The 144,179-nt window shown below is 44.0% G+C and overlaps 1 protein-coding gene across 1 annotated transcript; it reads right to left on the bottom strand.

Annotated features, from left to right (window-relative positions):
* Positions 1-24,838: 24,838 nt before the first annotated feature.
* On the bottom strand, positions 24,839-132,722 carry NTRK1 (neurotrophic receptor tyrosine kinase 1). Its single transcript, XM_077258711.1, has 17 exons — positions 131,781-132,722; positions 83,176-83,250; positions 81,296-81,367; positions 67,838-67,906; positions 66,328-66,482; positions 66,091-66,233; positions 65,723-65,858; positions 63,059-63,388; positions 62,478-62,495; positions 49,938-49,996; positions 49,218-49,320; positions 35,669-35,815; positions 33,767-33,897; positions 33,221-33,393; positions 31,300-31,540; positions 27,802-27,960; positions 24,839-27,033 (listed from the first exon to the last, which is right to left on the bottom strand). The coding sequence occupies exons 1-17, from the start codon at positions 132,014-132,016 to the stop codon at positions 26,848-26,850; spliced, it is 2,433 nt and encodes an 810-aa protein (XP_077114826.1). The 5' UTR covers positions 132,017-132,722; the 3' UTR covers positions 24,839-26,847.
* Positions 132,723-144,179: the final 11,457 nt, after the last annotated feature.

Raw genomic sequence — 144,179 nt, 5'->3', positions numbered from 1 at the left:
GATCCAGTTAAGGTTCAGGCCATTCATGATTGGATTCAACCCACGTCCGTAAAGAGCCTTCAGAAATTTTGGGGTTTTGCAAATTTTTATCGCCGTTTCATTGCTAACTTTTCCAACGTGGTTAAACCCTTGACCGATTTGATGAAAAAAGGCGCTGATGTGGCGAATTGGTCCTCTGCGGCTGTTTCTGCCTTTCAGGAGCTTAAACGTCGATTTACTTCTGCTCCGGTATTGCGCCAACCGGATGTTTCCCTTCCGTTTCAGGTTGAGATTGACGCTTCTGAGATTGGCGCAGGGGCCGTTTTTTGTCCCAGAGGGATCATGTTGGTTCCTTGACGAAACCGTGTGCATTCTTTTCCCGTAAATTTTCACCTGCTGAACGCAATTATGATGTCGGCAATCGGGAGTTGTTGGCTATGAAGTGGGCATTTGAGGAGTGGCGACATTGGCTTGAGGGAGCTAAGCACTGTATTGTGGTCTTGACCGATCATAAGAATTTGATTTACCTCGAGTCTGCCAAGCGGCTGAATCCTAGACAGGCTCGATGGTCCTTGTTTTTTTCCCGTTTTGATTTTGTGGTCTCGTATCTTCCGGGTTCCAAGAATATTAAGGCTGATGCCCTTTCTAGGAGTTTTTTGCCTGATTCTCCTGAGGTCCTTGAACTGGTCGGCATTTTGAAAGAAGGGGTGGTTCTTTCTGCTATTTCCCCTGATTTACGACGGGTTCTTCAGGAATTTCAGGCTGACAGACCTGATTGTTGTCCAGTGGGGAAACTGTTTGTTCCTGAGAGATGGACTAGTAGAGTGATTTCTGAGGTTCACTGTTCTGTGTTGGCTGGTCATCCTGGTATTTTTGGTACCAGAGACTTGGTTGGTAGGTCCTTTTGGTGGCCTTCTTTATCACGTGATGTGCGTTCTTTTGTGCAGTCCTGTGGGACTTGTGCGCGGGCCAAGCCTTGTTGTTCCCGTGCTAGTGGGTTGCTTTTGCCATTGCCGGTCCCTGAGAGGCCCTGGACGCATATTTCTATGGATTTAATTCTGATCTTCCGGTTTCCCAGAGGATGTCGGTTATCTGGGTTGTTTGTGACCGGTTTTCTAAGATGGTTCATTTGGTGCCTTTGCCTAAATTGCCTTCCTCTTCAGATTTAGTTTCGTTGTTTTTTCAGCATGTGGTTCGTTTGCATGGTATTCCGGAGAATATTGTGTCTGACAGAGGTTCCCAGTTTGTTTCTAGGTTTTGGCGGGCCTTTTGTGCTAGGCTGGGCATTGATTTATCTTTTTCCTCTGCATTTCATCCTCAGACAAATGGCCAAACCGAGCGAACTAATCAGACCTTGGAGACTTATTTGAGATGCTTTGTGTCTGCTGATCAGGATGATTGGGCGGCCTTTTTGCCATTGGCCGAGTTTGCCCTTAATAATCGGGCTAGTTCGGCTACTTTGGTTTCGCCTTTTTTTTGTAATTTTGGTTTTCATCCTCGTTTTCCTTCTGGGCAGGTTGAGCCTTCTGACTGTCCTGGTGTGGATTCGGTGGTTGACAGGTTGCAGCAGATTTGGGCTCATGTGGTGGACAATTTGGTGTTGTCTCAGGAGGAGGCTCAACGTTTTGCTAACCGTCGTCGGTGTGTTGGTTCCCGGCTTCAGGTTGGGGATCTGGTCTGGTTGTCTTCCCGTCATGTTCCTATGAAGGTTTCTTCTCCTAAGTTTAAGCCTCGGTTTATTGGTCCTTATAGGATTTCTGGGATTATTAATCCGGTGTCTTTTCGATTGGCGCTTCCGGCCTCTTTTGCTATCCATAATGTCTTCCATAGATCTTTATTGCGGAAATATGTGGTACCCGTTGTTCCCTCTGTTGATCCTCCGGCCCCTGTGTTGGTTGATGGGGAGTTGGAGTATGTGGTTGAGAAGATTTTGGATTCTCGTTTTTCGAGGCGGAGACTTCAGTATCTTGTCAAATGGAAGGGTTATGGCCAGGAGGATAATTCTTGGGTTTTTGCCTCTGATGTCCATGCTGCTGATTTTGTTCATGCTTTTTATCTGGCTCGTCCTGATCGGCCTGGGGGCTCTGGTGAGGGTTCGGTGACCCCTCCTCAAGGGGGGGGTACTGTTGTGAATTCTGCTTTTGGGCTCCCTCCGGTGGTTGTAGGTGGTAATGCAGTTGCCCCTGAGTTTCAGTCCTGGTCAGGTGTATCTGCTGATTGCGGTTCTGACTGGGGTATTTAGGCGTGCAGGATTCATTAGTCCTTGCCAGTTGTCCATGGTTGTTGGGAGGTTTTGGTCCTGGTTTGGTTCCTTCTGCCTTCTGCCAAATCAGCAAAGATAAGTGTCTGGTTTTGTTTCTGTGGCACACATACTGTGTGCTTAATAATTCTGTGCTATTCAGTGTTTTTTGCCCAGCTTAGATTGTGTCAGTATTTTCTCAGTCTTGTTGGATTCTCTGGAGTGGCAGATATACATTCCATGTCTTTAGTTAGATTGTGGAACTTTTTGTATTATCTGCTGTGGATATTTTTGGAAGGGTTTTAATACTGATCGCTTAGTATTCTGTCCTATCTTTCCCTATTTAGCTAGAGTGGCCTCTTTTGCTGAATCCTGTTTTCTGCCTGCGTGTGTCTTTCCTCTCCTACTCACAGTCAATATTCGTGGGGGGCTGCCTATCCTTTGGGGTTCTGCTCTGAGGCAAGGTAGTTTTCCTATTTCTATCTATAGGGGTATTTAGTCCTCTGGCTGTGTCGAGGTGTCTAGGGTTTGTTAGGCACACCCCACGGCTACTTCTAGTTGCGGTGTTAGTTCAGGTTTTGCGGTCAGTACAGTTTCCACCTACTCCAGAGAAAGTTAATGCGGCTCCAAAGTCACCGGATCATAACAGCTGCACATGGCCCCATAAGATGCTCCATACAGATATTTGCCCCATATAATGCTGCACATGGCCCCATACAGATATTTGCCCCATATAATGCTGCACATGGCCCCATAAGATGCTCCATACAGATATTTGCCCCATATAATGCTGTACCTGGCCCCATAAGATGCTCAATACAGATATTTGCCCCATATAAAGCTGCACATGGCCCCATAAGATGCTCCATACAGATATTTGCCCCATATAACGCTGCACATGGCCCCATAAGATGCTCCATGCAGATATTTGCCCCATATAATGCTGCACATGGCCCCATAAGATGCTCCATACAGATATTTGCCCCATATAACGCTGCACATGGCCCCATACAGCTATTTGCCCCATATAACGCTGCACATGGCCCCATAAGACGCTCCATACAGATATTTGCCCCATATAACGCTGAACATGGCCCCATAAGATGCTCCATTCAGATATTGCCCCATATAATGCTGCATATGGCCCCATACAGATATTTGCCCCATATAATGCTGCACATGGCCCCATACAGATATTTGCCCCATATAATGCTGCACATGGCCCCATAAGATGCTCCATACAGATAATTGCCCCAATTAATGAAGCACATGGCCTCATAAGATGCTCCATACAGATATTTGCCCATATAACGCTGCACATGGCCCCATAAGATGCTCCATACAGATATTTGCCCCATATAATGCTGCACATGGCCCCATACAGATATTTGCCCCATATAATGCTGCATAAGGCCCCATACAGATAATTGCCCCATATAATGCTGCACATTGCCCCATAAGATGCTCCATACTGATAATTGCCCCATATAATGCAGCACATGGCCTCATAAGATGTTCCATACAGATATTTGCCCATATAACGCTGCACATGGCCCCATAAGATGCTCCATACAGATATTTGCCCCATATAAAGCTGCACATGGCCCCATAAGATGCTCCATACAGATATTTGCCCCATATAAAGCTGCACATGGCCCCATAAGATGCTCCATACAGATATTTGCCCCATATAATGCTGTACCTGGCCCCATAAGATGCTCAATACAGATATTTGCCCCATATAAAGCTGCACATGGCCCCATAAGATGCTCCATACAGATATTTGCCCCATATAACGCTGCACATGGCCCCATAAGATGCTCCATGCAGATATTTGCCCCATATAATGCTGCACATGGCCCCATAAGATGCTCCATACAGATATTTGCCCCATATAACGCTGCACATGGCCCCATACAGCTATTTGCCCCATATAACGCTGCACATGGCCCCATAAGACGCTCCATACAGATATTTGCCCCATATAACGCTGAACATGGCCCCATAAGATGCTCCATTCAGATATTGCCCCATATAATGCTGCATATGGCCCCATACAGATATTTGCCCCATATAATGCTGCACATGGCCCCATACAGATATTTGCCCCATATAATGCTGCACATGGCCCCATAAGATGCTCCATACAGATAATTGCCCCAATTAATGAAGCACATGGCCTCATAAGATGCTCCATACAGATATTTGCCCATATAACGCTGCACATGGCCCCATAAGATGCTCCATACAGATATTTGCCCCATATAATGCTGCACATGGCCCCATACAGATATTTGCCCCATATAATGCTGCATAAGGCCCCATACAGATAATTGCCCCATATAATGCTGCACATTGCCCCATAAGATGCTCCATACTGATAATTGCCCCATATAATGCAGCACATGGCCTCATAAGATGTTCCATACAGATATTTGCCCATATAACGCTGCACATGGCCCCATAAGATGCTCCATACAGATATTTGCCCCATATAAAGCTGCACATGGCCCCATAAGATGCTCCATACAGATATTTGCCCCATATAAAGCTGCACATGGCCCCATAAGATGCTCCATACAGATATTTGCCCCATAAAATGACGCACATGGCCCCATACAGATATTTGCCCCATATAATGCTGCACATGGCCTCATAAGAAGCTCCATACAGATATTTGCCCCATACAAAGCTGCACATGGCCTCATAAGATGTTCCATACAGATATTTGCCCCATATAATGCTGCACGTGGCCCCATAAGATGCTTCATACAGATATTTGCCCCATATAACGCTGCACATGGCCCCATAAGATGCTCCATACAGATTTTTGCCCCATATAACGCTGCTATTCCCCGGCGCCGGCAGCTTCTACCTGTAGTGAGCGGTCACATGGTACCGCTCATTACAGTAATGAAAATGCGGCTCCACCCCTATGGGAGTGGAGTTCATATTCATTACTGTAATGAGCGGTACCATATGACCGCTTACTACAGGAAGAAGCTGTCAGGGCCCGTAGAACAGACGTGTAGGGACCGCGCCAGGAGCAGGTGAGTATTATTAGACAGCCGCCGCTCCCCCTCCCCTGCCGACCCCTGGGTATGACTCGAGTATAAGCCGAGAGGGGCAATTTCTGCCTAAAAAAATTCTCAGCTTATACTCGAGTATATACGGTATATAATTATATACAGTAAATGCCCAGGTTATACCAGCTGTACATATATAATTATATATAAAAGATGCTCAGGTTTATCAGCTGTTCATATATCTATATATATGAGGCATCGTGATTACTCGCTAATCCCGCCCCCTGCACAGTAGCCCCGCCCCCCACCACATCACCACACAATTCACACCACATCACCACACACAATCCGCACCACATCACCACACACAATCCGCATGACATCACCACACATAATCCCGCCCCCCACCACATCACCACACTTAGTCCTGCCCCCCACCACATCACCACACAATCCCACCCCCCACCACATCACCACACATAATCCCACCCCCCCACCACATCACCACACATAATCCCGCCCCCCACCACATCACCACACATAATCCCGTCCCCCCACCACATCACCACACATAATCCCGCCCCCCACCACATCACCACACATAATCCCGCCCCCCACCACATTACCACACATAATCCCGCCCCTCCACCACATTACCACACATAGTCCTGCCCCCCACCACATTACCACACATAATCCCGCCCCCCACCACATTACCACACATAATCCCGCCCCCCCACCATATTACCACATATAATCCCGTCCCCATGACATTACCACACACAATCCTGCCCCCCCACCACATTACCACAGATAATCCCGCCCCACCACCACATTACCACACATAATACCGCCCCCCACCACATTACCACACGAGGCTCCGTCCCCACACATTACCATACGAGGCTCCGTCCTCACACATTACCACACGAGGCTGCGTCCCCACACATTACCACACGAGGCTCCGTACCCACACATTACCACACGAGGCTCTGTCCCCACAAATTACCATACGAGGCTCCATCCTCACACATTACCACACGAGGCTCTGTCCCCACACATTACCATACGAGGCTCCGTCCTCACACATTACCACACAAGGCTCCGTCCCCACACGAGGCTCTGTCCCCACACATTACCACATGAGGCTCCGTCCTCACACATTAACACACGAGGTGCCGTCCCTCCACATTACCATACGAGGCTCCGTCCTCACACATTAACACACGAGGCTCTGTCCCCACACATTACCACATTAGGCTCGGTCCTCACACATTAACACACGAGGCTCCGTCCCTCCACATTACCACACGAGGCTTCGTCCCCAACCATTACCACACGAGGCTCCGTCCTCACACATTACCACACGAGGCTGCGTCCCCACACATTACCACACGAGGCTCTGTCCCCACACATTACCACATGAGGCTCCGTCCCCACACATTAGCACACGAGGCTCCGCCCCCCCACATTACAACACGCAGCACTTCCTTTCTATGTAATTCAACCACTTCAGCCAAGGTAAACATACATTTAATTGCATCCGCATTCTCCCAAACAAAATGAGCCAAGAAGAGTCGCCAGGTCCATCTCACAGGCCGCAGGAAAATCCGGACAACGATGTAGTAGCTGATCGACAACAACAATATCGACTAAATCGTAGGATTGGTTATCAACATCGAACACCTGAGCAGATTGATAAGGACAGAGAGAGATATCACAAGGTTTATATCAACCGAGTGACAGAAAGAAGGGAAGCTGATATATATAACCAGCGTCAACGAAGAAGGAATTTGACACTTGCAGAAGTTGAAAACAACAATGCCCGTCAGGGTAAACTGCCACCACCTTCGAGGTATGCAGCAAGAAATCCAGAGAATATACCCAGTGAACACCACGTGGGAAAGTGAGACGTTACGTGTAGTGATTGCGGTGCATCTCAGTTTTGGAAAGAAAAATTACACAGTGCAAAGTTTGCGTCGTGCTGCGGAAGTGGTACTATACACTTACATGAAGTAAATGAATATCCTCAGCAGTTTCAAGCATGGTTAAATGAAGATACGAACGAGGCAAACATTTTTAGAAAGAATACCAGAAAGTACAACAGTGCTTTTGCCTTTGCATCCTTTGGATTTTAGTCAATGAAATTTTCCGGTGGCCCACCTGTTTCAGTCATTTATGGACAAGTGTACCACTGTACATCAACTTTTCTAAGATAAATTGAATACAATTAAATGTACGTTTTTAATTCATTCCTACTCTTTTTTAATAATTAAAAATATATTTGTGCTTTCTTTAGATCTGATACTGTTTACAGAGAAATTTTAACTTAATTTATGTTTCGTTATGAAATTTGTGTAGATGCTGGAATGAATAAAAAACGCACATCTTACTGAATCCAGTTTGTTTTTGATTTTACACTGTGAATAAAATGTATTATTAGTATTATTCAGATTTTTAATGATTATTATTGTTATTAACTTCATTTTAAAGGGAACCTGTCACCCCCCCCAGTCGTTTCAAACGAAAAGAGCCACCTTGTGCAGCAGTAATGCTGCATTCTGACAAGGTGGCTCTTTTAGTTCTGGGTGCTGTAACTAGAGAAATAATCAGTTTTATAATTTGCCTGAAATACCTGGTCTTCAGTCAAGTAGGCCGGCGTTTCCCCTCTGCTTCAGACAGCACACAGCTGTCACTCACATCTTCTTGGCGCCGGGCGCCGCCTCCTCCTCACCGCTGTTTTCAAAAGTAGCCGGTGCCTGTGCTCTTTTCCCCTGCCTGGTGCAGGCGCAGTGAGCGCTGGCCGTCTTTCCTCATATGCAGCCCAGCTGACTGCGCCTGCGCGGCCGCCCTGCCTGTGAATCCCAGCCCCGCAGTGACTTATGATTTATTTACATTGCGGTGTGTGAATTTTTTGTTACCTTGTCCCTTTGGTGTCTGTCACTTCCCCCTGTGTTATTATTACATGCAGGGGTGAGGCTAGTGCTCCATGCCGGCCAGTGCACAAGCCAGAGCAGTTATAGGTGACAACTAGGGATGAGGTATCCTGACGGTGGTGGGGGGAAGGACCCGCATAGTTCGTTAGGGGAGTGCAGGGACAGGCTCAGGTTTGAGCTCAGGTGGTGACCATCCCTCATTCCCTATTGGTAGGGCCTTCCTCCCCCTTATTCCATCCCCATTGTGTGTTGTACCATTAGCTGACCGACCATCCGTTAGGTCGTGTGACACCGTGATAGTCAGCTCGTGACATTATCACGTACTGTCACATTTTTCCCGATGAGCCATGACTCAAATGCAGGTCTTTACCGAACTGATCCAGACCCTCACTGATGAGCTTAAGGAGCTGTGGGGTCAACAGTTGATGGGGATCTGGGCCTCGGCTCAGTTGCAGGCTCTACCGGAACCCAAAATATCTCTCCCTGACTGGTTTTCTGGAGGGAGAGAAAAGTTTTTGGTGTTTAAAGAAGCTTGTAAACTGTACTTCAGGCTTCACTCTCATTCATCAGGGAGTGAGGAACAGCGTGTGGGAATCATAGTCTCCCTTCTTAAGGGTGATCCCCAGTCCTGGGCTTTCTCCCTGCTGACCGATTCACCATCTTTGCGGTCGGTGGACGAGTTCTTCGCAGTAATGGCGCTAGTGTATGGGGATCCTGATGGCGTCTCGCTGGCGGAATCCTGTCTCCATAAAATTAAGCAGGGGGGCCGGCCAGCTGAGGAGTACTGCTCAGAGTTCAGGAGGTGGGCCACTGACACGCAGTGGAATGACCCGGCCCTTAGGAGCCATTTTTGTCAGGGTCTGTCTCCTAGGTTGCAGGATACTCTGGCGCAGAACTCTTCTCCCATGTCGTTGGAAGCCGCCATGTCCCTTGCTATCCAGGTGGATAGATGCCTAAGGGAGAGGCATACACCAAATGTGCCCCCTGTTGTCCTTGCTAGGGAGGAGGACACACCGGCGACGATCCCATGCAAGTGGGAGGAGTTGCTTCTCAAAGGGGGTTGCCTGCGGTTCACCGTGGTGTGGGGGCATGTTTTTACTGTGGGTAGACTGGTCATTTTATCAATGTCTGCCCAGCTCGTGCCAAAGTACCTGCACCATCTAAAAAGCCGCGTCCCCCTGGTTTTGTGGTGGGAGGCGACCAGGGTGTGTATATTTCCTCCATCTTCTCATCTCAGTGCACCATCCCTGCTGAAGTGGTGGTTGGCAGGGTGACTGAGACTATACTGGTGCTTGTGGACGGTGGAGCGGGAGTCAATTTGGTGGATGCTCACTTTGTCCAGACTCATAGCCTGAGGAGTAGGATGCTAGCGAGACCCCTAAGCGTCCAGGCCATTGACTCTGTCCCACTCAGCCAGGGGAGGGTGACCCAAGTCGTAGATGATTTACACTGCGTATAGGGACTGATCATGGAGAGTCCCTGTCGTGCTACGTCTTGGAGGGAATGTCAACTCCTATCATTTTAGACCTCCCTTGGTTGAAGAGACACAACCCTGTCATAGATTGGCGGTCCAGGGAAGTAGTCAGCTGGGACCAGTCGTGTAAGGACTGCTGCCCGGGAGCTACGATCTCTGCCATCCTTCTATAACCTACCCCTTCTTCTCCGGTGGGGGCAGCAGAGGTGCTGCCAGGGAGTAGGGGCAAGACTCAACCCTCACCACAAGCTTACCCTGAGTGTCGGAGTCCTCTTAGGAGGAGGGGTCAGGAGAAGGTGATGTTCCCTCTGTGCATAGTGGGGGTGTGAGTGTGGTGACACAGGAGGACGCCTCTGTTATCGGTTCCTGAAAGAGTTCACCATCTTGTGGCAAACGTATGCGTGGCAATAAATATTCAGGTCTGGATTTGTGTGTGAACGAGTGCGTGTGGGTGTCCACCAAAAACATCAGGTGGAAGGGTGCTACTGGGACCTGGATTTCTAGGATGATCGGGCCATATCTAGTGTTGGCCATTTTTGGCCCGGGGACTTTCCAGCTGGAGTTACCCCCGGTAATGCACATACTCAACACATTCCCCAGGTCAGCGCTCTGGAGATTTGTGGCACCTCTGGAGCCTACGTTGTTGTCACTTCCATCAGGTTGCGTTTGCCATAAACCTGAGGGTCAGGTGACTGGCGAGGTGAACTCTGGTGGATCGAGGTGCCTCACCTATGTTGTTTTCTGGTGAGGTCCAGAGGCCCCTCATTGAAAGGGGGGTACAGTCACAATCCATTTTTGGATTTGTGGCAGATGTGGTTCCATGGAGTTAAACCTTTTTTCCCCAGCTGGCAGCTGATGTGGGTGGTGACCACTTCCACCATCCTTTAAAAGGTCACCTGATGCATCAGCTAACTGTCAGTGTTCGAGCAATCTGCAGTGACCAAGCTGGAGTAAGGAGCTCTCTGGATGCAGTGGTGCTTTTGCTGAGTTCGCTGATCTGGTGCCTTTATTCTGCTGTGCGGTGCTTTGAAGCAAAGAAAGCTAAGTGTGAAATTTTTGTTACCTTGTCCCTTTGGTGTCTGTTCCTTGCCGGCCAGTGCATTAGCCAGGGTAGTTATAGGTGACAACTAGGGACGAGGTATCCTGACGGCGGCAGGGGAAGGACCCGCATAGGGCATTAGGGGTGTGCAGGGACAGGCTCAAGTTTGAGCTCAGGTAGTGACTATCCCTCATTCCCTATTGGTAGGGCCTTCCTCCCCCTTTATTCCATCCCCATTGTGTGTTGCTCCATTAGCTGACCGACCATCCGTTGGGTTGTGTCCCACTGTGACAGTCACCTCGTGACAGAAGATTCCCAGGATGTACCGGCTGTATATACACTGCTCAAACAAATAAAGGGAACACTTAAACAACAGAATATAATTCCAAATAAATCAAACTTCTGTGAAATCAAACTGTTCACTTAGGTAGCAACACTGTTTGACAATCAATTTCACATGCTGTTGTGCAAATGGAATAGACAACAGATGGAAATTATTGGCAATTACCAAGACACACTCAATAAAGGAGTGGTTCTGCAGGTGGGGACCACAGACCACATCTCAGTACCAATGCTTTCTGGCTGATGTTTTGGTCACTTTTGAATGTTGGTTGCACTTTCACACTCGTGGTAGCATGAGACGGACTATACAACACAACACACACAAGTGGGTCGGGTAGTGCAGCTCATCCAGGATGGCACATCAATGCAAGCTGTGGCAAGAAGGTTTGCTGTGTGTGTCAGCGTAGTGTTCAGAGGCTGGAGGCGCTACCAGGAGACAGGCCCTGTACACCAGGAGATGTGGAGGGGGCCGTAGGAGGGCAATAACCCAGCAGCAGGACCGCTACCTCAGCCTTTGTGCAAGGAGGATTAGGAGGAGCACTGCCAGAGCCCTGCAAAATTACCTCCAGCAGGCCACAAATGTGCATGTGTCTGCACAAATGTTTTGAAACCGACTCCATGAGGATGGTCTGAATGCCCGATGTCCACAGATAGGGGTTGTGCTCACAGCCCAACACCATGCAGGATGCTTGGCATTTGCCACAGAACACCAGGATTGGCAAATTCGCCACTGGCACCCTGTGCTCTTCACGGATGAAAGCAGGTTCACACTGAGCACATGTGACAGACGTGACAGAGTCTGTAGACGCCGTGGAGAGCGATCTGCTGCCTGCAACATCCTTCAGCATGACCGGTTTGGCAGTGGGTCAGTAATGGTGTGGGGTGGTATTTCTTTGGAGTGCCGCACAGCCCTCCATGTGCTCGCCAGAGGTAGCCTGACTGCCATTAGGTACCGAGATGAGAGCCTCAGACCCCTTGTGAGACCATATGCTGGTGCGGTTGGTCCTGGTTTCCTCCTAATCCAGGACAATGCCAGACCTCATGTGGCTGGAGTGTGTCAGCAGTTCCTGCAAGATGAAGGCATTGAAGCTATTGACTGGCTCGCCCGTTCCCCAGACCTGAATCCGATTTAACACATCTGGGACATCATGTCTTGCACCATCCACCATCGTCACGTTGCACCACAGACTGTCCAGGAGTTGGCAGATGCTTTAGTCCAGGTCTGGGAGGAGATCCCTCAGGAGACCATCCGCTGCGTCATCAGGAGCATGCCCAGGCATTGTAGGGAGGTCATACAGGCACGTGGAGGCCACACACATTACTGAGCATTATTTCCTTGTCTTGAGACATTTCCACTGAAGTTGGATCAGCCTGTAACTTCAATTTCCACTTTGATTTTGAGCATCATTCCAACTCCAGATCTCCGTGAGATACTAGTTGTGATTTAAGTTGATAATTTTTAGGTTTTATTGTTCTCAACACATTCCACTATGTAATGAATAAAGATTTACAACTGGAATATTTCATTCAGTGATATCTAGGATGTGGGATTTTAGGGTTCCCTTTATTTTTTTGAGCAGTGTATATAATTCTGTACAAGAGATGCCCAGGTTATACCAGCTGTACATATTTCTATATATATAATTGTCTAAGGGTCACTTCCGTCTTTCTGTCTGTCTGTCTGTCTGTCTGTCTGTCTGTCACGGATATTCATTGGTCGCGGCCTCTGTCTGTCACGGAAATCCAAGTCGCTGATTGGTCCCGGCAAAGCGCCCAGGACCAATCAGCGACGGGCACAGTCCGATTAGTCCCTCCCTACTCCCCTGCAGTCAGTGCCCGGCACCCGCTCCATACTCCCGTCCAGTCACCGCTCACACAGGGTTAATACCAGCGGTAACGGACCGCGTTATGCCCCGGGTAACGCACTCCGTTACCGCTGCTATTAACCCTGTGTGTCCCAAACTTTTTACTATTGATGCTGCCTATGCAGCATCAATAGTAAAACGATGTAATGTTAAAAATAATAAAAAAAAACAAAACCTGCTATTCTCACCTTCCGTAGTCTGACGATGCGTGCACGGCTGCCGCCAGCTTCCGTTTCCAGAGATGCATTGCGAAATTACCCAGAAGACCGCTAAGTCATCTGGGTAATTTCGCTATGCATCGCTGGAAGCAGAAGCTGGCGGCAGCAGCGCGCGCATTGGGACAGCTTCGCTGGACGCCGGCGGGTGAGTATATAACTATTTTTTATTTTAATTATTTTTTTAACAGGGATATGGTGCCCACACTGCTATATACTATGTGCGCTGTGTTATATACTGTGTGGCTGCTATATACTACATGGCCAGTGTTATATACTGTGTGGGCTGTGTTATATACTGCATGGGCTGTTATATACTACATGGCTGCTATATACTACGTGGCCAGTGTTATATACAACGTGGGCTGTGTTATATACTATGTGGGCTGTGTTATATACTATGTGGGCTGTGTTATATACTGCGTGGGCTGTGCTATATATTACGTGGGCTGTGTTATATACTGCGTGGCTGCTATATACTAGCGGGCAGTGTTATATGCTACGTGGGCAGTGTTATATGCTGCGTGGGCTGTGTTATATACTGCGTGGCCACTGTTATATACTGCGTGGCCTGTGTTATATACTGCGTGGGCTGTGTTATATATTGCGTGGGCCGTGTTATATACTGCATGGGCTGTGTTGTATACTGCGTGGGCTGTGCTATATGTTACGTGGGCTGTGTTATATACTACGTGGCTGTGTTATATACTGCATGTCTGCTATATACTACATGGCTCCTATATACTACATGGCCTGTGCTATATACTATATGGCTGCTATATACATACATACATACATATTCTAGAATACCCGATGGGTTAGAATCGGGCCACCACCTAGTCACTATATACCAGTAGATGCCCAGGTTATACCAGCATGTTCCATATCACTATATACCAGTAGATGCCCAGGTTATAATAGCCTGCTCCATATCACTATATACCAGTAGATGCTCAGGTTACACCAGCATGGTCCATAGCTCCATATACTAGTAGATGCCCAGGTTATATCAGCATGTTCCATATCACTATATACCAGAAGATGCCCAGGTTATACCAGCATGTTCCATATCACTATATACCAGTAGATGCCCAGGTTATAATAGCCCGCTCCATATCACTATATACCAGTAAATGCCCAGGTTATACCAGCATGGTCCATATCTCCATATACCAGTAGATGCCCAGGTTATACCAGCATGTTCCATATCACTATATACCAGTAGATGCCCAGGTTATAATAGCCCGCTCCATATCACTATATACCAGTAGATGCCCAGGTTACACCAGCATGGTCCATATCTCCATATACCAGTAGATGCCCAGGTTATATCAGCATGTTTCATATCACTACATACCAGTAGATGCCCAGGTTATAATAGCCCGCTCTATATCACTATAGACCAGTAGATGCCCAGGTTATACCAGCATGGTCCATATCTCCATATACCAGTAGATGCCCAGGTTATACCAGCATGTTCCATATCACTATATACCAGTAGATGCCCAGGTTGTACCAGCATGGTCCATATCTCAATATACCAGTAGATGCCCAGGTTATACCAGCATGTTCCATATCACTATATACCAGTAGATGCCCAGGTTATAATAGCCTTCTCCATATCACTATATACCAGTAGATGCCCAGGTTATACCAGCATAATCCATATCTCCATATACCAGTAGATGCCTAGGTTATACCAGCATGTTCCATATCACTATATACCAGTAGATGCCCAGGTTATAGTAGCCCGCTCCATATCACTATGTACCAGTAGATGCCCAGGTTATACCAGCATGGTCCATATCTCCCTATACCAGTAGATGCCCAGGTTATATCAGCATGTTCCATATCACTATATACCAGTAGATGCCCAGGTTATAATAGCCCGCTCCATATCACTATATACCAGTAGATGCCCAGGTTATACCAGCATGGTCCATATCTCCATATACCAGTAGATGCCCAGGTTATACCAGCATGGTCCATATCTCCATATACCAGTAGATGCCCAGGTTATATCAGCATGTTCCATATCACTATATACCAGTAGATGCCCAGGTTATAATAGCCCGCTCCATATCACTATATACCAGTAGATGCCCAGGTTATACCAGCATGGTCCATATCTCCATATACCAGTAGATGCTCAGGTTATATCAGCATGTTCCACATCACTATATACCAGTAGATACCCAGGTTATAATAGCCCGCTTTATATCACTATATACCAGTAGATGCCCAGTTTATACCAGCATGTTCCATATCACTATATACCAGTAGATGCCCAGGTTATAATAGCCCGTTCCATATCACTATATACCAGTATATGCCCAGGTTATACCAGCATGGTCCATATCTCCATATACCAGTGGATGCCCAGGTTATACCAGCATGGTCCATATCTCCATATACCAGTAGATGCCCAGGTTATACCAGCATGTTCCATATCACTATATACCAGTAGATGCCCAGGTTATAATAGCCCGCTCCATATCACTATATACCAGTAGATGCCCAGGTTACACCAGCATGGTCCATATACCAGTAGATGCCCAGGTTATATCAGCATGTTCCATATCACTATATACCAGTAGATGCCCAGGTTATACCAGCATGTTCCATATCACTATATACCAGTATATGCCCAGGTTATACCAGCATGGTCCATATCTCCATATACCAGTAGATGCCCAGTTTATACCAGCATGGTCCATATCTCCATATACCAGTAGATGCTCAGGTTATATCAGCATGTTCCACATCACTATATACCAGTAGATACCCAGGTTATAATAGCCCGCTCTATATCACGATATACCAGTAGATACCCAGGTTATAATAGCCCGCTCTATATCACGATATACCAGTAGATGCCCAGGTTATAATAGCCCGCTCTATATCACTATATACCAGTAGATGCCCAGGTTATACCAGCATGGTCCATATCTCCATATACCAGTAGATGCCCAGGTTATACCAGCATGTTCCATATCACTATATACCAGTAGATGCCCAGGTTATAATAGCCCGTTCCATATCACTATATACCAGTAGATGCCCAGGTTATACCAGCATGTTCCATATCACTATATACCAGTAGATGCCCAGGTTGTACCAGCATGGTCCATATCTCAATATACCAGTCGATGCCCAGGTTATACCAGCATGCTCTATATCACTATATACCAGTAGATGGCCAGGTTATAATAGCCTTTCCATATCACTATATACCAGTAGATGCCCAGGTTATACCAGCATGATCCATATTTCCATATACCAGTAGATGCCTAGGTTATACCAGCATGTTCCACATCACTATATACCAGTAGATGCCCAGGTTATAGTAGCCCGCTCCATATCACTATGTACCAGTAGATGCCCAGGTTATACCAGCATGGTCCATATCTCCATATACCAGTAGATGCCCAGGTTATATCAGCATGTTCCATATCACTATATACCAGTAGATGCCCAGGTTATAATAGCCCGCTCCATATCACTATATACCAGTAGATGCCCAGGTTATACCAGCATGGTCCATATCTCCATATACCAGTAGATGCCCAGGTTATACCAGCATGGTCCATATCTCCATATACCAGTAGATGCCCAGGTTATATCAGCATGTTCCATATCACTCTATTCCAGTAGTTGCCCAGGTTATAATAGCCCGCTCCATATCACGATATACCAGTAGATGCCCAGGTTATAATAGCCCGCTCTATATCACTATATACCAGTAGATGCCCAGGTTATACCAGCATGGTCCATATCTCCATATACCAGTAGATGCCCAGTTTATACCAGCATGTTCCATATCACTATATACCAGTAGATGCCCAGGTTATAATAGCCCGTTCCATATCACTATATACCAGTAGATGCCCAGGTTATACCAGCATGTTCCATATCACTATATACCAGTATATGCCCAGGTTATACCAGCATGTTCCATATCACTATATACCAGTAGATGCCCAGGTTATAATAGCCTGCTCCATATCACTATATACCAGTAGATGCCCAGGTTTTGCCAGCACGTTCCATATCACTATATACCTGTAGATGCCCAGGAAATACCAGCATGCTCCATATCACTATATGCCAGTAGGTTCGCAGGTTATACCAGCATGCTCCATATACCAGTAGATACCCAGTTTATACCAGCATGCCCCATATAACTATATACCAGCAAATGCCCAGGTTATACCAGCATGCTCCATATCACTATATACCAGTAGATGTCCAGGTTATACCAGCACGCTCCATATCTCCATAAGCCAATAGATGCCCAGGTTATACCAGCATGCTCCATATCACCATATACCAGTAGATGCCCAGGTTATACCGGCATGCTCCATGTCACCATATACCAGCAGATGCCCAGATTATACCAGCATGCTCCATATCACTTTATATACCAGTAGATGCCCAGGTAATAGCACCATGCTCCATATCACTATATACCAGTAGATGCCCAGGTTATACCAGCATGCTCCATATCACTTTATACCAGTAGATGCCCAGGTTATGCCGGCATGCTCCATATCACTATATACCTGTAGATGCCCAGATTATACCAGCATGCTCCATATCACTTTATATACCAGTAGATGCCCAGGTAATAGCACCATGCTCCATATCACTATATACCAGTAGATGCCCAGGTTATACCAGCATGCTCCATATCACTTTATGCCAGTAGATGCCTAGGTTATGCCGGCATGGTCCATATCACTATATACCAGTAGATGCCCAGGTTACACCAGCATGCTTCATATACCGTAGATACCCAGTTTATACCAGCATGCCCCATATAACTATATACCAGCAGATGCCCAGGTTATACCAGCATGCACTATATCACTATATACCAGTAGATGCCTAGGTTATGCCGGCATGCTCCATATCACTTTATAATAGTAAATGTCCAAGTTATACAAGCATGTTCCACATCACTATATACCAGTAGATGCCCAGGTAATACCAGCAGATGCTCAGGTTATACCAGCACGCTCCATATCTCTATATGCCAGTGTATGCCCAGGTTATGCCAGCATGCTCCATATCTCTACATACCAGTGTATGCCCAGGTTATGCCAGCATGCTCCATATCTCTATATACCAGTAAATGCCCACTGCGGCCCCCTTAACCCTTTGTGCTCGTGTTGCTGCCCCCGCCTGAGTTTTTCGCTGAGTCAGGTGCCTCTGGTTGTGTTGCCTTCTTCTGGACGTTGCACCATGTGTATGATGTGCATGTTATTACGGTTGCCCCCTGGGACCTGAGTCCAGGCCTTTTCCCTTTTAAATGCTGTTAATGAGCGGAGGAGGCAGGAGAGGGGCGGCCATCGCTCCCCTCCTGTGCAGGGTCCTATGTCCAGCGAGTTTGTGGTCAGGGGTAATGCACTCCACTTACAGAAGTAATGTGCTCCAAGTATTGATCCTCAGAAGAAATGGGGAAATTATGAGCCGTGGGCTGAAGATGGACGACTCTGGTGTCTAACTGCACGGCCGCCATCTACAATCCTATCATAAAGTCACCTTCAATGCAGGGAAACTGCTGCCTCGGTACAATTCACACAGTGCTTTACATCCACCATTCTCCAAAGTCGCTGCTCTGGATGCATTCTACCTGCACTGATACATTGCAGCAAACTGCAAAAAGACTGGACTCCATCAGAGTGAGTGCAGCTGTCCTCAATGTCTATGGGGGCACCATGGCTGTCATTATAGGGGCACTCTGGCTAGCATTAAGGGGTGAATCTGAGTCAATAATTGGGGCGCTGTATTATGGGGGGCACACAGAAGCCATGTGGCACCATCCTGCAGGGTAAATAGGCCCCATTGGTAATACAACCCTAAACCTAGAAAGTAATTTAGAAAAAAAAACATAAAAAAATCTAAAAGTAAAAGGTTTCATAAATACAATATTGGCTGCATTATAATACACTAGTCAATAAAAAGTTACAACAATACAATAAATACATGTATTACATGTCATCAAACGATAAGGTGATAAACTGCAAAAATAACTACATAAAATACACAAAAATAATGAATATCAAATAGGAAATAAAAACACATAATAAATAAAATACGAAAAATAAAAATACGCAGTAAATTATAAGAAAATATAAACAATACATAGAGAAAATAACTAAAAATACATAATAAATAATAAACCTGAAATTGAAAAAATAAAACATTGACTAGGAAAAATAAATAAAAATAGATAATAGTTAAAAAATAAACCTTAAATAGGAAAACTAACAAAATGCATAATAAAAATAAACAAATAGGAGAAATAACTAAAAATACATATAAATAACGTTAAAGAATGAAAAAAAAATAAACAAAAATAGACATTGAATACGGAAAATTGCTAAAAATACATAATAAATAATATACATAAGCAATAAATTATTAAATAGGAAAAATAACAAAATGCATAATAAAAATAAATATTAAATAAGAAAATATATAAATAATGATACATTAAAAAGAGAAAAATGCCTAAATAAAATGTTATTTAGGGAAGTTAAATAAAAATAATAAAGTAAACATAAAATAGGAAAAAATTAGAAATACATAATGAATAATAAATGAAAAAAAATAGTAAAAATAAGTAAAAACAATCTTTTTTTGCTGCTCAATTGCACATGGTGTATTTTACTCTGTACTGTGAATTAATTAAATACCAAATCATCTAATTATTAAAATCTAATTAGCCTTTATTAATCTGACCACAATATATTCTGTAAAATATCCAATAAACTTACATGGTGAGGGGGGATGGGAGCGTTATTATTATTGCTGACCGTGCACTTTATTACAGATGGATCAATATACCCTGGTGTCACAGGGGTTAATAGTGTTTCCACATTATTATCTCCTCTCCCTTTATTTTATATCTTTTGTAAATGGAAACTGTTTTTGACTAAGCGAGAGAGAGTAGAGATCCCCGTAATGGAAACCATCAGAATTTCCATTTTTTGGTCTCTTCACCAGGGGGTTGGAGGAAAGCACTCATGTGAATGACTACTAATTGATCGTTTATGGCCGGTAGAATTTATTATAGAAAGAACTGGGTTTTGCCACAGTTGCAGATTTGTTTCAATAGCTGTATCTGTATAGTCATCATCATGCATGGTAATAGTTGGTTTCTCTCGGCTGCATCCTTCATGGTACATTCACTTCTAGGATTAATGGATAGATATAACGGGGTTGGCTCTAATTAGACAGGAACCCCAGCACCATTGGGGGTTTCAATGGGATCCTCTATCTCTTGTCATTGCTAAGTCATATGACCACTGCCTTACCCATTAACCTGCAGTGTCTGGGGGTCTCCTAAAATAAGGAGGGCACTCCAAGACTATTCGCATGGTAAATAATCTTCTGATTCAGAAGTGCTATCCTCGTTGGCCACTTACACCTTCCTTTATGGAGGACTTTTAATTCAGGATGTGGTAAGCACTGTTTGTAGGGCTACCCTAGCCATCACTGTGGGGGCACACTGACATTAAGGGGGCTCTCTTGGTGTTCAGTATTTTTGAAGACTGTCATTATGGGGGCACTTTTTCATCTTATACACTTCTGCGTCTGACAATGTAGACCTTCCGGAATATCGGATAATTTTGCGGCTGTTGGGTAATTTTTGGATACATTTTGGACTTTCTTGGTGCTGGTAGAATCTCATTCTCCGCACAGGGCATCATGTAAGAATTATCTCCATCTTTTCCTACGGTGTCCTAATATCCCCGTCAGTCTAATTTCCTGACTCTCATTTTTACGACCCTCCCAGTAATACTTATCATCCCGTCAGTAAATTTTAGTGACAGTCAGAAGAGTGAGTGCATAAAGTAGAGATTCACTCTCACAATGTCACCCCTGGTTAGGGGCTATCTCTCCCTCGGGGGCACTGTGCGTCCTATAGGTAAGGAAGGCTGTCACTCTCATTACAAGGCACTGATGCACTGCTGGGTGAGGCGGCTCGTTCTGCCATCCTGGCGGAATATCAAAGCCGAGAGGGCACCTTGCAGATCTTCTACAAACATATATCTTTAACCTCTTCATGCCCTGAGGTATCTGTGCAAATTGGAAGAGCTTTATTCATTTAGCTGTGTAGGTCAGAGTGAAAGTGTTGGGTGCATCTGTGCAAGCGGGAGACTAAGAACAAATATGGGTTCCCATTACTTATATGCATATATTTACTACCAAAGAAAGGCCCAAGCGGGTGACCTTTGATCTGGGGCATACACAACGAGGATCAATGTGTTTCCTAATTAAGGCGTTTAGATTTGCTACCTAGGACCAGATTGGGCAATATAAATTCCAATAATGGTAACTAGATATGCTACTTTGGATAGGAGGGCCAGTATCCCAAGGGCGTGACCTCTGCTCAGTTCTGCGTGTATCATGGAGAAATATGGGTCACCATTATGGTACCTTAGATTTGCCATCTAGGAATGAAAGGCCAGTATCCCAAACAGGTGACCTCTGATCAGGGGTGTACATAACAAGGGGAATTATGGCTCACCATTATGGTACCTTAGATTTGTCACCTAGGAATGAAGGGCCAATATCCCAAACAGGTGATCTCTGATCAGGGGTGTACCTAACAAGGGGCAATATGGGTCACCATTATGGTACCTTAGATTTGTCACCTAGGAATGAAGGGCCAATATCCCAAACAGGTGATCTCTGATCAGGGGTGTACCTAACAAGGGGCAATATGGGTCACCATTATGGTACCTTAGATTTGTCACCTAGGAATGAAGGGCCAATATCCCAAACAGGTGATCTCTGATCAGGGGTGTACCTAACAAGGGGCAATATGGGTCACCATTATGGTACCTTAGATTTGTCACCTAGGAATGAAGGGCCAATATCCCAAACAGGTGAACTCTGATCAGGGGTGTACATAACAAGGGGCAATATGGGTCACCATTATGGTACCTTAGATTTGTCACCTAGGAATGAAGTGCAAATAACCCAAACAGGTGACCTCTGATTAGGGGTGTACATAAGGGGCAATATGGGTCCGCATTATGTTACCTTAGACTTGTCACCTAGGAATGAAGGGTCAAAATCCAAACAGGTGACAACTGCTCAGGGGTATACATAACAAGGGGCAATATGGATTCACATTATGGTGCCTAGGTTTAGACAGAAGGCCTGATACCGCATGTGGTTACCTCTCCACAGTGGTATATGTATCAAGGACCAATATAGTATCTAAATGTTCTACTAAGGACAGAAAGGCAAATATTCCAGCCAGGTGATATGTGATTAAAGGTGTACATAACAAGGAATGAGATGGGTCATAATTAAGGTGCATAGATTTGCTACCTAGGAAAGAAGGGCCAAAATACAAAATGGGTGACCTCTGTTCAGTCGTGTACATAACAAGATGTAATAAGAATTGTCATGATAGTGCTCATACACAGCCTAGGATGAAAGGGCAAATATCCCAAGAGTGTGACCAATGCTCAGTGGTGTATGTAACTAGGGGTAATGTGGGTCCCCATTATGGTACCTAGATTCACTACTAAGGACAGAAGGACAATATTTCATGACCACTAGACCAATTCCTTACTTGCAGTAGAGGTGGAGGGGGTTGTCCTACTTAGATTTTCACAACCCATTAACAAAAAGAATGGGACCAACTGTGACCCCATAGTCTCCCTCTGTGCCATATATGTTGGAGAAGGAATTCTACCTGTATAGACATCATACAAGGTTATGGTACAATTTAAAAAGCGGCAAGAATAACAAACTTTTTTCAAATGAACTTTATTAAATAGCGTCATATCACAGTACATAATATATACATACGTGGTGTAACTTAAACTGCGACGTCCTGTACAATAACTGTGACACGTTAGTCATGGCACCTGAAGAAGAAGCAGGAATCCTGTGAAACTTGCTAATCGACTTAGACCTTGATGGTCACATTTCCGGTCCCGAGACCCTCTTGAAAATTGGAAGTATCAGCCATGGAGATATGGTGCCAGTGCCTGTGCGAAGGTGACAAAAACTGATCTCCATAACTTCCAAAATAGTAGAAACCTCTATTTATAAGGGGAGAAGTTCTGCTCTGGAGAACACACTACTGTTCTAATAATAGCAACCTATATGAACATATATGCAGAGATGCTTTAGGGTCTGTTCACATGTAATGGATCTGCATCACATCCGACATCACTCCGCACCCCAAGCTTGTAGATGGGGCATCTACAACACTGCATAAGCAAATACAGCAAGTGTGAACATGCCTTTTAAATACTCTGTGTTACTGAAACCACATCTTCTTCCTCTCTCTGCCCTGTCCCACTCGCCTCTATTCCTCCTCGTCATATCATGACATATCATTACATGTAACGCTATGGGCACTAATATATTAACACAATTGGACAGCAATAATATCCTGCAATACTCTGTGCTGCTGGAAATCCTGCTCTTTCCTCTCCTTAATCTTCAAGGTGTCCCTATTTCTCACCTTAGATCATGAATTACCCCTTTTATGAGTTCCACAAGTGGACAGGTCAACATGAACACCTCTCTCCTGAAATGCTCTGTGCTGCTGTGGCCTCAGCTCTATCCTCTTTTTGACCTTCCACTTGTCTCTATTGCCCTATATGGATCATTGATTGTCCCTTTATGAGTTACATAAGCGGTTACAGCCTTTCCCTCCCCTAGCACAGCTTCTCCTGAAATACTCTGTGCTGCTACAATGTAGTCAAAAATGGGGGGAAAAAAGTGCTGAGCCATATAATCACAATTGTGCTCTCAGATTCAAGCAAAATACATCCCGAGGAAGAAAGATAAGTGCTGGGAAAAAGGGTTCTTGTCCCAAGAGCTTATAATCTAGGATAAATAATATTAACACCATTGACCATCTATACATGTAGGAGGGGGAATATGAAGGGTTAATGACTGACTTGGGTTTCTTGTCCTAAGAGTCGACATTCTACTCATATATGAAGCTCCCAAGCTCAAGAAAAAAGTGGAGACGATGAGGGACACGTCAAGTAATGGCTAATTTTGGCACAAGAAACCTATTGGTACTCTAGATGTGGACGTCCATACTGGTCCCACCACGTGATCCAAGTCAAATGGAAGCACAGAATGTTCCATAAAATATAGGGTATGCGTCCTGACTAACTCATATATCTGAAATCTACCTGGGAAACCTTAAGAGTGTTACAAAATCAACACAGATTTATGGATCCATTGCTCTAAGAAGATGCAGTCAACCAAACCTGTCAAAGCAAGGAACCTCATCTTCTGAATGTCTATACTGTCATAGCAGATTAATGTAATGGTCAAAAAGCGGCCAACCAGAAAGTCTTCTTCAGCTGAAATATCTGTTGTTGTGCTCTCTACAGCATCATAATCTAGAGCTGCATTCACTATTCTGCTGGTGCAGTCTCTGTATACATACATTACATTACTGATCCTGTACTAATCCTGAATTACATCCTGTATTATACCCCAGAGCTGCACTCACTTTTCTGCTGGTGCAGTCACTGTGTACATACATTATATTACTGATCCTGTACTGATCCTGAGTTACATCCTGTATTATACTCCAGAGCTGCACTCACTATTCTGCTGGTGCAGTCACTGTGTACCTACATTACATTACTGATCCTGTACTGATCCCGAGTTACATCCTGTATTATACTCCAGAGCTGCACTCACTATTCTGCTAGTGCAGAATAGTTACAGGATGTAACTCAAGATCACTACATTATAAGTAATGTAATGTATGTACACAGTGACTACGCCAGCAGAATAGTGAGTGCAGCTCTGGAGTATAATACAGGATGTAACTCAGGAACAGTACAGGATCAGTAATGTATGTACACAGTGACTGCACCAGCAGAATAGTGAGTGCAGCTCTGGAGAATAATACAGGATGTAACTCAGGATCAGTACAGGATCAGTAATGTAATGTATGTACACAGTGACTGCACCAGCAGAATAGTGAGTGCAGCTCTGGAGTATAATACAGGATGTAACTCAGGATCAGTAATGTAATGTATGTACACAGTGACTGCACCAGCAGAATAGTGAGTGCAGGTCTGGAGTATAATACAGAATGTAACTCAGGATCAGTAATGTAATGTATGTACACAGTGACTCCACCAGCAGAATAGTGAGTGGAGCTCTGGGGTATAATACAGGATGTAACTCAGGATCAGTAATGTAATGTATGTACACAGTGACTGCACCAGCAGAATAGTAAGTGCAGCTCTTGGGTATAATACAGGATGTAACTCAGGATCAGTACAGGATCACTAATGTAATGTATGTACACTGTGACTGCACCAGCAGAATAGTGAGTGTAGCTCTGGGGTATAATACAGGATGTAACTCAGGATCAGTACAGGATCATTAATGTAATGTATGTACACTGTGACTGCACCAGCAGAATAGTGAGTGCAGCTCTGGGGTATAATACAGGATGTAACTCAGGATCAGTAATGTAATGTATGTACACAGTGACTGCAGCAGCAGAATAGTAAGTGCAGCTCTTGGGTATAATACAGGATGTAACTCAGGATCAGTACAGGATCACTAATGTAATGTATGTACACTGTGACTGCACCAGCAGAATAGTGAGTGTAGCTCTGGGGTATAATACAGGATGTAACTCAGGATCAGTACAGGATCATTAATGTAATGTATGTACACTGTGACTGCACCAGCAGATTAGTGAGTGCAGCTCTGGAGTATAATACAGGATGTAACTCAGGATTAGTACAGGATCAGTAATGTAATGTATGTACACAGTGACTGCACCAGCAGAATAGTGAGTGTAGCTCTGGAGTATAATACAGGGTGTAACTCAGGATCAGTACAGGATCAGTAATGTAATGTATGTACACAGTGACTCCACCAGCAGAATAGTGAGTGCAGCTCTGGGGTATAATACAGGATGTAACTCAGGATCAGTAATGTAATGTATGTACACAGTGACTGCACCAGCAGAATAGTGAGTGCAGCTCTGGGGTATAATACAGGATGTAACTCAGGATCAGTAATGTAATGTATGTACACAGTGCATTACAGAGTATAGGATTCTAATAAATTAACATATATGTGACACGGTCCATAGTCTCGGGGATGGAGGAAGTTGTATTCAAGCAAACCTCAATGGACATAAAAGTCATAGGATCGAGTCATACGGAGTCTGAGAAATGTACACATGGATACAACATTCATCTTGGAGAGTCATTGGTACGGTGCATCTTCCAATCCCACAAGTCTCTACATTGTAGGTCAGGGAAGGAGGTTGGGGTGGGTTGAATGGCCAAAGATAATCAATATCTTAAGAGACGCATTAGGTTGGACTTGTAATGTCCTACAGATACAGGTCACTGCATTGGCAGAAGTCTCATCAGATCTTCTTCCACTCTAGTTGACCAGGAGACGTTGGTCTGGTCTTCATTGTGCTGCCCTAGTCCTTATGGCTCCCATAATTGTGCATAGGAGGCCTTCCATGGTTGGCTTCTACAAGGAGCTTTCTTGGCTTTGAAGTTCCTGATATCCACCCACCTTTTTTTTTATAAGACTCGATGGAGATCCAGGACCTTCAATGAGTCAGAGGTCTGGGTTAAGCATTAGCAAAGCTTCTTCTGTGGTGTATATAGGAGTGATAGACTTGCAGGAAATATTAAAGTTTTCATGTTTGATCTTTAGTTTCTGTGGTTGATGGCACATTTTACTGAAGAATGTCTAAATATACCGGTGGGGCCTTGACCAGACCTTGCAGCTTACGGTAGATCTCCTTAATGTTGAGCCTCTGCTGAGGTTCTCTTTGCCAGCAGCCTTGCATGATGGTGTAGACCTCAGTGGGGCATGTTCTGGGTCTTTCAAGTTCTCGTCCTTGAGTAATGCATTCAATGGCCTAGGGTAGAAGAAATCAGATGAACTGACTTGAAAAGAGCACAGAAAACAATAAATCGGGTCCCTAATAATTCGGGGGGAGGGGGGGAGAAGAGGAACTTATTATCTATTATCTATCTATTATCTATCTATCTATAATCTATCTATCAATCTATTATCTATGTATTATCTACATATTATCTATCATCTATCATTTATCTGTTATCTATTATCTACTGTATTATCTATTTATCATCTATTATCTATCTATCTATTATCTATCCATCTGTCATCCCTCCGCAGTCCCTGCAGTCCCCGTCTAGACGCCGTGCGTCCATATACTGAGGTAGCGGCTTCCACTTGCTGTAAGGTAACAATCCTGATTCCCTGGAAATAGAATTACCGTCAGGATAAGTAATGTTGTGCTTGTCGATGTTCCCTGTGTGCGCCGGACGCCTCGGGCCCCCGGTAACCTAATCCCTGCTGATGGAGTTTAGAGCCACTTATCGGGTGTCTCCTGCACTCATTACCTCCTCCGGTTCCTGCCGGGGTCACTTACTGACCCTCAGGGCAGCGCAATCAGATTATCCTATTGAGCACTGGAAAATTAAAATCAGATCCTTCTTTCTTGATATTAATTTACTTATTGAGAAAGCTTTCTTGGCATCGGCCAGGAGGAATCGTGCGGCCAAGACGAGTGCCGTCCAGTGGCCAGATCCAACCAGGTTATCACCTCTTAAAGGGATCTCTGATCATATGGAAATAGATTATAAATGTAAAGACATCTTACCTCTGTGTTGGAAAGCTGGTACCATGGCTGCTTCCCGTAGGTGAAGATCTCCCACAGGACCACGCCGAAACTCCAGATGTCACTGTCCGTGGTGAATTTACGATACAAGATGCTCTCAGGGGGCATCCAGCGGATGGGCAGCATAGTCCGACCCCCGACCTGTCAGAATCACACACAGAGCCCCGTTATTAGCTGGTACTCGGCTCTGCGCCTCGGTATCAGCAGGATGAGTCTTCGTGCTCAGGATGGACACAAGAGTGTTTCCACTGACTGGCAGCAAGCAGACATGATGAAAATGTGAACGGACCGCAGTGCAGAGTTCTGGCGCCGGTGGGCAGGCTCCATTCATTATTGTGTTTGCTCTTTTCTACACATTGTGTTATTCCCCTGTCTTGGCTCTTGGTCTCTCTCTCTGTTCCTGTGCAAATTGGGTTACCATGGTAACCTGGCGCACACCTCTGAGGTCACTCTCTTAGGCCCTATAGGCCGGCTCAGGTGTTGGTACGTCACCTGAGTATTCAGGTAGTTTGCATGTTTACTAGTATTAGCACACCCACGGCCTTTGCTACAGAACATGAGCCACTTGGCCTACTCAACTCTGCTACTTGGCTGGACCCTGCTACGTTACCAGAGCCACCTGACCTTGTCAGTTCTGCTACTTTGCTGGGCTCTGCTATACTACTTGAGCCACCTGACATACTCAACTTTGATACATTGCTTGACTCTGCTACCTTGCTTGATCCACCTGACTTACTCAACTCTGACACTTTGCTTGGCTCTGCTATATATTTGAGTCATTGGACATACTCAACTCTGGTACGTTGTTGCACTCTGCTATATTATTTGAGCCTCCTAACCTGCTCAACTGTGCCATGTTGCTGGGCTCTGCCATACTACTTGAGCCAGCTGACTTACTCACCTCTGCTACTTTGCTTGACTCTGCTACATCGCTGGGCTCTGCTACATTACTTGAGCCTTCTGACCTTCTCAACTCTGCCATGTTGCTGGGCTCTGCTATATTACTTGAGCCACTTGACTTACTCAACTCTGCTACTTTGCTTGGCTCTGCTATATATTTGAGTCATTGGACATACTCAACTCTTCTGGTACGTTGCTGGACTCTTCTATATTACTTGAGCCTCCTGACCTGCTCATCTGTGCTCTGCTACATTTCTGGGCTCTGCTACATTACTTGAGGCACCTGACCTTCTCATCTCTGCAATGCTGCTGGGCTTTGCCATATCTTTGAGCCAGTAAACATACTAGACCCTGCTATGCTGCCTGACTTTGCTACATTACTTGGTCACCTGACCGACTCAAGCCTGCTACATCTTTGAGTCACTGAATATACTGTAATCTGGTATGTCGCTAAACTCCGCTACATCAGTGAGTCACTTGACCAACTCAATTCTGCTACATTGCTGGACTTTGCTAAATACATTTATCACCTGATATACTCAACTCTGTTATGTTGCTGGAATCTGCTACATCAGTCAAGTGGTGGCTCAAGTAATGTAGCTGAGTCCAGCAACGTAGCAGGGTTGAGTATGATGGGTGATATACGCATTTAGCAAAGTCCAGCAACACAGCAGAATTGAGTCAGTGTCCCACCTGACATACTCAACTCTGCTACATAGTCAAGCTCTTCTATTTCACTGTAGTAAGTTTTCTGATCTGCCTGACTCCCCTGCTTCATCTCCATTGCTGCCAGATATGAAGAAAGGAGAAGGGGGCAGAATATGCTTCCATCAGTCTAAGTGGGGCATGTTTCTTGTTGATGTAGGGGGGTATTATAGACCGGGCAATGCTCCTTGGGAAAAAATATGCTAATTAGCTCTCCTCACATAAGAAAAAAGTTGTCTCTCTAGTGATACCTATTGGACATAGCTGGTACTACAATTACAGGCACTACTGATAGTAATCTATTGATCCTATCCTATGCACGTCTCAGACCCCTCATCAGTAACTCCCCCCAAGTTCCCCTCCATTCTAGGATTTTTCCATGCACTAAGTGATTTTCTCATATTCCCATCATAGCCCGGCATTAAATATGAATACGAGACTGACAAAGAAACAACTTCAGAGCACTAAAAGGGAAAGAAGGAGGCTCGGGCAATCCAGGATGTCACAAGTTCAAATCCCGCTAGAGCCCTTGAACGATATGAAGATGGATGGGATCTCCTGACTGCACCGAGCATTTGGCAGGTGCTTACGGTTCACATGGGCTATATAATCTCCATCTGGACCCGTGCCATCACCAGAGCATGGCAGCTAAATGCTCCATCGTATCGCTTACTTACAAATGCATCGGCTTTTTATTAGGATTACCATCAGGCAGAAATCCTGATATGATAGGGCTTTTCCAATGTTGGGGAGATTTACGGCTAGCTCTGGGTAATGCAGGTGGGGAGGGATTTGATGCATCATTCTCGCACTAAGCTGCTGATTGACTACTCCGGCTTTGGAGATAAGTGGATTTTTGTGCATTTACGACATCCTGGGGTTGAGGTTTTCAATTTTTAACACTCTCACTGTAAAGAATCCTTTCCTTTATGGATTAAAAAGGATCACCTTCTCTTCTCATGTACATGTCTATATTTGGAATGTAGAGTCCAATTCTTTATATTGACACTATGTATAATTACACATAAATACAGTATATAAATTCATATGAATGTATACGATCAGCTCTACAACGTTTTTCCTAGCTGAGCTCTTTTACCATTCGTTCTAGATTTTTTTGGTTACGAATATCGATGACCAAGAGTTGGTCCTCAGTTGATCAAACTGTGATAGCCCTTGAAAGTCTTTTCCTACTATCCGGTCCTTTCACGTGGACAGTAGCGAGCGCTGATCGAGGACTTAGGAAGTTGATTGCTGTTCATTAAGGAGGATTTTCAAAAAGGGAGTAATTTGTTCCACCCCTTATTATCATTGTCAGAAGCACATCCCTTTTAAGATAGGGAAATGTGCTGCTAACCAATTAATTTTTAGGCCTTCATAAAAGATTTGATCAGCCATCAAAAGAGCAGTTGATCACTTGGTTTGTTTACACCGGCAACTAGATGATCAGAAACAAACCAACTGTGAAGGTTGCCTTATCGAAAGGATGCCCCATAAAAGTGGTGGAGCTCCAATTTTTGGGATCACCAATGGTCCAAAGAATTTGGCTATCCATATACAGTATGCTTGATATGGAGATGGCCATGTTTTCTCAAGTGCTAAAGCGAGGCCACCTCTCTTTGGGACCCTCCATTGGTTTTATTGGGTTTAGTTTCGGTTATGAGAAAGTTCATGGCCTTCTGTCCTTTTTGTGGGTGCTGTGTTTGATAAAGATCTATAGAGGTCTGAAATGTTGCCCATTGATATAAGTCCTCGTAGAGGGAAATGGACGTAGACTGTCAACCCAACAATCACCACAAGGGATGTAGACCCACTCCACCTAGAATGCGAAAACTTATGTGACACAAAGCTTCTTGTCCCTTCCAGTGTCCTTACCCGGTAGTAGTCTGTACTGTAGATGTCTCGGGACATTCCAAAATCACCGATCTTGACTACCAGATTGTTCCCAACAAGGCAATTTCTAGTGGCAAGATCCCGGTGGACAAAGTGTAGAGATGCCAGGTAAACCATGCCTGAGGCAATCTGAGAGGCAATTTGTAACATCTGGGTCAGGTTGAGCTGTCCAAACGGTTGCCCATTGCCGTTATCCAAAATCTTGGCGTCTGGTCCATGCGATCTGTGTAATAGATAAAGAAGATACATTTTGTAGACCATCAGAGACATCATCTTCATGAGTAGGTCAATGGTAAGGCCCAAAGATCTGATGGTCTATCGGCTCCTATCAATCAGTTCAATAAGAGGCATGTTCTCATTTTTGGAGAAAGGATAGCAATTTTGTGTCACTACATCTATGTTCCAAGTTCTCAGGTGGTGGGTACCTACCATGAATGTGCAAAATAGCACAATGCTCTTCATAACCTGCACTGACCAGATGCAATTGTTCCAATCCCCCAACAGCAAAGACCATTTTACACATGTAGGCCTTCCAGACAAGGGGGAAACAGAGTTCTTGCCCATACTTGAAAAATTTCATGTGTCAAAAAGCCACGATTAGAGATCAGCTGGCCCCCGACAAGATACATTTCTCAGTCCCAGTGTAACAATAACCATAAAACACAGTGTCTCTGCGATCTCTCCATCAGTACCCGGACACTGCGATATGCCACTGGCAGCCCATCGTCTATGTCTAATACCTACGGGACCAATCAAAAACTCTCTGTTTATTTCAACTGATGGGCAATCTCCTTCTATTTGAGCCTCTCAGACAGATAATCTAATCAATATTGCAGAGAGGAGTGCATTAGCCAGAGAGATGGCAGGCGGAGGAGGAGAGAGGCACATCCACTGTTATAATAGCAGCTCCCGAGTATTGGGGATGGGGAGGGGGATGTGTCGGCAAAAGGGAAGCTGTAAAGATGGAAGTAGGGAACGAGCCTCAGTATCTATTTGAGGAGTGGCGAAGGGTTAAAAAATATAATAATTTCCAGATAATTCTTCTCATTCGGGAAATCTGTGTAGAATTGATGCCCAAACATCTAGGAGCAAGGAGGACCAAACCTTTCCATTTCAGAACGACTGGCCAAATATCTTAGGCTTATAGGGAAATCTTGACACTCCCCTAATGGAGGAAAGTAGGATGGGGTATGTTGAGTTGCAACATGTCCAATCCTTTATTCTCACAGGAGATAAGCTGCGGTTAGAGGTATCCAGTCTTCAGAATAAATGATCCTCCAAGCCGAACATGCAGATATATGGGAAAGTTGAGAAGAGTGGTTGTTAGCCAAAGGTTTTTTTGGGGATTTATAAAAGCTTATGCAAGAGTGGAGTGTGGGCAAGAACTGACTTCTTCAGTCCTCCAGTGATCATGCTCTGCCTGTCTCTCCCTACTTTCTGCAGGGAGAAATACATTATTGATATGACAGCCTGCAGTCAATCTGTGGCCTCAGTGATTACATGATTATTGTAGGAAGTAAGCAGGGACTGGTGGGATCCACCAGAATGGCTATGGTAGGATGTCAGATCCTGGATATTCAATCTTTGGAGGGAAACCACTACTTACCATGGAAGCCCATACCAATAAAATCCCATGCCCGATGCCCTAATGAATTCCAACCAAATTCCTTGGCCGACAATCCCAACCATTACCTTCCTACTTGTCCACACACATGTCCTTTGCCTTCCTAGAGTAAGTTCATTGACCTTTCTTGAGATTTACACAGATGGGCAGAGTTCTGATAATTTGGTTCTCTTCTATGTTCTAAAAAAGGCTCCCAACTCCCTTTTAACTGAGAATTCCCTGAAATAGGGAGTACTGTCTAAATCAAACAAATCTTCTTTGGCCTTGAAGGCAACTAACCTGAGGAAGCGGTTGAGGTCTCCATGCTTCATGTACTCAAACACCATGATGAGAGGTTCCCCATCGGTGCAGACACCATAAAACTTCACAATGTGCTCATGTTGAAGTACTGTGAGAAGCTCGGCCTCTCGCTGGAAGTCCTGGCGGGCCATCTCGGTAGCTTCTTTGAGAGCCTACAGAAAAGGAGAACATATTCACCAGTGATGAGGAACATCATTTTTAAGGTAACAGGTGGGTTTGGGAAGGCACAGAAGACGATGGGAGGAGAGAATTTGATCTTCTTGGACATCTTTTAAGAAAATGCACCATCTTGGTGGGCAATTTTTCAAAATCCCAATTATAACCCAGTCATCCACAGTTGAGAAACAATCCAAACAATAACCCTCACACTGGTGAACCACTGGCCCGAAGAAATTACAATGATGCCCAGGAGTGCCTGCTTTAGGTCACTGAGTGCAAGTGGTGATTCACCAAGTGATTACATGTATGGACCTACTCAATCACAATGACTTATCCCACTGAGTAAACCTAATTTATCCACATTACCTTTACAGCTACTAGAGTCTTCTCTTCATCTGGGGTCAGGTTGTAGCACTCAGCCAAATACACTTTCCCAAAGGCCCCTTCCCCCAGCTCCCACTTGGGCAAAATGTCTCTCCTCTTGATATGCTGAACACCTGGAAAATAAAGAAAATTTAAATGTCCTGTACCCAACTATCAGTGTCATTATCCTGTACCCCATTGTCCTGTACCCCAAGTATCAGTGTGATTATCCTGTACCCCAAGTGTCAGTGTCATTAACCTGTACCCCTAGTGTCAGTGTCAATATCCTGTACTACAATTTCAGATTCATTATCTTGTAGCACAAGTGTTCCTCATAGAGTTGAAAGCAATGATGGAAGAGAGAGCGTCAGGTGATTCTCCCTCTCCCATCATTCCTCCTCTGTGTCTGACGCAGCATGCCGGCAGTGGAGCTACTGAGGAGACACGCTGCGGAGACCAGAGCAGCGAGGGAACGGGGAGAGGTGAGTATGCATTTTATATATTTTTTTAAATCCATGAGTATGTGGTGGCCATAATACTGCAGTACTATGAGGGCTGTATTAGACTCTATGGGGCTGCATTATACTCTATGGCGGGCTATATTATACCCTATGGGGGCTGTATTGTACTCTATGGGCAGTCGCATTATACTCTATGAGGAGCTGCATTATACTCTATGAGGGGCTGCATTATGCTCTATTGGGGGGCTGCATTATACTATATGGGACTGCATTATATTCTATCAAGGACTATGGGGAGTGCATTATACTATATGTACTACAATGGGGCTGCACTATACTCTATCAAGGACTATGGGGAGATCATTATACTATGTGTACTATATGGGGCTTCATTATACTGTATGGAGAACTACGGGGAGTGCATTATACTGTAAGAAGGACTATGGGGAGTATATTATACTACATGGAGGAATATGAGGACTGTTTTATACTATGTAGAGGACTATCGGGTGCATGAGACTGTATGGAGGACTATGGGGTGTGCATTATATTATATAATAATTGCATAATTATTATTATATTGCACTATATTGAGGACTATGGGGAGTGTATTATACTATATGGAGGACTATGGGGAGTGTATTACACTGTATGAAGGATTATGAGGAGTATACTATACTATTTAGAGGACTATGGGGAGTGTATTATACTGTATGGAGGAATATGGGGAGTGTATTATACTGTATGGAGGACTATGTGGAGTGTATTATACTGTATGGAGGACTATGGGGAGTGCATTATACTGTATGGAGGACTATGGGGAGTGTATTATAATACATGTAGGACTATGGGGAGTGTATTACGCTGTATGGAGGACTATGGGGAGTATACTATACTATATGGAGGACTATGGGGAGTGTATTATACTGTATGGAGAACTACGTGGAGTGTATTATAGTGTATTGAGGACTACAGAGAGTGTATTATACTGTATGGAGGACTATGAGGAGTGTATTATACTGTATGGAGGACTATGAGGTGTGCATTATACTATATGGAGGACTATGGGGTGCATTATACTGTATGGAGGACTATGGGGTGTGCATTATACTATATTGAGTACTATGGGGAATATATTATATTATATGGAGGACTGGGGCTCATTACACTGTATGGAAGACTATGGGGTGTGCATTATACTATATTTAGGACTATGGGGAGTGTATTATACTATATAGAGGACTATGGGAAGTGTATTATGCGGTATGGAGGACTATGGGAGGTGTATTATACTGTATGGAGGACTATGGGGTGTGTATTATACTGTTTGGAGACCCCAAGTGTCAGTGTCATTATCGTGTACCCCAAGTGTCAGTGCCATCATCCTGTACCCCAAGTGTCAGTGTCATTAGCCTGTACCCCTTGTATATGTACACTTTCTTACAGGCATCACAGAAGTATTGGGGGTTCTCGATGAAGTTGTGTTTGGTTCCATCCACCTTGCCTTCAGCAGAAGTGAGGGGGCTGCTGCCAAAATTCATGAAGTGCAATGACATGGCCAAGTCATCTTCTTGTGCCAACACCGCAGCCCCTGAAAAAGAGAAGAACTACTGAACACACAATTCTATCATATACTGTGCTATGTTTTTCCTGTCCTGAAATTATCAGGGCTGAAGAAATAAGGAAATATCAAATACAATTGTAGCAAATACTTAGCTGTAAGAAGTATGACATATAGACATCACCCATCCCTATATATACAGTTTTATAATACAATTTATGTGTGATGCATCAGCACTAAATAGTCTAAGGTGGAGGCGTGAGAAAACTTTAGGCATAAATTAAATTTATTGGAACGAATAACTAAAAAATGGCATGTGCACATGTATTCACTACTTTTGCTATGAAGCTCCTAAAAATTTCTGGTGCAAGCAATTCCCTTCATAATTCCCATGCTTAGTGACAGGACGTCCTTCTGTGTGCAATCTAAGGGACACATGTTTGTCAGTATATACACTTTATATTTTCTGAAAAGCCACAGTGGCTGCAACACCATTAACAAGAGGCACCGCTAATAAAACACCATGAATACTAAGGAGATCTCCAAACAACACCATGAAGACCAAGGAGATCTCCAAACAACACCATGAAGACCAAGGAGATCTCCAAACAACACCATGAAGACCAAGGAGATCTGCAAACAACACCATGAAGACCAACGAGATCTCCCAACACCACCATGAAGACCAAGGATATCTCCAAACAATACCATGAAGACCAAGGAGAACTCCAAGCAACACCATGAAGACCAAGGAGATCTCCAAGCAACACCATGAAAACCAAGGAGATCTCCCAACACCACCATGAAGATCAAGGAGATCCCCAAACAACACCAAGAAGACCAAGGAGATCTCCAAACAACACCATGAAAACCAAGGAGAGCTCCAAACACCACCATGAAGACCAAGGAGATCTCCAAGGAACACCATGAAGACCAAGTAGATCTCCAAACAACACCATGAAGACCAAGGAGATCTCCCAACACCACCATGAAGATCAAGGAGATCCCCAAATAACACCATGAAGACCAAGGAAATCTCCAAACACCACCAAGAAGACCAAGGAGATTTCCAAACAACACCATGAAAACCAAGGAGATCTCCTAATACCACCATGAAGATCAAGGAGATCCCCAAACAACACCATGAAGACCAAGGAAATCTCCAAACACCACCAAGAAGACCAAGGAGATCTCCAAACAACACCATGAAAACCAAGGAGAGCTCCAAACACCACCATGAAGACCAAGGAGATCTCCAAATAACACCATGAAGACTAAGGAGATCTCCAAACAAAACCATGAAGACCAAGGAGATCTCCAAACAACACCATGAAGACCAAGGAGATCTCCAAGCAACACCATAAAGACCAAGGAGATCTCAAAACAACACCATGAAAACCAAGGAGATCTCCCAACACCACCATGAAGATCAAGGAGATCCCCAAACAACACCATGAAGACCAAGGAGATCTCCAAACAACACCATGAAGACCAAAGAGATCTCCAAACAACACCATGAAGAGCGACGAGATCTCCAAACAACACCATGAAGACCGACGAGATCTCCCAACACCACCATGAAGACCAAGGAGATCTCCAAACACCATAAAGACCAAGGAGATCTCCAAACACCACCAGGTAGACCAAGGAGATCTCCAAACAACACCATAAAGACCAAGGGGATCTCCAAACAAGTCAGGGACAAAGTTGTTGAGAAGTACAAGTCAGAGTTTGGTGATAAAAAAATCTCCCAATCTCTGATTATCCCCCGGATCTCCATCACATCCATTATCATCAAATGAAAAGAACATGGTACCACAACAAACCTGCCAAGAGAGGGCCACCCATCAAAACTCTCAGCCTGCGCAAGAAGGGCATTAACCAGAGAGGGATCACAGAGACCAAAGGTAACCCTTAAGGAGCTGCAGAGTTCTCAAGCAGAGACTGAACTATCTGTCCACACGACCACAATAAGCCTTACACTCCACAGAGGTGGCCTTTATGGAAGAGTGGGCAGAAAAATCCTTTACTTACACACAAAAATTGTAAGACTCATTTTGAATTTGCCAAAAGACATGTGGGAGACTCCCTAAATGTATGAAGAAGGTGCTGTGGTTAGATGAGGCCAAAATAGAACTTTTTGGCCACAAGGTAAATGCTATGTCTGGTGCCAAATCAACACAGCTCATCACAGCATCATGCTATGGGAAAGTGGGGGCCGTACTGCAAGCCACAGACTGTAGAGGAGAGAGCCTCATGACCAGGATGTAAGCCAGGCCCTAATAGGGGTTAAGAAAAGTAAACTAAAATGAAGTTTTAGGGGGAAAGAGTTAGGATCTAAAATGGTGGAATAAGGGAAGGCAGAAGGGGTTTCGGTTCAAAGTATGGTGGTAGTTAGTAAAAGGGGGTGTGAATGGGGCCATTTGATTGGTTAAGGGGACTAGGTATATAAGGGGGGATTGGAAGGGGCAGTGACATTCTGTTAGTACATCTGAGTCAGGGACACAGTACCGTGATGGAGGCTATATTCCAGGACTTTAAGAAGCTGGCAGCGACAAAGAGCACAGCGTGGCTGCAGAAGCAGTTGCGGCTGTTGAGTGGCAGCAGCGGCAGATCAGCTGTGGACCCAATGCCCCCAAAATGCCCTAGGTGGTCGAGGCCTCCTGAGAGCGTGAGTCCTGAACTGCCGTCCAGGGCGCAGAGCAAGGTGGGGAGTCCATCCAGGGAACATCCGAGTCGGGATGCGAGCAGCCAGAAGAAGCAGGAGGCCTTGAATCTGTGCCGGAAGTCTGCTCCTATTGCAAGCATTATATAAGAGGAGGACAACGGGAGTATATATAGAAAAGTAACAATTTTATTGAAAAACACAATTAAAAACACACACATTTAAAAGACACCAAATGAATGTACCAGGAATCCATATTATATCCCATTTTAACAACCAACCATTGGAATGTACAAAGAGAAGATGTGCGGTAACTCCATGTAATCCTACCAAGTGGACCCAGTTCCCAATGACCACCCTATATCCGCAGTAATACATATAATTTGAGAAAGCCGCTAGGATAGCAGCGAAACGTGCGTCGGGGGTGACGCTCAGTCCAGGGATCCTCATGTGGGTAAGATTGTGCTTGTGCTCTGGGAGGTGGATTTTCTAACGCCGCATGGCTTGTTACTCTTGCTGCTCCTCCGGGCACTCTCCATGTTAGTCTCCATTGTGGATCAGGTTCTTGTATTGGCACCTTTTCTAACTTCATAGTTGCACAGGCTTATATGTATTACTGCGGATATAGGGTGGTCATTGGGAACTGGGTCCACTTGGTAGGATTACATGGAGTTACCGCACATCTTCTCTTTGTACATTCCAATGGTTGGTTGTTAAAATGGGATATAATATGGATTCCTGGTACATTCATTTGGTGTCTTTTAAATGTGTGTGTTTTTAATTGTGTTTTTCAATAAAATTGTTACTTTTCTATATATACTCCCGTTGTCCTCCTCTTATATAGTTCCTATTGGGAGTTATACGCACAGGGGTGGGGACATTGTTCCTGACCACCTGTTTTACTATGAGTCTGGGTGGAATATTAATTGTTTCCTATTGCAAGCATGCATAGGAGTCGGGAGGTGACGTCATCTTCCAGCATGGAGGTGCCGGCATCATGCAGAGAGACGAGGTCACGTGGCGCCGGGAAGAGGAACAGGGAAATGGCTGGAGTATCCGGGGAGCGATGACCTGAGCGGGTAGTCCAGCGCTCTGCTTTCTTGGGAGGACAGAGTGTGGGGACTGGCCCTCGGAATGGAGCCTGCTGTACCGCGCAGGGCCAACAAAAGAACAAGAAACAGACTAGCTGTAGGACCTAGGGACCTAGGGATGATGGATCGGAAGGGGAGGATGAAGGCATTGGGAGGATTGCTGGCTGCAGGCGTGTAAGAGGGTGGTGCTGTTATGGACAGTAAGGAACACACTGTCACTTTAAGAGGCTGCACCCCCTTGTCTGGCGTGATGGAATGTTCTGCTTCTCCCCTGCAATATTCCTTGTAATGAACTAGTCTGGCAGAGTGCAGGTGTGGAGCTGGAGCAGCGTGTGTGAACTGAGGCTGCTGCAGAGAGGACTTTTTGTGCTGATAGCTGAAATAGAGAAGAACTGTGCCCTGATATAGCTGCAAGAGAGAGCCACGAAGATACAGAGAAAGGGATTTACAGTTTCCAGGAGCATCTCTAGGATCCAGAAGCAAGGAGATGACCCCGCTTCACAGAGCTGACAGAAAGCCGTGCGCACCACCATATTAGACTGCTGGGGCCCCCCCTGGGACCTGATTCTCCAACATCACCGTGAGTTTGTTCCTCTTTCGTGCACCTGTTAGGGCCTAGTGTAGGCTTCTATAGTCAGTACACGGGAGCCGTGTGGCCTGCTTAGTAAAGGCCAGGGAGGTTATACGTAGAGTAGCATCATCACTTGTTTATTGATTACATTTGCTTGTTAGACATATCTTGAGTCTGTAATAGCTGGAGCACCGTGCTATTTTACGGAAAAGATCAAGTTCATAACTCTTGTAAATTGTCTGTTGCCATTGTAAACCCCTGTTTGCATCTTTCTCATTCCCTTCATTCCTTGCCTTCCAATAAATCTACCCTTTGTTGTTTGCACCTCATCTTGTGTACAGTAGTCTTCCTGCACCGTGGTGGTCCCCCGGCCATCTCTTCAGGCTTGCAGCTGAATTGCCTTAAACCACCGCAGGGACTAAGGACATTCGCAACACTGACGAAACAAGGGCAGAGGTGTTCTTGGTTGCTGGGACGTCGACAGTGGAGTCTGAGGAGGAAGGCCTGGTGTCTACAGGAGAAGAATCCGAGGAGGACCAGTGGGGGAGATACGCAGAAGCCATTCCGAGGGTGACTCAAAGTCAGCCCGGTAAGCATTGTGCTCACTGTAATACAGCGAGTGGTTGTGATGTGGGTGGCATGGGGCAGGTTGTGTCTGAGGGGTCGGTAGGTAGCGAGGTGTCACAGTTGTTGGGAGTGATGCATGCCTTGATGGGCGTGGCTAGGTCTTCCCCAGTGGCAGTGTGGCAAGGGGGTGGGGCACACATGGCGAAAATGGCTGTGGTGGTTTCAGCCTCAGTAGGGGTTCGCAAGTGATACTCAGAGTGGGGGCCCGCTTGAGGGGGCCCCCCTGAGTTGGAGAGTGCGGTGAGTGTTGACCCAGTGAGACAGAATGATAAGGCTCGTGGGGAAGTATATGTGTGTTTTGATGGGCCATTGGGTGCGCATTTAAAAATGGAGGTGAAAGAGAAGATATGGAGGGATGAATATGTAGAGATTTTTTCGCTTTTGCCGTTGGAGAAGTTTAAATTGGAGAGGGTAAAGTTGACGGAGAGTAAAAAAGAGGAAGTGTAAAGGTGAAGGTATAGGTTGATTTCCCGAACTTTTGCCAACTAGCTGCAGGCGTTCTCTATATTAGCTAGTGTGGTGGGGAAAAAAGCCCCGGAACAGTGTTCTTCTCTTTTTTGCTATCTGGATAGTATCGGGGAGGCATATCGTACATATGGTGGGACTGGTTGGTTGCAGTACGATGAACAGTTTAGGCAAAGGAAGGCGGTTCGTCCGAGTTTGCGGTGGGATAACAAGGATATAAGTTTATGGATGCATTTAATGTCTGCACCGAGAGTTCAGGGGCACCACTGGCGGGAGCAAAGAAAGGTTTGTGTTGGCGCTTTAATCAGAAGGAATATAGTTTTATGTCCTGTAGGTTTAAGCACGAATGTTCCAGTTGCGGGGGACACCACAGCTTCAAAAGTGTTTTAAGAGAGGAAAGGGAAAGCCTGGGGAAGCTGCGCGTAAGAGGGATGACTCCGGTGAGGGTAGTGCGGATGGAGCAGTATTTAGATAATTACCCTGATAGGGAGGCAGCATGTTTGTTGAAGGGAGGTTTTCATTTTGGTTTCAAGATCCCTTCGGTTGTGAAGGAAGTATCGTTTTGGTTCGGAATTTGAAGTCTGCTATGGAGCAACTGGAGATAGTTGGTCAAATATTGGGTAAAGAAGTGGAGTTAGGCAGGATGGCAGGTCCGTTTCAGGAATTACCATTACCTCATTTAAAGATTTCTTCGTTGGGTTTGGTCCCAAAGAAGGAACCAAATAAGTATTGGTTGATACACTATTTATCTTACCCAGAGGGGGGGGTCGGTCAATGATGGCATTGATCCAGAGTTGGTCTCGGTGTCTTACGTGTCATTCGATAAGGCGGTGGAGTGGGTAAGGCGATGTGGTCATGGTGCACTGTTGGCCAAGATGGACATAGAGGCGGCTTTTCGATTGTTGCTGGTTCATCCCAACAGTTTTTACCTGTTGGGCTGTTTTTGGGAAGGACAGTGTTACGTTGATTGTTGTTTGTCCATGGATTGTTTTTTCATGTGCGTATTTTGAGACGTTTAGTTCCTTTTAGGAATGGATGGTTTGCACGGAGGCAGGCGCAGATTCTATTATTCACTATCTTGATGATTTTTTTGTGTATTGGACCAGCTGGGTCTCCGATGTGCGCAATATTATTGCGAATGATGGAACAAATAGCGGAGAGGTTTGGGATTCCTTTGGCAGCAGAGGAGACTGTGGGTCCAACCACCATGTGTTTTCTGGGCATTGAGATACATATGGTGTTGATGGAATGTCATTTGCCAGTTGAGAAGCTGGAGGATTTGAAAATGGTCATACATGAGGTGTTGAGAGCCCGCAAGATTCGGTTGTGCCAGTTGCAATCCTTACTGGGTAAATTGAATTTTGCGTTCAGGATTTTACACATAGGTAGAATATTTACCAGGAGGTTGGCTGTAGCAACGGCGGGTGCAACTCGCCCACGGCATTTTATTTGGTTGAATGCAGGGCAGAAAGCGGATTTACACATGTGGGAGCAGTTTTTGGGCAGTTATAACAGACGATCGGTGTGGATGGACGAGGTGGTTGGCAATATTGACTTAGAGTTGGTTACGGATGCAGCAGGATCATTGGGATTTGGAGCCTATTTTCAAGGCAAATGGTTGGCCGGGAAGTGGCCAGATGAGTGGAGAGTTAATGGGCTGACAAAGAATTTAGAGGTCTTAGAGCTATTCCCCATTGTGGTAGCCATGGAAGTGTGGGGGGAGGCTTTATTAAACAAGAAGGTGAGGTTTTTGTGTGATAATATGAGAGTATTAATCGCTTGTCAGCTCATTCTCCTCCTGTGGTGAACTTATGCCTCATTTGGTACTTCGATGCTAGCATTTGAATGTATGGTGCGACCCATGTCCCAGGAGTCAAAAATTCCATCACTGATGCAATTTCTCACTTTCAGTGGAGTCTGTTTCGCAAGTTGGAGCCGGAGCCTGAGCAGCTCTGAATACAATGCTGGCGAGCTTATGGAATCTGGTATCGGATAAGCAATGAGGTTGATTACGGCATCGATGGCTCCTGGGATGGACGTGGCATCGATATAAGTCGGTGTGGGACTACTGGTGTGGGTTGGAGGCGAGTACAGGGAGTTGTCAGTCAGATGACAATAGAGTGGATCTGTTGTTATACATGATCGGCAGGTCATGTGAGGAAGGGGTGTCGGTGTTGGTGTTGAATGGTCGAATGGCAGCATTGGCATTTTTGTTCAAATTGTCTGGCGTGGAAGACGTTACCAAGGCTTTTGTGATTCGACAAGCTTTGAAGGGGTACAGGAAAGGAAGGGCGGTTCGGGATTGGAGGCATTCAATTTCATTTCATATGTTGGGTAGACTGTTAGCAGCGTTAAAAAATGTGTGTTGGTCAAAATATGAGACGTTGTTTCAGACAGTTTTTAGTTTAGCTTTCTTTGGCACGTTTCAAATAAGCGAATTAGTGAGTAAGAATTGTTGTCATCAAGGGGGTTTGCAATTCCATGATATGGTATGTGAACCCAGGGTTATCCGTTGTATACTTCGGAGGTCGAAGACATATCTATACCAAGGGTTGTATGGTGGAACTGTGGGCGGTGGAAGGATTAAAGGAGTGCCCCGTATATAGAACGTCTCAAATTTTGTTGGTAAGAGGCGGTGCCGGGGGTTCTTTACTGATTCATCAGGATGGTTCGGCTTTGTCTAAATTCCAGTTTATAGCCATATGCAGGAGATGCTTAGGTTCGATTGGCATGGATGATTCTAAATTCGGGTCCCATTAGTTTTGGATAGGGGCAGCAACGAAAGAGGCTAGGTGCAGCCTTAATGCAGTGGCGGTGTGCAAGATTGGGAGATGGGAGTCATTACGTTTTGTGTCATATGTCTGTACAGGAATGCTGGATGTTTAACAGTGGTGAAGACTAGAGGGTTTTTTGCCTGTGGAGTTGAAAGTTACAATTTTGGTTGTTTTCTTTTACAGATGGTCCGCTGTAGGTGTGGGTGTTAGGACACTCGTATGTGGTGTGGGGAGCTTTACGGGCTGACGTCAGACCGTCCGTCCGGCAGCTTGGGTAAAGACAGGATGAAGCAACAGTCAGGTGGATAGGGATTAGCGGAATGCTCTGGTCCAGGTTGGTTCCAGAATTTTATTTTCATGTGGGTTTGGATAGACCCCCGGATGATTTCTTGATTCACAAGGGGGGTAATGATTTGGGGGTCCGCACTTTCAGGGATTTGGTTCGGGACATTAAGTTTGACTGCTTGCGGCTCATGGCTGCTCACTCGGGGATGGTCTGATATTGTGGCTTGTTTGGCATGGAAATATGTTCGTTCAGTGGAATGCATAAATAAGGCCCAGATTAAGGTGAATCGGAAGTTGTTGTGTTTTTTAGCTAGGAATGGGGCGGTGGTAGTGCGGCATCACGATCTGGAAGTGCCATCCAGGGAGCATTTACGTCGGGATGCGGTGCATTTGACACCTATCGGTATAGATATCTGGGCACTGGGTTTGAGGGAGGGTTTAGAGAAGTCTGTTAAGGTGTGGAGGGACATTTATTCAAAAGGTGTCATGCATGTCTGTAGTGGCGGGAACTGTGGAGAGCCAGGTGATGGTAGCAGAGGGGGGGGGAGTAGGGGGCCCATTTGCTGGGGCAGTTACCTACCCCTCCCCTCTTTTGCTTCTTTTGGTGGTCAGAGTACAATTTAAATAAAAGGGATCCCTACTGGGCTGAGGTCACAGGGGACAATGTAATTGGTGGCGCCATTCAGTAGGGTCCTTGAATCGGTGTGGTGTGGTTGAGGGATTAAGCAGGAGGGTCCTGAAACCGGTGTGGTGCAGCTGATGGCGCAACAAAGCTGGTGCATGGCTTCCATAGACCCCGTTCCTTATTTGTCACTGTTATATTGATATGTTCAGTTTTGTAATGTAAATATATTAACAAACAGGGCTGCTGTGGCCTATTTATCCAAAAGGTTCGGAATGTGTCTATGGTTATTGTAGGTGTAGGTGTTACATAAGATGGTTGTTGAAAGGGGGGCTGAGTCAAACATTCCTATGTCAAGTTCTTTGGCAGCAGGGACAGGGAAAATGGTCCGAGTTGAGCGGAAGATGGATGGTGCGAAATACAGAGATATTCTTGAGCAAAACCTGTTTCAGTCTGTCAGTAATCTGAGACTGGGACCAAGGTTCAATTTCCAACAAGATAATGACCCAAAGCAAAATGCTAAAGCAACACTCGAGTGGTTTAATGGGAAACATCAGGGGCGCCACTATCATGGAGCAAGTTCAGCCCTTTGCTTCAGGCGGCAGTCCTCACTGAAAGACAGGGGGCGGCAGAGCGGCAGTCCGAACACATGGTGCCGACTCTCCATAATCCCTGACCCCTGCTCAGGGGTCACATGATCGGGACCTCCATGGATTGCAGGACTCTGCTGTGCTGGTTGCCATGGTAAGCTGCCTTATGTGTGGGGTCAGGAGGGGTTTACAGTGTGGATGTAGCAGAGCCGTGTGTGTACAAGGTGCACGGAGCGGAGCTGAATGTGTACGAGGTGTACGGAGCGGAGCCGTGTGTGTACGAGGTGTACAGAGCAGAGCCGTGTGTGTACGAGGTGTACGGAGCGGAGCCGTGGGTGTACAAGGTGTACGGAGTGGAGCCGTGGGTGTACAAGGTGTACGGAGCGGAGCCGTGGGTGTACAAGGTGTATGGAGCGGAGCCGTGGGTTACGAGGTGTACGGAGCGGAACTATGTGTGGCCATTATATGGTACGCAGTATCATGGGCGACCAATATACAGTATGGAGCACTCTGTGGCCATTATACAGTATGGAGCATCATGTGTGGCCATTATACAGTATGGAGCAACATGTGCGGCTATTATACAGTATGCAGCATCATGTGTGGCCATTATACAGTATGGAGCAATATATGGGGCATGTTATTCTGTATGGAGCGCTGTGCGGTACCCACAATACTGTATGGAGGACTATGTGGTGCCCATAATACTGTATGGAGGACTATACTGTCTGATTTATGACCTATTGTAGAATGTACAATAGTTGTCACTCAAGTAATGTATGGGGGGACTGTATGTGAGATGGGAGCTCTATAGGGGGGCTGTACTGTATATGTGTTTGGGGGGGCGCCGTTTTGAAGTTCGCCTCAGGCAGCAGTGTGGCTAGGTTCACCCCTGGGAAACATGTAAATGTTTTGGAGTGGCCGAGTCACAGCCCAGGCCTTAATCCAATTGAGAATCTGTGTTCAGACTTGAAGATTGCTGTTCACCAGAGGAAACCATCTAACTTGTAGGAGCCGGTGCAGTTTTGCTTTGAGAAGTGGGCAAAAATCCCAGTGGCCGGATATGGAAAACTCATAGAGATTTATCAAAAGCAACTTGCAGCTGTAATTGCCGCGAAAGGAGGCTCTACAAAGTACTGACTTTAGGGGGGGGGGGGGAATAGTTATGCATGCTGAGGTTTTCAGCTATTTTTCCCTATTTGTTGTTTCCTTCACAATAAAAAGAAAACCAAAAGATCACAGTTGTAAGCATGTTCTTTACATGAAGTGATGCGAACTGTCAAAAACACTGTGAAATTCCAGATTGTCAGGTAGCAAAACACAAAAAATGCCAAGGGGGGGTGAATAGTATCACAAGCCCCTGTACATAATGGAGATACATCACCTGGAGCCTCACAATTTTTCCACTGAAGCTTTGTAACCAGAGACGAGATCCAGACGGATAACGAATCAATACATCTTTATAAAGGAAGAGAAGGAAACCATAATCTCGTAAAATCGTCACTAGATGGTCGTCTGCAGCTCCTAAGTACCTGCGGTTATAGGTATTGTTCAATCAGAATTTCCATTACATAAAATAAGTAATATACTGGGATGCCTGATAACAGATGACAATAGACTGCATTCACCTGCATATCACATGATGAGAAACCCCCCCCCCCCGGTGATAATACTGGGGGAGGGGGAGTGCTGAATAAAGAAAATGGCCAAATGTCTCCATGAAAGGTCCCATAACCACCAATTAGAGCTCATCTGTTCATGTGACATTGATGACATCACTGCCCTTCCACGTTATATGTCATAACAATGTGATCACAACTCTCCAAAGGAATAAAGGCTGTAGTGTTTTTTTTTTTTTTTAGATATTACATCAATACTGTCCAAATATAAGGTACGGTATATACCAATGACATCACTACTGTCCAAAATAAAAGTTATAGATAACGTGATGACATCACTACTATTTTAAATTAGGTAATAGTGTATATCAACGACATCACTATTCTTCTATGTGTGATGTTTTATAGGAATGACATCACTACTCTCCAGTGAGTCCCGTCCTATGCTGAATCACTGCATCGAGAGGCTATATTATCTCCTCCATAACTGCTCCCGTAGTTATGGTCTCTGGAGATCTATAAAATGTATATAACACTATAAGCTGCTTGTATCTAATGATCCCAGCTGGTTAAGTGATGTCTCCTGAGATCCATCATCTCCCCCTACTACACATATACAGCCATGTTATATATGTATAAGATTAGGACTGGCAAAGAAACTCTCTCCATGGTCCTGACTTTCAAGGTCCTTGATGCTTTGCTAAATGGCCCAGAAATCCAAGTTGCCTTCAACGTGTTGGGTTTTCTGTCCAATTCAGGTGCTGTGACAGGTCCAGCAGAACTGTTCTGGCTACACGGCTGTGTCGGATTCTGCTCAGACTTACCACGTGAGTAGGGTTAGGCTGGGACTGATCTGCAGTAACAAGAAACGGTCACATCAATAGGAGAGGGGCTGTGACAGGTCCAGCAAAACTGTTCTGGCTACACAGCTGTGTCGGATTCTGCTCAGACTTATCGGGTGAGTAGCCTTAAGCTTGGACTGATCTACAGCACCAGGAACGGTCACATCTGTAGGAGAGGGGCTGCGACAGGTCCCGCAGAAGTGTTCTACTGATTATGAGGGATAATGGTCCACTGCAGAATAAGGGGTTACATGTGCTGCTCAGAGGCTATAGACTGAAGGGCCGGGGCCACTTTTCCATCTCACACTCTTCCAGCTCTTCTCGGTCTGTGGGCCCTTGGGAAACAGACTCATCAAACCCATTTAAAGCTTGAATCAATTTCAAAAGTGAATTAGCTGCTTCTTAGTGCCTGGCGCGGGGGAACAAGCTCTAATGAAGTGCGCCTCTTCCAAACGCTCTTTTCTTGCCTTAGTTAAAGTTGAGAAAATGCAGTTATGCACATCGTACAAAAACAAGATCGACTATTCCCGACTGCTGTTAACCCGCAGAGAGCCAGAACAGCACCGTGAGCGGGTGTGGAGTGCGCCCGTGATCATCTCGGTAATCCACTCTCAAATTTAGGTTGAAGCTACAAGGGGGGAGAGGTGATTTCTACATTACAGAGTAATGCAAGTAGGTGGGCGAGATAGAGATGGAGGTCTACCCACTGTTATGTACCGGATGGCAAACTGCACCATGTCCGGATGGGGACAGGGTCTGGCAATTAGGGGTATTTTTCATAAGGGAACCGTGTTGACCTATGTGAGAATTCAGAGGCATGGCGCCATAAGCAGTCAATGGTCAATGGGGGCACCTGCTGTTGAACAAGTTAGAAATAAGGATGCAGTTGCAGAGAATGACTGCCGAAACGGCCCTCGAGAGGGTCATTGACTTAGCCACAAGAAACGACAAGTAGAGACGCCCAGTTTGATGGGTTAAGAGACTTGCGCAGTGCTTGGTGCCTCTACGAGAATATTGGACAAAAGTGATCAGATCGATCAGAAAGACCCAAGCGGATAATAAGGCCAGGCTCAAACAAAAATTTTGGGAGGCAAAATCCAACAATTTTTCAAAAGGAACCTGCTACACCAAACGCAAATGTCATGAGAAAAATGAGAAGAAGCCACCACAACTAACCCATTGTCAAGAAAAGTCCCTCGAAAAGTTTCTGCTATAGATACATTTCACAGAATTTTTCGCATGGGTCACACACAATTTGTCAATCAATAATGTGGAACTTACGATTTATTCCGAACTTAGAATGTCGTCCGCACTTATTGAGTACTACCAGCATGACAAGAAGGAACAGACAGGCAAAGACGGCCAGGCCCACGGCCACAGAGACCTGATGGAAGACACATACATATTTTACATTACTAATATTGTACTCCAGAGCTGCACTCAGTATTTGGCTGGTGGTCACTGAAAACAGACAACGAGCTTACGGTCAGGCTCTGCCCTTGCAGTTCAGCAGAGTTCCTCAGGGGCAAGGCTTTAGGAAACTCCAGGCTTAACATTGGCCCTGGTACCCACTGACCACTGCAGGGGAAATGTATGGTTGTTCCTGGCTTCTCCTTGTGATGACAGCGCAGAGGAAAGAAGCTCACTGACTTCATGGGAAAATCCCTTTAAGCAAACAGGGAAAACCAAAACGGCAGTGCCCGCACTGACTGCACTTTCAGCTTCAGCTCAAGTAAATGTGTGTTTCCAGGGAACACGGCGTGACCTCTCCTCCCCACATCACACAGCGCTACCATCAGACATATTTATTACTTAGTGGTTTCTGCTTTTGCCTCAGACCAGAATTTTTTTTTTAGAAATTACCAACAAATTAACACACGGTCAGATAAGCATCAATTACATCTTCAATTACCGTTGGCCGTGTAATTACACCGCTATATTAGCGTCTTGTGGTTCTACGTACCAGCAACTCGAGGTTAGTGAATACATGCAGCAACTCACCCCAAATGTGTTGTCCTCCACCGTCTCCACTGGGTTAACGTATGTGCTGTTTCCTCTGCCTGTGGTATAGAGGTGGCATTCATCACATGTCATTATTAAGACACAAATTAATACTTGTCTCCTACTAGTCCTGTGTTACATCCTGTATTATATCCCAGAGCTGCACTCACTATTCTGCTGGTGCGATCACTTTGTGCACATGACTGCCGTTAGAGGAGAGAAAATGGGCAATTGCTCAGTCCCCCACTCACCCAGGGAGCCCCAGCCAATGGCATGCCACCAATAGTGGCAGGCCACACAGCCGCTAATGGGCTTGTGAGTCGGGGACCTAATTCTAGTGACGGCTCAGAGCACCTCCCAACCCACCATTGCACATATACTGTATCGGCATCTAGGATGCCAATACAGTTGAAAGCAATGAAAAAGGAGGGAAGCCATCTGCTCCCTCTCCCATCATTCTCCCTCGGCATCTGACATTTCAGCCAGTGGGCGCGATGACGTTTCCTCATCGTGCCATGCTATGCTGGGCAGTGGAGCTGCTGGGGAGATGCGCTGCAGAAATGGGGAGATGTAAGTACATGTATTTATTTTTTTAAATCAGTGAGTACATTGTGGCAGCTGTAGTACTGTATGGTGGACTATAGGGAGTGCATTATACTGTATGGAGGACTATGCGGGGTGCATTATACTATATGTACTATATCGAGGACTATAGGGTGCATGATAATGTATAAAAATTGATATTATATTTCATTTTCTGGTTCTCTTCATCGGCTGTATTTATGTAAGTCTGAGTTTCTGGTTGTATTATATGTACTATATAGAAGACTATGGGGTGTGCATTATACTGTATGGAGGACTATGAGGGAACACTATACTATATGAGGACTATGGGAAGTGCATTATACTTCAAGGAGGACAATAGGGTGCATCATACTATATCGAGGACTTTGGGGTGCATTATACTGTAAAGAGGACTATGAGGAGTGTATTATACAATATGGAAGACTAAGCGGTGTGCATTATACTATATAGAGGACTATGGTAAGTGCATTATAATATATGGAGGACTACAGTGAGTGCATTAAACTATATGGAGGACTATAGGATTTATTATACTGTATGGAAGACAATAGGGTTGCATTATACTATATGGAAGGCAATGTGAGGACCATTATAATATCTGGAGGGCTATGTGAGGCCCATTATACTATATAGAGGGCTGTGTGGGGACCATTAGAAAATTTGGAGGGCTAGGTGGGGGCCATTATAATATTTGGAGGGCTATTTGGGGGCAATACAGTTGTTCTCAAAAGTTTACATACACCGGCAGAATTTTTGCTTTCTTGGCCTTTTTTCATAGAATATGAATGATAACACCAAACCTTTTTCTACACTCATAGTTAATGGTTGGGTGAAGCCATTTATTGTCAAACTACTGTGTTTTCTCTTTTGAAATCATAATGACAACCCAAAACATCCAAATGACCCTGATCAAAAGTTTACATACCCCATTTCTTAATACCGTGTATTGCCCCCTCTAACATCAATGACGGCTTGAAGTCTTTTGTGGTAGTTGTGGATGAGGTTCTTTATTTTCTCAGATGGTAAAGCTGCCCACTCTTCTTGGCAAAAAAACTCCAGTTCCTGTATATTCCTGGGCTGTCTAGCATGAACTGCACGCTTGAAATCTCCCCAGAGTGGCTCAATGATATTGAGGTCAGGAGACTGAGATGGCCGCTCCAGAACCTTCACTTTGTTCTGCTGTAGTTAATGATAGGTCGACTTGGCCTTGTGTTTTGGATCGTTGTCCCGTTGGAACGTCCAAGTACGTCCCAAGCTCAGCTTCTGGGCTGATGATTGCAAATTTGCCTCCAATATTTTCTGATAATGTGCTGCATTCAACTTTGACCAAGTTTCCTGTGCCTTTGTACATCACACATTCCATAAACATCAGTGATCTACCTCTGTGCTTTACAGTAGGAATGGTGTTCCTTTCATCATAGGCATTATTGACCTCTCTCCTAATGTAACATTTATGGCTGTGGTCAAAAAGTTCAATTTTGGTATCATCACTCCAAATTACCTTGTTACGTAAGTTTTTAAGCTTGCCTCTGTGCTGATACTTTGTGGTATTTGCGCAGTAATGGCTTTCTTCTGGTGACTCGACCATGCAGCCCATTTTTCTTCAAGTGCCTCCTTATTGTGCATCTTGAAACAGCCACACCGCTAGTTTTCAGAGAGTCCAGTATTTCAGCTGATGTTATTTGTGGGTTTTTCTTTGCATCCCGAACAATTTTCCTGGCAGTTGTAGATGACCGTGGTTTTGTTGTTACAGAATTTCCATTTGTTAATCACAGTTTGAATGCTGCTGACTGGCATTATCAATTCCTTGGATATGTTTTTGTATCCCTTTTTCTGTTTTATAAAGTCCAACTACCTTTTCCCATAGATCTGTTGACAATTCTTTTGCTTTCCCCATGACTCACAATCCAGAAACATCAGTGGCTGGAGGAAAGATGCAAGAGTATGTCTGGATCCCAGAAACTCACTCAGCTTTTATGCACGTACACTGATTACAAGCAAACAGGTCACAGGTGAGGATGTTACCTTTAGTAGCCATTCAAACCCATTTGTGTCAACTTTTGTGTGTGTTACCAGGCCAAAATCACCAGGGTATCTAAACTTTTGATCAGGGTCATTTGGATGTTTTGGGTTGACATTATGATTTAAAAAGAGAAAACACAGTAGTTTGACAATAAATGGCTTCACCCAACCAATAACCTTGAGTGGAGAAAAAGTTTTGGTGTTATCATTCATATTCTCTGAAAAAAGGCCAAGAAAGCAAAAATTCTTCTGGGGTATGTAAACTTTTGAGCACAACTGTATATTATATGGAAGGCTATGTGCGAGCCTTTATACAACATGGAGGGCTATGTGATGCCATTATACTGTTTGAAGGGCTGTGTGGGGTCCATTATACTATGTCTCTGTATAACAAAAGATAATTGCGAGCATATTATAAGACACGTGGGTAACTAGTCAACAAATATAAATATAAATGTACTACTGTATATCACCCACATTATAAATATAGACTAAATCTGGACCAACTGCATAGCATTAACTGTATAGAAAAAAGAACAATGCACAGAAAAACAGTCCTGAATTATAAGATATTATAGCAATTTACAAAATCTTTATTAATATTATAATCAGACAAAAGGCAAAAAGAGGGGCTAAAATGTACACGCAGAACCAGCATCCATGCAAGGAGCTGTTAGAACCACACTACGGATGAACAAGTAGTATAACACAGTACAATTGTATTTCATAGTGCCCATAATAGAAAAAATAATAATATGGCAAGAGTTCCATAAGTCACAGTCTATATTGCATAGTTATATCAGTGTATGCACAAATACCTTGCAGAGTGCGACAACAGGATCACACATGGTCCACCAGCCCACCCCGATGCGCATTTTGGAGAGAAACTGATTCCTCAGGGGCCCCTGCTCATGCCAGCACATGTCCAGACCGTATGAAGTTCACCAGTGACCATCTGGATGATCCAGAGGAGGCATGGCAGAAGGTCATGTTGTCAGATGAGACCAAAATAGAACTTTTTGGTACTGACTCCACTCACTGTGTATGCAGGAAGAAGAAGCACGAGTACAACCCCAAAAACACCGTCCCAACCAAGAATGGTGGGGGAAACATCATACTTTGGGGGTTCTTTTCTGCAAAGAGGGCAGGGTGACTACATCATATTGAAGAGCGGATGGATGTCATATATCGCAAGATTTTGGCCAACAACCTCCTTCCCTCAGTACGAACATTGAAGTTGGTTCGTGGCTGGGTCTTCCAGCATGAGAATGACCCAAAACACACAGGCAGGGCAACTAAGGAGCGGCACCGTAAGAAGCATTTCATGGTCCTGGAGTGGCCTAGCCAGTCTCTACACCTGAATCCAATAGCAAATCTTTGGAGGGAGCTGAAAACTCAATGTTTCCCAGCGACAGCCCTGAAACCTGAAAGATCTGGAGAAGATATGTATGAAGGAGTCGGCCAAAATCCCTGCAGGACAGGCCGGAGCGTGCCGCCCCCTCCCCCCACGGCCTAAGCGAAGGCCATCATGACAATGGGTTGGAGAGGAGGGGGTGGGCAGAATAGGCTAATGAGATGGGCGGGGCTAGTGGTGGGGGAGCAGAGAGGAGTCAGGGGGCGGGGGCCGGTCAGTTCCCGCTCACCTCTCTGAGAAGCAGGATGACCAGCGTGGACGCCGTCCTGGAAAGCCTAAGGGCTGCTGCAGCTGCACGCCCTCCTGGTTGGCTGGAAGCCCAGGTGGCCCATCTCATGGATGGCGGCGGTGGGACCTCGCCAGCGGTCCCCCCTCTGGAGTGGCGAGCTCGGCGGTCGCGGCCCCCCGAGCGTTTGTCGCCGGATTCCGGGCCTCGTGCCCCCCACAGGCGCAGGAGCCCCTCCCGGAGGAATCCGACTGCCAGGCGGGGCACGGCGGCGGTTGCAAGGCCCTCACCTCGTGGCGTGGTGAAGCAGAGCCTCGACGCACCGGGCAGCATCTGGGGCCAGGTGCATCGGGAGGCCGCAGCGGTGATGTGCCTGCCGCGCGGCCTGCCTCGGCGCTTTCGGTGGGGTCCGGAAGATCGCCGGGCATCGGTGGGTCAGGCGGCCTGAGGCTGGACTGCGCCGGGCCGGCCTCGTCGGCGGTGTCAGGGGGTTCCCCTGGTCCACTTTTACGGTCTGGACGGTCGTCTGTAGCGGACGGCAGCGGGCAGCGCGCGGCCAGCTCACCCGCTCTGGACCCGTCATCCCCCGACACCAGGAGTCCGGATCCAGCAATCCAGACGTCAGCGTCATTCCAAACCAGCGGGCCGGATGGGCAGCATCGGGGCCAAGCGCACGAGGGGTCGACGGCGGAGTGGACGGTTCGGGGACATCTGGATGCCAGCACCCCGGCTGGGGGGACCACAGATCCCTTGCAGCCTGGTGAGTATGCGTCTGTGTCACGTTTTTGTCCTTCAGATGCTTGGTCACCTGCTGTTAGTGGGGTTAAGGGGGTGGTTAGCGATGTAGCCGGAGTGGGGAATGCAGGTGGCGGAGAACCGGCAGGGGTCAGGGAGATTTTGGTGAATGTGCAGAATTTGTTGGTGAGATTGGATCGCGGTATGGGTGCGCAGGGGCAGTTAGGAGCATGGTCGGGCTCGCAGACGGGGCCGGTTAGCGTAGTGACTGCGCCGGCTGCGGTTGCTGAACCGGTTTCTGTTTCGGTGCAGACTGAAAAGGAAAAAGAGTGCAGGATCCACTTGGATGATAGGGCACACGGGGAGGTATACGTGTGTTTTGAGGGCCTGTTGGGGGCGCATCTTAAGAAAGAGGTTAAGGAAAAGATAGGTAAAGACGAATATGTGGAAATTTTTTCCCTGCTTCCGTTGGAAAAATTTAATCTTGACAAGGGGAAGAAGGAGGATAGCAAGAAAGAGGAGGAGGAAAAACGGCGGTGGCGTTTGATCCCTCAGACTTTTGCTAATTGGCTTCAGGCTTTTGCCATCCTGGCCAGTGTTATTGGCGAAAAGGCGCCCGAGAATTGCTCTGGGTTGTTTTGTTATATGGATTCCATCAGTGAGGCTCACAGGGTGTATGGCGGCCAGGCTTGGCTCAGGTATGACGAGCAGTTTAGACAGAGTAAAGCTGTTCGGCTGGCCATTCGGTGGGACCAGAAAGATATTGGTCTCTGGCTTCGGGTAATGGCGCAGTACAAGTTCGGCCATCCCTTTCACGGGGGGGCCAGTGGTTCCAGCCATGGTACACAGCCCGGTGCTTCAGGGTCCTCAGGTACCGCAGGACAGGCGGGAGGTCAGAAGTTGGGCGCGTGCTGGCAATTTAACGAAGGACAGTGCAAATTCGGAGTCAATTGTAAGTTTAAACATTTATGCTCCCAATGCAGCGGGTCTTCCCACGGGGCCGCAAAGTGCTTTAAAAAGGGGAAAGCAAAGCCTGGTTCCGGTAATTCCCATGGGGGAGACTCCGGTGAAGTTGGCAAGGATGGTCCCTTATCTAAATAGATATCCGGATAAGGAGAAGGCGTCGTTGTTGTTGTCTGGTTTTACTGAAGGCTTTGTCATTCCGGCTCCTTCCTTTGTGGTTCCCTGTGTTAGAAAAAATTTGCGTTCAGCTTTGTTAAATGCTGATGTGGTTTCGGAGAGGTCTGACTGTTGTGCTAGCATTTTGAGCGTGATCGAATGGGTGGCTTTTCGCTTCGGCGTTCCGCTGGCTCCTGGTAAGACAGAGGGCCCGAGCATGTGATTGTCCTTTCTAGGTATCGTTATAGATACGGTTTGGTGGGAGTTCCGATTGCCTGAGGACAAATTGACAGGCCTTCAGGAGGATGTGCAGCGGGTACCATTGCGAGAGTTGCAGTCGCTTTTAGGGAAACTTAATTTTGCTTGTTGAGTCATGCCGATGGGTAGAGTTTTTTCTAGGAGGTTGGCTAGTGCTACGGCGGGAGTTGTGGCTTCCCACCATTTCGTAAGGGCAGTTTGGAGTGAATTCTTGAAGAACTATAATGGCAGGTCCTTGTTTATGGAAGGTGTGATCGACAATGAGTCTTTGGACTTATTTACCGATGCAGCAGGTGGGTCAGGTTTTGGAGCATATTTTCAAGGTCAATGGTGTGCGTCAAAATGGCCAGCGAGTTGGATTTCTTCCGGTTTGGTTCGGAAAATAGCGCTTTTGGAGATTTTTCCCATTTTGGTAGCGGTGCATTTGTGGCAGGGGATCTTTCAGAACAGGCGGGTTCATTTTCATTGCGATAACATGGGGGTGGTTTGCGCGATTAACAGCTTGTCTGCATCATCGCCTCCGGTGGTGTGTGTGTTACGGCAGTTGGTGTTGTTGTGTTTGTCTTTGAATGCACACGTCACAGCATCGCATTTGCCGGGAGTTCATAATTCCATTGCTGATTCTCTTTCTCGTTTACAGTTCGATCGTTTTTGGTCGTTGGCCCCGGAGGCGGAGATGGTCGGGTTGGAGTGCCCTCCAGAACTTTGGCTAGTGGTATCAGGGACACTGAGGCGTTGATTAAGGCGTCGTTGGCTCCCAGAACTTGGGAGGCTTATCAGACAGTTTGGCGTGAGTGGGAGGCTTTGTTATCAGCGGTGTCTTGTGGGTCGAGCCACCAGGATCAGGTGGGAATCTTGTTGTCATGGTTAAGTCGGGGGGCATCGGTTGGTTGGTCGTCGTCTAAGGTGTCAAGAGTCATGGCGGCTTTGGCATTTGGTTTTAAATTGCGGGGTTTGTATGATATCACCAAGGTCTTTTTGGTGCAGCGGGCAGTAAAAGGTTTCAGGCGGCGGCCTGAAAAAATTGATTCCGGGCGGCCGGTTTCCTTCAATGTTTTAGAAAAGCTGGGTGAGGTTTTGTCATCGTTGTGTTTCTCGGCTTTTGAGCTTTGTTTGTTTCGGCTGGCCTTTTCGTTGGCCTTCTTCGGGGCGTTTCGAGTGGGCGAGTTGGTGGCACCTAGCAAACGGGTGACAGGGGGCCTGTTGGCCAGGGATGTATTTTTGGCTGACGGTCGCGTGGAGCTGTGGTTGCGGCATTCAAAATCGGATCAGGAAGGCCGGGGTAGTAGAATCGTTTTGGGTTCAGTTGCGGGTTCTACGATGTGTCCGGTTGCTTGTCTTCACAGTTTTTGGGGCCTTCAGCCTAGGCGAGATCGGTCGTTGTTATGCCATCAAGATGGTTCCTGCTTGTCTCGCTATCAGTTCACGGCGGTTTTTAAAAAGGCTATTGCATTGTTGGGTTTGGATGGGGCCTGTTTTGCCCCTCATTCTTTTCGGATAGGAACGGCGACTGAGGCGGCACTTGGGGGGTTGGGGGCTTCTGCTATTCGCCGGATTGGCAGGTGACGCTCTAACCGATTTCGGAGTTATGTGCGGCCACTGGGGGTGGTTGAAGGGGTTTTATAGGACTGGTTTAGTCGTTTTTTTCTTCAGTTCGTGACATATGTTGAGCTTGTGTTTTGTTTTATAGGTCACCAGGCATTATTGGTGTGGATTCTCGGACACTCGTATGTGTATTGGGGAGCTCTGCAGGCCGACGTTCGGACGGAGGGCAGACAGCTTGGTTTTGACCGAAGTGTGGCAATAATCTGGTGGCTCGGTTTTCGGGGAATGGCCTGGAATCGAGTGTTGCGGGAGATACATAACAGTGTGAGCTTGGATCGAGCCCCGGACGTTTTGGTTTTGCATGCTGGGGGGAATGACTTGGGGGTCCGACCTTTCCGGGAATTGATTAAGGATATAAAGCAGGATTGCTTGCGGTTATGGGTCTTGTATCCGGGTTTGAGTATTGTTTGGTCTGAAATCGTGCCGCGAAAACGTTGGAAGCACATGCGGTCTTTGGAAAAAATTGATAAGGCCAGGATAAAGGTTAACAGGGCGGTGTCTGCCTTTGTCTCTAGGAATGGTGGTGTGGCGGTTAGACACTTTGAGTTGGAAACAGGAAAAGGGGAGTATTGTTTGGCGGATGGCGTTCATTTGAATGCCGTGGGAATGGATTTTTGGGCTCTCGGTTTACAGGAGGGCATTGAAAGGGCCATGGCTTTTCGTCTGGGTGGGGTCTCGGGTCTTTAAGGTGTTCAAAGGCCTCTTGTTGTGGCGGCTGGGGGGAGTCCTTGGAGTTGGTGTAAATTGGTTTGGGGGGTCCATCGGTATATGGCTCCTCTGTTTTGGAGTTTAATTTGTTTTGGATCTGGGGAATGGTGGTGGGGAGTTCCGGCTGGGGTGGTCGGATCTCCAGATTATTACTATGAACCCTCTTGTGGGGTTTTTGGTGCTCCCGAGCCAGGGTTACAACGGCTGGGAGTAAAATATTGGTTAAGTTATGTTCACGTTATGGTTAAATCACCAGATTCTTGTGGGCTCCAAGGACTTCTAGTTTTAAAAGAAAATGTTATGCTTTTACATTCATTGTTAATTGTTGTATGTTTAATAAAAGGCTGCTGTGGCCTACACAATTCCAAAGAAATAATGGTCTCTGTCTTTAATTGGGAAATGGTGGGGGAATAAGTCGGGTTGGGTTGGGGAGGTGGAGTCAACGATCGTTGGGAGCAGTGGGTATTTTCTTCTGTTCCCTTAGAACGCCTTCGCCAATACCAGGGTCAAGGACAGGCCGGAGCGTGCCGCCCCCTCCCCCCACAGCCTAAGCGAAGGCCATCATGACAATGGGTTGGAGAGGAGGGGGTGGGCAGAATAGGCTAATGAGATGGGCGGGGCTAGTGGTGGGGGAGCAGAGAGGAGTCAGGGGGCGGGGGCCGGTCAGTTCCCGCTCACCTCTCTGAGAAGCATCCCTCCCGCCCTTTATTTTGTGGCCCCTTTTGGGTTTTATTACTCGCGGTGAGCGGGTAATTATGGTTCTTATACATGTGGTGGCTTTTTATTGGGTCATTGCAGCTGGGGCAGCTGGGGGGAGTCCTTGGAGTTGGTGGAAATTGGTTTGGGGGGTCCATCGGTATATGGCTCCTCTGTTTTGGAGTTTAATTTGTTTCGGATCTGGTGAATGGTGGTGGGGAGTTCCGGTTGGGGTGGTCGGATCTCCACATTATTACTGTGAACAGTGAACCCTCTTGTGGGGTTTTTGGTGCTCCCGAGCCAGGGTTACAACGGCTGGGAGTAAAATATTGGTTAAGTTAAGTTCACGTTATGGTTAAATCACCAGATTCTTGTGGGCTCCAAGGACTTCTCCTAGTTTTAAAAGAAAATGTTATGCTTTTACATTCATTGTTAATTGTTGTATGTTTAATAAAAGGCTGCTGTGACCTATACAATTCCAAAGAAATAACGGTCTCTGTCTTTAATTGGGAAATGGTGGGGGAATAAGTCGGGTTGGGTTGGGGAGGTGGAGTCAACGATCGTTGGGAGCAGTGGGTATTTTCTTCTGTTCCCTTAGAACGCCTTCGACAATAACAGGGTCATGCAGTGTGTGCAAACCTGGTCAAGAAGTACAGGAAACGGCTGACCTCTGTAATTGCAAACAAAGGATTCTGTACCAAATATTAGGTTCCGTTTTTCTATTGCATCAAATACTTACCAGAATTTCATGCAATAAAATGCTAAATAATTATGTAAAAATCATACAATGTGATTTTCTGGTTTTTATTTTTTAGATACTGTCTCTCATAGTTGAAGTGTATCTATAAAAATTACAGACCTCTCCATTTTCTGTAGGTGGGAAAACTTGCAAATATCAGCAGTGTATCAAATACTTATTTTCCCCACTGTATTTGCTCTGTCCATGCATGTGTCAGTATGTAGGTGCTCTGTATACATGTGTCTTTATGTACGTGCCTGTACGTACTGTATGCGCTCTGTGTATATGTCTGTGCACTGTCGGTATATAATATAATGTGTGTCCCATACTGCTTGTGTTTGGCATCCACATTTATAAATATCGGTAGCACAGACGGGCGTCCATAGGTGTAAACATCGGCAATCGCCCAACAAACGAGCGTAATGCTGCCTATTCATCAGGAGATTGGATTGTTTATGCCGCAACAGAAATCTTTGTTCTCGGCAGCACATTGCCGGTGTAAACTGCTGCTGATAACATTACATGTACAGGGACAGATTGATCTATTAGTGCTCGTTCTGTCCCCATCATTCATCCTCAACCGATGTAAAGAGGCCGGGAAACAAGCGTCGAACGACTTCAATATTGTCAATCACGCTCGCTTAGCGGCCTGAAGTCAGCGCATGTAAATGCAGCAGAAATGTTTCTGGGGGATGGTGCAATATGTGAGCATTTGGGGCCCCACTTTCTGTAAAACTAGCCCTGTGTGTACATAGATTACATTACTGATCCTGTACTGATCCTGAGTTCCATCCTGTATTATACCTCAGAGCTGCACTCACTATTCTGCTGGTGCAGTCACTGTGTACATACATTACATTACTGATCCTGTATTATACTCCAGAGATGCACTCACTATTCTGCTGGTGCAGTCACTGTGTACATACATTACATTACTGATCCTGAGTTACATCCTGTATTATACCCCAGAGCTGCACTCACTATTCTGCTGGTGCAGTCACTGTGTACATACATTACATTACTGATCCTGAGTTACATCCTGTATTATACTCCAGAGCTGCACTCACTATTCTGCTGATGCAATCACTGTGTACATACATTACATTACTGATCCTGTACTGATCCTGAGTTACATCCTGTATTATACCCCAGAGCTGCACTCACTATTCTGCTGGTGCAGTCATTGTGTACATACATTACATTACTGATGCTGAGTTACATCCTGTATTATATTCCAGAGCTGCACTCACTATTCTGCTGGTGCAGTCACTGTGTACATACATTACATTACTGATCCTGAGTTACATCCTGTATTATACCCCAGAGCTGCACTCACTATTCTGCTGGTGCAGTCACTGTGTACATACATTACATTACTGATCCTGTACTGATCCTGAGTTACATCCTGTATTATACTCCAGAGCTACACTCACTATTCTGCTGGTGCAGTCACTGTGTACATACATTACATTACTGAGCCTGTACTGATCCTGAGTTACATCCTGTATTATACTCCAGAGCTGCACTCACTATTCTGCTGGTGCAGTCACTGTGTACATACATTACATTACTGATCCTGTACTGATCCTGAGTTACATCCTGTATTATACTCCAGAGCTGCACTCACTATTCTGCTGGTGCAGTCACTGTGTACATACATTACATTACTGATCCTGTACTGATCCTCAGTTACATCCTGTATTATACTCCAGAGCTGCACTCACTATTCTTTTGGTAGAGTCACTGAAAGCTTAGTCCACTCCTTCTTCTTGCTCTGCTACAGTCAGAACGTGGGCCAGGTATCCAGAGGAGCCATAGCCTATTACTTATCCCAGCACAGTATAATGCTGCAGGCACTATCTTGCCGTAGCCCCGGTAGCCTCCAGGCAGGACAGATCTATCAGCCAGATTGTGTTATTGCATTGCTGGGGTAAGGAAGGGGCCGATCTGTTCTATTCTTATTGCATTAGCTGAAATCAGAAATGACTTGATAATATAAAGCAGGAACATATCCGGTCCTGGGCCTGAAAAGGTAAATAAATTGATATTTTCAAAATTTAAAGGGGATGTCCATCAAGGTTGATTCTCCTTTATTAAGCACAACCATTAATTTTGAAATGATCTCTTAGTGTCAGTTAGGGGATGCCACATTGCTGAAAGGATGGAGAAATCATCAGCAGTCCCATTATGTATCCAACTATTGATCAGTAAGTGATGCCACATCCTAATGACCCAATGAGGGAACTATGGACCCTCGTTCTTTGTACTGGGGGAGATCCCAGTAGCAGTCATCCATGTATGACCAATCCTGTAGTTAATTTGCTGCCCTTGCCCTGTCTTTGAATATTTTGGCCCTGGTCGCCTGCCCCAGCAATACCCCTGAATCAATCAGTTGGACACTTATGGATCTGACTATAGAACAAAAAGACTTACCAGATGGAGAAAGCGACACTGAAAATGAAAAAGAATAAACATTACTTTAAGATAAATGCATCACAAATTCAATAATTATGCAATACTAACACCTGTCAACGTTTCTTATTCAGCAAAAATATCTTAAAGGGTTTTTTCCATTTTTATACATGGGTCTTTTCAGATAGTGCTTCTAAAAACAAGCAATTATGCAATTAACTGCTTATTACAATTTTCATTAGTTGTTGAGATATTAACACTTAGTTACAGCTCGTTGCCTAGGAGACCGACCACCGATGTTGTCTAGTTTGTAAGCACTGTGCTGAAGATTGACCAGGATTAACAAAAGGAAAGTGTGAACATCTCAAAAATTAGAGAATAAGAATTTTAATAAACTGTAAATTGCAAAATTGCTTGCATTTACAAGAACTATCCGACAACACCCTTTTTAATGAAGACTTAAATACCCTTTTAAGGCATTTTTACATTCCACCATTCATTCCTTTGGAGAGATAACTCTCCGGACAGTGAATAAAGATCTCCACCAGTCACACTTTTATGGCATGTCTAACTGACCAACATGGCTTCCTCTTATTGCTCACCTGGAATGGGCTCCAATGGGTCAAAATCAAATGGATTATTCATGAAGACACTGTAGACACTTTTGCTGTCCTCTCCGAGCCGATTCCTCACCAGTAGCGTGTAATTTCCGTTATTACCGTGCGTTGGGTTATTAAAGTACAAGCAGCCATGGATAAGGGTCCCATTTTCTCTGTATTCGAGTGGTTTTGTGAAAATGTAGTCATTCATGAATAGAGTCTCCCCATTTAGCTGCCAGTTGACCTCCGGTGCAGGGTTCCCATCTATTGTATAGGGAATGCAGGAGTGGTGTTGATGAATCACTTCGCCCAAATCAATTATTACTGCTGGGACTGGGAAACCAAAAAAAGAAGAGGATGGTCAAATGGAATAAAAGATCTTACAAAATCTCAAAAAGAAAAACACCAAGTGAATCCAAAAAATCCAAACTTAAGGACAGGGGCCATATAGTGGGATTGCAACCTACGGATGTTTTCTAAACTACACATTGACCATGTCAACGAAACCTTCATACCCAACATGAAGAACTATGATTTTGACCAGCTAGAGATGTCTCAGAGCGGGGTCATCAAAAATGTCCCAATTATTTCATCTTGGCATCTACACACCCTTACCACAGAGGATAGTATAACAGCTACAACCGAAGCTACTTCTAAATGGCTCTCGAAAGGATGAGTTCCCTAAGCATTGTGCGAGAATTGTGCATGTCCAGAAAGGGTCAATCAGAGGGTGATGTTAGAGTAAATAACTTCTTTGGAGTTTTTCCTACCATAAATCCATTAGGTTTTGTGTGGGTATTGGTTCTCTGAATTAATTAGTAGGGTTTTTTTCCAGGTAGTGAGATTTTGCTTCAGTCCAGTAATGGATACTTTCTTCCATTCGTCATGTCGCTACTCAGAACTATATTGTCTCATCTTTCTTTGGCTTAAGGTGTGACAATTAGCTCATCTCCAAGGGGACAATATATGGCTCTGGTGGAGGTAGCTACGCTACAATCCAATGTCTGACCCTTTACGGAGCCTCAGAATATTTAGCCAAACCAGAGTCTGCTAAAAATAGGCAAGTACACCCATCTGTAGACAGTGTTTTTGCTCCTTATTAGTAAAACTCCTAGTGAGAAGCCTAAAGGGTCAGTCATTGACTTATAGGGAGGCTACAGGTCCTACAGCTTCAGCTTTCTTTCTCGTGAAAGAGGGCTATTTTGCATAGCCTTTTCCCAGGAAGCATTGATCAAATAATAGTCTCACTACTTCAACTGGCTATCTCCACAAGGGAGAACAGTAGCCATCGACACCATAAGGTAGTCAACCAACTCAGACACTACTGTAAAGTCAAAACAATTACCAGTTCTCCACAAGAAGGCTCATTTAATTTTCCCAGCTGGTTTCATATGGTCAAAAAGCTTCTGTCCAAAGGACCAAGGTGGCATAAGGTTTTAATGGTGCAATAATGGTGGCTCTGCAACCATGTATAATATCTCCTGGTCGATATGGTTGATACATGACTAGGCCACCCATACTGCTGATCTGACCATCATGGTGATGGCTGGTCCTACCTAACCCCCAGTCCTGAGAAAGTAAGGGTACTGTCACACTATACGATTTACCAACGATCACGACCAGCGATACGACCTGGCCGTGATCGTTGGTAAGTGGTTGTGTGGTCGCTGGGGAGCTGTCACACAGTCAGCTCTCCAGCGACCAACGATGCCGAAGTCCCCGGGTAACCAGGGTAAACATCGGGTTACTAAGTGCAGGGCCGCGCTTAGTAACCCGATGTTTACCGTGGTTACCAGTGTAAAAGTAAAAAAAAAAAAACAGTACATACTCACATTCCGGTGTCTGTCCCCCGGCGTTCTGCTTCTCTCCACTGTGTCTGCGCCAGCCGGAAAGCACAGCGGTGACGTCACCGCTGTGCTCGCTTTCCGGCCGGCCGGTGCTCACAGTGCAGAGAAGCAGAACACCGGGGGACAGACACCGGATTGTGAGTATGTACTGTTTGGTTTCTTTTACTTTTACGCTGGTAACCACGGTAAACATCGGGTTACTAAGCGCGGCCCTGCGCTTAGTAACCCGATGTTTACCCTGGTTACAAGTGAACGCATCGCTGGATCGCTGTCACACACAACGATCCAGCGATGAGAGCGGGAGATCCAGCGACGAAAGAAAGTTCCAAACGATCTGCTACGACGTACGATTCTCAGCAGGGTCCCTGATCGCTGCTGCGTGTCAGACACTGCGATATCGTATGGATATCGCTGGAACGTCACGAATCGTACCATCGTAGCGACAAAAGTGCCACTGTGTGACAGTACCCTTAGGCTCAAAAGATGAACATTATCTATTTTCCTTTAGAAGGCCATCTATAAGATAATTTATTGATGCAGTTTTGGGAGGTCGTGTCAAAGAAGCTTGTCCACCGTGTTGGTTCAAAATAAATAAGCACTTAATTGATATTTAAAGGAACAAGCTGTTAATATTTCTCAAATTAGTTAAACTAAGGTTATGCTCACTTGTTGAGGGATTTTCTTTCATGTGGTGAGGATTTTCATCAAGTGAAAGAGAATCAGCATCTCTACGTGTATGAACATAGCCTTAACCAAAGCACTTCTAGGTTCCAGGTTTTGTCAGAAATACATGCAGATGATAGTTTGAATGTAAACTTACAATGGACATCTATCTGGACCGACTTTTTGGAAGGACCAGCCATATTCTCTGCCCAGCAGCTGACATCACGCTTGTTGAAGCCAGATGAGATGTTGAAAAGGTGGAGAAAGATCTCGACATCGGGACCTTCAGATTGCTACCACAGAACATTGAAAAGAGTGCATAAGAGAATTTAGATGGTAGAAAACGACAACATCATGTACACAAGTGAAGAATATCAAACCATGAGTCTAGAGACAACATTAAAATATGACATTTTTTGTTGTCTCTCGACACGGCTACATTTCTAAAAAAAAATATCCACTACATCAGCGGCTGGAGTGTCACTATTACAATGGAAAGAGTAAAAAATTATTTGCCATGTATACCGTGGTTTCATACTGTGCATTCAGATCTGGTAAAATCCACTTCGCCTTTGGCATGGGCTGACCAACTACATTACACTGAAGGGTCAGGTTGTCTCCATGAAGAACAGTCAGATTTTGCTCTGAAATGAAGACATCTGGCCGATCTAAGAAAAAAAATATACAACTCATTATAAAAGTTGGCTGCCACCTATCATTAGTCAACATATACAACGTTCTATTTGGGAAACCCATGCCTACCACAGTCGGTGATGTTGTCATCTTCTATGAAAATCTCAACCCCGTATTTCCAGCAGCTTAATGATTGGTTTCCAAGATCTGCCCAACCTTCTTCTCTACGAATCTGAATCCACCGCACTTCACAGGAGCACTGGAATGGGTTTTCAGTCAGAACTCTAACAGAGGAACATTGAAATTAAGGCATTAACAATGGTTGACCTTCTCAGAAGACAACATTAGTGTCTACAGATGTGTCGACTGTTACCTTTCCACAAATTTCATTAAGAACAATACATATTTAATATATTGTCACAATATGCTCAAAAAACCATTGACAGGCTGCAATTCATGTCACAACCAGTGATTAGCTTGACATAGACACAAAAAACATAAACATCTCCTGACAGAGTATCATGAAAAGGGGTGGTCATCGTGCACCAGTCATCTTGGGATATATAAATCTAAAAATTTAAAAAGGAAAACTCAGGAAGGACACCTATGTACTGTATCTAGTTATGCATTCCTTCAACATAACAGGTTCTATTAATAATAATATCTTGAAAGATCATGGTTGAATTCTATTTCCTGGTGCCCATGGTGGTTCAGACAGAAGACAATTACTTCTTCATACCAGCACCATGAATTGTATAGATTCTTATTTTGGAGAAGTCATAAAAAGGGCTACAAATTATTCTTAAAAGGAATCTAGCTGGATAAAAACATTTTTAAGTAATAATACTCCCTCTCATATGGTCCATCTGGTCTCTACTCCTTAGTTCTTTATATACCTGACGTGGCAGTTTAGTAGAGTTGACCTTGGTAGTCCATAGTAACTAGACCAGAGCCTTACAAACCTCCATCTCTAGCACCTCTTTTGATTAATGGGCCATCTTAAGTGTGTTGCACCATAAAGATGACATTGCACTGGGTTTACTAATCAGAAGAGGCAAAACCATGGGCTTCATTAGATCATGGTTTTGTAAATATTTTTTCTTAACTTTACCACTTAGCCAATCACTGACCCACACTTAGCCAGTGAGTGGCCAAGTGGGCATTTTCATTTATTTTTCATGTGTCAAGACAAGACCAGAAAGTTGAGACCAGTGTTAACAGGTAAGCTAGACATGTGGAGGGTCACCAATTTTATTTTTTATCTTTAAAACACTTGTGTCCCTTTTGAATATCACTTTCACATCTTTGGTATATACATTTATTGTAAAATGCTGTCTCGAAATAGTAATTACTATTAGTATGTGCTACCGGGCAGCAACAACAATGAAAACATGTTGACTACAGATGGGTGTCTCCGATTTGGCTGATCACCTGGGTCATGTTTCATGGATCTTTAAAGAGGTAAAATGTCTTACAGGATAGGCACCCATAGATGGCACTGGAGACAACATTATTTTTTTTTTTGAGAGGAGAGTTCTTAAATTCCTCATGTATTTCAAGGAAAAACATTACCCCTTAGATCCCAAACAAAAGGCTTTAAAGACAGTAGTAATTTTGGTAAGAAAAACAGTTGACCTACAGCTCTTGTAGAGGGAGACCATGAAATGTCCTCCAAGACAGGGACACCAGTGAATTTGATGACAGGTTACTGTTGAAAGAAGACAGAAAAACCATTAGGTTAGATGAGACCCCAAAGCACATGTGTTTTTCTGTGACGAGACAGAAGACAAGAGTTGTCAAGGACCAAAGGAAGAAGAAGGTTAAAGGGCGAAGAGTTGGGTTCATCTAGACACACGACTGCTTGTGTTGGATCCAAAACAATACAATGACCTCTTGATAGATGCCAGAATTTCCAATCTATGTATACTATCATGGGATCTTCTATACCACAGGGCGTGAATACATATGCAAGAATATTTTTTAGTAATTTAAAAAAAAATTGTGAATATGATACTTTTTATGGAGAAGAATATCTGGTTCGTTAGTAAGGTGTAGTAAAATGTTACTTTTACCAATACTTCAATTTTAATCCAAGTCAACTGACCAATTCCAAGTTTTATCACATTTTTCCTTTTTTTAATATATTTTTGTTTTTGCTTTTGTGGGTTTTTTCCACGTTCTTTCAGATAAATGACGACAGATCCAAACAAGTGTAAAAAAAAAAAAAAAATCCTCGGCATGTGCCTCCATTTGCAGGCAGATTTCCACGCAGCCCTGGGTAGTGTGGATGGATACATTTCAGCTCCTGTCAGGTCAATGATTGTCCACAGGGGAGTAAAAATGAGCGCTCGCTGTCAGTCCCCACACTGAGTCCCCGCTGTACCCAGCTGCTGAGAGATTGTTTTTTGCTGTAAGCATTGATTTCAGCAAACAAGACATCTGACTGGAATCACTTTTCACTGTCACTTATGACTCTCGAGATGAAGTGTAACACCTGACAAAACAGTGTCAAAAATAGGACAACAATTTAAAAAAATTCAAAACAAGAAAATGTAAAAATTAAAATAATCAAATATTTTGTATTAAACAAAATAATTATTTTTAAATATTTTTTACTATTACACATTTTTTTAAATACCGTAGTCTTTTTTTTACATTTTCATCCTTTGTTTATTCTCTGGATCACTTAAAAATTTTAGCTAAGTTATCTATTTCCTATTTCCAAATTTTCTTTTACGTTTTACACTTTATCACATGCCTTGTAACAAAAATACTTAAAAAAAACCTGAAAATTATTATTGTTTTCTAACAAAAATTCACATGAAACTAAAAGGGAATGTTTTGCCACAACAAAAAAAAGTGCATTAAGTTAATTATATCTAAAATTAACTTTTTGATGCAATATATATATATATATATATATATATATATATATATATATATATATATATATATATATATATATATATATATATATATATATGTATAAATATATATATATACACTGCTCAAAAAAAATGAAGGGAACACTAAAATACCACATCCTAGATATCACTGAATGAAATATTCCAGTTGTAAATCTTTATTTATTACATAGTGGAATGTGTTGAGAACAATAAAACCTAAACATGATCAACGTACAGTAAATCACAACTAATATCCCACGGAGGTCTGGAGTTGGAATGATGCTTAAAATCTAAGTGGAAAATGAAGTTACATGCTGATCCAACTTCACTGGAATTGCCTCAAGACAAGAAAATGATGCTCAGTAGTGTGTGTGGCCTACACGTGCTTGTATGACATCCCTACAACACCTGGGCATGCTCCTGATGAGGTGGCAGATGGTCTCCTGAGGGATCTCCTCCCAGACCTGGACTAAAGCATCCGCCAACTCCTGGACAGCCTGTGGTGCAATGTGACGTTGGCAGATGGTGCAAGATATGATGTCCCAGATGTGTTCAATCGGATTCAGGTCTGGGGAACGGGTGGGCCAGACCATAGCTTCAATGCCTTCATCTTGCAGGAACTGCTGACACACTCAAGCCACATGAGGTCTGGCATTGTCCTGCATTAGGAGGAATCCAGGGCCAACCGCACCAGCAAATGGACTCACAAGGGGTCTGAGGATCTCATCTCGGGACCTAATGGCAGTCAGGCTACCTCTGGTGAGCACATGGAGGGCTGTGCGACCCTCCAAAAAATGCCACCCCACACCATTACTGACCCACTGCCAAACAGGTCATGCTGAAGGATGTTGCAGGCAGCAGATTGCTTTCCACGGCGTCTCCAGACTCTGTCACGTCTGTCACATGTGCTCAGTGTGAACCTGCTTTCATCTGTGAAGAACACAGTGCGCCAGTGGCAAATTTGCCAATCCTGGTGTTATGTGGCAAAAGCCAAGCGTCTTGCACAGTGTTGGGCTGTGAGCACAACCCCCATCTGTGGACGTCGGGCACTCAGACTATCCTCATAGAGTCGGTTTCTAACCGTTTGTGCAGACACATGCACATTTGTGGCCTGCTGGAGGTCATTTTGCAGGGCTCTGGCAGTGCTCCTCCTGTTCCTCCTTGCAAAAAGGCTGAGGTAGCAGTCCTGCTCCTGGGTTGTTGCCCTCCTATGGCCCCTACCACGTCTCCTGGTGTACTGGCCTGTCTCCTGGTAGCGCCTCCAGCCTCTGGACACTACGCTGACAGCTACAGCAAACCTTCTTGCCACAGCTTGCATTGTTGTGCCACCCTGGATGAGCTGCACTACCTGAGCCACTTGTGTGGGTTGTAGAGTCCGTCTCATGCTACCACGAGTGTGAAAGCACAACCAACATTCAAAAGTGACCAAAACATCAGCCAGAAAGCATTGGTACTGAGATGAGGTCTGTGGTCCCCACCTGCAGAACCACTCCTTTATTGAGTGTCTTGATAATTGCCAATAATTTCCATATGTTCCATTTGCACAACAGCATGTGAAATTGATTGTCAAACAGTGTTTCTTCCGAAGTGGACAATTTGATTTCACAGAAGTTTGATTCACTTGGAGTTATATTCTGTTGTTTAGATGTTCCCTTTATTTTTTTTGAGCAGTGTATATATACACACAGTGGCATGTAAAAGTTTGGGCACTCTGGTCAAAATGATGTTTATTGTGAACAGTTAAGCAAGATGAAGATGAAATGATCTCTAAAAGGCCTAAAGTTGCAGGTGACACATTTCCTTTGTATTTTAGACAAAAACAAGCAACTGTAAAAAACAAAACAATTATTTTTAAGCTTTTTAATCAAAGTCCTAATTTTAGTTATTTGGATCAAGAAAAATAAATGCGGTTTGAATAACTTAAATTAGCGTGGGTCTTGACACATTAAAAAAAAGCTACATCTCAGAAAAATATGTCTTTGTACCGTGTTAGCCAGCAGATATAAAAATAATTTTTAGAAGAATATTTTTCAAAGCTACATCTAAACGTTTATGTTTTTGATATATTTTTTTACTTTTTATGCTTTTATTTTATCAAATGTATGACATATTTTGATCATAATGTAAAAGATAAAAGTGTGTTCAGAATTTTTGTGAGTATCTATATTTAATATTAGAATTGTGCCCAAATAATAAAGTACAAAACAAATTCTGATTTTTGTGTATTACGGTATATTTTTAGGGGACAATTCTGATATTAGTGCTTTTTTTCTTGCTTTTTAGTTAAGATTTAAAAAAAATGAAAAATAGAAATCAACAATAATTTGACCTTTGACAATATGAATTGTTGCATTTCTTCTTTTTGGGATGGGAGGCCCTGCTGATTGATGATAGTAAAATATTGAGACTCCCCTCCTATGAGGAATTCGATACCTGCAATAACATTTGGCTTGGCAGGAGATTTACATCACAGAAACCCTTTGTTTGAGATGGTGGACAAAGCTGAAGTCGATAACTTAGTGGGTTGTCCAGCAGAGATCTGACAGATTGGACATGGTGTTTATGTTCTCGTAATAATATTTTATGATCCAATTTTCCCAGTTATAGGATTTATTGCATAATAGGTATGTGGGCCTAACTTCCAAGAAAATAAAAGGATCAGACTTTCCAGTTGCCCGATATTTCTGTCCCTCTGTTATGTGAGTTTCTATACACATCATATGGTTGGTCAGTACTGTCAAAATTGGTGGGTTGAGACAACTTTCTACTAATGTATATGGGAACCTTAACTCCAGATCCAAATTGGTTGACTTCTCTTCTGCCTCACAACAAATACCTGGCTCCTTCGACACTGGTACTGAGTCCTTGTCTTGTCTACTACTCATTATGATACTCTATACCTAGCTCTGCTTGTTAAACTACAAATCACTTTATCAATTGGGGTCTTGTCGGGAATAAATGCTACAGTTAGAAAGGTGCTAATATGTCTTCATATTTGTCCAATGCTAAAGCTAATAATAAGGATATGAGGCTTTGGGTGACAAACATCAATCAAGGATTTTCTCTCCAGGGGCTACTGTGAGGAAAAAGTGAGAAATTAGGACAAAAGACTTTCCACCTAACAGGTCCTTCTTCTATGGATCACTGTCATGATCTCTGCAGGCAGAGATCATAGCAAGCCTATAGAGGGACAAGCTCTCGGAAGATGGAACTATACTGACCATGAACTAAGCCTGCCGCGCAACTAGAAATAGCCAGGTAGCATTTCCTATTTATAGCTAGATGCCCAGCTCTGGCCTAAGACTTAAATAGCTAGCAGAGGGAAATATAAGACCTGGCTCACCTCTAGAGAAATATTCCAAAGAAGACAGTAGCCCCCCACATATAATGACGGTGAGTTCAGATGAAACAACAAACGCAGCAGGAAAATAGTCTTAGCAAATTTGAGGTCCGCTTACTAGATAGCAGAAGACAGATAGTATACTTTCATGGTCAGCAGAAAAATACTAACAAAACACCATCCAGAGATTACCTTAAACTCTGGCATTAACTCATAACGCCAGAGTAGCAATCCCTGATCGACGAGAGCTTTCCAGACACAGTAACAAAACTTCAGCTGCGAACTGGAACAAATAGGCAAAACAAAACATGGACAAAAGTCCAACTTATCAGTAGTTGTCTAGAAGCAGGAACAAGCACTGAGAGGCATCAGATAACATTGTTGACCGGCAAGAAACCACCAGAGAAATGAGCTTAAATAGCGACACCCACTACTGATGGAATCAGGTGAAACAGGAAAGAGGATGACAAGTCCAATTCCACAAGCGGCCACCGGGGGAGCCCAGAATCCAAATTCACAACAGTACCCCCCCCTCAAGGAGGGGGCACCGAACCCTCACCAGATCCACCAGGGCGACCAGGATGAGCCCTATGGAAGGCACGAACAAGATCAGAAGCATGAACATCAGATGCATTGACCCAAGAATTATCCTCCTGGCCGTAACCCTTCCAGTTGACCAGATACTGGAGTTTCCGTCTGGAAACACGAGAGTCCAAAATTTTCTCCACAACGTACTCCAACTCACCCTCAACCAACACCGGAGCAGGAGGCTCAAGAGAAGGTACAACAGGTACCTCATACCTGCGCAATAACGACCGATGAAAAACGTTATGAATGGAAAAGGACGCAGGGAGGTCCAAACGGAAAGAAACAGGATTAAGAATCTCCAATATTCTATAAGGGCCGATGAACCGAGGTTTAAACTTAGGAGAAGAGACCCTCATAGGGACAAAACGAGAAGACAACCACACTAAATCTCCAACACAAAGCCGAGAACCAACACGACGATGACGGTTGGCAAAACGCTGAGTCTTCTCCTGTGACAACTTCAAATTGTCCATAACCTGCCCCCAGATATGATGCAATCTCTCCACCACCGCATCCACTCCAGGACAATCCGAGGATTCCACCTGACCGGAGGAAAATCGAGGGTGAAACCCCGAATTACAGAAAAACGGGGACACCAAGGTGGAAGAACTGGCCCGATTATTGAGGGCGAACTCTGCCAATGGCAAAAAAGCAACCCAATCATCCTGGTCAGCAGAGACAAAACACCTCAGATATGTCTCAAGGGTCTGATTAGTCCGCTCGGTCTGGCCATTAGTCTGAGGGTGAAAAGCAGATGAAAAAGACAAATCTATGCCCATCCTAGCACAGAATGCCCGCAAAAATCTAGACACAAATTGGGTACCTCTGTCAGAAACAATATTCTCAGGAATACCGTGCAATCGGACAACATTCTGAAAAAACAGAGGAACCAACTCAGAAGAAGAAGGCAACTTGGGCAGAGGAACCAAATGGACCATTTTAGAGAAACGGTCACAGACCACCCAGATGACAGACATCTTCTGGGAAACAGGCAGATCTGAAATAAAATCCATCGAGATGTGTGTCCAAGGCCTCTTAGGAATAGGCAAGGGCAACAGCAGTCCGCTAGCCCGAGAACTACAAGACTTGGCCCGAGCACAAACGTCACATGACTGCACAAAGACTCGCACATCTCGTGACAGAGAAGGCCACCAGAAGGATCTTGCCACCAAATCCCTGGTACCAAAAATTCCGGGATGACCTGCCAATGCAGAAGAATGTACCTCAGAGATGACTCTGCTGGTCCAATCATCCGGAACAAACAGTCTATCAGGCGGACAACGATCCGGTCTATCCGCCTGAAACTCTTGCAAGGACCGCCGCAGATCAGGAGAAACGGCCGACAAAATTACTCCCTCCCTAAGGATACCTGTGGGTTCAGAATTACCAGGAGAGTCCGGGTCAAAACTCCTAGAAAGGGCATCTGCCTTAACATTCTTAGAACCCGGTAGGTATGACACCACAAAATTAAAGCGAGAAAAAAATAAAGACCAGCGCGCCTGTCTAGGATTCAGGCGTCTGGCAGTCTCAAGATAAATCAAATTTTTGTGGTCAGTCAATACCACCACCTGATGCCTAGCCCCCTCGAGCCAATGGCGCCACTCCTCAAACGCCCACTTCATGGCCAAAAGCTCCCGATTCCCAACATCATAATTCCGCTCTGCGGGCGAAAATTTGCGAGAAAAGAAGGCACAAGGCCTAATGACGGAGCAGTCGGAACCTTTCTGCGACAACACTGCCCCAGCTCCGATCTCCGAAGCGTCAACCTCAACCTGAAAAGGCAGATTCACATCAGGCTGACGCAACACAGGGGCAGAGGCAAAACGGCGCTTAAGCTCCTGAAAGGCCTCTACAGCATGAGGGGACCAATTAGCAACATCAGCGCCTTGTCTGGTCAAATCAGTCAGTGGTTTAACGACATCCGAAAAACCAGCAATAAATCGGCGGTAAAAGTTGGCAAAGCCCAAAAATCTCTGAAGACCCTTAAGAGAGGAGGGCTGAGTCCAGTCACAAATAGCTTGCACCTTGACGGGATCCATCTCAATGGAAGAGGGAGAAAAAATATACCCCAAAAAGGAAATTTTCTGGACCCCAAAAACGCACTTAGACCCCTTCACACATAAAGAATTAGACCGCAGAACCTGAAAAACTCTCCTGACCTGCTGGACATGAGAGTCCCAGTCATCAGAAAAAATCAGAATATCATCCAGATATATTATCATAAATTTATCCAGAAAATCGCGGAAAATATCATGCATAAAAGACTGGAAAACTGAAGGGGCATTAGAAAGACCAAAAGGCATGACCAAATACTCAAAGTGGCCCTCGGGCGTATTAAATGCGGTCTTCCACTCATCCCCCTGCCTGATCCGCACCAAATTATACGCCCCACGAAGATCAATTTTAGAGAACCACTTAGCACCCTCTATACGAGCAAACAAATCAGTAAGCAATGGCAATGGGTATTGATACTTAACAGTGATCTTATTCAGAAGCCGATAATCAATACATGGTCTCAAAGAGCCGTCTTTTTTTGAGACAAAGAAAAACCCAGCTCCCAAGGGAGAAGAAGATGGACGAATATGTCCCTTTTCCAAAGACTCCTTTATATATTCCCGCATAGCAGCATGTTCCGGCACAGACAAATTAAACAAACGACCCTTTGGATATTTACAACCCGGTATCAAATCTATGGCACAATCGCACTCACGGTGCGGAGGTAACGACCCAAGCTTGGGTTCGTCAAAGACGTCTTGATAATCAGAGAGGAACTCAGGGACTTCAGAGGGAATGGACGACGAAATAGAAACCAAAGGTACGTCCCCATGAATACCCTTACATCCCCAGCTCAACACAGACATAGCTCTCCAGTCCAAGACTGGGTTGTGAGACTGCAACCATGGCAATCCCAGTACCAAATCGTCATGTAAATTATACAGCACCAGGAAACGAATAATCTCCTGGTGATCCGGATTGATACGCATGGTTACTTGTGTCCAGTATTGTGGTTTATTATTAGCCAATGGGGTGGAGTCAATCCCCTTCAGAGGAATAAGAGTCTCCAAAGGCTCTAAATCAAAACCACAACGATTGGCAAAGGACCAATCCATAAGACTCAGAGCGGCGCCAGAGTCAATATAGGCGTCCGTGGCAATGGATGACAAAGAGCAAATCAGGGTTACAGACAAAATAAACTTAGACTGAATGGTGCCAATGGAAACAGATTTATCAAGCTTCTTTGTACGCCTAGAGCATGCCGATATAACATGAGTAGAATCCCCACAATAGAAACACAATCCATTCTTCCGTCTAAAATTCTGTCGCTCACTCCTGGACAGAATTCTATCACACTGCATACTTTCTGGCGTCTTTTCCATAGACACCGCCAGATGGTGCATCGGTTTGCGCTTCCGCAGACGCCTATCAATCTGAATAGCCATTGTCATGGACTCATTCAGACCTGCAGGCAAAGGGAACCCCACCATAACATCCTTAACGGCATCAGAGAGACCTTCTCTGAAAGTTGCCGCCAAGGCGCACTCATTCCACTGAGTAAGCACAGACCATTTACGGAATTTTTGGCAGAAAACTTCAGCTTCGTCTTGCCCCTGAGATAGTGCCATCAAAGTTTTTTCTGCCTGAAGTTCCAAATGAGGTTCCTCATAAAGCAAGCCCAAGGCCAGAAAAAACGCATCCACATCGCGTAACGCAGGATCCCCTGCTGGCAATGAGAAGGCCCAATCTTGAGGGTCACCCCTGAGCAAGGAAATCACAATCCTAACCTGCTGAGCAGGGTCTCCAGCTGAACGAGACTTCAGGGACAAATAAAGCTTACAATTATTTCGGAAATTCTGGAAGCTAGCTCTATTCCCTGTGAAGAACTCCGGCAAAGGAATTCTCGGCTCAGATACCGGAGCATGTACTACAAAATCTTGTAAATTTTGTACTTTCGTGATGAGATTATTCAAACCCGCAGTTACACTCTGGAGATCCACCATTGTCAGGTGCACACAGAGCACACAGAGATTAGGAGGAGAGAGAGAAAAAAGACTGCAGCAAGGCAGACTGGAGGAAAAAAAAAAAAAAATTCCAGCAGACTTCTTATAACTCTCCTTTCTCAACCTGGGTCTTTAACACTTTACTGGCCGGTCAAACTGTCATGATCTCTGCAGGCAGAGATCATAGCAAGCCTATAGAGGGACAAGCTCTCGGAAGATGGAACTATACTGACCATGAACTAAGCCTGCCGCGCAACTAGAAATAGCCAGGTAGCATTTCCTATTTATAGCTAGATGCCCAGCTCTGGCCTAAGACTTAAATAGCTAGCAGAGGGAAATATAAGACCTGGCTCACCTCTAGAGAAATATTCCAAAGAAGACAGTAGCCCCCCACATATAATGACGGTGAGTTCAGATGAAACAACAAACGCAGCAGGAAAATAGTCTTAGCAAATTTGAGGTCCGCTTACTAGATAGCAGAAGACAGATAGTATACTTTCATGGTCAGCAGAAAAATACTAACAAAACACCATCCAGAGATTACCTTAAACTCTGGCATTAACTCATAACGCCAGAGTAGCAATCCCTGATCGACGAGAGCTTTCCAGACACAGTAACAAAACTTCAGCTGCGAACTGGAACAAATAGGCAAAACAAAACATGGACAAAAGTCCAACTTATCAGTAGTTGTCTAGAAGCAGGAACAAGCACTGAGAGGCATCAGATAACATTGTTGACCGGCAAGAAACCACCAGAGAAATGAGCTTAAATAGCGACACCCACTACTGATGGAATCAGGTGAAACAGGAAAGAGGATGACAAGTCCAATTCCACAAGCGGCCACCGGGGGAGCCCAGAATCCAAATTCACAACAGATCACCTCCTGACACGATTCTGATGCAACCCTCTTTTTCCTTATGCCTTTATAAAGCACATCAACTGGGGTTGTCCTCATGAGATAGGACCAAAGGTTTGGGAAACAGAGGTGCTACATATAATAGGGAGGTTCTACATATAAAATGGAGGTGCTACATATAAAAGGGAGGTCCTACATATAAAAGGGAGGTGCTATTAAGGAGGGTGATCCTACATATAAGTGAAATTCATTTTCATTAGAAAAAAATGTATCAGAGGTGGTCTTCTCAAAGAGTAGATCTTGCGGAGTGGTTTTACAATATTTGAAGTTGACATCCCTTTTAAGGAAGTTTGTCGGATGATCTTAGAAAAAAATGACATTATGGAATGGAATGACCAAATAAGAAGATATGATTTACTGTGTGTTATATAAGTATTAAGAGAAGACTTTGATATCTTCAGAACATGATGTGCACTTCAAAACAGAGCTGCCTTGACCCCAGGTTCTCTGTTTTAGTGGCTTGTAGCCAAAACCATCAAAAACAAGAACTGAAGACCCAAACATAGCAAGACGATGAGCACACGAAGAAGGCAAAAAACACAAATTAAAAAAAACGACAAAATCTAAACATAAATCCTAATCAGCCACAGATGATGGACCTTTGTAGATTGTCTGGAACCTTCACCACCTGCTTTTTATAGAGACAGGACCTTCGGAGAGTTGATGTTGGTTTTGTTTGTGACTGTTTATACTTTTGTCATTTGCAATTGACATGATGGGTCATAAATGAATAAGGTGGTAAGGATTTCCAGAGAGTTTTTTATTTGATGTCTTTCCTCCTACTCTACATTTAACTTGTCTTCATGTGTGATGAGCCGTACATCATTGCTCCAGCCAGAGGTACCATCACGGCCTTGAAAAAAATCTTATTTTTCTTATGTTCTTTGTATAGAACATCAGGGAATCCAGATGTTTGAGGTTTACATTGATCTTCAAGGGAAGTTTCAGTCAAAAATAATGTTGAGATGGAGCATGGATTTTACATTTTGTCCTTGGAGGAACTCATTGATGCCCCAAGGAGATTGAAGAGTAGGGGAAGGAAATGACAACAGCTCTTAGCACATTCATGTTCAAATCAAAGTTGAACATTCTAACTACGTTAGTACTACCTACAAAAATATTGCCTGCTATAGACAAGAATAAATCTTCCATAGTCTGGGGAATTCTTTATTTGTTTTGCCCTATTGTCTCAGTGGCATAACTTAAGGCTCATCTCTGCCAAAAGTCCCAAAATTGGTGGGAATAGTTATTTGGATGCTAGACCATAAAACACATAATGCATAGACATGTCAGGTCTTTCAGAGTAAGAGACTGGTAATTGTATGAAGGTCCTTAGCAGGAGACCCTCATTCATTAATACTCATCTACTAATGGCTGGTTGGATGATATAGATTCAAATGATCTGCTATGATCTAAAGAAGAACCTGCCAACAAGTGTTCAATTTTGCAGCAGCACCCTTAGAGAAGAAATAAAGTATTACACCGTTAATATTAAAATCAATGGGCTTTCAATGTACTGCATTTACATGCCAAGTCTTACAGAGTGAGATTTAACTCTTTGTAACCCCTCTCCATACTAGTAATTAGATGAGGTTCCTTAACAGGAGACCCTCATGCTTTACGTCTTATCTTTTATTGGCTGGGTGTCTGACAATGGCCCCAGTGATCATCTATGATCTACAGTGGAACCTGGCAGCAAATGTTTAATTATCCTACAGCACCCCCAGAGGAGAAATTAAGTATTGCACTATTAACAATGGAGTCAGTGGGCTGTCCATGTAATGCATAGACATGCCAGGTCTTCCATAGTGAGATTTCCACTTTTTATTCCCTCTCCACACTGGTAAGTAGACTAGGGTTCTGAACAGGAGACCCCCATTCACAAAATAATCATTAATAGCTGCTTTGTGACATAGACCCCAGTGATCATCTATAATCTTTAGAGCCATCAGGCAGCAATTGATCAATTTTCCTGCAGCACCCCCAGCATAACACCATTAATACACAATTATTGCTGGAATAAATGGGCTGCTCATGTAATGCATGCCAGTTCTTCCAGACTGAGAGATATTGTTTGCAGACCCTCACCACTCTAGTAATTAATTAGATGAGGGAGACCCTAATTCATTCACTCTTTAATATATATTTTATATGAAAATTGGATATATAATACCTTTAAGTAATTAATTCATGTTATGTCCCCATGTAAACCACATAATGAAAAAAAAATACTTCCATCTATACCAGGAAGAATCGGCTTTATTCCACGGGCCGGGGGGCTAAATATGGTGCCAAGAGACGCAAAAGTGCCTACCTATGAAAAACATATTCCCATCAAACTTTAAAAAAATAAAGGGCTTTTTAGTTTTATTTAATTACTTATTCAAATCACCTCATCGGTGAGAACTCCATTAGTGGCGCAGTCTGTGCCAGCAACGCTCTCCTGCAATTAGGAGCGCTCCAGGAGAACACTTAATAACTTTGCAGAACAACAAAACAAGTGCTTAATAAGCCGTATTATTAATGATGAGGCAAAAATCAGCCAAACGAAGTACAAACCCTCCGAGAGCTCTCCAGGAGACCATCAATGGTAGGAAGTCATACGGAAAACTGGGCGTGGGGAGTCTTAAAATTATTTTACCTCCATAGATTCCATCCATAAGAACCAGATCTACAGGGAAGAGGTCGTCTTCTCTGATTAAATCAAGAACTTGCCTATTCCTGGTAAAAGTCCATTTCCATAGCCTGTTACAGAACTGCTGTACCTCCAAAAGACAATTCCTGATTGATTGGGTTAAGGGGTTGTCTACGATGGAAAGTTCAATTTTTCTGGGTTTCCTAAAATTGTCTTGATCACAAGCTGTTTGACTGATGGAACCAACTGGAGGAGCCCAGATTCAAGTATTTAATTCCCCTGCAGCACACCCACTTAAAAAATTAAGTATTACATAGTTCAGGTCTATGTATGAATATTCCAAGTCCTCCAGACCTAGAGATCTTCCAAAAAGCGACTAAGTTGGGTCAATGCCATAAGAAATATTACCCTTGTATGAGCGCCCTCTGCATGAAGGCCAGTGATTGCCTGCAGTGGTCATATGTGTAGTCACTAGAGTGCAGGGAATGTAACAGGTAAGTAGTGCCTTTTATGGTATTTTCCAGATCTTTAAACTACTCCGGTCAAAATATCATGCATACCTGCCAACTGTCCCAAATTTTCAGAAATGATCCTGAAATTCAAAATCACAAATTTTCTGCCATCTCTGCCTGAAACAGGTGTGGATTGTGTAAAACCCAACTAAAATTTATTTTTCCTATCAATTTTACACACACAATATACATTATCACTTACATGTGAGTCATTCGAAGGTTCAGGTGAAAAGCGTCTTCGGAAATAAACTTCAACCCAGTGTTAGAAATGGTCCTGTGTGGAGAAAAGACACTGGAGTAGTCTTAAAGGCAATGTTCATTTTTTTTATAAACACTACCACACTTGTCCATAGGATGTGGCTGGTATTACATCTCAACTAGTGGCGAAGTTGGCAGTTCTCTCAAATTTGGCCAGGAGAATGTGCCTAATTATTCTCCAAGTTCTCACCAGACCATAGAGCATACCAAGTGTTGGTAGTAAAACAAAAAGCTAAAAAATATTCAAACCTTGTCCCAGCCATAACTTGTTCAAACCAATAAGTCCTCTCTACTCTAGTCTGATCTTCAGGTTTCCTCTCCTTCATGACTAACTAAGCCTCAAAACGACATGACAATGTTGTGACATGAATCGCCCTGATGTTTGGAGGCTTAGTCAAGGGAGGAGTGCGTAAAGATGTTGGGACATGGCAGACCAGATCTGGTGAACATACCAGTGTGGGGTCGGGCTACATGTCTTTAAAGGGAACCTGTCACCTCGTTTTTTCGGTATGAGATAAAAATACTGTTAAATAGGGCCTGAGCTGTGCATTACAATAGTGTATTTTGTGGACCCCCGTTCCCCACCTATGCTGCCGAAATACGTTACCAAAGTAGTCGTTTTCGCCTGTCAATCAGGCTGGTCAGGTCGGATGGGCGTGGTGTCTTCCCCCAGATCTTGCGTAGTTTTCCGTTGGTGGCGTAGTGGTGTGCGCATGTCCAAGGTCCCGAATCCTGCACAGGGGTGTGAAAATAGCAGCGATGTCCGTTATTCCATTGGTGATCGGTGGGCGCGGCCATCTTGCTTTGGCCGCGCGTGCGCAGAAGCGGCGCTCTGCTGGCCGCGGCTTCAGGAAAATGGCCGCGGGCATCCGCGCGTGCGCAGATGGCTATCGCGGCGGCCATTTTCGTGAAGCCGAGATGCGAACTCTGCTTCACGAAAATGGCCGCCGCGATAGCCATCTGCGCACGCGCGGATGCCCGCGGCCATTTTCCTGAAGCCGCGGCCAGCAGAGCGCCGCTTCTGCGCACGCGCGGCCAAAGCAAGATGGCCGCGCCCACCGATCACCAATGGAATAACGGACATCGCTGCTATTTTCACACCCCTGTGCAGGATTCGGGACCTTGGACATGCGCACACCACTACGCCACCAACGGAAAACTACGCAAGATCTGGGGGAAGACACCACGCCCATCCGACCTGACCAGCCTGATTGACAGGCGAAAACGACTACTTTGGTAACGTATTTCGGCAGCATAGGTGGGGAATCGGGGTCCACAAAATACACTATTGTAATGCACAGCTCAGGCCCTATTTAACAGTATTTTTATCTCATACCGAAAAAACGGGGTGACAGGTTCCCTTTAACCCCTTTCACCTAAAATCTGGATTCTACTGATTTCAAGAATTTAATTTTAGAATTTGTTTAGAATCGATTCACTCATTTCTCAACCACATTTTCTGACTGGTACCAGTAGGAGGCGGTAGACAAAATAAAGAAACAGGATGTGGAACAATTACTTCCATATATTAACAGACGATTAATGAAAAAGTGAAGGAATGTAGACTTTGCTGACAATGAAATATGGACCTTTGAGGCTGTCTGACATCTTTTGCAAGGAAACCAGGAATGTTGGAGAGAACTTTATCTTTATCCTGGCCCTAATTATGCTCATTTCATTCCTTCCCGGGCTCAAGGTCGTGTCCCTTCTTCTCACACTTCCCGAATCATTTGTCTTACTTTCCCCTTATGGCACCAAGAGACGTTATGACAAGGAGAGTTAATGTCTTTCCATCAGGAGACAAGTGTAGAATCGAGTACTCACAGATTTTTCAGCTCTCTGAAGTTCTTCATGTCCATCCGAGTTAGGTTCAACAAGTCCTTTTGGTTCTCGATCACACTGTTGGATAGGATACAAACGTCAATCAAGATGTAAGGATTCCCAGAGGGAGAAGACAAAAACGTTCTCAGTACTTCAATGGCTACGCTACAATGTCACTTCTAGACTGGGTAATTATATTCTAATGCTTCACTGGGCAAAACCCTTTGCCTCTTGTTGACCCCTTCAATCTCGCGGACAATAATTGTGGTGGGGTCGTCATTGGTAGAAAGACGCCCTCCCAAAATATTTGGTATTTGAGCTGTGATAAATTTCAGATATATCAGACCAAGAAAACTTGTAGCCACATACATTTGAATTCAGTTAAAAAAAAAAAAAAATATAGACAATTTTATTTGTAGAATTTTTAAGTGGTCATTATCTATTTATATCTATAGTGCCAACATATTCTAAAATATTTTAAGTTAAGCCTCTCAAAAAGTTTTTGCAATGTCATTCATGTCCTTTATCCAAAAAGCAAAACTAGTAATCTTGCAATATTCACACTGGGTAATGAGGCTTTTTTTTAGACTTTTTAGAGTTTTCAGCAGACTCTTTACCAGAAAATGCAGGATTACAATGACTGATAACACCTCTATGCACAGCTGAGAACACCTGATCCACCAATCACACTAGGTGATGTTACAGCTCCTCCTTCTCCCCCTCCCTTTGCTGACACCTTTTCACAAGCTCATTAGATGCTTCAATAAAGGTCAGTCTATTGCTGCTAATGTACATGTGAATTTCCTGCGAGAACAGGAAGCATGAATGTAGAATAGACCCCAGTGGCCAGTGTGAAAATTGCAAGATTTTCCTTTTTTTAATACCGATCATTATGTGAAACAAATTGTGAAAATATATATTTTCTTTGCATAAAAAACAAATTTAAGTATTTTTACTAAACATTTCCTTTAAAGAGGGCCTGTCAGCTTTACTATTTTAGTAAAAACTTGTTTTCCCTATAAAAAAACCAATAAAAAAACTATTCTTCATTTTGCTATTGCTCTCTAACTTACCATTCCCCTTGTCAAAAAGTGTGTCCCTACACTCTACACACTCTAGTATGATCGGTTTTGGCCACACAGTGACAGAGTATATTGATTACATACCAAATTAACTAGGGATTGGTAAATCCCTAATATCAACATATATCCAGAAGGGATAAAACAGCAATTACATAGTACAGACAACTAAGAAAAGATGCTACAGAGTTGTTATATTATAGAAAAGATTTGTAAGTACTAAACAGATGTAAGGAGAGTTGAGAGGTCCAATTTAAGTATTCCTTGAAGGGATTGTCCAGAACTCTCTCTTGAAGGAAATTACACTCAGCCAATCACTGACTGAGGCAGATCTCCACTCCAACCATTGATTGGCTAAACTAGAGGGACCAGGAAGCAGAAAGCAGAGGAGTGTCTGATCAGGATTAGGAGGGATCAGAGGAGTATTTTTATAGTATTCGGAGCCTTTTTAGACAAAGCTGTAATAGGGGCTCTGTGACTGGAAGCCTGGCAGCACTTTATAAGGCTTCTATGGGCAGGCTTAGTGTTAGCCTCACTGTCTACCAGATTCTAAGGTTTGCCCTGGCCTTCACCCTCTAACCCCTGAACATAAATCTAGACTTAGAAAGGAACTCCTGGGTTGGGGCCATGGAGTAGCCGCTGGCCGGTTTAGAAAGCTAGCAGAAAAAAGTCTCTTCAATAGAGGTCGTTACCAGGAGATCAAGGTCAGGGACAGAATTGGAATACAAACAGAGGTTAAAACCAGGAATCAATACTAACAGCACATAAGCAGAGGACAAGGATGTGGACCAGGTTAAGCAGAACTTATAACTGGCACTAGAAACAGGGAGCTGGGGATTTACATAGTGAGAGCTTCGCCCAATGCTCATAGAAAAGAGTTAATGAGAACAATGTTTGGGATTAGCCACCAAGTTCCCTGGCTGAACAGCACCACAAGTCAATGAAATCAAATAGAACAAGTTTACTGATGCAGCACCATTTGACGTGTGCGGCGTCAGCACGAAAACGCAAAATTTTGCATTTCCATGCGGTCACCGAACACGTCAAATCGCCGCATGCGGATGCATCCGCATACAATGCATGACCCTGTGTACCCAATGTTAAAGATAGGTACGCAAGGAAATGCAGGACGCATACAGAAGTAGGCGGAGCTTCAGGGAGGAGGAAGGGAGGAAATACGCAGCCATCCGCAGCCCTCCTGAACGCAAATGTGAAACCAGCCTTACATAGTCACCTTTATAAAAAGACTCTGGTCCACAGACTCAATCAGTCAGACTCTAACCTGTACAACATGGGCAAGAACAAAGAGCTTTATAAGGATGTCGGGGACAAGATCATAGACCTTCACAAAGCTGAAATGGGCTACAAAACCATAAGTAAGATGTAACACCCCAGGTATCCGGTTGTTACAGTGATGTTGCCTTCCTTTCGGGGAGGGTGATGTCATGCCTGGAGGCAAGGAGGATTCCCTTTAACAGGTAATACACCTACATGCATCACATTCTGAATCCAGGCCAGAAGGGGCAGCTCTGAACCCAGATTCAAGGGAGCTTCTCCCAGATATAGATATTCTGGTCTGGAGGATGAGTTAGGGAGTTGGAGTTGGGGAGTTGTTGAGAGAAGTTGGAGGAGAGAGGAGTGTGATCAGAGAGTGGGGCTGCGCAGCCACATGTGGTGCTGCAGCTTCAGGATGGAAGAGAACCAGATGGGTTGCATTGAAAGCAAGTGTGAGAGGGGAGAAGCAAAGGAGAACAAAGGAGTTTGGAGGGGAACTATGACCGGGCATCTTCTGAGCTGAAGTGCAGGAACCGGGCACCAGGAGCCCGAGGTTGTGTAGTACTTCACATCCCACAGCAGAATCGGATGGCAGGAGACTTTATGCAGTCTGTCTTCACCCACACCCGAAGGTGCAGCAGTACACAGAGCCTGGGTCGTGATAGAGACCCTGTAAAACGGCTCACACTGCCATCATACGGGTACTGTCCCAGGACAGGAGAGAGAGGACCTTGTAAGGGAGCCACAGGCAGCAAGGACCTCGCATAAGAGTGCAAGAAGGAATGCTTACAAACCTCACCTGGGAGAGGGATCCATCATTGCCTTCAGGCCGGCCGGACCACGCCAACACCTGTTGCTGGTACCCTGGACTGAGACTGGCTACCATCAGTAAACCAGGTAAAGAGACTGCAACCCTGTGTCCTCTGTTTATTCTGGCACCACACCTTCCTTGCCCAATACACCGGGAGCCCTGGGGACCCAACTTCACCTGTGGGAAGCTTTACCATCTTTGCTTCAGTGACATCACTACCAGAGGACCCCTTTTAAGCAGTATCGGTCACCCCTGACCGAGTACCACAGGTGGCGTCACAAACTTTTATTACTTTACAAATCCCTTTAAGGACTATTCCCTTTTACAGGGCCATGGACTGGTTTGCTGCCACCGTGACCACCCCTTTAATAATGACTGGACCCGGTACCGAATATCCCCACGGCCCTGGCAGGCGTTCCAAAGACGCTGGGTGAGAAGGAGACAACTGTTGGTGCAATAGCAAGAAAATGGAAGAAATACATAATGACTGTCAATTGCAAAATCTCACCTCGTGGGGTATCCTTGATCATGAGGAAGGTGAGAGATCAGCCTAAAACTACACAGGGGGAACTTGTTAATGATCTTCAGGCAGCTGGGACCAGAGTCACCAAGAAAACCATTGGTAACACATTACGCCGTAAAGGTTTAAAAGCCTGCAGTGCCTGCAAGGTCCCCCTGTTCAAGAAGGTACATGTGCAGGCCTGTCTGAAGTTTGCCAATGAACACCTGGATGATTCTGTGAGTGATTGGGAGAAGGTGCTGTGGTCAGCTGAGACAAAAATGAAGGTCTTTGGCATAAACTCAACTCGTCGTGTGTTTGGAGGAAGAGAAATGCTGCCTATGACCCAAAGAACACCATCCCCACTGTCAAGCATGGAGGTGGAAACATTATGTTTAGGGGGTGTTTCTCTGCTGAGGGCACAGGACTACTTCACCGCATCAATGGGAGAATGGATGGAGCCATGTACTGTAAAATCCTGAGTGACAACCTCCTTCCCTCCGCAAGGACATTAAAAATGGGTTGTGTCTGGGTCTTCCAACAAGACAATGATCCAAAACATACAGCCAAGGCAACAAAGAGTGGCTCAAAAAGAAGCACATTAAGGTAATGGAGTGGCCTAGCCAGTCTTTAGACCTTAATCCCATAGAAAACTTATAGAGGGAGTTGAAGCTCCAAATTGCCAAGCGATAGTCTCAAAATTTAGAAATGATTTGCAAAGAGGAGTGGAGCAAAATTCCTCCTGATATGTGCACAAACCTCATCATCAACTACAAAAAAAGTCTGACTGCTGTGTTTGCCAACAAGGGTTATGCCACCAAGTATTAAGTCTTGTTTGCCAGAGGGATCAAATACTTATTTCTCACTGCAAAATGCAAATACATTTAATAATTTATACAATGTGATTTTCTGGATTTTATTTTTGATATTCTATCTCTCAATGTTAAAATTAACCTACCCTTAAAATTATAGACTGTTCATATCTTTGTCAGTGGGCAAACTTACAAAATCAGCAAGAGATCAAATACATATTTCCCCCACTGTAATTGCTCCTCATTGTGTTCCCTGCACAAAATATGACCCACACACTGTCTCTCTTATGGTACTGTACATGCCCTCCACACTGCCCTCTCCTTTCCTAACTGGGACATATCTTCATACTGTCCTCTCACACTGTGTGTCCCTATACTGCCCAGTCTGTATACTGTGATGCCCTATCACACTCCCCCTCCTCGGCATATTGTCCTCTACTTGTTATGACTTCATGGTGTCCCCCATGCTGCCCCCTCTCCATACCAATCCCACATACTATCCAGTCTCAATTCTGTGCCCCTTCACATTTTTCTCATCCCATACTGTCTCCTCAAACCATTTTCTTCAATAGTCTCCTAACACTTTCCCCCCATTCCTTATACTGTTTCCGCACTCATCTATCCCTCACTCCCCATACTGTCTCCAGACACATCTCCACCTTGCGCCTCATACTGTGTCGTCACTTATGCTGCCCTCTCGCTCCCCAAACTGTGTCAAATTTCTTCCCCTCACTTGTTCCCCATACTTCCTCCACATAAACTCTCTACCCCTGGCCCCCATACTGTGTCTGCATACATTCCTCCTGCCCTCTCTCCCCATACTGTGAACTCAAATTTTTCCCCATCCCCCAATTACAATAAATTTTTGTTGTCTTCAGCTCCATTGGAGCACTTACAACACCAAACTTCTGTCGCCTATGTAGCACCGAGGAGGGAGTTCAGCACATGACCTGATCATGCTGCTGATGTCGCCTTGACCCACAAGTGCCAATGGCCAGGGCTTTAGTTGTACTGCAAGTACAATTGATCACTGAGAGCCGATACCCTGCACCCTCTCAGAGCTGGCTGTCCGCTTGACAGCTGTCTCAGAGAACGTCCGACTCTCATTACGGGGGGCAGCAAAATGCAGGTGCCAGGGAGACATCTTGGACCGTCAATTCAAGTGCCCTGATGGCACCGTCCAGCCAGCTGCACCCAGGGCAAATTCCCTGACACCCCCCTTCTAGATATGCCCCTGACTTACGGGACTCCATTATCCTAGATTCTTCATTCATAGACCACATGAGCCTCCAACCTGGCTCACTTGGCTGTAAATGAGTCAAACCTAAATGACTCAACCCCAAAAGGCTGAGTATTTCAAAAAGAAAAATAATCCATGTGGCAATAAGTAACTAGTAGAAAAAAAAATCATACTCACGAAATTGTACAATACAATTCCTATACTGTGAGAAAGATGTAAAACATCTGAAAACTGGCCCAGAGTCTTGTCTTCAAACATCAATCCTATAAATCCTGCACTTTGATGTACAATGATTATTTTTGAGTTTATTAAGACAAAGCACATTGCCTTAATGCAGGGCCACCCACTCACAAAACTCCCCAGTAGTCAGGAACTCCAGTGAAGGCCACCTGAACTTCGTTTCTCCCCTCGAGAGTTCACAGCTGCAAGATCATTGGCCAGTTACTGGCTCAAAACAAAAATCCTTTGAAGCTTCCCGAGAGGGGTATTGTGAAATAACATTAATAAATAACCAGATTAGGAAGAAAATAATTCTGCTCAGACTGAGGAGGTAGAAGTCACATCTGTAGGAACCTTAGGTGATGAGATTAACGCTCTACAATCAGGAGGGACAATCGGTTGTTTAATTAACTCTTCCCATCTAATTTTTGTCTAAACATCTGCAAAAAAAATCCCAAATTCATTTTTTTAGTGTAAATGGAATTTTGTTTTTCAAAAGTTGAGCGTAAAGAAGGAGTAGAAGATGTAGAAGCTGGTTTTTGGTTCTCCTCCTTGACCACTTTTTTAGGTTGCTACTTCTTGGACTTTATTTTTCTAAAATCTAAAGAGTAACAAAACTCTTTTTTGTAATTGAATAGAATTTGTCAAGTTATGAATCTTAATATATTTAATTACTTTATTTTGTTTCCTTACATCTTTAATACCATGTTGAAAATGCTGGTTTATCTGCCTATCTTATGTTGTTTTAGTAGCTGATTTGAACTACAAATCTAAAGCTAAGAAAGAAATCTTCTCTGTTCCCTCCCCAATGTTCAGACAGGGAGAGTCTCTGCAAATAGTATCTGAACATTGGGGAGAAGAGAAGCTCACAGGGGAGTACGAATATTTGCTAGACAAATAGTTCAAATCAGCTTGTAAAACAGCATGAGCTGGGCAGATAAGCAAGGTTCAAAACAACACAAAGAATGATCAAAAATGACATAAAAAAAACTTTAGGAAGCTTCCAGATAGTTATGTCTTCAGAGCCTAGAAATAATTTCAGATTTTTCCCAGCCATTAAGAGTCTTACAATTTTGACAATGTAATTAAAGATGTAAGATGGTAGGAACAAGTCTACCACCCTGGAAGTTGGGCAGGTTGTCTCAGAACTAGCCGGAATAAAGGCCACATACTCGATCATTTGGCATCTCTCCTGACTCTCCCATAGACAAGAGCCCTCAGCTTGGCCGATCTTAGCTGAGTTTTGTAGCTGTGGTTCATTTCCAGGGAGAACAATAGGACAGCTGTTAGAAACCCAACATGCCTGATCCTTCTCTCTCCCAACCTCATCTGTTGGAGCAGAGTCAGGAAGCCCCCAAATACTTTAGACTGTTTACTGATCCTGCCGATGTTGGTGGGTTTGGACGACTTTCGTCTAATGTTTATGGGGGTCTTAATAGTCAATTTCTCCTGCAGCTTCCCTCGTTTGGTCACCTGCAGCTTCCTTCGGAGAAAACATGATTGGGGTCTCCAAAGCTAAAGTAGCTGCAATCTAAAAAGGGGTGAAGGACAACTCCTTAAAAATGGCTAAAACAAAATTTGGGGAATATTTATTTCTTGGAGAATCAGATAAGAGGTTTTAATTGTTTCTTAATTTTGGGATGAAGCCCCATTTGATTAAATCATCAACAATGAAATGAATGTGGCTCTAAAAATTTACAGCAGCTCTGAAGCACAACGGACTTCATCTAATTTCACCAGTAAATTAGGGAGTTCAGAAATGTGAGATCCTGGGATTATAAGGATCAGGGAATAGATTAAGTAAGAGCAGAGGATTTATGTTCCTCTGGTTTCAAGAGTACACAGTGGAACATGAATATCTACCACTATACTACTACTACCGGGACATTGTATATACAGGCGTGACTGTAACTAATATCCCTCTATCCCATTATGTTATAAAATGTTCCATACATTTGGAATTAATATAATTTAAAGCAAATTTATAGAATAATATATATATAAAATAACAAGATTATTTAACATTGTATATAAAATTATAAATTACCGTATATAACAGATATCTGCATAATGAGTTTGTAAAACGACACATAAAATATAAAAAATATAATACATAAAAATCTTAAATATATATATATATACACCATATATAAACATATACAGTATATAAAATAATATAAAAATATGTATACAGAATCTATACTTGAAAATAACAAAACTATATATTATATATAAAATAACTATAACATTTATAAAGAGCATAAAAAATATATATACCGCATATTGTAAAAATAAATATACAGTATATAGAATAATATATAGTATATATAAAATATAAATATATTTAATGTATAATATAACTGAAATATATAAATATATAGGTTCTCACTTTTGAATTGAAACGTCGCCATGATGGACTATTAAACAGAATCTCTTTTTTTCACTTTGAATGCTGTCTCTGATTTTTGGATTGCATGTAAGGTTTGGTCACTGCCTGGGGGCTCTGCACCCTACTTGTAATTTCTTATTTTTTTGCTTTTTAGATAGATAGATAGATAGATAGCTAATAGATAGCACAGTAGCTCAGTGGATAGCCTTGCAGCGCTGAGGTCTTGGGTTCTAATCCCATCAAGGACAACATCTGCAAGGAGTTTGTATGTTCTCCCTGTGTTTGCGTGGGTTTCCTCCGGGCACTCTGGTTTCCTCCCACATTCCAAAGACATACTGATAGAGATTCTAGATTGTGAGCCCCATCGGGGACAGCGATGATAATGTGTGCAAACTGTAAAGTGCTGCGGAATATGTTAGCGTTATATAAAAATAAAGATTATTATTATAGACTAGATGGTAGCCCGATTCTAACGCATCGGGTATTCTAGAATATTATGTATGTAGTTTATTTATGAAGATTTTAGAATAACACATTGAATACACAGGATTCGGCCGGCCGCGACCAATTAGTGAAGCGTGGTTCAAATCCCGTGCCAATTCGCAGCCGGACTGCGCCTGTCGCTGATTGTTCGCGGCCAGACATAATAATAATAATAATAATAAATAATAATAATCATTATTTATATAGCGCCAACATATTCCGCAGCACTTTACAATTAAGCGGGGACATATACAGACAAATTCAATACAAGTTAAGATAATTTAAACAGTGACATTAGGAGTGAGGTCCCTGCTCGCAAGCTTACAATCTACAAGGAAATGGGGGACACAACAGGTGAAAAGTGCTTGTTATTTCAGGTCTGGCAATTATAATACATAGGGATTTTCATACAAAGCTGCATGATCCGGGCAAGTGCAGTTATCATGTGCATGGAGGATGTGGAGACAGATGAATAGTAGGGTGCAGATTTAGAATAACATTTGGAAGGAGGGAACAGGGCAAAGTTAGTTTACTGAGTAGTTGGTGTGGTAGGCTTGTTTGAAGAGATGGGTTTTTAGAGCGCGTTTGAATAGGTCGGGGCTAGGTATCAGTCTGATCGTCTGGGGAAGTGCATTCCAGAGAGCTGGCTCAGCACGAGATAAGTCTTGTAGACGGAGGTGTGAGGTTCGGATTACGGGGGATGTTAGTCTTAGGTCATTTGTAGAACGGAGGGCACGTGTAGGGCGATAGACAGAGATGAGAGAGGGGATATAAGGCGGTGCAGAACTGTGGAGAACTTTGTGGGTGAGAGAGATGAGTTTATACTGGATCCTGTAGCGAATGGGTAGCCAGTGTAATGACTGGCACAAGATGGAGGCATCGGTGAAGCGGTTAGACAGAAATATGACCCTGGCTGCCGCATTCAAGATGGATTGGAGAGGAGAAAGTTTGGTAAGAGGGAGACCGATCAGAAGAGAGCTGCAGTAGTCCAGATGAAAATGTAGTATATAACAGGCCACGTAGTATATTGCACAGCCACGTAGTATATTGCACAGCCCACGGAGTATATAGCACAGCCACATAGTATATAACAGAGCCTACGGAGTATATAGCACAGCCACATAGTATATAGCACAGCCCACGGAGTGTATAACAGCCCACATAGCATATAACACAGCCATGTAGTTTATAACAGCCCACATAGCATATAAACACAGCTCACGTAGTATATAACAGCCCACGCACGCAGTATATAAAACAGCCCACGTAGTGTATAACACAGCCCACGTAGTATATAACACAGCCCACGTAGTACATTGCACAGCCCACGTAGTATATAGTAGCCCACGTATTATATTGCACACCTCACGTATTATTTTGCACAGCCCATGTAGTATATTGCACAGCCTACGTAGTATATTGCACAGCCCATGCAGTACATTGCACAGCCCACATAGTATATTGCACAGCCCACGTAGTATACAGCAGCCCACGTATTATATTGCCCAGCCCACGTATTATATTGCACAGCCCACGCAGTACATTGCACAGCCCACGTAGTATATTGCCCAGCCCACGCAGTATATAGCAATGTGGGCACCATATCCCTGTTAAAAAAAAGAATTAAAATAAAACATAGTGATATACTCACCTTCCGTTGGCCCCGGATGCAGGCGAAGCGGTTACCGACGCTCCTCGCGCGCTCCGGTCCCAAGAGTGCATTGCTGTCTCGCGAGATGATGACGTAACGGTCTCGCGAGACTGCTACGTCATCATCTCGCGAGACCGCAATGCATGGAGCGGTCACCGGAGCGTCGCGAGGAGCGGGGAAGGCCGGTTCCTGATCCGGGGGCCCACGGACGGTGAGTATATAATGATTTTTTATTTTTTTTATTACTTTTAACATTAGATCTTTTAACTATTGATGCCGCATAGGCAGCATAAATAGTAAAAAGTTGGTCACACAGGGTTAATAGCAGCGGTAACGGAGTGCATTAAACCGCAGCATAACGCGGTCCATTACTGCTGCCATTAACCCTGTGTGAGCGCTGACTGGAGGGGATTATGGAGCGGGCACTGACTGCGGGGAGGAAGGAGCGGCCATTTTGCCACCGGACTGTGCCCGTTGCTGATTGGTCGTGGCTGTTTTGCCGGGACCAATCAGCGACTTGGATTTCCATGACAGACAGAGGCCGTGACCAATGAATATCCATGACAGACAGACAGAAAGACAGACAGAAAGACGGAAGTGACCCTTAGACAATTATATAGTAGATAGATAATAAATAGACAGATAATAGATAATAGATAGATGTAGATAGATAATAGATAGAAGATAAATTATAGATAGATAGATATAGATAGATAATAGATAGATAAATAATAAATAGATAATAGATAGATAAACAGCATTACAGTATATATTTTTTTTATGTATAAAAGATATCATTTTTATGCAACAATATAGAGAAAATAAAAATGTACAATGTAGATAAAATAGCAAAATATATCATATATGTAATTATAAAATATATAATATTACAAAGAAGACACATATATTATTGTCATTGGGTGTAAGAGGATAATTATTATGAAGGTTTATTAAATCTTGTTATAAGCATTGATGTTACGCCGGAGTGTTTGTTGTACCACAATTCCCAGCATGCCCTGCCTTGACCTCACTGTTTATGTATATGGAAAGACAGAGTAGACAGATGACATCGCTCCCAGACAGGTATTAGATTTCTGTGTCCCCCCTTCCTTCTCTCCATCCCACTGATAACACCCACTAGTAAAGAGCGTGCTCCTAATGAAGTGGGTGTCCTCTTACACCATGAGGTCATCGCCCTTCATCTACAGAGTGGGCTCAGCCTATTATCACCTTCCATCCATGGCTTCTACTGTTGGATCTGATGAAGATGGAGAGTGTATGACACACATGCAATCAGCACAAACACTGAATTATTCCTTCATCTGTCAAAACAGTCAGGGCCAATTGCCAAGGAGGTAGGACCCCTGTGGATTTATTACCCGGGGCTTTCCATGTTTAGGAGCTACCAAAACATTAACCTGCTGGGACTGTTTTATGTGATTTCCATGGAAACTAGAATTCGTACATGGATGCAAAGTCAGGATAAAAATCAAAGACAGCATAAACATCCCCATTGTAGGGACAACATTCACAGAGTAAGACCCTCCAAGTGGAGAATCGATGAAGCATTTATGAGGACCCCTAAGGTGGCATCTTTGACTGATGAGGAACTTACAATGCTGTAACACAGAGCATCTGTGGCTTGGGCACTAATGGGGGAACATCAATTGATGTGGAACTTATGGGGCCTCTTAAGGTTGGGACACCTATTGTAGCATCTTTGGCTGGCCAACTTTTGGGGCACATCAACTGATGAAGCATTGATGAGGCCACTTGAGATGGCATATTTGAATGAGGAAAATGTACAATACTGTGCACAGCTTGGACATTTATGGGGCACATATTCCAGGGCAAATTAAGGCTGGAACACTTAGAGGAACATCTGTGGTTGGCCAACTATGGAAGAATTTCAAATAATGTGGCAATTATGGAGCCACCTAAGGTTGGGTCACTTACTGGACTATCAACACATCAGTCGATGGGGCCACCAAAGATTAGGATCTCTGGAGGTATCTCTGACTTAGGCCACTCTTGAGGGTGCACATGTGGCTAGGGAACCTGTAGTGGCATCTATAACAGGGCACATCTATTAAAGGGGCATTTTTGGAGTCACTCAAGGCATGGACACTTCTGCATGGGGCCATCTGTGATTTGACACTTATATGGCTAAATACTTTGATAGTTACAGGGTCACCTGCATTTAGGGCACTTATACTGGTTCGTCTTGGGTTGAATAACTTATAGGAACCCCTTTGGATGTAACCCCTATGGCATCATCTGTGTCTTGGTCAATTGTGGTTGATGATGCACCTATAGAGGCAATAAAGTTGGGGAATTTTTGGCTTGTTCTTAAAAAACACTAACTACGTATGAGCGACGTGATAAAAATATTCTAGACTCTCTTGATACATTGTCCACAGCAGTAAGTAGACATCAGCCAATAAGCAAGTCTCCGTCCTCTCCTCAAAGTTGACTTGCGGCATACAATTGTCTTATTAAAAGTGATGGCCAATCAAATATTCATACATTAAACTAATGCCGCTTGTTTGCCGTGTCCTTGGCATCGCCTATATAGTATTTGCTATTGAACTGTTTCCAGGTCTCGGGAGGGTTTATTAAGTACGATGAAGGCAAGTAATATTCGTTATGCTCCAAGTCAAGCTGTCCATCTCTGGAGACTTGATTGATAATATTAATTTACTGACTGATGTACAAAGCAGGAACTGGGTTCAAACCAGATCAACTCATGCGAAGTACTGTCACTTCCGCAGTCTCACCCCGTATGCTCCCTGGTATAAATAGGCACTAAATGTGGAATATCTCCAAATTCTTAAATTGTCAATACCAAGATGTAAAATAGAACACTACCTCGGAAGTTAGGGCAGGTGAGATTTATTCTCATTAGGGCTATTCCAAAGGATGGAGGCTCTTTGGAGGTTTGGAGGTGGAAGCCCATGGGCAATTACGCCCTTTTCTCCATCCTATAATCCATACTTTCCAACACTCCCAAAAGGACCAAAAAAAAGGAATTGTCCCAGACTCCTAGAAGAGTTGCCATATTTCCCCTACTGTAGATGCCGCCACTCAGAAAGTGCGTTTTGTAGAGATGCTGGGTCGTTGGTCCACAGTTTTGATCAAAGGGGCATGAAGAGTGTTGGAGAAGCATGGATTTGGTTTAAAAAGAAAATGAGCTATACTTGACTCATTTTCTGATGTGCGCATCCCTGGATGAGTGGTGTGTAGTGTTGAGCATTCCGATACCGCAAGTATCGGGTATCGGCCGATACTTGCGGGTATCGGAATTCCGATACCGAGATCCGATACTTTTGTGGTATCGGGTATCGGTATCGAAACAACATTAATGTGTAAAATAAAGAATTAAAATAAAAAATATTGCTATACTCACCTCTCCGACGCAGCCTGGACCTCACCGAGGGAACCGGCAGCGTTGTTTGCTTAAAATGCGTGCGTTTACTTCCTTCCGTGACGTCACGGCTTTTGATTGGTCGCGTGCCGCCCATGTGACCGCGACGCGACCAATCACAGCAAGCCGTGACGTAATTTCAGGTCCTGAATGCAGAATTAGGCATACAGGACCTGAAATTACGTCACGGCTTGCTGTGATTGGTCGCGTCGCGGTCACATGGGCGGCACGCAACCAATCACAAGCCGTGACGTAATTTTAAAATGCGCGCGTTTCCTGCCTCCCGTGACGTCATGGCTTGTGATTGGTCGCGTCGCCCATGTGACCTCGACGCGACCAATCACAAGCCGGAACGTAATTTTAAAATCCTGAATGCCTAGAATTAGGCATTGAGGACCTGAAAATTACGTCACGGCTTGCTGTGATTGGTCGCGTCGCGGCCACATGGGCGGCACGCGACCAATCACAAGCCGTGACGTCACGGAAGGAAGTAAACGCGCGCATTTTAAGCAAAGAATGCTGCCGGTTCCCTCGGTGAGGTCCAGGCTGCGTCGGAGAGGTGAGTATAGCAATATTTTTTATTTTAATTCTTTATTTTACACATTAATATGGATCCCAGGGCCTGAAGGAGAGTTTCCTCTCCTTCAGACCCTGGGAACCATCAGGGATACCGTCCGATACTTGAGTCCCATTGACTTGTATTGGTATCGGGTATCGGTATCGGATTAGATCCGATACTTTGCCGGTATCGGCCGATACTTTCCGATACCGATACTTTCAAGTATCGGACGGTATCGCTCAACACTAGTGGTGTGAGATGACTACTTGGTCATCTCGTACAAGTCATAAACAGGTATCTCAAGCCAAAAAGATAAATAAAGGAGGACACAAACATATATGTGGAGGCTATAGAGATGTCTGACTACGTAGTAATGAGGAGCTGGGTCATATCAGTCAATACCATCACAAGTCACTCAGGTCCACCCTTATAAAATCATAATGAGATGAGGAACTGATTTATGGGTTCCTCTCCACCCATTAGAGCAGACATGGACCAGAAATGTGACAATTATCAGCCCATTTACTATTTTAGAGTTGAACATTTAATTACATTTTCAATATTCTTTAGATAACCATAAATCTGTCCCAAGGTTTTGGGTTCTTCAATTATATTATGATCTTCGGCGTGAAGATGAAAATGGCCAAGTCTAATAACCCAACTACAGTCTGGGGTGATATAATGTGACACATCGTCACTTTAGTGATATTACATGTGTTGTATCTGTGCCTGATAAACGTCTATTGAAGCTTAAAATTATAATTCGACTTGAAGAACATGAGGTCATATTTTTCTGCAGAGGCAGACCTAGAAATGTCTTCGCCTAGGTGACCAAGAGGTCTCCGAAGAAAAAAAAACCTGAGCAGGAAGTTTTGATTTCAAAGAAGCTTTTGCAAACCTGGGGGTTTTGTCAACTTTTCCACAAGTCCAGGAGGACTACCCATTTTTTTGGCGCCTCCATGATGCTCTGGGGAAGTCGGCAAGTATACCTATACATTGATATACACTTATGACCTTATGGCCCAATCAGCCATTTAGCAGCACCAATGGAGCCATAGGTCCACTTTCCCACACCATTGACTCATTTCCAACCCAAAGCACCTTCTTCATCAGCAGCCTTAACATGTTTCCTATTACAAGATACCCTGTAATTTTCAGGAAAGCTGAGCATGCATGTGTACAGGGGTCGGAAGTAATAGCTATTGGCTGGGTGGCAGCTATTTAAGGTGTAAGAGCATCTTAAGTTGGATCTTCTCTCATTTAACCGTAGTCCTTAAAAGCCACATTGGTTCATAAACAGTGTGTCTCTGTGCTTCTAGATAGATCAAGGTGGCTCATCTGTGGACTTCAAGATCTTCTAGTGGAAGATAATCATAACCCCTGTAAGGCTATATCACTAATCTTGTGCTTATGTCATACACAACATTCCAATTGTGAAGGATGACTTTCAAATGATTTTATTTGGTTGGCTCAAAGCTTCCCATGTGTAAACTGTAGTGAAAGGCTTAAATTACATCTTCTCTTATTTGATCTTAGTGCATGAAGGCCATATTGGTTTAAACATGGTGTGTCTCCATGGTACTAAATAGTCAAAGGATAAGCGCCATAGTGGCCCATCTATGGACGATCTTCTACTGGGGGACAATCATAATTATTTTTAAGGTTTACCACTATTTTTGGGATTACATCAAAAAGAACTTTCCAATATTGAAAGCAGACCAATTTGAATAATTTTCTATTAATATCACAAACCTGATAGTGAAGACCTTAAGTTGCATCTTTTCCAATTTGACTTTAGCCCTGGAGGGCCACATTGGTTCATAGGTGATATATCTCCGTGCTACTAAATGGAACAAATTGGCCCATCTGTGGACTTTAAAATCTTCTACTGAAGGACAACCATAATTCCTGTATGGTTGTATCACTATGTTTTGAGTTTAAGTCCCAAAGTACCATCTTGTCTTGAAGGTTCGCATCTCAGAATAATTTTTAGGATAGGAACTAAGTGCTCTACTTTGACTCTGACTTTGATATAGTAGATAAATATAATAATTGTAATATAACAAGCCTGATAGGATTCTAGTGGCATCTTTTAAAATTTGACCTTATCCTTTGAGGACCACATTAGTCCATAGGCGATGTGTCTCTGTGCTACAAAATGGACCAAATTGTCCCATCTGTGGACTGTATGATTTTCTACTGGTAGGCTACCATAATTCCTGTTTGGCTCTGTCACTATTTTTTTAGCTTATGTCACAAAGATCCTTACTGAGTCTTAAAGATTGTCCTCTCAACATGATTTTCTTTGGTTGTTCCAAAGTGTTCCACAAGGTTCCTTAGGTATCCTGGACCTTAATACACCATCCAAGTATTAAAATAATTGTTGTATCACAAGCCTTATAGTGAACGCCAGGAGTGTGGTTGAACGTTACAGGCTCTTCCTGGGATAAAAACCCTTTTAGGACTGAGCAGATTATCACTAATAGCTTCTAATGCAGCTGGGATTCGATTAGGAGCAGTGATTAAACTTGGCCATCCTCATTCGATTGCGCTCACAAGTCCCCAAGCTTCCTGGTGTAAATAGAATTTTCCACCTTGTTCTACACATGTTCTCTGTGTCTGATCACATCTCTACCATCACACTCTTTACATTCCCACAGTACGGGTGTAACACTAAACTTCCCGACCTCCTCTGTATACTCCGGCCCCAGTCATAATTCATGGCGGACTCCAGTAATGCAAGATTTTATTACAAAATAAATACATTGTACACACAGAAAGCCCCACAATTGGACTATTATATGAGACCCCCTTCCATCTCTAGGAGATATATGATGCCTTATTTCTGCTTCCTGTTCCCTATGGTGATCTGTCACATAAATCTTCATTATCGTGATCTATGACAATAACGGCAGCCAGAAAATGCACATAGACTGTGGATAAGGAAAATAATTTTTCAGAGAATTGATTACCAAATATTTCCATAAGTGACCTCCTAAAACTTTCCCTCCTTCATGAAGTGATTGCGCATCATAAAATAGGCCCAGTAGTGTGGATTTTGATCACCGTACACCGTGTGCAGAATTAGTAGGCAAGTTGTATTTTAGAGGATTATTTTTATTATTGATCAACAACTATGTTCTCAATCAACCCAAAAGACTCATAAATACCAAAGCTTAATATTTTTGGAAGTTGAAGTGTTTTTTTTTTTAGATTTGGCTATTTTAGGAGAATATCTGTTTGTGCAGGTAACTATTACTGTGCATAATTATTAGGCAACTTAATAAAAACCAAATATATTCCCATCTCACTTGTTTACTTTCACCACGTAAACCAGTATAACTGCACAAAATTTAGAAATAAATATTTCTGACAAGCAAAAACAAAACCCCAAAAAATTAGTGACCAATATAGCCACCTTTCTTTATGATGACACTCAACAGCCTTCCATCCATAGATTCTGTCAGTTGCTTTATCTGTTTACGATCAACATTGCGTGCAGCAGCCACCACAGCCTCCCAAACACTGTTCCGAGAGGTGGACTGTTTTCCCTCCCTGTAGATCTCATATTTTATGAGGGACCACAAGTTCTCTATGGGGTTCAGATCAGGGTGTTCCATGTCATTATTTTTTCTTCTTTGAGACCTTTACTGGCCAGCCACGCTGTGGAGTAGTTGGAGGCATGTGATGGAGCATTGTCCTGCATAAGAATCATGTTTTTCTTGAACGATACTGACTTCTTCCTGTAGCTCTGAAATATGACAAAACTGGTGACAAATGGCATCTTGGCAGCTTCACGCTTGATTTTCCTCAATTCATGGGCAGTTATTTTGCACCTTTTTTGCCCAACACGCTTCTTGCGACCCTGTTGGCTATTTGCCATGAAACGCTTGATTGTTCGGTGATCACGCTTCACAAGTTTGGCAATTTCAAGACTGCTGCATCCCTCTGCAAGACATCTCACAATTTTGGACTTTTCAGAGCCAGTCAAAACTTTCTTCTGACCCCAAAGGAAAGGAAGTTGCCTAATAATTAAGCACACCTTATATAGGGTTTTGATGTCATTAGGCAACACCCCTCCTCATTACAGAGATGCACATCCCCTGATTTACTTAATTGGTAGTTGGCTCTCAAGCCTGAACAGCTGGGAGTGGGACAACATGTATAAAAAGTATCATGTGATCAAAATACAACTTGCCTAATAATTCTGCACACAGTGTATGTGCAGCATCAATTACCTTTTAAGAATCAGGGAGGCCGAGCTGCTCAGGAAAAGAGTCATGCACGGTGCCGTTGTATAAGTTCAACCCAATCTGTGTTGATTTACATCAACAAGATACTGTATGTCATCTCAAGTCTGCCCGAAATTCCGCACATGTACAGTGCATGGTGTTTGACGGTGTACACAGAGCAGGAATCCTCTTCTGACAGGGTGGTAGATTTAGGTGAAGTGCAACATGGAAGCTTCACTGTGCATGCACCAGAACCACAAGGACAGATTGGGTGGGTTTTGGTCACTGCCTGTATAACTCATCTCTTGAGGGACTCCACCTATACGACTCCTGATGGGTAATTTATATTGCACGAATGCCCAAGAACCTGTAGCCAATGGCACAAGCATCAAATACTAGACTGGCCTAGCATGAAGTACTCGGTCCTCAAGGATGTCACTCAAGCCAGACTGGGTGGATTTGGGGCATTGCCACAATGGCACATCTCCTGACTAAAAAGGAAAATTATTGATGACTAGGTCTAAAAACATGTGGTGGTCAAGAAGCAAAGCTAATTGTAAACAGCAGAGCCAAGTATGTAGACAGGCATCTTGGAACAGCAGAGCTGAGTATGTAGACAGGCATCGTGGAAAAGCAGAGCCAAGTATCTAGAAAGGCTTACTGGAAGCTCACTATGGTGAAGTAGCTGAGCTGAGTATGAAAGAAGGATCAGAGTGAAAAAGTCAGCAATGAGTTAGCAGTGGGAATCACATTTCGGAATACTCAGGTGGCATGAGGCCACCTTAGCCCGCCTAAAAAGCCTAAGGATATGACAGGGGAGGTGCACTCCTGGTTACCATTAGAACCCAATGTGGACTGGACAGGTGAATAATAAAGTCTTTAATCCACATCTCCTCTTTCTAACCTCCCCATACACACTCGGCTCGGCCAAGTGTGAAAGCATACTCAACAAGGAGAAAACTCTGGCAGTGGTTTATCTCCCAAAACAACAGAGAATGGCACATGCTGAAATGCAACATGCCCAATCCTTCTTTTTCTCGAAATGGTCTAGGAGGTCCCAGAAATGGTGCCTTTTGCAGACTTTGCTCATATTTGTATGGGCACCTTAGAAGGGGACATAGGTGAAAGTTCTTCTACAAGCCTGGACGTTGCTCTGTCTGCTCCTCCAGACAGCGGGCCGAGTCAGATATAATCAGTGCTTATGACAGTGATGATAATGTACGTAATTAATTAGTCATTTTTACTTTGTCCGGCATTGTAGTCTCATTTGATATCATCAACTTTCCAGTCAATAAAGGTTCGGGGAGATTAAAGAGGTTTTTAAAACTCCATTACCCCCAACCTATAAATTAACTGAGATTATGATCTGTGAATGACTCTTTAATGATGCGTTATCTGCTTGAGCTGTAAAGTAGTAACTAATGGAAGCCATGCTGTTCTCAGGCAAATGTAATTGGTTAAAGACCTTGCTGTCTCTGTCTCCTCAGACTCATGAAAGATCAAAGAGCCAACGTCCTTCATGTAATTAATAAAGAAACATGGTACCAGAGCTGTTAACAGGAAAATCTATTAATTTATGGGCCACAGAGAGGACAGGTGACAACACAACATATTGTCCCTGAGTGCACCCTTCCAACAGCTCTCAATGAATAGGTAAAAAATCTAAAATATCTGGCAAGCAGTTGGTCAATCATAGTATGATATATATATATATTGTACTGCCTGATCCAAGATAAGCAGTTTTCACACTGGTCACCATTTGACATTACAAGATAAACTCCAGAACCTTGTAACTGCCCCTGCTGAAAAGGAATAATCTTATAAAGCTACAAGGAGGAGGATTAGTGATAAAATAACAGGTCTACTGTGCTGCATGAGCCAAGATAAGAAGTTTTCACACTGGCTAATTGTTGACAGCACCAGATACACTCCTGCCTTTTCTAACTGTCCTCACTGAAATGGAATAATTGTATATGGCTAATAATGAGAAGGTAATGACCAAGCAACAGGCCTACTTACCGTAACTGCCTGAGCCAAGATAAAGCAGTTTTCATCCTGGAGATGACACCATAAATAAAACTCTATACCTTTCTAACTGCCTCTGCTGAAATGTAATACTCTTATATACAGGTGCTAGAAAGAAGGAAACAATAGAATGACAGGTTTAGCTAATTGTCTGAGCCAAAATAAGCAGTTTTCCCACTGGCCACTAGTTCACACCACAACAATACAGCTCTGGCAAAAATTAAGAGACCACTGCAAAATGTTCAGTTTGGCTGATTTTTCTCTTTATAGGTATACTAGCTGAAGAGCCCGACGTTGCTTGGGCATAGTAAATATCTGTGGTTAGTTATAGCACCTCACTTCTCTCATTTTCTCCCTCACTTTTCTCATTTTCTCCCTCACACCTCTCATTTTCCCCCTCACATCTCTCATTTTCCCCCTCACTCCTCTCATTCCCCCCCTCACTCCTCTCATTCCCCCCTAACACTTGTCATTTTGACCTCACATCTGTCATTTTCCGATCACTCCACTATTTTCCCTCACTCTTCTCATTTTGAACTCACACCTTTTCATTTTCACCTCACACCTCTCATTTTCACCTCACACCTCTCATTTTCACCTCACACCTCTCATTTTCCCCTCAGTATATACACGTTTGTCATCTCCCTTATATATAGTATACACCTGTATGTCATCTCCTGTATATAGTATATTCCAGTATGTCATCTCCTCCTGTATATAGTATATACCTGTATGTCATCTCCCCTGTATATAGTATATACCTGCTGTATGTCATCTCCTTCTGTATATTGAATATACCAATGTGTCATCTCCTCCTGTATATAGTATATATCTGTATGTCATCTCTTCTGTATATAGTATATACCTGTATGTCATCTCCTCCTATATATAGTATATACCTGTATGTCATCTCCCCTGTATATAGTATATACCTGCTGTATGTCATCTCCTCCTGTATATATCTATGTGTCATCTCCTCTTTTATATAGTATATACCTGTATGTCATTTCCTCCTGTATATAATATATACCTGTGTGTCATCTCCTCCTGTATATTGTATATACCTGTATGTCATCTCCTCCTGTATATAGTATACACCTGTATGTCATCTCCTCCTGTATATAGTATATACCTGTAAGTCATCTCCTCCTGTATATAGTATATACCTGTGTGTCATCTGCTCCTGTATATAGTATATACCTGTGTGTCATCTCCCCTGTATATAGTATATACCTGTATGTCATCGCCTCCTGTATATAGTATATATCTGCGTGTCATCTGCTCCTGTATATAGTATATACCTGTGTGTCATCTCCTCCTGTATATAGTATGTACCTGTATGTCATCTCCTCCTGTATATAGTATATATCTGTGTGTCATCTGTTGTGAATTTGCTTTTTGGCTCCCTCTGGTGGTTACTAGTGATTTGACTCTGGGTATGTCAGTCATCCCTTGTATGCTCACCTGGGCCGTTAGTTCAGGGGTGTTGCTATATAAGCTCCCTGGACCTTCAGTTCAATGCCTGGCAACGTTGTAATCAGAGCTAATCTGTTGTGCTCTTGTCTACTGATCCTGGTTCCTGCTAGATTAAGCTAAGTCTGCTTTCTTGCTTTTTGCTATTTGTTTTTGTTTGCATTTTTGTCCAGCTTGTACTTAATCTGTATCCTGTCCTTGCTGGAAGCTCTAGGGAGCTGGTGTTCTCCCCCCGGGCCGTTAGATGGTTCGGGGGTTCTTGAATTTCCAGCGTGGATTTTTGATAGGGTTTTTGTTGACCATATAAGTTATCTTACTACATTCTGCTATTAGTAAGTGGGCCTCTCTTTGCTAAACCTAGTTCATTTCTATGTTTGTCATTTCCTCTTACCTCACCGTTAATATTTGTGGGGGGCTTGTATCCTACTTTTGGGGTCCTTTCTCTGGAGGCAAGAGAGGTCTTTGTTTTCCTCTTCTAGGGGTAGTTAGTTCTCCGGCTGGCGCGAGACATCTAGCGACCAACGTAGGCATGTTCCCCGGCTACTTCTAGTGTTGGCGTTAGGAGTAGTTATATGGTCAACCCAGTTACCACTGCCCTATGAGCTGGATTTTTGTACTTCGCAGACTTACTTATTCCTCTGAGACCCTCGCCATTGGGGTCATAACAGTCATCTCCTCCTGTATATAGTATATACCTGTGTCTCATCTCCTCCAGTATATAGTATATACCTGTAAGTCATCTCCTCCTGTATATAGTATATACCTGTATGTCATCTCCCCTGTATATAGTATGTACCTGTGTGTCATCTCCTCCTGTATATAGTATATACCTGTAAGTCATCTCCTTCTCTATATAGTATATACCTGTGTGTCATCTGCTCCTGTATATAGTATATACCTGTGTGTCATCTCCCCTGTATATAGTAGGTACCTGTATGTCATCTCCTCCTGTATTAGACCTCATTCACAAGTTATTTGGTCAGTATTTTTACCTCAGTATTTTTAAGCTAAATTGACAGCCTGATAAATCCCCAGCCAACAGGAAGCCCTCCCCCCTGGCAGTATTTATTTGCTCACACATACACATAATAGACTGGTCATGTGACTGACAGCTGCCGTATTTCCTATATGGTACATTTGTTGCTCTTGTAGTTTGTCTGCTTATTAATCAGATTTTTATTTTTGAAGGATAATACCAGACTTGTGTGTGTTTTAGGGCGAGTGTGTTGAGTTGCGTGTGGTGACATGCATGCAGCAACTTTTGTTAGATGAGTTTTGTGTGGTGACATGCGTGTAGCAACTTTTTTTGTGTCGCGTTGCATGTGACAGGTTAGTGTAGCAAGTTGTGTGCAGCAAGTTTTGCGCATGGCGAGTTTTGCGCGTGGCGAGTTTTATGTGTGGTGCGTTTTGAGTATGTGCAAGTTTTGTGTGAGGCAACTTTTGCATGTGTTGCAACTTTTGTGCATGTGACAATTTTTCCGCGTGTGCAAGTTTTGTGTGTGGCGAGTTTTCCATGAGGTGAGTTTTGCACGTGTGGTGAGTTTTGCATAAGCCTAGTTTTGCATGTGGCGAGTTTTGCATGTGGCGAATTTTGCGCGTGGCGAGTTTTGAGTGGCGACTTTTGTGTTTCGACTTTTATGTGGCGAGGTTGGTGTATGTGTGGTGAAATGTGTGCTGAGGGTGGTAGATGTGTTTAAGCACATGGTAGTGTGTGGCGCATTTTGTGTGTGTGTTCATATCCCCGTGTGTGGTGAGTATCCCATGTCGGGGCCCCACCTTAGCAACTGTACGGTATATACTCTTTGGCGCCATCGCTCTCACTCTTTAAGTCCCCCTTGTTCACATCTGGCAGCTGTCAATTTGCCTCCAACACTTTTCCTTTCACTTTTTCCCCATTATGTAGATAGGGGAAAAATTGTTTGGTGAATTGGAATGCGCGGGGTTAAAATTTCACCTCACAACATAGCCTATTGCTCTCAGGGTCCAGACGTGTGACTGTGCAAAATTTTGTGGCTGTAGATGCGACGGTGCAGATGCCAATCCCGGACATACACACACACACACACACACACACACACACACACACACACACACACACACACACACACACACACACATACACACATACACACATACATTTAGCTTTATTTATTAGATTTTTGAGTAAAATGTAAATTGTTCATTTATTCTATAAACTACTGACAACATGTCTCTGAAGTTCCAAGCAATAAATTTTGTTCCAATTAGACTTGGTCGTCTAATTGTTAGATGGAGACCTGGAGAGGCGTACAAGCAGGGGCGTAACTACCACGGTTGCAGCAGTCACCACTGCGACCAGGTCTGGGGGTAAGGGGCCCGGCAGGTCAGGGGCCCGCCGACACCAGCAAAAAATTAAAATCTGTTGCCATGCAGGAGATTCCTCCCGCACGGCAACAGACAGACCTGCCCTCCACCTGACCTGCTGGGCGCACACTTCAGCTCAGCAGCCGACACCTGAACTGTTAGACAGCAAGAGCTGAAGGACCTGTGCTGAGGTCATTGTTATCAAAGGTCCTTCACCATTTATCAGCTCTGCCTCCTGAACATGACAATGACATCAACACAGGTCCTTCAGCTCTCAGCAGCAGCTCCGTCCTGGTTGTGTGTAGCTTGTGTTCTCTGTTATCAGCCAGCAGCAGATTTCCAGTTCCTGCCGTTCCGGTGAAATGTGGAGTCAGATGGGGCAGAATGTGGAGTCAGGTGGGGCAGAATGTGGAGTCAGATGGGGCAGAATGTGGATTCAGATGGGGCAGAATGTGGAGACAGATGGGGCAGAATGTGGAGTCAGGTGGGGCAGAATGTGGAGTCAGATGGGGCAGACTGTGGTCTCAGATGGGGCAGAATGTGGACTCAGATGGGGCAGAATGTGGACTCAGATGGGGCAGAATGTGGAGTTAGATGGGGCAGAATGTGAAGGCAGATGGGGCAGAATGTGGAGTCAGATGGGGCAGAATGTGGAGGCAGATGGGGCAGAATGTGGAGTCAGGTGGGCCAGAATGTGGAGTCAGATGGGCCAGAATGTGGAGTCAGATGGGGCAGAATGTGGAGTCAGATGGGGCAGAATGTGAAGTCAGATGGGGCAGAATGTGGAGACATATGGGGCAAAATGTGGAGGCAGATGGGGCAGAATGTGGAGACAGATGGGGCAGAATGTGGAGGTAGATGGGGCAGAATGTGGAGACAGATGGGGCAGAATGTGGAGTCAGATGGGGCAGAATGTGGAGTCAGATGGGGCAGAATGTGGAGTCAGATGGGGCAGAATGTGGAGTCAGATGGGGCAGAATGTGGAGACATATGGGGCAGAATATGGAGTCAGATGGGGCAGAGTGTGGAGACAGGTGGAGCAGAATGTGGAGGCAGATGGGGCAAAATGTGGAGTCAGGTGGGGCAGAATGTGGGGTCAGATGGGGCAGAATGTGGAGTCAGATGGGGCAGAATGTGGAATCAGATGGGGCAGAATGTGGAGGCAGATGGGGCAGAATGTGGAGTCAGATGGGATAGAATGAGGAGTCAGATGGGGCAGAATGTGAAGTCAGGTGGGGCAGAATGTGGAGTCAGATGGGGCAGAATGTGAAGTCAGATGGGGCAGAATGTGGAGACATGGGGCAGAATGTGGAGGCAGATGGGGCAGAATGTGGAGTTAGATGGGGCAGAATGTGGAGACAGATGGGGAAGAATGTGGAGACAGATGGGGCAGAATGTGGAGACAGATGGGGAGGAATGTGGAGTTAGATGGGGCAGAATGTGGAGACAGATGGGGAAGAATGTGGATACAGATGGGGCAGAATGTGGAGACAGATGGGGCAGAATGTGGAGTTAGATGGGGCAGAATGTGGAGACAGATGGGGCAGAATGTGGAGTTAGATGTGGCAGAATGTGGAGACAGATGGGGCAGAATGTGGAGTTAGATGGGGCAGAATGTGGAGACAGATGGGGAAGAATGTGGAGTCAGATGGGGCAGAATGTGGAGTCAGATGGGGCAGAATGTGGAGACATATGGGGCAGAATATGGAGTCAGATGGGGCAGAGTGTGGAGACAGATGGAGCAGAATGTGAAGGCAGATGGGGCAAAATGTGGAGTCAGGTGGGGCAGAATGTGGGGTCAGATGGGGCAGAATGTGGAGGCAGATGGGGCAGAATGTGGAGGCAGATGAGATAGAATGTGGAGTCAAATAGGGCAGAATGTGGAGTCAGATGGGGCAGAATGTGGAGTCAGATGGGGCAGAATGTGGAGTCAGATGCTGCACAATGTGGAGACAGATGGGGCAGAATGTGGAGACAGATGGGGCAGAATGTGGAGACAGATGGGGCAGAATGTGGAGGCAGATGGGGCAGAATGTGGAGACAGATGGGGCAGAATGTGGAGTCAGATGGGGCAGAATGTGGAGACAGATGAGCAGAATGTGGAGTCAGATGGGGCAGAATGTGGAGTCAGATAGAGCAGGATCATGGGCAGGATGTGGATTTGGGTGAAAAATATTTAGGCGGGGAGGGGGGCATTTGAAAGTTTGCACTGGGGCCCATAACTTTGTAGTTACGCCACTGCGTACAAGCCACAGTGCCTTGCACCCACTGTGAAATTTGGTGGGGGATCGGTGATGATCTCTGGATGCTTCGGCAAGGCTGGAATTGGGCAGGTTGTTCTTTGCGAAGGACGTATGAATCAAGCCGCATACAAGGTTATCCTGGAAAAATAGTGGATTCCTTCTGCTCAGGCAATGTTCCCCAACTCTGAGGACTGTTTTTTCTAGCAGGACAATGCGCCATGCCACACAGCTAGGTCCATCAAGGTGTGGATGAAGGACCAACACATCAAATCCATGTCATGGCCAGCCCAATCTCCAGACCTGACCCCCATTGAAAACCTTAGGAATGTAATCAAGAGGATGATGGATATTCACAAGCCATCAAACAAAGAAGAACTGCTTACAATTTTGTACCAGGATTGGCATAAGGTGAAAAGCAGTGTGAAAGACTGGTGGAGAGCATGCCAAGACGCATGAAAGCTGTGATTAAAAATCATGGTTATTCCACAAAATATTGATTTCTGAACTCTTCCTGAGTTAAAACATTAGTATTGTTGTTTCTATATGATTATGATTTTTATTTTTTTGCATTATTTGAGGTCTGAAAGCAATGCATTTTTTTGTTATTTTGACCATTTCTCAGTTTCAGAAAATAAATACAAAATGTATTGCTTGGGACTTTGGAGACATGTTGTCAGTAGTTTATAGAATAAAAGAACAATTTACATTTTACTCAAAAATATACCTATAAAGAGAAAAATCAGACAAACTGAAAATTTTGCAGTGGTCTCTTAATTTTTGCCAGAGCTGTATATGCTCCTGCCTCCTCTTAACTGCTCTAATTAAAGTGGAATGGAATATACCGCCAAAAAGAAAAAGATAATGATTGGATTACTGGTTTAGTGTACTGCCTGAGCCAAGATAAGAAGTTTTCATATGGGCCATTAGTTGATACCACAAGCTAAAATCTAGACTCTTCTAACTGCCCCTAATTAAGTGGAATCATCCTTTTCAGCGAGAAAGAAGGTAATGGTAGAATGACAGGTTTAGTGTACAGCTGAGTCAAGACAAGCACTTTCCACTCTGGTTTCTAGTTGATACCAGAAGCTAAAGTCCACACCCTGGCAGGTACCCTACTGAAATTGAATAACCGTATGTAGCTAAAAATAATGGATAGAACAAATGGTCTATGGTACTACCTGAGCCAAGAAAAGTCATTTTCATAATAGTCACTAGTTGATGCTACAACAAGATACACTCCGAATACTTTCAACAGCCCTCAGATTAACTACCTAATAATTATTAAACTCAAATCAACCAATAAAGTCCAAGGATTGCCATTCAAACCGTGCAACCAGACTTAGCCACAATGTTAAATGTATAGAAAATAGTTTATTAATGATTACAAAATATATCAGAATGGTTTTAAATAAAGAAAAAACCTCCAAATGTTAATGGAGCGGAGAAATCCACATAACATCAATAGACACAACAGATAGAGGAATAAAATTGGCAATACAGCTGCCCATACAAAGACTATGGCCTCACATAGAATTTAATCGTGGTGCATAAGGCTCAATAGATATCGGTAATATAGTGGAGCTTAATGAATTAACCGCTGCTAAACAGCATATATTATAATGCTCACTACCTTTGTGCAATCATGCTGATAACAAATTGTAATAAATTATGTAAAATGCAAAGGGCAAACGTAAGCCAAAAATTCACTCACATGCGGTCTGATGTCCGTGTCTCCGTTCCTGTACCCCGACGCGCGTTTCGTAACACTTCCTCAGGGGGCGTGTCGGGGTAGAGGGACGTCGGACTTTTAAATCATACCTGAACCAATCAGAGAAACATTTAGGACGCCGAGAAAAAAGCCACATGGTTCCGGAAATACAAAGGGCGCTGATGCCGTCAGACGCGCACCGGAAATGACATCACCAGTTCCGGACCGTGGACCGCAAGCAGGCAGGCGCTCAATAATGAGTGCAATGCGTGCCAGCTTGATCTCAGATGCCGGAATCGGTGACGTCCGTGCGCAGTCAGATCATCCAGCAGCGCACATTCCGGAAACACCAGGCATGGAAAACCTTAAACAGGACGCAAGTATTTGTGACAATACACAGACATACTGTCATATTATAAGACAATTAAAACGGACAAATGCATAATGTGTGTCTCATGAAAAATTACTGTGACAATACTCCGTGAAGGATTAATATTGCATAACAATTACAAATTAAAATTAACAGTGTGTAAAAGCACAAATATATATATATATATAGTACATAATATAAGGTGACCAAGTGACTAATAAAGTGCTTAATTATAATAATTTATTACAAAAATCCCCATATTTGGTGAATAACTACATAAGTTTAAAGTGACAGGTGCCACGTAAATGATACGTTTCATTCTTTCTGTGTCTTCATATGGGCCATTAGTTGATACCACAAGCTAAAATCTAGACTCTTCTAACTGCCCCTAATTAAGTGGAATCATCCTTTTCAGCGAGAAAGAAGGTAATGGTAGAATGACAGGTTTAGTGTACAGCTGAGTCAAGACAAGCACTTTCCACACTGGTTTCTAGTTAATACCAGAAGCTAAAGTCCACACCCTGGCAGGTACCCTACTGAAATTGAATAACCGTATGTAGCTAAAAATAATGGATAGAACAAATGGTCTATGGTACTACCTGAGCCAAGAAAAGCCGTTTTTATAATAGTCACTAGTTGATGCTACAACAAGATACACTCCGAATACTTTCAACAGCCCTCAGATTAACTACCTAATAATTATTAAATAGTTCTAATATTTATATTATTTAATTATATTATCTAATTATAATAAGTCCACAGAAGGTAAGGACAAAATGCCAAAATTACTACATTGCCTGAGCCAAGACAAGCAGTATTCACACTAGTAATTATATAGGGAATATTGGAGACATTTGACACTTCACTGCTATCTCTAGAAATAGATACCATTCTTTTGGCTGTAGGACAGTTGAATTATAATATATAATAATATATTATAAATAATATAATATATAATAAAAATCATTAACATGCCATGCGCTTCATACCGGCATTTGTTGCCCAGTGCAGTACTATCGATTCACGTGCCATACAGTGCCCAAATAATACAGTGATGTAGTATCCAATATTGTTTTAAGATGGCCAAACCAAAAAAATGGGACTCTAGCTACATCCTATACAACCTGCTTTACGATTAGACACCAAGAGTGGGATATTCAGGCCCTTAAAGCAACTGCCCCAGATGCCCCCTCCAGGGCAATGTATCAGGAGGTCAACAGGGACCACTAGTCACTTTCCTGTTGATGTCCGCAGGAGGTGCACACACACTGTGAATGGTCTTGGGGTACTGATGTGGACTTTTCCATAATTTGTTGGCCTACCAACGGTTTCTCTGTGTCATGGAGACTTAAATAAACATCCAGGCATCTGTCCGCCCCCTTGTCGCGGCCATTATCCCGTTGGCCTATTTATGCTCCCAAGGCTGTCGCTGATTAACAGATATGTTTTTATGTGTAATTATGTGGACACCCATGAAATCATAAGTGACAGCTGACCATTAAAAGCCCGAGGGGTAGACCGCCGCACCTCATTCCCCTCCACTGCGGGCGACATCTGATGAGCTGATAATGTGTGCAGGACAGGAGAGGGGAGGATCAGAAGCCGGACAGTAATGAGCTTCACCCCCGGGGAACGGCCATTAAATAATATGATGTTGGAGAAATGTGGCTCAGTATAGAAAATCAATACCGAGCTCTCCTGGGGATGGGACCTGGAAGGGGGGAGAGAGGAGCTGCTCACAAGTCACCAACAAAGGACGAGAGATGCCTCTACAACAGGAGATAGATAGATAATAGATAGAAAGATAGATAATAGATAGATGACAGATCGATAGATAAGATAATAGATAGATAACAGATAGATAGATAGATAGATAGATAGATAGATAGATAGATAGATAGATAGATAGATAGATAGATAGATATCTACTAGTGATGAGCGAATATGCTCGTTACTTGAGATTTCTCGAGCATGCTCGGGTGACCTCCGAGTATTTTTTAGTGCTCGGAGTTTTAGTTTTTCTTGCTGCAGCTGAATGATTTACATCTGTTAGCCAGCATAAGTATATGTGGGGGTTGCCTGGTTGCTAGGGAATCTCCACATGTAATCAGCCTGGCTAACAGATGTAAATCATTCAGCTACGGCTCTAAAAACTAAAACTCCGAGCACTAAAAAATACTCGGAGGACCCCCGAGCGTGCTCGAGAAATCTCGAGTAACCAGTATATTCGCTCATCACTAATATCTACCTTTGTGTAGCATACGTAGCTCCCCTGGAGCTGGGAAACGTTCTCATCTACGGAGACCTCAATGCAAGAATGGGAAGGGAAAGAGATTACCTGACCACGGATACAAACGTCTATATACACAGATATTGACTGTGACAACCCAGTGCACACAGCTTCGACTGCATAGTCAATAAAAGTGTCAGAACACTGCTGAACCTATGCCAAAACCTCGTATCTGCAATGGCAGCACCAAGTCAAACTCATTGGAAGACACACTGAAAACTCCCAAATGGGCAGCAGCGTGATAGACTATGCCATCACAGATATGGACCCCACAAACAGTGGCACCTTTATAGTCACCCTATAAACCCATCTGTCAGACCACAAACAACTGCTCTCTTACATTAAATCCACAAACAAATAACCCTCAGAAACTTTGCAGCAGATCGCCTATTTAGCTTTCCTCCATCCTTCAAATGGTCCAAGGTGTCGGTCCCAAAATATACAGATGGCATCAATCGACCCTTTGATCAAGGAAAAGCTCCAATGCTTCCATAATAACGTATATTAACCTAGAACGAGAACACCTAGTGGGAAGGGACCTTAACGACATACTCTGTGCCACGGCAGAAATGTCACACCTGAAAAGGTGCAGCTACAAGAGGCCAAGTAAACAAAATCCCAACAGCTGGTTTGACAAGGATGTAAAACCATAAGGTAGGCCGTAAGAACAGTCTAGAATTAAAAAAAACACAGAGACCCAAACAACCCCACTCAGTGAAGCACATCACACCACAAAATTACAAATCCATCCTCAGAAGGAAAAAGCAAAATCACATTTACACCAACCGTAAAAGCAACAACCTCCAAATCCAGAGTGGCAACATCTGGCTCCAGTACTTCAAGGACCTTTGCAAAAGACATCCCAAGTGAAGACCTGAACCCGGCACAAAAAGAGCTTGTGAACAAACTGAAGGATATGGAGGAAAAATTCAAAAGACTTCCAAAACCTTCTGAACATACCAATTACACTGATAGAAATAACTGAAAGGATCACACTGATAAAAGGTAAAAAAAGCCAGCGGCCCAGACAGAGTCCTCCCAGAAATGCTGAAATACAGTCCTCCAGACATCCAAGCTGCGATGGCAAAACTATTCAACATTGTACTGCAGGCTGGCTACATCTCCAAAAACTAGAACCAAGGACTCACTCTATAAACTATACACAAAATCGTGGACAAGTACGACCCAGCAAACTATTGGGGGATATGTGTCAGTAGCAACGTGGGGAAACTCTTCAACTGCATCCTAAACAAGTGGATCCTCACCTTCAACACCCAACATCCTCAGCAAAAGCCAAGTAGGCTTCATACCAAACCATCGCACCACAGACCACATCTACACTCTGCACAGCCTCATCAAGAACCACGTCCACCATACAAAGCATGGGAGGATCTATGCCTACTTTTGGGACTTCAAGAAGGCCTTTGACTCAGTGTGGCACCCAGGGCTATTACTAAAACTGCTGGGGAGTGGAATTAGGGCAGCACGGTGACTCAGTGGTTAGCACTGCAGTCTTGCAGTGCTGGAGTCCTGGGTTCAAATCCCACCATGGACAACATCTGCTTGTATATTCTCCCCGTGTTTGCATGGGGTTCTCCGGTTTGCTCCCACACGCCAAAGACATACTGATAGGGAATTTATATTGTGAGCCTCAATGGGGACAGTGATCATAATGTATGTAAAGCTCTGCAGAATATGTTAGCAATATATAAAAATAAAAATGTATTTAATAGGAGGCAGAACATATGTCATCCAAAGCGTGAAGAAGGTGGACGGCTTATTCCCAACAGAGCTGTGGAGTGAGACAGGCCTGCAGCCTCAGTCCATCGCTCTTCAACATTTACATCAACGAGCTGAACTCACCTTCCATGACACACAGGTGAAATTTCTGCTGTATGCTGACCTGGTGCTGCTATCACCAACTGAGAGAGGTCTCCACAATAATCTGAAAATCCTAGAGACATCCAGCACCACATGGGCACTGCCCATGTCAACCGGAAGAAACCTAATATCATGGTGTTCCAGAAAAGAAACCAGCTAGACATCCCCCCTTCATAATAGTCAACTGTCCACTTACAGAAACCAACAAGTACACCCAGCCGGGCCTAGACCTCAGCCAATAAGGGAGCTTTAAGAAAGCCATAGGGTTGCTGAAAGACAAGGGTTGCAAACCCTTCCATGCCATCAGAAGATGTCTGCACCATCTGAAGGCACCTGATACATCATTGGCCCAATTCTTCTGTAGGGCAGAGAAGTCTGGGGTCCAGTTTCAACCCCAAACTTGTCAAAGTGGGACGCTCGGCCAACAGAAATAAGCCACTGAGAATTCTGCAAACACCTCCAAGTCCATCGGAGCACATCAAGGAGCGCGTGATGAGAAGAGCTGGACAGATTCTCACTCTGCCTTGCAATCCATAAGAAGACGCTATCACTCAAAGCTCATCTACAATGTAGTCCCAGCTCCTGCCATCACAAAGCCTTGCTACACCAGGAAGCACCAGGAGAACGAAGCCTCCCAACACAAGTCATCCCAAACCAGCCTGACCAAGCCACCAACCTGCATGATCTGACAAAAGGTGAAATCCGGAAGATAGTAAATGAAGGCCAAGAGGAATATCTCAGCATCTGGAAGAACGACATGAAAAACTCCCGGAGACTGACGCTATGCCAGATACTACAGAGAGAATACACTCTGGCCCCATACCTAGAGGAACGTGCAAACCTCAAAGAGCGATAGATCTTGGGACGGTACAGACTGAGCCCACAGCCTTCTCATCGAATCCTGGCGGGACCGACAAAACTACAAGCCCCGAGAGAGCAGACTCTGCCAGCAGCGCCCCCAGGAGGCTGTAGAGGATGAGGCCCACTTCTTGCTGATGTGCCCCATATACTGCAGTAAGGGACACTTCAGGAAACTCTGATCTCCTCCCAGACTTCATCTCCATACCTCGGTACCCCACCCTGGATGCGGACCTATTCCCATCCCCCCATTATTTTACCACTTGCTTTGGCGATGCTACATGTAGTAGTCCAATAAAGCCCGTCTGAATAGATAGACAGATATGAGGAGTGCGTCACCCCCATCATCCAGACCCTCGCTAGCCTCTACAGGTTGCACAGCTGCAGGTTTGGTGCAGTGTACAATCCCCAGTTGGTCTCGGAGACATTTCTACGTATACACAACACACTCCACTTAAAAGCCCTGTAAGGTGATATCTCCCAATATGCAGAGCAGCCTTCATGTGCCCCCCCATCACCATCACTGCCCAGACCCCCACTACATGGCCTCCATTACTCTACTAGGGAGTTAACCCCTTAGTCGCTGTATAATGTCATTGGGAGGGACCACCAGCTGTACTGTGTCTGCAGGGCGGCAGGATGGACAACCTAGAGGGACAAGTAACCTAACCCCTGGTACCAGCCCCCAGACATTATCACGCATGATAGGATTAGATACACGGCTCAGCAGACAGTATCACACAGGATAGGATTAGATACATGGCTCAGCAGACAGTAACACACAGGATAGGATTAGATACACAGCTCAGCAGACAGTATCACACAGGACAGGATTAGATACACGGCTCAGCATACAGTATCACACATGATAGGGGTTAGATACACAGCTCAGCAGATATTATCACACAGGATAGGATTAGATACACGGATCAGCATACAGTATCACACAGGATAGGATTAGATACACGGATCAGCATACAGTATCACACAGGATAGGATTAGGTACACAGCTCAGCAGACCGTACCACACAGGATAGGATTAGATACACAGCTCAGCAGACAGTATCACACAGGATAGGATTAGATACACAGCTCAGTAGACGGTATTACACAGGATAGGATTAGATATACGGCTCAGCAGACAGTATCACACAGGATAGGATTAGATACACAGCTCAGCAGACAGTATCACACACCATAAAATTAGATACACAGCTCAGCAGACAGTATCACACAGGATAGGATTAGATACACGGCTCAGCAGACAGTATCACACAGGATAGGATTAGATACAGGGCTCAGCAGTCAGTATCACACAGGATAGGATTAGATACACGGCTCAGCAGACAGTATCACACAGGATAGGATTAGATACACAGCTCAGCCGACAGTATCACACAGGATAGGATTAGATATTTGTATTATTATTATTATTATTATTATATATTTGTATCATATTATATATTGGTATTATTATTTTGCATTGTTATTATTATTTATATCATATATTGGTATTATTAATTACATATTGATATTACAGTATTATTATTATTATTATTATTTATTATTATAGCGCCATTTTTTCCATGGCACTTTACATGTGAGGAGGGGTATACATAATATAAACAAGTACAATAATCTTGAACAATACAAGTCACAACTGGTACAGGAGGAGAGAGGACCCTGCCCGCGAAGGCTCACAATCTACAAGGGATGGGTGAGAATACAGTAGGTGAGGATAGAGCCGGTCGTGCAGTGGTTTGGTCGATCGGTGGTTACTGCAGGTTGTAGGCTTGTCGGAAGAGTATATTTATGTTATATATTGGTATTATCATTATATATTGGTATTATTATTTTTATCATATATTGTTGTTATTATTATTATATATTGGTATTATTATTTATATAATATATTAGTATTATTTACATATTGTTGTTATTATTATATATTGGTATTATTATAATTGTATTATTATTTTCCTTATTTATACAATTTGTTATGGGACGAACAGGAGATTTCCACATTTGTGCCATGAACTCCACAGGGCTTCCACAACTCATACAAGGAGGGAAGCTGCCTCCAGGGAAATGAGGGCAGCAGCCCCATGCAAGGGGCTATATCAGGAGTTGCTAAGGAGGGGCAATAAACAACTACTACTGATTGGTCCTCCAGCCGCGGCTGTTACACCCATTATGCTAAAATACCCCTCCCCCAGAGACACCCAGCCTCATCTTAAAAATAGGGTGGGAACATAGCAATCTTCCACACTGTGAGTAGTAACACCCCTTCCCCCAAGCAATCAGGATGAGCCCACCCTACAGTCAAGTGCAATAGTATCACATAGGATTAGATACAATAGATAGAATATTCTGTAACAAAGTATCAGTACAATACAATACCGCCATACAGTGCTCATAGAATACTGTCATATAGTACTCATACAATTCCGCCATACAGTACTTCTAGAATACTGTCATATAGTACTCATACAATACCGCCATACAATGATCATACAATACTGTCATATAATACTCATACAATACCGCCATACAGTGCTAATACAATACTGTCATATAGTACTCATACAATACCGCCATACAATGGTCATACAATCCTGTCATATAGTACTCATACAATACCACCATACAGTGCTCATAGAATACTGTCATATAGTACTCATACAACACTGCCATACAGTACTCATAGAATACTATAATATAGTATTCATACAATACCACCATACAATGATCATACAATACTGTCATATAGTACTCATACAATACCACCATACAGTGATCATACAATACTGTCATATAGTACTCATACAATACCGCTACAGTGCTCATAGAATACTGTTCATATAGTACTCATACAATACCGCCATGCAATGATCATACAATACTGTCATATAGTACTCATACAATACCGCCATACAGTGCTCATAGAATACTGTCAAATAGTACTCATACAATACCGCCATACAGTGATCATACAATTCTGTCATACAGTACTCATACAATACTGCCATACAGTGATCATACAATACTATCATATAGTACTCATACAACACTGCCATACAGTACTCATAGAATACTATAATATAGTATTCATACAATACCACCATACAATGATCATACAATACTGTAAAATAGTACTCATACAATACCGCCATAGAGTGATCATACAATACTGTCATATAGTACTCATACAATACCGCCATACAGTGCTCATAGAATACTGTCATATAGTACTCATACAATACCGCCATACAGTACTCATAAAATACTGCCATATAGTACTCATACAATACCTACCATACCACCATACAGTGCTCATACAATATTGTCATATAATACTTATACAATACCGCCATACAGTGCTCATGCAATACTGTCTTATAGTGCTTATACAATACCGCCATACAGTGCTCATACAATACTGTCATACAGTACTCATAGAATACTGTTCATATAGTACTCATACAATACCGCCATACAATGATTATACATTACTGTCATATAGTACTCATACAATACCGCCATACAGTGCTCATAGAATACTGTCAAATAGTACTCATACAATACCACCATACAGTACTCATAAAATACTGTCATATAGTACTCATACAATACCTACCATACCACCATACAGTGCTCATACAATATTGTCATATAATACTTATACAATACCACCATATAGTGCTCATACAATACAGTCATAGAGAACTCATACAATACTGCCATACAGTGCTCATACAATACTGTCATATAGTGCTTATACAATACCGCCATACAGTGCTCATACAATACTGTCCATAGTGCTCATACAATACCGCCACACAGTGCTCATACAATACTGTCATATAGTACTCATACAGTAACACCAAACAGTGCTCATACAATACTGTCATATAGTACTCATACAATACTGCCATACAGTGCTCATACAATACTGTCAAATAGTACTCATACAATACCGCCAAACAGTGATCATAAAATACTGTCATATAGTACTCATACAATACCGCCATACAGTGCTCATAGAATACTGTCATATAGTACTCATACAATACCGCTATATAGTGATCATACAATACTGTCATATAGTACTCATACAATACCGCCATACAGTGATCAAACAATACTGTCGTATAGTACTCATACAATACCACCATACAGTGCTCATATAATACTGTCATATAGTACTCATTCAATACCTACCATACCACCATACAGTGCTCATACAATATTGTCATATAATACTTATACAATACCACCATATAGTGCTCATACAATACAGTCATATAGAACTCATACAATACCGCCATACAGTGCTGTGCTCATACAATACTGTCTATAGTGCTCACACAATACCGCCATACAGTGCTCATACAATACTGTCATATAGTGCTCATACAATTCCCGCCACACAGTGCTCATACAATACTGTCATATAGTACTCATACAGTAACACCAAACAGTGCTCATACAATACTGTCATATAGTACTCATACAATGCCGCCAAACAGTGCTCATACAATACTGTCAAATAGTACTCATACAATACCGCCAAACAGTGATCATAAAATACTGTCATATAGTACTCATACAATACCGCCATACAGTGATCATACAATACTGTCATATAGTACTCATACAATACCGCCATACAGTGCTCATAGAATACTGTCATATAGAACTCATACAATACCGCCATACAGTGATCATACAATACTGTCATATAGTACTCATACAATACCGCCATACAGTGCTCATAGAATACTGTCATATAGTACTCATACAATACCGCCATTCAGTGCTCATATAATACTGTTGTATAGTACTCATACAATACCGCCATACAGTGCACATATAATACTGTCATATAGTACTCATACAATACCGCCATACAGTGCTCATACAATGCGGTCTTATAGTGCTCATACAAAACCGCGCACACAGTGCTCATACAATACTGTCATACAGTGCTCATACAATACTGTCTTATAATGCTTACACAATACCGCCATACAGTGCTCATACAATACTGTCATATAGTACTCATACAAAACCGCCACACAGTGCTCATACAATACTGCCATATAGTGCTCATACAATACTGTCATATAGTGCTCATACAATACCGCCATGCAGTGCTCATACAATACTGTCATATAGTGCTCATACAATACCGCCACACAGTGCTCATACAATACTGTCATATAGTACTCATACAATACCACCAAACAGTGCTCATATAATACTGTCATATAGTACTCATACAATGCCGCCATACAGTGCTCATACAATACTGTCATATAGTACTTATACAATACCGCCATACAGTGCTCATTCAATACTGTCATATAGTACTCATTTAATACCGCCATAAAGGGCTTATACAATACTGTCATACTCATACAATACTGTCATACAGTGCTCATACAATGCCGCCATACAGTGCTCATGCATTACTGTCTTATAGTACTCATACACTGCCACCATACAGAGCTCATACAATACAGTCATATAGTGCTCCTACTCCTACAATACCAAACAGTGCTCATACAGTACAGTCATAAAGTGCTCATGCCATACAGTGCTCATTCAATACCACCAAACAGTGCTCATACAATACAGTCATATAGCGGTCATATAATACCGCCATACAGTGCTCATACAATACAGTCATATAGCGCTCATACAATACTACCAAACAGTGCTCACACAATACAGTTATATAGCGCTCATACAATACCGCCATACAGTGCTCATAGAATACCTCCATACAGTGCTCATACAGTAGTCATATAGCGCTCATATAATACTGCCATACAGTGCTCATACAATACTGTCATATAGCACTCATACAATACCACCAAACAGTGCTCATATAATACTGTCATATAGTGCTCATACAATACTGTCATATAGTACTTATACAATACTGCCATACAGTGCTCATTCAATACTGTCATATAGTACTCATTTAATACCGCCATACAGTGCTTATACAATACTGTCATATAGTACTCATACAATACTGGCATACAGTGCTCATACAATGCCGCCATACAGTGCTCATACAATACAGTCATATAGTGCTCCTACTCCTACAATACCAAACAGTGCTCATACAGTATAGTCAAAAAGTGTTCATGCCATACTGCCATACAGTGCTCATTCAATACCACCAAACAGTGCTCATACAATAAAATCAAATGGCGCTCATACAATACCGCCATACAGTGCTCATAGAATACCACCACACAGTGATCACACAATATCGTCATCTAGAGCTCATACAATACCACCATACAGTGCTTATCCAATGGTGATACAGAATTTATCATCATCTCTTTCACCACCCTGGACAACCACGGATATTATCATAACTTTATGACTACCCTGGACCATGAGCTATATTATCTTTAACCCTTTCATTAGCCTAGTGACAGTCTACCATGGAGTTTTATTATTAACCTCTCCACCATCTGAGACCATAAGTAAAATGTATTTACTTCTGACCACTCTAGACTGCCAGGAACATTATCATTATGATCACCCTTTTACCATCCTAGACCACCAAGGATTTTATTATTAACCCTATAACTTGCCCAGACCACCATAGATTTTTTAATTCTGTGTAACTACATTAGACCACCAGCGATTTTAAATTGAACCCTTTCATGACCCTAGACTACCAGGGATGTTATGACCAACACTTTAACCACCCAAAACAATCAGGGATTAACCTTTTCTACATTCTGGGTTGCCCAAGATCTTGTTATTAACCCTTTTACCACCTCAGACCACAATGTAAATTATACCTTTCAGTACCTTAGACCACCAGGAATTTTATTGTTACCCCTCAAAACCACCAGTGATATCTAATATATAAAGCTGAATGTGTGTGTGTGTGTATGTATGTATGTATGTATGTATGTCCGGGATTGGCATCTGAACCGTAGCAGCTACAGCCACAAAATTTTGCACAGTCACACGTCTGGACCCCGAGAGCGTCATAGGCTATGTTGTGAGGTGAAATTTTAACCCCGCGCTTTCCAATTCACCAAACAATTTTGCCCCTATCTACATAATGGGGAAAAAGTGAAAGGAAAAGTGTTGGAGGCGTCGCAGCTACAGGCACAAAATTTTGCACAGTCACACGTCTGGACCCTGAGAGCGTCAAAGCTATATTGTGAGGTGAAATTTTAACCCCGCGCTTTCCAATTCACCAAACAATTTTGCCCCTATCTACATAATGGGGAAAAAATGAAAGGAAAAGTGTTGGAGGCAAATTAACAGCTGCCAGATGTGAACAAGGGGGACTTAAAGAATGACAGCGATGGCACCAAAGAGTATATACTGTACAGTTGCTAAGGTGGGGCCCCAACATGGGATAATCACACCACCACGGGGATATGAACACACACACAAAATGCGCCACACACTACCACGTGCTCGAACACATATACCACCCTCAGTGCACATTTCACCACACATACACCAACCTCGCCACATAAAAGTAGAAACACAAAAGTCGCCGCTCAAAACTCGCCACGCGCAAAACTCTCCACATGCAAAACTCGCCACACGTGCAAAACTCGCCACACGCAAAACTTGCACACGCAGAAAAATTGCCACACGCAGAAAAATTGCCACATGCACAAAAGTTGCAACACATGCAAAAGTTGCCTCACACAAAACTTGCACATACTCAAAAGGCACCACACATAAAACTCGCCACGCGCAAAACTCGCCATGCGCAAAACTTGCTGCACACAACTTGCTACACTAACCTGTCACATGCAACTCGACACACAAAAAGTTGCTACACGCATGTCGCCACACAAAACTGATCTCACAAAAGTCCCTACATGCATGTCGCCACACGCAACTCAACACACACAACTTGACACACGAAACTCGCCCTAAAACACACACAAGTCTGGTATCCTTCAAAAATAAAAATCTGATTAATAAGCAGACAAACTACAAGAGCAACAAATGTACCATATAGGAATCCGGCAGCTGTCAGTCACATGACCAGTCTATTATGTGTATGTGTGAGCTAATATATACTGCCAGGGGGTGGGCTTACTGTTGGCTGGGGATTTATCAGGCTGCCATTTTAGCTTACAAATACTGAGGTAAAAATACTGACCAAATAACGTGTGAACGAGGGCTAATACAGGAGGAGATGACATACAGCTATATACTATATACAGGAGATGACACACAGGTATATACTATTTACAGGGGAGATGACACACAGGTATATACTATATACAGGAGGAGATGACACACAGATATATACTATATACAGGAGAGATGACACACAGGTATATACTATATAGAGGAGGAGATGACATACAGGTACATACTACATACAGGAGGAGATGACATACAGGTATATACTATATACAGGAGGAGATGACACACAGGTATATACTATATACAGGAGCAGATTACCTACAGGTATATAGTATATACAGGAGGAGATGACACAGGTATATGCTATGTATAGGAGGAGATGACATACAGGTATATACTATATACAGGAGATGACACACAGATATATACTATATATAGGTGAGATGACACACAGGTATATACTATATACAGGAGATTACATACAGGTATATCTAATATATAAAGCTGAATGTGTGTATGTATGTATGTGTGTATGTCCGGGATTGGCATCTGTACCGTCGCAGCTACAGCCACAAAATTTTGCACAGTCACACGTCTGGACCCCGAGAGCGTCATAGGCTATGTTGTGAGGTGAAATTTTAACCCCGCGCGTTCCAATTCACCAAACAATTTTGCTCCTATCTACATAATGGGGAAAAAGTGAAGGGAAAAGTGTTGGAGGAAAATTGACAGCTGCCAGATGTGAACAATGAGGACTTAAAGAATGAGAGCGATGGCGACAAAGAGTATATACCGTACAGTTGCTAAGGTGGGGCCCCGACATGGGATACTCACCACACACGGGGATATGAACACAAACACAAAATGCGCCACACACTACCACGTGCTTGAACACATATACCACCCTCAGCACACATTTCACCACACACACACACCAACCTCGCCACATAAAAGTCGAAACACAAAAGTCACCACTCAAAACTCGCTACATGCAAAACTCGCCATATGCAAAACTAGGCTCACGCAAAACTCGCCACACGTGCAAAACTCACCTCATGGAAAACTCACCTCATGCAAAACTTGCACACACAGAAAAATTGCCACATGTACAAAAGTTGCACCACATGCAAAAGTTGCCTCACACAAAACTTGCACATACTCAAAATGCACCACACATAAAACTCGCCACGCGCAAAACTCGCCATGCACAAATCTTGCTGCACACAACTTGCTACACTAACCTGTCACATGCAACTCAACACACAAAATGTTGCTACACGCATGTCGCCACACAAAACTCATCTCACAAAAGTCGCTACATGCATGTCGCCACACGCAACTCAACACACACAACTTGACACATAAAACTCGCCCTAAAACACACACAAGTCTGGTATTGTCCTTCAAAAATAAAAATCTGATTAATAAGCAAACTACAAGAGCAACAAATGTACCATATAGGAAATACGGCAGCTGTCAGTCACATGACCTGTCTATTATGTGTATGTGTGAGCTAATATATACTGCCAGGGGGGAGGGCTTCCTGTTGGCTGGGGATTTATCAGGCTGCCAATAGCAACCAATCACAGCTCAGCTTCTATTTTGCTACAGTTAATTAACCTGAGCTCTGATTGGTTAATATAGGCAACAAAGACATTCTCAGTATAACAAAGCTAATATATGTTGTGAAATGCTTCTATTTGCTTAGTTTTTGCCTTTTAATAATTACATTTCTATCTATTTGTTTTGTGGTTTTTGTGTGCAGAATAAATTTTTGTTAACACATTCTATTTTGCTAACAGCAGTCATTAACCCGGGCGAAGCCGGGTAGTACAGCTAGTTAGGAATATATACTTTAAAGATCCAGGTGTGGGATCATAGCCGGTAACGAAGCTACTCCAGCTCCGCCCCTGGCCGGCTATTCCCAGCGCTGCTGCAGGTGATTCATGGGTCTCTCTTTATGGGAGAATCCGGATGGAGATGGATCTTTAAAATATATTTTGTTTGTTACTCCACACCACCAGGGATTTTGTAGTTAACCCCTTCAGTACTCTAGACTAACAAGCATTTTATAATTGACCCCTTCACTACCCTAACCCACCAGGGATTTTAAAATGAAATCTCTCACTTCTATAGACCCCTTCTGTACTCTAGACCACCAGGGAGTTTATAGTTAACTCTGTTCAGTACTCTAGACCACCAGGGATTTTATAATGAGATCTCTCACTTCTACAGACCCCTTCAGTACTCTAGACCACCAGGGATTTTAGAGTTAACACCTTCAGTACTCTAGACCACCAGGGATTTTATAATGTAATCTCACACTTCTATAGACCCCTTCAGTACTCTAGACCACCAGGGATTTTATAATGTAATCTCTCACTTCTATAGACCCCTTCAGTACTCTAGACCACCAGGGATTTTATAATGTAATCTCTCACTTCTATAGACCCCTTCAGTACTCTAGACCACCAGGGATTTTATAATGTAATCTCTCACTTCTATAGACCCCTTCAGTACTCTAGACCACCAGGGATTTTATAATGTAATCTCTCACTTCTATAGACCCCTTCAGTACTCTAGACCACCAGGGATTTTATAATGTAATCTCTCACTTCTATAGACCCCTTCAGTACTCTAGACCACCAGGGATTTTATAATGTAATCTCTCACTTCTATAGACCCCTTCAGTACTCTAGACCACCAGGGATTTTATAATGTAATCTCTCACTTCTATAGACCCCTTCAGTACTCTAGACCACCAGGGATTTTATAATGAAATCTCTCACTTCTACAGACCCCTTCAGTACTCTAGACCACCAGGGATTTTATAATGAAATCTCTCACTTCTACAGACCCCTTCAGTACTCTAGACCACCAGGGATTTTATAATGTAATCTCTCACTTCTATAGACCCCTTCAGTACTCTAGACCATCAGGGATTTTATAATGAAATCTCTCACTTCTACAGACCCCTTCAGTACTCTAGACCACCAGGGATTTTATAGTTAACTCCTTCAGTACTCTAGACCACCAGGGATTTTGTAATGTAATCTCTCACTTCTATAGACCCCTTCAGTACTCTAGACCACCAGGGATTTTATAATGTAATCTCTCACTTCTATAGACCCCTTCAGTAGTCTAGACCACCAGGGATTTTATAGTTAACTCCTTCAGTACTCTAGACCACCAGGGATTTTGTAATGTAATCTCTCACTTCTATAGACCCCTTCTGTACTCTAGACCATCAGGGCTTTTATAGTTAACAACTTCAGTACTCTAGACCACCAGGGATTTTATAGATAGCCCCATTAATCCCCTATATCACCCGGAATTTTATAATAAAATCTTTCACTACTCTAGACCACTAGGGATTGTGTCATTAACCCTTTTATAGCACTAAACCAAACTACCAAAGCTTTTATAAATGAAATATTTTACTTCCATAGACCACCAGGGAGCTTATCATTAACAATTTCACTGCCTTCATTACTTTATTATTAATACTTTTGTTGCCCTAGACCACCAGGTATTTTTTAGAATAGGAAAAATAGTTTATCACAGTTTTTAAGCTTTTTAAATCTCATTGTGTAGGTGGCTGGGACATGAGGGGGCAATCATTGTGATTGTCTGAGTAGGTCACAAACCTCCTCTCGGAGACCTTGGAGCGGTCAGGACACCAGGGCTGCAAATAACCCAGATCACTCCATATTTACAACTGGTGGAAGGTTTTTTAACATCTTTATGGTGCGATGTACTTCAGGAACCTGATGTATGTATAACCCCCATTATCTGCTCGCAGAACACATCTGGACCATTGGAGCAATGTGGGGTCCAGTTCGGCTGCTCCTAGTAAGCTCCCAACTGTTGTGGTGCGACCCAAAGAGTATTCCTGCAGGGCACAGACCCTGCACCTTGGGGGGCTTCCATCAGACCCTGCCCTTTGGGGCTTCCATCAGACCCTGCACATTGGGGGGGGCTTCCATCAGACTCTGCCCCTTTGGGGCTTCCATCAGACCCTGCACCTTGGGGGCTTCCAACAGACCCTGCACCTTGGGGGGCTTCCATCAGACCCTGCACCTTGGGGGGTTTCCATCAGACCCTGCACCTTGGGGGGCTTCCATCAGACCCTGCACCTTGGGGGGCTTCCATCAGACCCTGCACCTTGGGGGGCTTCCATCAGACCCTGCACCTTGGGGGGCTTCCATCAGACTCTGCACCTTGGGGGGCTTCCATCAGACCCTGCACCTTGGGGGGCTTCCATCAGACCCTGCACCTTGGGGGGCTTCCATCAGACCCAGCACTGTGGGGGGCTTCCATCAGACCCTGCAAGTGCCGGAATTCGCTCTCCACAGCCCATGAATAAGGCAGGCCCAGCAAGGAGCGCAGTTATTAGAGGATGGGGCCATTAGCCGCACAGTGGCCGCGCTCTATAAACACTGGCCACCATTATCCCATCTTCACAATGGTATTTTTATAATTTTTGCATTTTATTCGCAACGTCATTATGAATTCTTTATGTCACCGTCTCTCACATTTACACTTATACACCATTCTTCTCCATTAAGTGGCATCACTGTTGTAAAGGCAAAAGTATATGAATAGATATATGGAGGTCCTTATTTCTTCCAATCTTCTTAAGTTGTTGGGAGCAAACTATTATTATCTGTTATCAGCCAGTCCACGCTGTGCTTTCGGTCCATCTCATAAGGATTGGACATGCTGTGACAATGTGATCTATCATGTATCGGTCTGTCTGCACCGATACAGATCTTCATATAAAGAGATAAAAAGTCTGAGAACGAGCCGGCATCAGTGTGCTCTGAGATCTGATACTACACACGGGTCTAAGGGGCGAGGATAGATGAATAGATAATAGATAGATAATAGACAGATAGATAATTAATAGATAGATGGATAATAAATAGATAATAGACAGATAGATGGATAATAGATAAGTTTGATATATAGATAGATAATAGATAGATAGTAGATAATTAATATATAGATGGATAATAGATATATAATAGATAGATAATAGATAGATAGATAATCGATAGATAGTTAGATAGATAGATAGATAGACAGAAATTAAAAAAAGAAGGCAGCAAGCTCAAGGCTTGAGAAAGGCTCATTTAGAGCCGAAACGTCGCCCAGACATGTGGGTTGAATAAATCCTGCACCTTTCTCACCGAGGATATGGAGTGCTGCCTTCTTTTTTGAATTTGTATGCATTTGGGACAATCATTGGACAGGTTGCCTGGGGGCCTTGCACCCAAAGATAAGTAGTTGTGCTGTTCCTATTTTTTACTACTAGATAGATAGATAATAGATAGATGATAGATAATAGATAGATGATAGATGGAAGGATAGATAGATAGATAGATAGATAGATAGATAGATAGATAGATAGATAGATAGAGTGATAGATAGATGGATAATAGATAGATGATAGATAATAGATAGATGATAGATAGAGAGATAAATAGATAATAGATAGGATAGATAGAGAGATAGATAATAGATGATAGATAATAGGTAGATAATAGATAGATAGAAAGATAGATAGATAATAGATGATAGATAATAAAAGATAGATAATAGTGAGATAGATAATAGATAGATAATAAATAATAGCTAGATAATAGATAGAAAGGGAATATATATTCGATTAACAAATAAAAATAGACATAAAATCAATAATAGATAGATAATATCTCCAGTAAATGATAGATATTAGATTAATAGAGAAAAACATAGTAGATAAATGAGGTACATAGACATGAGATGAATAATTGATACATAACTAGATAAGAGACAATAGATAAAATGAGATCGGTGGAAAGATTGAAATTATTTATAAACAATCAGATTATAGAGACAGTAGATAGATACTCATCAATTATGTATCTATCAAATATCTATCATCTATCTATGTATCCATCTATTATCTATAATCTATTATGTAGCTATTATCTGTCTATTATCTATCTATTATCTATCTATCTATCTATCATCTATCTATCTATTATCTATCAATCTATAATCTATCATCTATTATCTATCTATCTATCTATCTATCTATCTATCTATCTATCTATCTATCTATCTATCTATCAATCATCTATTATCTATCCCATATCTATCCATCTATTGTCTATCTACCTATCTATTATCTACATGTTATCATTACCTATCTATTATCTATCATCTCTCTATTATCTATAATGTATTCTCTTTCTGTCTCACATGTAGACTGCAGTCTCTTCTGGTAGGAATCTCTGTACTTAGATGCAGGCAGTGCGCTGCTGCCTATGTTGGCGCCATACCCCTTTCTTCCCATTATTAGCCCCTTCTCCCTCTCCGCATTTCTCTATCTCTTCTTCTCCTCATTTTACGTTTCTATTTCTAACCTAATCCGGGTACTAAACCCAAAGTGTCAGTAGATCCCGGTGAGGGATCCCAGAGATCTGCACGTCTCTCTCTCGATCACCTCCGCCCATCACACTTTTTAGTCATTTGGGTCAAGAAGAAACTTGGAGCAGAAAACTTCTACTGAGAGAGAGCAGCCGCAGAATGTGACTCACGCTTCGGTGATGTTCTCCACGTCTCGGAGGAGCGAGATGTTGCTGATGGTGTTGGGCTCCAGACATTGCAGCAAGGGCCCGTAACACCTGCAGAAGTCGGGGCAGGAGGTCACCGCGCCCGACAGAAGGGCCACCATGAGGCCAGCCAGGATCCAGGGGGGGCGCAGCACCATCTCCACGGCCAGACCGGAATCCCACTCGGGGCTCAGACGTTGACTTCTAGGCAAAGCCCTCATATTCCGGGAGGTCGCCACCACCTTAGTCCTGGTCCTGGGTGATCATGGCTGAGAGCTGTCTCCCACCACTGATGCTCCTCTGCCACCACTAATGGACCTCTTCCACCACTGATCCTCCTCTACCACCACTGATGGTCCTCTGATGTTCCTCTCCCACTTCTGATGCTCCACTCCCACCACTGATGCTCCTCTGCCAAGTCTAATGCTCGTCTCCGACCACTGATGGTCCTCTGCCACCACGGATGCTCCCTTCCCACCTCTGATACTCCCCTGCCACCTCTGATACTCCCCTGCCACCTCTGATGCTCCTCTCCGACCTCTGATACTCCCCTGCCACCTCTGATGCTCCCCTGCCACCTCTGATGCTCCCCTGCCACCTCTGATACTCCCCTGCCACCTCTGATACTCCCCTGCCACCTCTGATGCTCCCCTGCCACCTCTGATGCTCCCCTGCCACCTCTGATGTTCCTCTCCCACCCCACAGCTGCTCTCATCTGAAAGCATCAGCCCCCGTGTACAGGAGAGAGCATCAGTCTGGGATAGGGAGGGGCAGTGCAACTCTCATCATCCCACCGGGTGCTCAGCCTGCTGATGGCCACATTCATAGACACCAATAAAAATGTCCTCACACCATATCTATCCCACCGACCAGGCGGACCCCCTCATTTCTGCTCACACTGAGGAGGAAAAGGGAACTTTCTGCAGAATTAGGATCAGATGAGGGAGAAGAGTTAGAACCAGGAGAGAAGAATTTACCTAAGGATGGAGGATAGGAGATAATAGGGTAAAGGAGAAGAGAAGAGGGGAGAGGTAGGAGAGAGGGGAAAGGAGAGAAGATGGGAAAAGGGGAAAATAAGAGAGGAGGGGAAAAAGAGGTGAAAGAAGAAGTGAGGAAAGAGGGTAAAAGGGAAAAAAGGAGAAAATGGGAGAAATGAGAAAGGGGAGAAGAAAAGAAGGAAGAGAGAGAAGAGAGGACAAAAAAGAGGAGAAATGAGAGAAAGGGGAAAGGAGAGGAGTAGAGGGAACAGGAGATTAAAGGAGGGAAGAGAGGATACAATAAGAGGGAAAATGAGAGGAGAAGAAAGGGGAAACGAATGGAAAAGGAGAGTATTAGAGGGGAAAAGGGGAGACAAGCAAAAGGGGAGAAGATGAGAAGACATGGGAAAAGAGGGGAGAAGAGAGGAGCTGGCAGAAGAAGGAGAAAAGTGAGGTGAGGAGAAGTGAGGAGAGGTGAGGGGAGAGAAGAAGATTGTAGAAGAGGGAGAAAAGAAGAAGGGAAACAGGAAAAAAAGGGAAAAGTATATGCGAAGAGAGAAGAAGGAAGAAGAAGAGAATAAAGAAGAGGAAAAGAGAGAAGAGATGTGAGGAGAGGAAAAACACACCAGAGGAGAGAATAGAAGAGAGAAGAGAAGAAAGGAGGGGAGAAAAGATGAGAGGACAAGATGAAGACGTAGTATAGTCAGAATTGAAGACAGTAATGCAAGTGTGCACTGTGTGACAGCATGTCCGGACAGCGTCATGTATGTTACTCTGACCCTGTATGTATCTAATCCTATCCTGTGTGATACTGTCTGCTGAGCCGTGTATCTAATCCTATCCTGGGTGATACTGTCTGCTGAGCCGTGTATCTAATCCTATCCTGTGTGATACTGTATGCTGAGCCGTGTATCTAATCCTATCCTGTGTGATACTGTCTGCTGAACTGGGAATCTAATCCTATCCTGTGTGGTACTGTCTGCTGAGCCGTGTATCTAATCCTATCCTGTGTGATTCTGTCTGCTGAGCCGTGTATCTAATCCTATCCTGTGTGATACTGTCTGCTGAGCAGTGTATCTAATCCTATCCTGTGTGATACTGTCTGCTGAGCTGTGTATCTAATCCAATCCTATGTGATATTGTCTGCTGAGCCGTGTATCTAATACTATCCTGTGTGATACTGACTGCTGAGCTGTGTATCTAATCCTATCCTGTGTGATACTGTCTGCTGAGCCGTGTATCTAATCCTATCCTGCGTGATACTGTCTGCTGAGCTGTGTATCTAATCCTATCCTGTGTGATACTGTCTGCTGAGCTGTGTATCTAATCCTATCCTGTGTGATACTGACTGCTGAGCTGTGTATCTAATCCTATCCTGTGTGATACTGTCTGCTGAGCCGTGTATCTAATCCTATCCTGCGTGATACTGTCTGCTGAGCTGTATATCTAATCCTATCCTGTGTGATACTGTCTGCTGAGCTGTGTATCAAATCCTATCCTCTGTAATACAGTCTGTTCAGCCGTGTATCTAATCTTATCCTGTGTGATAATGTCTGCTGAGCTGTGTATCTAATCCTATCCTGTGAGATACTGACTGCTGAGCTGTGTATCTAATCCTATCCTGTGTGATACTGACTGCTGAGCTGTGTATCTAATCCTATCCTGTGTGATACTGTCTGCTGAGCCGTGTATCTAATCCTATCCTGCGTGATACTGTCTGCTGAGCTGTGTATCTAATCCTATCCTGTGTGATACTGTCTGCAGAGCTGTGTATCAAATCCTATCCTCTGTAATACAGTCTGTTCAGCCGTGTATCTAATCTTATCCTGTGTGATAATGTCTGCTGAGCTGTGTATCTAATCCTATCCTGTGAGATACTGTCTGCTGTCTGCTGAGCCGTGTATCTAATCCTATCCTGTGTGATACTGACTGCTGAGTTGTGTATCTAATCCTATCCTGTGTGATACTGTCTGCTGAGCCGTGTATCTAATCCTATCCTGTGTGATACTGTCTGCTGAGCCGTGTATCTAATCCTATCCTGTGTGATACTGTCTGCTGAGCAGTGTATCTAATCCTATCCTGTGTGATACTGTCTGCTGAGCTGTGTATCTAATCCAATCCTATGTGATATTGTCTGCTGAGCCGTGTATCTAATACTATCCTGTGTGATACTGTCTCCTGAGATGTGTATCTAATCCTATCCTGTGTGATACTGACTGCTGAGCTGTGTATCTAATCCTATCCTGTGTGATACTGTCTGCTGAGCCGTGTATCTAATCCTATCCTGCGTGATACTGTCTGCTGAGCTGTATATCTAATCCTATCCTGTGTGATACTGTCTGCTGAGCTGTGTATCAAATCCTATCCTCTGTAATACAGTCTGTTCAGCCGTGTATCTAATCTTATCCTGTGTGATAATGTCTGCTGAGCTGTATATCTAATCCTATCCTGTGTGATACTGTCTGCTGAGCTGTGTATCAAATCCTATCCTCTGTAATACAGTCTGTTCAGCCGTGTATCTAATCTTATCCTGTGTGATAATGTCTGCTGAGCTGTGTATCTAATCCTATCCTGTGAGATACTGTCTGCTGTCTGCTGAGCCGTGTATCTAATCCTATCCTGTGTGATACTGTCTGCTGAGCCATGTATCTAATCCTATCCTGTGTGATACTGACTGCTGAGCTGTGTATCTAATCCTATCCTGTATGATACTGTCTGCTGAGCCGTGTATCTAATCCTATCCTGTGTGATACTGTCTGCTGGGCCATGTATCTAATCCTATCCTATGTGATACTGTCTGCTGAGCCTTGTGTCTAATCCTATCCTGTGTGATACTGACTGCTGAGCCATGTATCTAATCCTATCCTGTGTGATACTGACTGCTGAGCTGTGTATCTAATCCTATCCTGTGTGATACTGTCTGCTGAGCCGTGTATCTAATCCTATCCTGTGTGATACTGTCTGCTGAGCCGTGTATCTAATCCTATCCTGTGTGATACTGACCGCTGAGCTGTGTATCTAATCTTATCCTGTGTGATACTGTCTGCTGAGCCGTGTATCTAATCCTATCCTGTATGATACTGACTGCTGAGCAGTGTATCTAATCCTATCCTGTGTGATACTGTCTGCTGAGCTGTGTATCTAATCCTATCCTGTGTGATACTGTCTGCTGAGCTGTGTATCTAATCCTATCCTGTGTGATACTGTCTGCTGAGCCGTGTATCTAATCCTATCCTGTGTGATACTGACCGCTGAGCTGTGTATCTAATCTTATCCTGTGTGATACTGTCTGCTGAGCCGTGTATCTAATCCTATCCTGTATGATACTGACTGCTGAGCAGTGTATCTAATCCTATCCTGTGTGATACTGTCTGCTGAGCTGTGTATCTAATCCTATCCTGTGTGATACTGTCTGCTGAGCTGTGTATCTAATCCTATCCTGTGTGATACTGTCTGCTGAGCTGTGTATCTAATCCTATCCTGTGTGATACTGTCTGCTGAGCCGTGTATCTAATCCTATCCTGTGTGATACTGACTGCTGAGCCGTGTATCTAATCCTATCCTGTGTGATACTGACCGCTGAGCTGTGTATCTAATCTTATCCTGTGTGATACTGTCTGCTGAGCCGTGTATCTAATCCTATCCTGTATGATACTGACTGCTGAGCAGTGTATCTAATCCTATCCTGTGTGATACTGTCTGCTGAGCTGTGTATCTAATCCTATCCTGTGTGATACTGTCTGCTGAGCTGTGTATCTAATCCTATCCTGTGTGAAACTGACTGCTGAGTCCTGTATCTAATCCTCTCCTGTGTGATACTGCGTGCTGAGCCATGTATGTAATACTATCTTGTGTGACTGCTGTGAAGGGGTTACAGCCGTGCACTCACCACAATGGTGGCCACCATTCACTGCTCACACCTATTCCCATGGGATCACCGAGGCGCAGTAGGACGCCGTGTGCACCCCCTGATCTGTGCCCACATAGTACCGCCACACAGTGCACGCATACTTGGCTCAGATAGAGACGCTGAGAAAATTCATATAGTCGTAGATTTAAAATTATCTGAAAAATGAACTGTTGCCATGGTAACTAATCACAGTTCAGGTTTCCTTTTGCATTCTGCTGTTAAAGAAAGAAAGCTGCGCTGTGATTGGTTGCTATGGCCTGCAAAACCTTTTTTCCTAAAGTTCCACTTTGCGGCATGGGACCAGGGAGAAGCTGTGGCAACTACCAGGCTGCCTGTCCTACTGTATATGTTATGTTCCTGGCCAGTTTTATTGTTCATCATGGGAACAGGAAGTAGCTAACATATGGCAGCCATTTTGAACCAGTATCACATTGTCACAGAGAGCTGCCCAGAAAGCCTGTGCTCTCACCACAAAGCCATAGACGTGATTCATATGAGAGGACTCCTACATTGTTCCCAATAATTTCTTGTTTTTCTTGACCTCCATCATGACTAGGAACGCCAGATCCATAAAATATTTTTATATTCAATCTCACTCCTCCGAAAAAAAACCATATCTCACTCTCACGGCCTTGTCTGTAGGAGAGGCCCATCCTTTGCTTACTCTCTAACTACAGATTGGTCACTCATAACTCAAGCTATGGCTCTTGGCCAATTCTTACATATCGGAGCCATCTTGAGATCCCTGGAGGACATCTCCAGGTCTTTTTTGCTCTCTTCTTCTTCTTAAAAGGTTTATAATGAAACAATTCTCCGATAAGCGGCCTTATCGAGGTTGACTGCTCAGGCTCACCTTGACCCAGGGTAATAGATGAAGACTGCCAAGGTCTCCTCATCCCTCATGTTGATGAGACAGGACTATGAAGCTACATAGTACAGGGGGTTCCACCCAGAAGCTCTTCATCTGCTTTATGTAAAGGCTGCAGAAGCTCCTCGCACAGTACGGTTCCTGTCTAATGATTTATGGTCATGAGAAGGGAACCTGATGAAAAACACATGGCCATTTATGCATTCTCTTTGGTCTTTCTTTATTTTGTAATCATCACAATCAAGGTCAACAAGCCCATGGGCGACTGTGGCCTTGACTTTTGGGTGGTACGTCTGGTTCATGTGAGGTTCTGGAGCGCCCGCTAGGGGTACTCGGGCTGGGTCCGATGGTTCTTAAGGGGGTGGTGACGGCAGCAGTGACCCGGTCCATGGCCCTGGGCATCCAATAAAATTAATGAAATGAGGGGGAAATAGAGTCTATAGGGAGTTAGTTCGTGACGCCACCTGTGGTGTTCGGCAATAGATGGCCGACGCTGCTTAAGAGGACCGCTGGAGCCGATGATGATGCAGCTGGGATGGTTCTGCTCCCCACAGGTGGAGTGGGGCCCAAGGGCTACCGATACTGTTGTAAGGGATCATAGATGATGGGGTGCAGCACTGAGAGTGCGGGAAATGACTGAAGGACAAAGGATTGCAGTTTCCTTTACCTTGTCAGTTGCAGGTGCAGTCCGGGGCACAGATAACAGATGATGATGGGGTCCGGGCAGCCTGGAAGCAACTTGGGATCCACCTAGCCAGGTGGATTTGGAGGCTTTCCTTTTGCGCTATTCTCTTAGGTCCTTGCTGCTTTAGGCTATGTGCACACGTTCAGGATTTCTTGCAGAAGTTTCTTGAGCAAAACCGGACATTTTCTGCAAGAAATCCGCATGCGTTTTTTGCGGTTTTTGCGCGTTTTCTTCGCGTTTTTTGCGCGTTTGTTGTGTGGATTTTTTGCATTTTTATCTGGAGATTTCACAATGCAATGATATAGTGGGAAATCCACAAAAAAATCTGCAAAATTAAAGAACATGCTGCGTTTTTTACCGCGATGTGTTTTTTGTGTGGAAAAAAAAGCATCATGTGCACAAAAATTGCGGAATGCATTCTAAATGATGGGATGCATAAAGTATGCGGTTTTTATGCATTTTTATAGCGAAAAATCCACAACGTGTGCACACAGCCTTAAGCTCTGTTCAAGTTCCTCTCCTGCATGTTGCTTCTAACTTGTATGGCAAACAGCGTGAGCCTATCACGGGCACTGCCTTTCCACTGGCAGCCCCGGCTCTTGGTCTGCTTCGGTGCCTCCAGGCATTCAGTGTGGCCAGGGAGATTGCAGTTCCCTTCCCTCCATATTCAGCTGTTGGGGCGTGCAGCACCCACAAAGCCAAGGACTCTGGCGTCCTCTTTGTCAGCGCTCTGTTCTGGGGTGAGCCTGGCTACAGCTCCACTCCCCAGGTTCTCCTCGACTTGCCTGCTCTCCTCTCAGCTTCCTCAGCTCCCCTGAAACTGGGTGTTAGAGCTCCCCCTTCCGGTCTGGAATCAGGAAGGTGTTGAATGCTGGTATTACCTGGTAAGGGGACCCCTCCTTGCTTACGGGCATGACATCACCCCCTGAGAGGAAGGCAATGCCACTGTGACAACCGGACTCCTGGGGTGCCACAGTTCCACCTGGTTCTTCAGTTTCTATTTACTTTATGGTGCCTGAAAAAAATTCTAGGGTTGATCGCTACATACTTCCAGGTCACAACTGCCTCTCCAAGCCCCCTTTATACACATATATGCTCAGTTTGGCTGAGCATGCATATGTTTTCACTTCCAGACACCTCTGGTGGAGGCCTGTCTCAAAATGAAGTAACTCAACATACCTGATTGTAAGCTTGGTTGTGCCGAAGTTAAGGTTGTCCAAGACTCATGTGAGTTCCACCTTGTTCCACATACTAAAGTGTCAGAAAAAGGTCTCGGGCCAGCCTGGGGCTCTTTGGTCCACCTGACACAATAATTTAGTTTGCTTCGAGTATGGTTTTTACTATTATAGATATACAATAGCAAAAAATAGAGACGCTGGGTTGTGCACATTCTGCAGTCACACAGGATGCATCAGCTATATGTAGTGACAAAAGTGGCTCGTCTATGGCCTGTCACATATAGTAGTATACAGTGTATCATGGTACTATATAGTATACAGTGTATAGCGGCACTATATAGTATACATTGTATCATGGTACTAAATAGCTTGCAATGTTGTCATGTCGGACGCTGTTCACAGTAGGGCGTCCGACAGACAGCGGTAATTCCTCATTCGTCCACTATATGCTCAGTGGTGCCGGCTAGATTGATCCAGATTGTCCGGGGTTAATCTGGCTGGTACTCGGGTTGGAGGCTTAGTCACGCCCATTGCCTTTAAATAGTTTTGCTGGGCTCTGGGCGTCGCCGATTATAGCTTGTGTCTTGTGCCTGGTGATCTCAGTCTGGAGTGGTGGTCTAGGAGAGGAAATATCGTATCTGGTGGTGTATTATCCTTCGTTATATTTCTCCTTCCTATATTTGTATTGTTTTGCCCTGTGCACATTATAGTGTTTTCCTGTGTGTCTGCGGCGTGGTGCGTTTTTTAGTTTTCCCTGTCTGTGCTTTCTGTAGGGGTTGGTGAGAGGTCTTATCACTGGGTGGCGGGTGGAGGTTTCAGCTTAGTACTGAAACAGGACTCAGGGTCAGGCCTGGCGGCCCAGACATGCACACCTTCAGTGTAAACTCTGGGAGAGGGACAGACAGGGTTTCCCTAGTTTGAGGGATATTGCAGGGGCCCGGGTAATCAGCTGTAGTCTACCCAGTACCCCCGTGACAAATGTATAGCAGCACTGTATAGTATACATTGTATAATGGCACTATATAGTATGCAGTGTATAGCGGCACTATATAGTATATATTGTATCATGGTACTATATAGTATGTAGCGTATAGCGGCACTATATAATATACATTCTATCATGGTACTATATAGCATGCAATGTATATCAGCACTATATAGTATACATTGTATAATAGTACTATATAGTATGCAGTGTATAGCGGCAATGTACAGGGTGGGCCATTTGGATACACCCAAAAGTCTCTTTTAATAGCGTACTCACAAAACAGAAAGTAAATAGGATCCTCCGGATCGCAGCCGGGAAACAAGATAGTCCATAACCGGGTTACCGTAGGTGACTGCACCGCCGTGTAAACTGAGGGGTGCCAGGCCTTTTGGCTCCACTTGGTTCTGTGTTGCTTCACACAGGCTGAAGCTATGGCAATGCTTTCTGCTCTGCAGGTTTGCAAAACAAGACTGATACACCCAACCCTTTGCTGCAGTTTTTTTTTACAAGGAACCTGTGGCTGTAGGCCACATGGAAAACCCGGCTGGGAAGGAAACGGACTGGCCCACTACCATCCTGTAGTCCGTTTTAAAAATAAAAGCCCATGGCAGGTTTTACTAAATCTGCCCTGGACAAATAGCTTGCCCAAGACCAACACTTACTTTTATTTTGCATGGCAATCACAGCTATACCTGTGACTGCAATGGGGGACACATAGCGACCATCCCATAGAAGACCAGTCGCTGCCTCACATACCCATCCTTTGTTCAAACTTGTGGGGTTGAACATTTGTCACCATACAGGGGGCCCGTGACAGAGCATCCGCATTTCCCTGTGACTTCCCCACCCAATGTTCCACAGTAAAATTGAAATTTTGCAAAGACAGGAACCAGCAGGTGACCAGAGCATTCCTCTCCTTGGCATTCCTCATCCAGACCAAGGACGAATGATCTGTCACCAAGTGAAACGGTCGACTGAGCAAATAATAGTGTAGGGACTCCAAGGCTCACTTAATGGCCAGGCACTCTTTCTCCACTATGCTATAATTTTTCTCAGCCGAGGTGAGTATCCTACTTAGGTAGGTGACCGGATGCTCCTCTCCGTTCACCTCCTGTGACAGGCCCACGTTCAAGGCACCTGTCTGCACAATGAAGCAATTCTGGAAGTTGGGGCTAATGAGAACGAGCTGTCCGCACAGCACCACCTTCATGGATTGGTACGCTTCCTCCACCGAACCATGGCCGACTTCTTTCCCTTGAGGAGATCGGTTAGGGGTGTTCTTCTCCCAAAAAATTAGGTATAAACCTCTGGTAATACCCAATGATTCCAAGAAACGCTCTCACCTGTTTGGTGGTAACAGGTCAGGGCCAGTTGTGAATTACCTCAATTTCATTCATTTGGGGTTTGATAACCCCATGGCCGATCACATAACCCAAGTACCAGGCTTCCGAGTCCTATCACACATCACTTGGGATTCGATGTCAAGCCCGCGTCTCTGAGCGAATCTACTCCCGCTTGTACCCGGGACAAATGGGTATACCAGTCAGTACTAAAGATGATGATGTCATCCAAGTACACTGACTCATACTTCCGATGGGGTTCCAGCACTATGTCCATCAACCTCTGAGACATGGCTGGGGCCCCATGTAGTCCAAAGAGCAAGACTACATAATGGTAAAGACCCTCTGGTGTTATGAAGGCAGTCTTTTCCTTTGCCAACTCCGTAAGAGGCACCTGCCAATAACCCTTGGTCAGATCGAACTTGGTGAAGTACTGGGTCTGATCCACATGCTCAATCAGCTTATCCACCCAGGGCATTGGATAAAGGCGTGTTCGTGTTGCGCGCAACAATGTGCATGCTTGTGTCATACTGTATTGGCTGCAGAGCGCGCTCGTCGGTTAGGTTGTACCAGTCAGTGTGCTCTGCGATCGCGTTGATGGCTCTGCGACCTGACCCCACGGCCCCCGTGCAGGCATTGAGTTTCCAGGGGTCAGCCGGGGAGAAAGAGAAAGGTACTGACCCTGGGCACCTGAATTTAACCCTTGTGGGTGAGGCCGGACGCCTCTTCCTCTTTCTTCCCGTTGGTCAGCTGGGCATCCCAGATTACTGCATCACCTGGGGGAGTAGTGTGTGTGTGTGTGTGGGGGGGGGGGAATTGGGCACTGCACAGTGTTTCCTTCTAGCTTTCCCATAGGGGCTCCACATTCAGAGGCACGTTCCTTAGTTAGTACCATGCCTGCCATTATACAGTTTATCGCAGTACTATATATTATACAGTGTATTGCGGTACTGTTTAGTATACAGTGTACCACAGTACTATATAGTATACAGCGTATTGTAGTACTATATATTATACAGTGTATTGCTGTACTATATATTGTACAGTGTATCTCAATACTATATAAAAAAAAGTGTATTGCGGTATTATATAGTATTCAGTGTATCACAATACTATATATTATACAGTGTATTGCGGTACTATATAGTATACAGTGTACCACAGTACTATATATCATCATATAATGAAAAAATGTACACTAGAATCAACAATTACAAGCACATGAATTTTTATTAAATACTGATTTTTTTACATACAGTGGGTACGGAAAGTATTCATACCTCTTTAATGTACACTCTGCACCCCATCTTGATTGAAAAAAAAAACAGAAATGTAGTAATTTTTGCAAATTTATTAAAAAAGAAAAACTAAAGTATCACATGGTCATAAGTATTCAGACCCTTTGCTCAGTATTGAGTAGAAGCACCCTCTTGAGAAAGTACAGCCATGAGTTTTCTTGGGAATGAGGCAACAAGTTTTTCACACCTGGATTTGGGGATCCTCTGCCATTCTACCTTGCATGTCCTCTCCTCTCCGTCAGGTTGGATGGTGAACGTTGGTGGACAGCCATTTTCAGGTCTCTCCAGAGATGCTCAATTGTGTTTAGGCCAGGGATCTGGCTGAGCCAGTCAAGAATGGTCACAAAGTAGTTCTGAAGCCGATCCTTTGGTATTTTATCTGTGTGCTTAGGGCCATTGTCTTGTTGGAAGGTGAACCTTCGGCCAAGTCTGAGGTCCAGAGCACTCTGGAAGAGGTTTTCATCCAGGATATCTCTGTCCTTGGCCGCATTCATGTTTCCTTTAATGGCAACCAGTCGTCCTGTCCCTGCAGCTGACAAATACCCCCAAAGCATGATGCTGCTGCAGCGCCCCAGTGTCCTGGTCATTGCAGAAATGTAATTTTCCTCTAGGGGAGAGTGATATTACATTTGGAGGCAAAGAAAGACAGCTGAATCCAGGTATTACAAACATGCAACACATTTCGCACTCCAGGCCACCAGGGGGAGCTCTGCTCCTATTTACTAGGGCACTCCTCACACTTAGGTAAAACTGGTTGCCTGGGGAGGAAGTTAGTGAGTTGCTGTCTGAGCATCGCTCAGTGAGGAGTTGCTGTCTGAGCTGTGCTCAGTGACTTAGTTGCTGGCTGAGCTTCGCTCAGGTAGTTGGTCCCTGACAGGGGTGGGAGCCTGTCAGAGATTGAGACAGAAGGACTCAGAGCTGTGCATGCCCTGAGAGCTGCAGCTTCTAGAAAGAGACACTGAGGGAGAACTGTTATGGTTTCCAATGGCAAGGAAACATCAGAAGCATAGAATAAACGGACAAGCTCTCGGGTGATGGAAACTAGAGCTGACCGCGATGCTAAACCTACACACCACACTAGAAGTAGCCAGGGGGCATTCCTGCGTAGTCTCTAGATGCCGCGCGCCAGCCGGAGAACTA

Source organism: Ranitomeya variabilis, chromosome 1, assembly GCF_051348905.1.
Source record: "Ranitomeya variabilis isolate aRanVar5 chromosome 1, aRanVar5.hap1, whole genome shotgun sequence".
NCBI lineage: Eukaryota > Metazoa > Chordata > Amphibia > Anura > Dendrobatidae > Ranitomeya > Ranitomeya variabilis.
This window is presented reverse-complemented; position numbering and strand designations above follow the sequence as displayed.

Bases quoted from the DNA above. Each gene is read 5' to 3' on its own strand.
- NTRK1 (XM_077258711.1), bottom strand. From the start codon at position 132,016: ATGAGGGCTTTGCCTAGAAGTCAACGTCTGAGCCCCGAGTGGGATTCC. The intron at 66,234-66,327 runs GTAGGCATGGGT...TTTTTTTCTTAG, and splicing joins TGACAACATCACCGACTGTG to ATCGGCCAGATGTCTTCATT. The intron at 27,961-31,299 runs GTAAGGACACTG...TGATTCTGACAG, and splicing joins ACAGTACAGACTACTACCGG to GTCGGGGGTCGGACTATGCT.